The sequence below is a fragment of the Nicotiana sylvestris genome, chromosome 11 (assembly GCF_000393655.2).
Source record: "Nicotiana sylvestris chromosome 11, ASM39365v2, whole genome shotgun sequence".
In the NCBI taxonomy this organism is placed as follows: domain Eukaryota; kingdom Viridiplantae; phylum Streptophyta; class Magnoliopsida; order Solanales; family Solanaceae; genus Nicotiana; species Nicotiana sylvestris.
The window spans coordinates 161,566,586-161,710,764 of record NC_091067.1 but is presented as its reverse complement, the minus strand read 5'-3'; the positions used below and the strand labels follow the sequence as shown (position 1 = coordinate 161,710,764).

At 37.5% G+C, this 144,179-nt stretch overlaps 10 protein-coding genes and 1 long non-coding RNA gene across 13 annotated transcripts; 5 read left to right on the top strand and 6 right to left on the bottom strand.

The window, feature by feature from the left end:
• The first annotated feature begins 43,761 nt into the window (after positions 1–43,761).
• On the top strand, positions 43,762–44,962 carry LOC138881923 (uncharacterized). Its single transcript, XM_070162226.1, has 2 exons — positions 43,762–44,263; positions 44,336–44,962. Exons 1-2 carry the CDS (start codon positions 43,762–43,764, stop codon positions 44,773–44,775), a joined length of 942 nt encoding a protein of 313 aa, XP_070018327.1. The 3' UTR covers positions 44,776–44,962.
• A 6,503-nt stretch (positions 44,963–51,465) lies between these two features.
• LOC138881922 (uncharacterized) lies at positions 51,466–52,670 on the top strand. The gene is made up of 4 exons (XM_070162225.1): positions 51,466–51,686; positions 51,803–51,946; positions 52,088–52,215; positions 52,300–52,670. Exons 1-4 carry the CDS (start codon positions 51,466–51,468, stop codon positions 52,668–52,670), a joined length of 864 nt encoding a protein of 287 aa, XP_070018326.1.
• A 14,427-nt stretch (positions 52,671–67,097) lies between these two features.
• Positions 67,098–68,351, top strand: LOC138881921 (uncharacterized). Its single transcript, XM_070162224.1, has one exon. It carries the CDS (start codon positions 67,098–67,100, stop codon positions 68,349–68,351), a length of 1,254 nt encoding a protein of 417 aa, XP_070018325.1.
• A 1,170-nt stretch (positions 68,352–69,521) lies between these two features.
• LOC104223330 (metal tolerance protein 4-like) lies at positions 69,522–74,285 on the bottom strand. The gene is made up of 7 exons (XM_009774752.2): positions 73,943–74,285; positions 72,337–72,506; positions 71,527–71,725; positions 71,204–71,382; positions 70,972–71,122; positions 70,175–70,305; positions 69,522–70,089 (listed from the first exon to the last, which is right to left on the bottom strand). Exons 1-7 carry the CDS (start codon positions 74,175–74,177, stop codon positions 69,910–69,912), a joined length of 1,245 nt encoding a protein of 414 aa, XP_009773054.1. The 5' UTR covers positions 74,178–74,285; the 3' UTR covers positions 69,522–69,909.
• Positions 74,286–77,214: 2,929 nt separating this feature from the next.
• Positions 77,215–79,406, bottom strand: LOC104223331 (large ribosomal subunit protein P1-like). Its single transcript, XM_009774753.2, has 4 exons — positions 79,283–79,406; positions 78,861–78,942; positions 78,018–78,233; positions 77,215–77,439 (listed from the first exon to the last, which is right to left on the bottom strand). Exons 2-4 carry the CDS (start codon positions 78,927–78,929, stop codon positions 77,386–77,388), a joined length of 339 nt encoding a protein of 112 aa, XP_009773055.1. The 5' UTR covers positions 78,930–78,942; positions 79,283–79,406; the 3' UTR covers positions 77,215–77,385.
• Positions 79,407–80,321: 915 nt separating this feature from the next.
• On the bottom strand, positions 80,322–85,372 carry LOC104223332 (GTP-binding protein BRASSINAZOLE INSENSITIVE PALE GREEN 2, chloroplastic). Its single transcript, XM_009774754.2, has 3 exons — positions 84,031–85,372; positions 83,165–83,332; positions 80,322–81,150 (listed from the first exon to the last, which is right to left on the bottom strand). The coding sequence occupies exons 1-3, from the start codon at positions 85,246–85,248 to the stop codon at positions 80,770–80,772; spliced, it is 1,767 nt and encodes a 588-aa protein (XP_009773056.1). The 5' UTR covers positions 85,249–85,372; the 3' UTR covers positions 80,322–80,769.
• LOC138882200 (uncharacterized) lies at positions 81,291–81,860 on the top strand. Its single transcript, XM_070162639.1, has 2 exons — positions 81,291–81,505; positions 81,644–81,860. Exons 1-2 carry the CDS (start codon positions 81,291–81,293, stop codon positions 81,858–81,860), a joined length of 432 nt encoding a protein of 143 aa, XP_070018740.1.
• Positions 85,373–87,160: 1,788 nt separating the features above from the next.
• LOC104223333 (putative E3 ubiquitin-protein ligase SINAT1) lies at positions 87,161–95,140 on the bottom strand. 2 transcript variants are annotated; one of them, XM_009774755.2, is made up of 4 exons: positions 94,547–95,140; positions 91,842–92,144; positions 89,805–90,188; positions 87,161–87,961 (listed from the first exon to the last, which is right to left on the bottom strand). In XM_009774755.2, exons 2-4 carry the CDS (start codon positions 92,058–92,060, stop codon positions 87,638–87,640), a joined length of 927 nt encoding a protein of 308 aa, XP_009773057.1. In that variant the 5' UTR covers positions 92,061–92,144; positions 94,547–95,140; the 3' UTR covers positions 87,161–87,637. The 2 variants fall into 2 exon arrangements, with proteins under 2 accessions (XP_009773057.1, XP_009773058.1); XM_009774756.2 differs by having other exon boundaries at positions 94,580–94,717.
• A 16,686-nt stretch (positions 95,141–111,826) lies between these two features.
• Positions 111,827–114,575, top strand: LOC104223334 (uncharacterized). Its single transcript, XR_710079.2, has 2 exons — positions 111,827–111,967; positions 113,628–114,575. It is a non-coding gene; the product is annotated as an uncharacterized lncRNA (long non-coding RNA).
• Positions 114,576–116,215: 1,640 nt separating this feature from the next.
• Positions 116,216–120,769, bottom strand: LOC104223335 (uncharacterized). Of its 2 annotated transcripts, XM_009774759.2 has the most exons (6): positions 120,583–120,769; positions 119,856–120,052; positions 118,557–118,637; positions 117,359–117,595; positions 117,040–117,117; positions 116,216–116,728 (listed from the first exon to the last, which is right to left on the bottom strand). In XM_009774759.2, the coding sequence occupies exons 1-6, from the start codon at positions 120,695–120,697 to the stop codon at positions 116,441–116,443; spliced, it is 996 nt and encodes a 331-aa protein (XP_009773061.1). In that variant the 5' UTR covers positions 120,698–120,769; the 3' UTR covers positions 116,216–116,440. The 2 variants fall into 2 exon arrangements, with proteins under 2 accessions (XP_009773061.1, XP_009773062.1); XM_009774760.2 differs by lacking the exon at positions 118,557–118,637 and having other exon boundaries at positions 116,250–116,728.
• Positions 120,770–125,879: 5,110 nt separating this feature from the next.
• LOC104223336 (histone-lysine N-methyltransferase ASHH3-like) lies at positions 125,880–140,319 on the bottom strand. The gene is made up of 14 exons (XM_009774761.2): positions 140,198–140,319; positions 137,914–137,973; positions 136,832–136,961; positions 136,507–136,618; positions 131,354–131,453; positions 130,578–130,656; positions 130,330–130,501; positions 130,136–130,216; positions 129,844–130,021; positions 127,524–127,551; positions 127,345–127,435; positions 126,748–126,796; positions 126,564–126,645; positions 125,880–126,234 (listed from the first exon to the last, which is right to left on the bottom strand). Exons 2-13 carry the CDS (start codon positions 137,941–137,943, stop codon positions 126,568–126,570), a joined length of 1,128 nt encoding a protein of 375 aa, XP_009773063.1. The 5' UTR covers positions 137,944–137,973; positions 140,198–140,319; the 3' UTR covers positions 125,880–126,234; positions 126,564–126,567.
• Between the last annotated feature and the right edge of the window lie 3,860 nt (positions 140,320–144,179).

Here is a 144,179-nt window from a genome sequence, read left to right as displayed (position 1 = left end):
GGCATGGGCTTCTGAAAAATATACTTCAAGTGCCACCCAAGTTAGGGCGCAACATGTCCTCTCCAAATGAGTATACTTAACCTCGTAAGATGTGAACTTCTTGCTGAGATAGTAGATAGCCTGCTCCTTTCTACCCGTAACATCATGCTTCCCCAGTACACACCCGAATGAATTATCCAAAACTGTCAGATATAGAATCAAAGGCCTCCCTGGTTCTGGCGGGACCAACACGGGTGGGTTCGACAAATACCCCTTTATCTTATCAAAAGCCTCTTGACATTCATCAGTCTATTTGACTGCAACATCTTTCTTTAATAGCTTGAAAATCGGCTCACAATTTGTCGTGAGCTGAGCAATGAACCTACTGATATAATTCAATCTTCCCAACAAACTCATCACCTCAGTTTTGTTTATGGGAGGTGGCAATTCCTGAATAGCTTTGATCTTCGACAAGTCTAATTCAATACCCCGCCGACTGACTATAAACCCCAACAACTTCCCAGATGGCACCCCGAAAGCACACTTTGCAGGATTGAGCTTAAGATTATACCTGCAAAGCCTTTGAAAGAACTTTCTCAAATCTCTGACATGGTCGGACTGCTGTCTAGACTTCACGATCACATCATCCACGTACACCTCGATTTCCTTATGTATTATATCATGGAATATTGTTGTCATGGCCCTCATATAAGTTGCCCCAGCATTCTTCAAACTGAACGACATGACCCGATAATAGTACGTTCCCCACGGCGTGATGAATGCCGTCTTTTCTACGTCTTCCCCGTCCATTAGAATTTGATGATAACCCGCGTAACAATCCACAAAAGAACCAATATCATGTTTGGCACAATTGTCAATCAGTATATGGATGTTGGGCAGTGGGAAATTATCTTTTGGACTCGCCTTGTTAAGATCTCGATAATCGACACACACCTTGGTCTTGCCATCTTTCTTCGGCACAGACACAACATTAACTAACCAAGTATACCGTGTAACCCGAATGACCTTTGCGTCAAATTGCTTGGTAATTTCTTCTTTGATCTTCACACTTATGTCCGTTTTGAACTTTCTCAACTTCTGCTTGACAGGAGGGAGTGCTTGATCAGTGGGTAATTTATGAACCACTAAATCAGTGCTTAGTCCCGGCATATCATCATACGACCATGCAAAAACATCCTTGTATTCGAACAAAACTTTAATTATCTCCTCCTTAAGTTGTGGCTCCAGATGAACACTTACTTTAGTTTCCCGCAGATTGTCTTGGTCCCCTAGATTAACTGCTTCTGTGTCATTTAGGTTAGGTTTGGGTTTTTCTTCAAAGTGACTTAATTCTTTACTAATTTCCTCATAAGTCTTATCGTCGTTACAATCCACCCCATCATTACACTCGATTTCTTATATTATTATTTCTGAGCTAGATTGGCTTTTAAAACTGGACCGAAGATTCCTCATGCATGTCATATCATTGATATCAGCATAAAAAGAACTGTACAAAAAGAAAAGAAAAAATGGAAACAAAATTAGGAATGAAGAAAGAAGAAAATTGCATTTCATTGAATGTAAAGATAACAAGGTTTTAACTCATCCAAATGGATGGAACATAGCAACTGAATTACAAACCCTGGAATAATCCAGGTGACAAAAGGAAAACAAAACCCACTACCACGACTCCCTTCGAATTGGAAGAGGAGTAGCTTCCCAATTGTTGATGTTAGCATGTGGTCTGATGTACTGTATATATGCTCTGCTTGACCCTTCCCCGGCCTCAACCATGTTCACTTTAGCAAATACCCTCTCGAATACCTTATCCAAGTTCCCCTCTGCACCAATCAATGGACCCGACACCTTTGTCAATGACTGCTTCTTGCCACCCGGCCTGACGAAGGACCTGGACAAGCGTGGAATCGGTTTGGGAAGAACCCAAGCTTTCTTTTTCAATTTACGAGCCCTTCTAACATCTGCCGCTGTTGGTTTGAACCCCAGTCCGAAGGTGTCCAGATTTTTGGGTAGAGAAACAGGTTGAACAATGCCCTGAAGCTCAGCCCCAGACCTTTTCCTGGCACGAACCCATTACTCAGCATTTCTGATACTACCATGACGGTCGCAGCTGCCACCCTGGGACATGGAATACTTTTACCCTCCGGCACTCTGTTCACCGGGACCGTGTCGAAGACCTGATAAACCCATGGTCCCTTATCATCTTCAGTTTCTATAAAGGGCACAATGGCATCATTCATGGCGCATGTGGGATCTTCCCCATATAACACGATTTTTTGTCTGTCCCACTCGAACTTGACCATTTGGTGCAGTGTGGAAGGCACTGCTTTGGCCGCGTGGATCCATGGTCGACCCAACAAGAGATTGTGGGACACTGCAGCATCCAACACCTGAAATTCCATAGTGAACTCGACTGGACCAATAGTCAATTCGAGTATAATATCCCCCACTGTGTTTGTTCCCCCTCCGTCGAACCCTCGAACACAAATACTATTTTTGCGGATTCTATCATCGTCAATCTTCAACTTGTTCAATGTGGACAACGTACAAAATATTAGCACTTGACCCGTTATCGATCAACACCCGAGTAACCATTGAATCTTCACACTTGACCATCAAGTAGAGAGCTTTATTGTGTTCTGTGACTTCCACAGGCAATTCATCATCAGAAAATGTTACCCTATTTACCTCAAAGATCTTGTTGGCAATTGTATCTAGATGGTTCACTGAAATTTTGTCGGGAACATGAGCTTCATTCAATATCTTCATCAAAGCTCGGCAATGCTCGTCAGAATGGATCAATAATGACAACAACGAGATCTGGGCCAGTGTTTTTCTCAATTGTTCAACAATGGAATAATCTTGCACTTTCATTTTTTTTAGAAATTCCTCTGCCTCTTTTTCCGTCACAGCCTTCTTGACTAGCACTGGATTGTCTTTAGCGCCCCTAGCCTTTCTCAACTCTTCGGGAGCAAAACAACGTCCCGACCGAGTTAATCCTTGTGCTTCACAACTCTCTTCCTCAATTTCCTTTCCTTTGTATGTCACCACTACCTTGTCATATTTCCACGACACGGCTTTGCTATCAGCCACGGGTAATTGGATTACCGGCTTTATGACAACTGGTTCTATGCAGGCCCCTTTCACAACAACCACGGGCGCAGATGATGCCCTTGTTACCACTAACTTGGTTGGCTCTGGCTTTCCTGCATCGACAAATGGCCCCTTCCCCATTACTACCACCGGCTCGTCTTTTATATCTTCCCGCTGAATTGCTGGCTTTACCTCAACTGCCTTTCCCTTGGCTTCAATAGAACGGATCATCATGACCGTATGCGAGGGCTTTTTAGGCTTTGCTCCCTTATGTATTAGTTCAATCATGTTAGTCTCATGATGTGCTGGCAACGGGTTTTGGTTAATGTTTGGCGCCTCCGGAGCCTGTACCTCAATGCGGTGATTATCAATAAGTTCCTGCACCGCGTTCTTCAATTTCCAACACTTCTCAGTATCATGCCCCGGCATACATGATAAATACTTACAGCTAACAGAATGGTCCAGGTTTCTGGGAGGGGGATTTGGTACTTTGGGCTCAATTGGGGTCAATATTCCCAACTGTTTCAATCTGCGGAAAAGAGAGGTGTAAGATTCTCCCAACGGAGTAAATGTTTTTTGTTTCGGGGCCTTCTCATTTCTAAAAGCTTGGTTTAGGCGAAAGCCAGTTCCTGGTCTACTAGCCCTGGGAGGTGGATAGGTGTTCTGTGGAGGTGGATATGTGTTTTGGAGAACCGGTGCACGCCATTGCGGGTGCGTCAGGGATTGAGTATACGTCTGGGCGTGGTGAACAGACAAGTGTGGTTCTGGTGATGGGTAGTAATGTTGTGGTGGGCCATATGGGGTATATAGATAATTTAGATGGTGGGGTTTGGGTTGGTTGTAGTAGGGTGGAGGGTTATTGGGCCTGGACCAAGTACTAGTTTCAAACCGTAGCAACTTCTTCTTTCTTCTTCTTTCCCAGCACACCACCAGTACCGCTTTGGATAGCCTAGGTGGTTGCTTTCAATGCCGAGTAGCTCAAAATTTTGTTAGACTTCAATCCCTCTTCAATCATGGCTCCCATCTTTACCACTTCATTAAACGACTTTCCGACAGATGTCACTAGATGACCAAAATAAGTAGGCTCCAATGTTTGCAAGAAGTAATCTACCATCTCACTCTCCCTCATCGGAGGATCAACCCTTGCTGCTTGTTCCCTCCAGCGGAAATCAAACTCTCTAAAACTTTCCCTGGGCTTCTTTTCCAGCTTCAACAATGACAAACGATCGGGGACTATCTCAAGGTTATACTAAAAATGGCCAATGAATGCTTGTGCCAAATCATCCCATGTATACCATCGGCTGGGGTCCTATCTCGTGTACCATTCCAGTGAGGACCCGCTCAGACTTTGACCAAAATAGGCTATAAACAATTCATCCTTCCCCCCAGCTCCTCTCATTTTACTGCAGAAACCCCGGAGGTGGGCCACCGAGTCGTCATGTCCCTCGTACAAATCAAACTTGGGCATTTTGAAACCTGCGGGCAACTGGACATCAGGGAAAGGGCACAAATCTCTGTATGCAATGCTGACTTGGTTGCCTAAACCATGCATGTTCCTGAAGGATTGCTCCAGGCTTTTGACTTTATGAATCACTTCTTCCTGTTCTGCATTCTTAACCGGTTTCTCAACTTCTCCCGGGATTTCAAAATGGGGAGTATAGGTATATGGCTCAGGCATTTTAAAAGTGGGTTCAGGAGGGTAAATTTGGGTGTCGTGATCTTGGAATAGCGGCTCACTGGACGATCTATGTAATGTGGCTGGGGGAGGTGCCACGAAGACTGGACCCATAGGTGGGGGAGGGTTCTGTTTGGGTGGTGGAGCTGGAGGGGCGTATGAAGTGGTACCATAGCCCTGGGTGTGATAGGGGAAGGCTGAAGATGTGTGGGGAGTGGTGGGCTCTTGAGCCTGAGCCAGAGGTGGGATGTAAGATGGATTAGCGGGGTATAATGGTGCCGGATGTCCCTGAGACCATGCCCGAAGCATTTCGGCCATTTGCGCTTTTAGTTTCCTCATCTCTTCTTTCATAGCACCCACATCTGTTACCTCAACTTCATTTGAAGGGTCCACGAGGCTGATTTCCGAGTCCTGTCCTATCATGTTTACTTTATCTTTCGACCGGGTGTTGTACGGGTGAGTTGCCAGAACTGCCAATCAACTAACCACCTGCCCGGACTCACACATTTAGACAACCACTTTGTTAGCGATTAAGTCTTAACAGATTTGACAACCGCACGTTGGCATGAATGCACTTATACTGATAATTATTTCTATTATGCGTTTGCTCGATTACATGCGTCATCCCGACATTTCGTTCTTTGTTTCTTTTTACCTTTCTTTCAATTTTCTCACACTATCCCTTTCCTGTGTCCTTTTCTTTCTTCTATTTCTTTCTCTTTTGTTTCCCACTCTTTTCTTTCTTTCTCTTTATTTTCGCTCCCTTCTTTTATCTCTCTCTCTTTCTTGGTTTCTTCTTTTTTTTTTGGTTACGATTACGGTCGAATCCTATGGAGATTGCCTATGTATCGTGACCCCGCACGAATCAGACCAAGCGTAGTTCGTGAAAATAAATGCAAAACAAGGATAAAATAATTTTTGGAATTTTTAGTTTCATTGACAAAACAAACTATTACAAACTAGACACTTTTGCAGGATGAAAATAACAGACGCGAACTAAAACAAACACAAACTCCAAGACTACAAACATACTTGACATGAAAAGACAACGGATAGATAAAAGACAGACTCAAAAGTAGAGAACTACAGACACGGACTATGCATACTCTAATGCTTCAAACTTAGGTGTCCGCGGGGCGTCGTTCGGCCTCGCCGCGGGCCTAGGATTCAAATCCCTTTCAAGCTGCTCTAATTCATTCATGGTTCGCTTCACATAGATCATTACTGCTGAGACAAAAGTAGTATAGGTCATGTCTTCACAAACCCGGCATCTCCTGAAAATGGCATGAGCAATGGCTCTAATCCTGTCTCTTGTTTGCTTCTTTTCTATAAGCAAGCGTTTTATCTGATCGCTGCACGTCTTTAATGCTCGAGAGTCCTGCAGGTGTTGATCTTGCAACTGCTGCACTTCTATCTCCATTTGGGCCAACAAGTCGTAACAATGTCCACTTTCAATTTCAAAATCTCTAGCCTGCTTAACCGCTTTACCCTCAAGGGCAACTACCTTTCTCTTTAGATTGTCTACAATTTTCTCGTGGTCCCTTTTCAACTGATTCAAGTACTAGCGACGCTCCTCTGTTCTTGTATCCCACTGCGCCTTAAGCTCTGCCATGATATTCTCGGATTTTTCTAACTCATCCCGACATTCCCTGACTTCATTTTCCAGCCCTTTTATCAATTTCTCGTCTGATCGGCTCCTTGGTTGCTTATCGACGGTTATTCTTAATTGCCGGATTTGGGCCCTAAGCATCTCGTTTTCTCGAAACAGTCTGTTCTTCTCACCTTGATCCGCGGCAACCTGTACACTGTTCTCGAATTTCAGACTCTCAACTTGCTGCTTCAGCTTACCAATCTCAGCTCGATAGCCTTCTTTTTTTGCTAACCAACCCCACTGCTCTCGGGACAACTCGGCGAAATCTTTGAGATGAGGTCTTTTAGCCAGTCTCTTGCACGCCACGTCACCTCTGAACCAATCATGATACCCCGGGGCAACTTCCCCTTTAGCCCTATCTGACACACAAGTGTTCGCCATCAAATGTTGACACTCACTCCAGATTTGGCGAACTTCTTCTTCGGGGAACCGACCGTCAGGACTAATTTCGACCACTTAGGTACTCAGATCTTCATCTCTCGGTACTACTTGATACCTCCCGAGTTGCCTCAGAACCCGATATGGCGCATAAGGCTGGATGCTTTTGAGTCCCATCAAAAGAAAATGCGGCCAGGCCGCTGGCATATATATGACTTCTTCGACAGGCAACCATCCAAGCACCCACTGTATCTGGCTGGCAGTGAAGGTCCGAAATAATGATGTCCAAGTCGTGACTCCTTCAGGTAGACTAGCCCCTTTGATTCTTGTGTAAAATTCTCCTATACAAGTTTTCTCAAACGAACCATAACTCAAGAGCTGAGAGCGGTGGCATAAATGCTCAGTCATCCACATTTGTAACAACAAGTTACATCCCTCAAAAAAATTGCCCCCAGCTTTGCAAGCAGTGAGAGCCCGGAAGATGTCAGCCACGATCATAGGTGCTAAAGTGCTTTTTCCCATGGTTTGCAAGGTACTGACGACCCCAGCTACTTTCAAATCAATATTTCCATCTTTCCTTGGGAATACTATGAGGCCCAAAAAGGCTATCATAAAAGCCACCCGTCTGTGTTCCTCCCATTTTTGTCGGTTACTTCTACTGCATAGCTTAAAGTCTGGATTATTGAACCCGCCCACGTGGCCATATCTATCATATATGAAGCGGAAACTGCAGAAACCCTTTGCAAAATCTGGATGATGAACTGTTCGGGGTATTTTCAAGGAATCCAAAAACCGGTGTACGGTAACGGCCCTGGGAGCAATTAAGTATTTGAACCTCAACGGAGCTTGATCACTTCCGATGTACCCCGCTATTTCTTCCAATGTCGGGGTGAGCTCAAAGTCCGAGAAATGAAATACATTATGTGCCGAATCCCAATAAGCGACCAATGCCCTGATAATATCCCCCCGAGGCTTATCTAATAAATCCGGGAGATCTTTCAAATACTTTTTCACTTCGTTTTGCCCTTCTTTGCCTAAATCATTCCACCATAATCGCAACTCAAAAGGGATTTTGGTCATTATTGAAAAGGGCTCATTTAGTATCGTGCTCATCCTGCACATTTATTAAGGCGATTAAGCAAAAGAAAAACTGTTATTCGACTCAAGAGAAAAAAAACTATCTATATTTTCGACTCAAAATAAAATTACCTATATGTTTTCAGATTTTAAAAACGAAGAACTCGATTCTCAAACGCGGCCTTTCAGCACTTCGGGAACAAAGATTTTAAGGCTGCGAAAGTCAACCGGTCAAAAATCAAAAATTGACCAAGATGGTCGTTGTGCAAAGTCAGCCTTCCAGCGTTCCTTTTGGGACATTCGGCTATTTATGACAAGACGGCCTTACTTGACTTATTTACAACTCTTTACTTGTTTTTTTTTTCAAATTAAGATAAAAGACCCGGTATTGCAACACGGCCTTTCAACGCCTCGAGGAAGAAAACTTAAGGCTATGAGGGTCAAAAAATGATCAAAGGTGGCTATTTATACAAGGTCAGCCTTCCGGCGTTCCGTTTGGGAACATTTGGCTATTTTTGACAAAACGGCATCACCCAACTTATTTACGACGAAAATAAAAATTTTGACATTTTTTTGCTATTTTTGCAAAGGAAAGGTTGGACCCGATGAGGGTTGCCTACGTATCCCACACCCTGTGAGAATCAAACCGGCGTAGTTCGGGCGAACTAACCAAACCATTTTGAAACAAGACTCTTTTTGATTTTTATTTTTCATGGCAAAACAAACTATTTTCATTTTCTATTTTTTTGAAAATAAGACAAAATAACGACTTTTTTTTCATTTTCGACAAACAATAAAACGACCTACTTTTCCAAACTAAAATAAAGACTCTTTTGTATTATCTTTTTCAACAAACAACTGTCCGAAAATAAAAGACTCTTTTTTCCTATTTTCCTCTTTTTCCGTTTTCTTAAAATTTCGGCAGAGTTTCGACAGTACTTGGTTTTTCTGTTATTTCTCTTTTTTTTTTCTTTTTTCTATTTTTTTTTCGATTTTTCAACATTCCCGAGATTCAGAAACCGGTCAACATGCAGGTTCGAAACAAATATATGTACAGAGCAAGTAGGATGCATCAGGATGGTCCTTTCATTTCAGGTTGCTAGCCCTAGACGGACCCAACCCCTGTGTTGAGTCCCCTAAGTCAAATGCAGCATGATGCAAATAACCGTTCCTACTAGGGATCCGACATGAAGTCATGTTATTGTATGTTCAAATCCTGAGTCGGTGTTCTAGACTGTGTACCCGAGTGGACAACTCAAGTCGAGGAGGGGGCAACTTACCGGGAACCAAAAGGCCATCCGGCTTCATAACTTGTCCGGCCTCTTTCTTATTTCAAGGTATGACACTAACAGAATAGGGAGTCTCAACCAGTAAGCACATCCCCAGAGGTGAAGAGAGAAGGGTGTCGGCACAGTTTATATATAGTTCAGATAATATCAAAGCGGTAAAATTTAGCACATTCAGCACAAAACATGTAAGAGAATCAGATACAACCAAATACAACAATTTATCTAAGTTCAAATTCTGAACCCTGAACTAGAGATTCTGGGTTCGATCCCCAGCAGAGTCGCCAGAGCTATCACACCTCCTTTTTCACCTACACCCCAGGAAGGGTATATATAAGGAGTTTTTTCCAACTTAAAGTGACAATCGAAACGGGATTTATTTAAAAGATTCAGAGTCGCCACTTGGGAGATTTATGGTGTCCCAAGTCACCGGTTCCAATCCCGAATCGAGGAAATTATGACTCTGTTAACAGTCCGCGAACCAGAAATCCAAGTAAGGAATTCTATTAACCTGGGAGAAGGTATTAGGCATTCCCGGGTTCCGTGGTTCTAGCACGGTCTCTCAACTATTGTATTTGATTTTATCTGATTTCAAAACATGTTCTTGCTTATGGGCTTTTAATTTTGAACCGCTTTTTATTATTATTATTTTTTATGAGAATTGCAACGTCGTGGAAACATGTCTCGAACCACGTCACATCAATGCGCCCGTGGTTGTTGACACATTTTGACTTAGTCGATATTTGGATTTGGGCCGCATCAATGCGCACCCGAATTTAAGAAAGTAATTTAATTAAATCGTGCCTAAAGATTCTAACGTATTATTATTTTGGGGAAGGCCGTGAAATTCACTAAACGACCCTCTCGAATTCTAATTATTTTAATAACCACTTATTAAGGGCCCCGCGTATATGATTTTGTTTGGCGAGGTTCGTCTCAACATTTTATTAAAAGGCCCATTTGAGAGTGACTATGATTTTCGATTGATCAATTGTCTCTAAAAGAAAAAAGAAAACTAATTATGTGAGAACTGAACTATCCGGTGAAATTATGCACTGAAATTCAGTAGTCCAAACTCAACAACGAGTTGGACCACTGATGGGCTTCAGAAACGGCCCAAATATTATGGTCAGGCAGGAGAGAAGGAAGCCCAGGTGACAGATGACTACACCTGGGATCGAATCCCCTAGGAAGCCTAAATTCATGAGGGTAGTCTGTTTGACAGCCTGAGATCGAGCCCTCACAAGGCCAAATCCCATCCCCACATAGGCCATGACCCACCTGACGTTCCCTTTTTAGAAGATTTCAACACATTGGGCCTATAGCGTGAGAAGCCAGGCCCAAACAATTACATACACCTGAAGACATGGCTCAGGATCGAGCTTGGGTAAGGACATCGGATGCAACTCCAAATACCCACCCAGCTTGATTGCTTAGGCAATTAATGTTTTGCCAAGGACTCAATAGTCCTAATCTCAAATTAAGCAGAAATATGAAGTCCTTATCTCAATTTAAGCAGAAATATGAATTCAAACTAACACAGAAGCTCGGATTACCTTTTAAAATATCCTAGACTAAACTAAAAGCATGCAGAACCAGACCTAAACTGGTATTTAACTATACCAAGCTAACAATTTATGAGCTCAATTTGAATACAATTAGCATGAGACAATTGGATTTGCACAACCCATATTTAACAGTACCAATAACTCAAATCTAGCTGTAAAAATCAATTATCAAACGTGTGTACCAAACCAATCTAAACAAGTTATCTACATACAATGAAGTCAATGAGTTTAACAGTCCAATGAGCATCTGTTTAGCTACATGACTCGACTATCAGACATGCATCACCAGTTTTAACCAGAGGATATAATTATAATGAAACAGATGAACTACATATATAAAGCATTAATGCCAAAATCATATAAACTACAACTCCACAGCAGATAGTTCACTTCAATCCTGATTCATATTTCCAGTGAAATGAAGATACATAGCGTCAAACTTCAGGATATGTACCTGGTTTTTGAATTGCAGTGAAAGAAGAAGGAGTTAGCAGAAGCAGGTGAAACAGCAGCAGTATCCAAGAACAATATTCAGCAGCTCAAGGAGAATTAAACACCAGAAACCAATCTCAAATAACAACCAAACAAGTGTGATCTAACACAAAACAGCTTTACCAAACACTAAGTAACACACTACTCGACCGCTGCATCAACTGAAGGGCCTGAACTGATTCAAATGAACTCAAAAACCAACAGAAATGGATCCAGGAGACTGCTAAGTCATGACAACCAAAATCTGGATTAGAAAGTGGTGAATCGAAAGCTGAGAATTGAAAATCACTCAATACCTAATGGAACAGTAACATTTTTGGGTTTGTATATTTTTTTTTGAACTTTTGGTTTTGTATTTTGGTTTTGAATTAGAAAGCTACTTCAGATCTGAAATCTATAATGGCCAGAGTTTTGGGAGCTAATAATGGCTGAAAGGAAGACCCCCTCTCAAGGCAATTCAACGCCTATTTATAGGTAAATAAAATGCTAGAAGCTTCTATCAACTACCCTTCCCCAAATAAGACCTAGACTACCCTCACATGTGACTTCCCTTAGTTCTGAATTTATTCCCCTTGTTCATTCCCTAGATTACCCTTAGTATCTCCTAAAATTACTACCTGACCCAAAACCCTTCAGTTACAACCAAACAACTTACCAAGTAACACATGAACGATTTACAAGCTGGTAATACTTAGATCAACCCAAGTCAAATTCTAAATCCAACGATCAAAGCCCGATTAACCAATGACCAATTATCAACCAAACACATTAACACTGACTTACCATTAGCAAACTAAAGTGAAGAACAATTATCCTGATTGAACTTAAGCTAATCAAAACCTAAACTAACTTCTTGAATCGAAACAAAGTAAATTCTAATATGCCAATCAAACTAAAATCAAGAACAAAATAAATTAGAATCAAGCCATAAATCAAAACATGGGATCCAGACAGAGTTGACAGAAACTTGGACATTAGCAAGTATTAGAACAGAAGCAAACAGAAGAGAGAAAAACGAAAGCTCACTGATGCCAAGAGAAACACCGGTCAGCCATCGACGTCCGAATCTTTCAGGATTTTTGACACGTAACATCCCTAACCATGTGTTTTTTACAAGAGAACACATGGTTAAGAATATTACGGTACAAAATCACAAAGATTTTGGGTTAGGGTTTTGGCCAGAAACTCTTAGATTTGAAATTTGAGCCGCTTCACCGAGATTCGAAGGAAAATGGTCATGGATTTGGATTGAGGGAAGTCTGGGGACGGTGTGGTGTGATTTTGGGCCAGTTTGGACAAAGTAACGACTTGGCCGGAAAATTTAAAATCAATATTTGATGGCCTTGGTTGTGATTCGAGGGAAACCAACGGTATGGTTGTAAAGAGGAGTTCATGGGGAATCTGTGGTGTAAGTTTGGGGGTGAACGGCGTATGTTGCGTTTCCCGCCGGCGAGGGGTTTGGTGGCGGCTTGGATTAGGGTTTGAGAGGAGAGGTAGGGTGAGGAAGACGAGGGACTGGGGTGGGCTCTCTTATTCGGACATATATTTTAAAGAGTGGGGGCTTCTGGACCGTTCGATCCAACAACCTCGACGGCTGAGATCTGATGCACTGAGAAACGGCGTCGTTTGGCTCCTCTTGGGACCGGACCGGGTTGGGCATAGCTGGGCCTGGGCGGATTTTTTTGAGATTGGGCTGGGATATTAATTGGCCCAAATCATGGGCAGCCCTTTTTAATGTTTTCATTTCTTTTCTTTTGTTTCTTTTATTTAATTCTTGTATGTATATTTTTTCTAATTTTATAAATTGCAAAAATTAAAATAAAGTCCTAATATATTTCAAAATTAAACTAATTAATTCCTAAAATTATTTTAAAAACTATTTCGGGACGAATTCACAATTAAACAATTAAAAATGCAAAAGTGGACTATTTTTGTTATTTTCCATATATTCTATTATAAAACAAATTATCCCTGATTAATACTAACATATGAAACTAGATCTTAAATAAAAATGCATATTTTTGTATTCTATATGAATTGGTCATGCACAAATAAAATGCAACAACTATCAGAAAATGACACAAAAATTCACAAAAATTGTAAAAATAAGAAAAAATCATTTTTGTTTGAATTTTGGGAATAATTCATATATAGGGCAAAAATCACGTGCTCACATTATTAACTAGGAGTTGAAGCAAAACTGGGATGAACATTATTAGCATAGAACTAGTGTAGAATTTCAAACTCAGCAGGTTAAGTGCATCACGTGTGTGTTACCACAAAATTAGGCCCTGAATTATAACACGGACACGTTAATGCTGATGTTGATCTCGACTGATTTTCGCTAATGGGCCAAGCTAAGCACAAAGGGGTGGCTCACGCTCTGTAATGGGAACTCAGACTGAGCAGCCTGTTCTCAAGGCCCAACTCGCTGGTTGGTTTCAATTAAGCAAGGATCGGCTAATTACTTGAGCCCAGAATTGCTAAAGGGTCCTTATTAATATGTTTTGTTTAAGTAACTCCAATTATTTAGGGCCTCTTTTTCTTTATTCTTAGGAACAAAATATAGAAAATCGTAGTTGCCTTAGGTTTGTCCTGTAATTAATAAAATGAGACGAGCCTCGCAAAACTCACCGATTGTGGGGCCCTCACGATTGTATATATATTAATTACTTAGAACTCGGGATCGGCCGCTTAGCGAATTTTCGCGGCCTTTCTCCCAAAGTAACAACGCGTTAGTCACTGTTAGGCGCATACTTTTAATAATTTACTTTCTTAACACGGGTGCACATTTATGTGACCCAAATCCAAATCTCAACAAAGTCGAAATGTGTCGTTAATCACGGGTACATTGATTGTGACGTGGTTCGAGATGCATTCTCATGACGTTGCAATTCTTTGAATAAATAACAACAAAAGCGGTAAACAGTTAAAATTTGCACATAGGTTCATAATCGTATAAAATCAGATAATCAAGCCGAATATGACAGTTGAGCGACCGTGCTAGAACCACGGAACTCGGGAATGCCTAACACCTTCTCCCGGGTTAACAGAATTCCTTATCCGGATTTCTGGTGCGCAGACTGTTAAACAGAGTCATTCTTTTCCTCGATTCGGGATTCAACCGGTGACTTGGGACACCATAAATCTCCCAAGTGGCGACTCTGAAATAAATAAATAAATCCCGTTTCGATTGTCCTTTGATTGGAAAAACTCCCTTCTACGCCCCTTTGCGGGGTGTGGTTGAAAAAGGAGGTGTGACAGCTCTGGCGACTCTGCTGGGGACCGAACCCAGAATCTCTGGTTCAGGGTTCAGAATTCGAGCTTAGATAAATTGTTATATTTGGCATTGTTTATTTTCTGATTTTTACATGTTTGGGCCTAATCTGCTAAATGTTGCTTTTACCGCTTTAATATTATCTGAACTGTATATAAACTGTGCTGAAACCCTTCTCTTCTTACCTCCGGGGATGTGCTTGCTGGTTGAGACTCCCTATTCTATTAGTGTCATACCTTGAAATAAGAAAGAGGCCGGACAAGTTACAAAGCCGGATGATCCCGCGGGTCCCCGGTACGTAGCCCCTCCTCGACTCGAGTTGTCCGCTCGGGTACACAGTCTAGAACAAATACCCAGGTTAATATTATCTGAACTATATATAAACTGTGCTGAAACCCTTCTCTTCTTACCTCCGGGGATGTGCTTGCTGGTTGAGACTCCCTATTCTATTAGTGTCATACCTTGAAATAAGAAAGAGGCTGGATAAGTTACAAAGCCGGATGATCCCGCGGGTCCCCGGTACGTAGCCCCCTCCTCGACTCGAGTTGTCCGCTCGGGTACACAGTCTAGAACAAATACCCAGGTTATGAACCTAGAATAACTCAGCTTCATGCCGAATCCCTAGTAGGAACGTTTGTTTGCATCACGTGCATTTGACTTTGGAGGCTCAACACAGGGGTTGGGTCTATCTAGGACTGGTGTACCAAAAAATGAAAATGACTATCCTGATGCATCTTACTTGCTCCTTCTTGTGCATTTATTTGCTTCAGACTTGCATGCTGACCGGCTTTTGAGGAAAGAGAAATAACAGTATGAGGTTTAAAAAGAGTTAAATCGCCTGTTTTGAAAACTAGTGTCCAAATAGTGTCGAAACTCTACCGAATTTTTGAGAAAATGAAAAAAAAGAAAAAAAAAGAGAAAAAGAAAAAAAGGGTTTTTTGTTTATGAGAAATGTTTTTTTGCCATTGAAAAGAGTCTTGTTTTCAAAAGAAGTTTGTTTTATCGGCCCGAACTACGCCGGTTTGATTCTCACAAGATGTGAGATACGTAGGCAGCCCTCATCGGGTCCAACCTCCTTTTTTGCAAAAAGAACCAAAAAAAAAGAATGTCAAATTTTAATTTTCGTCATAAAATAAGTCGGGTGATGCCATTTTTGTCAAATATCGCCGAATATTTCGGAAAGAGACGTCGGAAGGCTGACTTTGCATAAATGGCCACCTTTGGTCATTTCTAGATTTTTGGCCGGTTGACCCACACAGCCTTAAAATCTTCGTCCCCGAGGCGCTGAAAGGCCGTGTTTGCAATATCGGGTTTTCTATTTTTGAAAAAAAAAAGTCGTAAAAAAGTCGGTGATGCTGTTTTTGCCGGAAATAGCCGAATGTTCCCGAAAGGGACGCCGGAAGGCTGACTTTGCATTAACAGCCACCTTTAGTCATTGTTTTAGGATTTTGGCCGGTTAGCTAACGCAGCCTTAAAATTTTTGTTCCCGAGGCGCTGAAAGACCATGTTTGCAAAACCAGGTATTTTGTTTTAAAAAAAATAAATAAGGAAAGAGTCAGTGGGCAAGTGAATTCCGTTTGGATTTTTGGTCAAAATAAGCCGAGCCAGCTTCGGTAGTATATTAAACCGTTCTTGCCGAGTTAGCCTTAGAGTATCTTTTGTCGAAAGGTTTTCGTAAAAGAATGGACAAGTTTGTAAAATAATCCTTCCCGCCCTCAAAATTCATGTGAAATTGAGAAGGGCCACGTTTGCAAAAAATAGCCATTTGGTTAAAATTGGCATATAGGGGAAGGAACCTGTCAGTCTGTTTTTTTTAATTTGTGTTTCTTTTGATTAGAGTATGTGGGTTGTTTAATGTTCAAGTCTATATTTCGTCTTTCACCAGAGTCTGTTAGTTCGGTCTAAGTTTGTCAGTTTTTTTAATCATTGTAATCAAAGTGTGTTTTACTGTGAAAAATTGAAAATTCCAAAATATGTTTTATTGTTTTCTTTTTACCTTGCATCGGGAAGAACTACGCCCGGTCTGATTCATGCGGGGACATGATACGTAGACAATCCACATAAGATTCGACCGCCACTAAAAAGAAAAAAGAAAAGGCAAAGTGAATAAAAGAAAGGACATAAGCCGGAGTGACGCATGCAGTCGAAGCAAAGACATGTTAGAAATGGTTAAACTGCCTAGGAACATTGCATTCCCCAATGTGAAATTGCAATATGTGTTAAACTCAAACGCTAACAAGTTTGTTGTTTATACCAAAGAGAGATTTCGAAACAGTTAGCTCGTTAGAACGTTCTGGCAGATTACCATTACCACACAAGATCTAAAGGGCCTATTCCGGAAAGTATGTCTGGTTCGGACAAAAGTGTTGAGGAGGAAAAGACAGAGATGCAAATAATGAAGGAGGAAGTAGACAGGTTGAGACAAGAGATAGTTGGGATGCACCTAGCCTGGGCTAGGGGACAAACATCACCAATACTTCCCCCTACTCCTACCCTCTCACCGGCTCGGACTCCGGAACACCCTCCCTTTGGTCCATCAACGAGCTTCCCCATTGCCCAATACTATCAGGGGAAACTTCCTATAATCCCCAAGCTCCACCACCCAAACAAAACCCTCCTCCACCAACTGTTCCTATTTTCGTGGCACCTCCACCCACCACATTGCAAAAATCATCCGATGAACCAGTGTTTCAGGTTCACGACAACCAATACTATCCTCTCGAACTCACCTTCAAAGCACCCGAGCCATACACTTACACCCCTTACCTTCAGCTCCCGACAGAAACTGAGAGGCCGGCTAAGAATTCGGAGCAGGACGAAGTGCTAAGCCTTGAGAAATCCTTCAGGAATATGCATGGATTGGGCAGCCAAGTTAGTGTGGCCTACAAAGATCTGTGTCCCTTCCCCGATGTTCAATTGCTGGCAGGTTTTAAGATGCCAAAGTTTGACCTATATGAGGGACATGGTGATCCCATGGCACATCTACGAGGTTTCTGTAGTAAGATGAGAGGGGCAGGTGGAAAGGATAAGCTACTGATAGTTTATTTTGGTCAAAGTTTAAGCGGGTCCGCACTGGAATGGTACACGAGGCAGGATTCTAGCAGGTGGTATACCTGGGACGATCTAACACAAGCATTTGCAGGTCACTTCCAGTATAACCTTGAGATCGTCCCTGACCGTCTCACACTGTTGAAACTTGAGAAAAGCCTGGAGAGAGCTTCAGGGAATTTGGATTCCGTTGGAGAGAACAAGCAGCAAGAGTCGATCCACCAATGAGAGAAGGTGAAATAGTGGACTACTTCTTACAAACTTTGGAGCCAACTTACTTTGGTCACCTGGTGACGTCAGTTGGTAAATCTTTCAACGAAGTAGTAAAAATGGGCAGTATGGTTGAAGAGGGACTCATGTCCAACAAGATAATGAGCTATTCGTCAATCAAGGCCACAACTCAGGCTATCCAAAGCGGCACGGGAGGTGCGCTCAGGAAAAAGAAGAGAGAGGAGGTCGCAACAGTCGAAGAAGGTACTTGGGCCAGATCCAGAGGCCCTTCCCCTCACTAACAGCCCAGACCCCATCACCCAAATTACCCACACACTCCATATGACCCTCCACAGCTTTATTATCCATCACAAGAGCCACATTTTTTCGTCCATCACGCTCAAGCATATACCCAGCCTCCGGCTCGCCCGCAATGGCATGCACCTCCCCCACAAAATACATACCCACCTCTACAAAATGCATACCCACACCCACAAAATACATACCCACCTCCACAAAATACATACCCACATCCACAAAACATATATCCACCTCCGAAGGCCTATAGAAATCCTCTAGGATCAGGTTTCCGTGGGAATCAAGCTTTTAAGAATGAGAGGAAGCAGAAATATACTCCGTTGGGAGAATCCTATACTACTCTTTTCCACAAATTGAGGCAGTTAGGCCTGTTGAATCCTATTGAGCCCAAATTGCCAAATCCCCTTCCTGGAAATCTTGACCCGTCAGCGAGCTGCAAATATTGTTCGGGGGCTCCCAGACACGATACTGAGAAATGTTGGAAGTTGAAGAATATCGTGCAAGAGCTTATTGATACAAATAGGATCAAGGTTCAGGCTCCAGAAGCACCAAACATTAATCAGAATCCGCTACTGGCGCACCATGAGACCCACATGATCGAACTAGTACACAAGGGAGGGGAGATTAAGAAGCCCTCACAAACGGTAATGACGATCCGTGCCTGTGAAAATAGTTCGAAAGAAAAACTGACCAGTAGAAAAGCAGTGGTGTAGGGTGTAGATGACAAACTAGTTATGGTGATGGGGGAAGGGTCCAGCAAGGCGAATGTACAGTTTATGGGGCTGAAAGCAAAAATCAACAATTGAATGGCTACTCCTCTTCCTATCCAAAGGGAGTCTTGGTAGTGGGCTCTGATTTTCTTTCTTGTTGTCTGGTTTATTCTAAGGTTGTAATCCAGATTTCTTTTTATGCTCGCCAAAGTGTGAAACCTTGCTATCCCGTATTTTAATAAATTGAATTTTTTTTTCTTCATTCCTTATTTTGTTTTAATTTTTCTTCTTCTTTTTCTCTTCTGAACAGTTCCCGTTATACTGGTTCTAGTGACATGGCATGCACGGCGGATCTTCAACTTAGTCTAAAAAATCAATCTGATTTCGAACTTATAGTACAAGATTGTGATGATGAGTCGGAATGCGATGAGGATGAAGCCTTCGAAGAAATTAACAGAGAGTTGAGTCAATTTGAAAAAAAAACTCAAATGACATGGAAGCCGTCAATCTAGGGGATGCGGATAATATCAGGGAAGCTAAGATAAGCGTCCACATTGAACCAAACATCAGGGAAGAACTAATCAAAGCACTTATGGAATTCAAAGACGTTTTGCATGGTCATACGACGACATGCCGGGTTTAAGCACCAATCTAATGGTTCATAAATTGCCCACTGATCCAGTATTTCTTCCCGTCAAGCAAAAATTGAGGAAGTTCAAAACCGACATGAGTGTGAAGATTAAGGAAGTAACCAAACAACTGAATGCTAAGGTTATTCGGGTCACTCGATATCCAGATTGGTTGGCTAATGTGGTGTCATTGCCAAAAAAGATGGAAAAATCGGGGTGTGTGTTGATTATCGCAATCTGAACAGAGCAAGCCCAATAGCGCTTTATGTTTGAGAGATGTCGAGGGAAGATGTATCGATATGGCTATTAGTTCTGACGTAGTAAAGAGATATTAGGTTTGACTTCTTTTGATTGTACTTGTTGTTTGTTTGTATTTGGCATTGTATCGGAGAATGAAATGACGGAGGCATTGTTTCTTCTATCCAAACACTTTAACCTTTTCTTCCCCTCTTAAGCCTTATTTATTCTTTCGTACCCCTCTTTGGAATCAGTAATGAAAATGAAAGAAAAAGAGAAAAGAAAAATAATGATAATAAAGACAAAAGAAAGTCACAAGAAAAAAAAAAGGAATTGGGAACTATGTTGGACCTGATTCCTCAAAGAAGGATACATAGGCGCCTCACGGCTCGGTCATAGTATAACAAAAAATAAAAATCCCCAAGCAAGAAAAACTGGGGCAGAAGTTTGTGTTTGTAATTTTGGAAAGAAAGTTTGATTCCAAGAGTTGTATTATTTTACCCATCACGAAAACCCATATTGATGTCCAAAAAAGACCTCCCGATCCGTATTCGAGAAGTGCCAAGTCATGCAAATGGAAGTCGGGGATAGCACCCCGATTCCCGTCAGAGAAGAGGATCATGGACTGGAAATGAATCGATAGCCAATAAGAATCCCCAGCAGAGAGAGTCATATCGGCAGCACTCCAATCCCCAGCTGAAAAATAAAATAAAACGAGAGTGTCTTATCGGTGAAAACCTTTACAGACACCATAAGGCAACGGGAGTTGAGAGAAATGAGAGAGTATTATTAGTGAAAACCCCTCGAAGGGCACTATAAGGCAACAAGGCAAGATTGGCGGAAAGGATCCACATTTGGCAAAGAGTTGAGTGCTTGTTTATCCCCATCAAGATGAGGCCGTCCGAAAGATTGATTGATACAAATAGACTGGGTTGATTAGTCCGGAATGCACGACATGATCATTGGGATCGGTTATATCATTCAGATAAGTTCTTTTCTATCTTTTTCCCCAACATTTGTTCAGAAAGACTTCTTCTTTTTCTATTTTTGAAATCATCACTTTTTCATTTCTTGGTTTAAAGACTTTACCTCCATAGCAGTTTGTTTTTGAAAAAGGATTTTCAGAGCTTACTACCGGTTGCCAAAGTGTTGTAAAGCAAAATGCGAATAGGACAGGCCAAAGATAAGGCGACAAAGCGAAAAGAAGTTGGTCACAAGACCAAATGATGAATGGATCTAGATCCCAAGAGGACCAAATTTCCAGGAAAAGTTGGAGAAAAATGGAAAAGCAACAGTTAAAAGGATAAGGATCCCCAGGAGATTTGCGACCAAGTTCCGCAATGATCGGACAACACAGAGCGGGGAAGGAAGAGAAAAGAAAAACCATCCCCAGCAGAAGTATCATCCTCAGCAAATAATATCATCCCCAGCAAATTTTGTAGCAAAGCAGGGAAAGGAAAAAGGGAAAAATCATCCCCAACAGAAGTGGCATGACCACTCACCACGATTTAAACTAACAAATTTCTCTTTGATTTGAAACAGGGAAAGGAGATATTATTGACAGTAGGAAGACATGGCCACAAAGAAGATTATCAAACTGGGGCAGAAAACTCTCATTGCGAAAATTTCTTGAAATCAATACATTTCAGTCTTTACATTTCAAGTTTTGAAGTTGGGAGCCCGCCCATATAACAGAGGAATACATTTCAGTCTTTACATTTCAAGTTTTGAAGTTGGGAGCCCGCCCATATAACAGAGGAATACATTTCAGTCTTTACATTTCAAGTTTTGAAGTTGGGAGCCCGCCCATATAACAGAGGAATACATTTCAGTCTTTACATTTCAAGTTTTGAAGTTGGGAGCCCGCCCATATAACAGAGGAATACATTTCAGTCTTTACATTTCAAGTTTTGAAGTTGGGAGCCCGCCCATATAACAGAGGAATACATTTCAGTCTTTACATTTCAAGTTTTGAAGTTGGGAGCCCGCCCATATAACAGAGGAATACATTTCAGTCTTTACATTTCAAGTTTTGAAGTTGGGAGCCCGCCCATATAACAGAGGAATACATTTCAGTCTTTACATTTCAAGTTTTGAAGTTGGGAGCCCGCCCATATAACAAGGAATACATTTCAGTCTTTACATTTTAAGTTTTGAAGTTGGGAGCCCGTCCATATAACAGAGGAATACATTTCAGTCTTTACATTTTAAGTTGAAGAAGTTGGGAGCCCGCCCATATAACAGAGGAATACATTTCAATCTTTACATTTTAAGTTGAAGAAGTTGGGAGCTCGCCCATATAACAGAGGAATACATTTCAGTCTTTACATTTCAAGTTCGGAAGTTGGGAGCCCGCCCATATAACAGAGGAATACATTTCAGTCTTTACATTTTAAGTTGAAGAAGTTGGGAGTCTGCCCATATAACAGAGGAATACATTTCAGTCTTTACATTTCAAGTTTTGAAGTTGGCAGCCTGCCCATACAACAGAGGAATACATTTCAGTCTTTACATTTCAAGTTTTGAAGTTGGGAGCCGGCCCATATAACAGAGGAATACATTTCAGTCTTTACATTTCAAGTTTTAAAGTTGGGAGCCCGCCCATGCAACAGAGGAATACATTTCAGTCGTTACATTTCAAGTATGGAAGTTGGGAGCCCGCCCATATAACAGAGGAATATATGGAAGTTTGAAGTCAGTAAAGCAGAGGAATACAACCGAAATCCCCAGCGGGAAACAACAAGAATCCCCAGCAGAGGAAGGAAGTTCAAGATTCGATGGAAAAATAATGCAAAGCTCACGAGAAGGAAATAAGCAGTTCAAGATCGGCAGTCAAGGGAGAATACAAGACAAATCAGAAGTAAAGAAATACTAGAGGAGTCACCGAGACATCAAAGCAACAAGAGACACAAGAGCATGGCTGAAGATCTAGATAAGATTTTGTAATTCATAGACTATAGTTTAGTCTAGCTTCTTATTTTCTTTCAGCATGGTGTAACAAGTAGGTCGGCAAGCAGTAATAACAGCATGCAACAGCAGTAACATTGCAGTCCCATGTAGGCCCAGCTGCCAAAACTTCCCGAACGACATTAACCTGATTCCCTTCTAGCCAGGGATATGTAGGAAACCTTTGAAGCAAAGGTTCAGTTAAATCTTTTCAAAAATTGCTTCACACGGAGTATTCCAACGAACAAAAATCGCTCGTATCCGCTCACTTTATCTTTGCACGAACACTTTTTATGTTTTCGGACAAAGAGGGGCAGCTGTGAGCACGTGATTTTTGCCCTATGTGAGAATTACTCCCAAAAATTCAAAATAAAACAATTTTCCTTTGTGTGCAATTTTGAGAATTTTAGTGGATGTTTATTTGTTAAATTAATAAAAAAAAATACAAAAATATGTCGCATTTGCATTTAGGATTAAATTCTACAATTAGGAGCAATTAAGTTTGTTTTGCAAGAACAAAAATCATAAAAATAACGTACGTCGTAGTTTTAGCGTTTAATGTCCAAATTGTGTGATTTTATCGTAATTGCTATTTAATTGTGTGTTAATTGTTATTGAGAGTTAATTAGCACTTTTATAAATTAATTTAGTTCTATAGGCTAATTTAGGATTTTTAGAAATTAGTTTTATTTAAAGAAAAATAAAAGAATAAAAAGAAGCAATGGAAATAAGAAGAAAATCGGATTGAGCCTTTTCTTCAATTCTATTTCCATAACCCAAACAAACACCCCCCATTTCTTCCATATTCCATTTCCATTTTTTACCCCTAAACCCTAAAACACATGTTCCCCCTCTCCTTCTCCTTCTCCAAGCAGCCCCTCAAGCTCTCATGGCTGCCCTCCTTCCCCCTCACCTGCATCTGCCCCAAGCGACCCCGCCAGCTCCAAGCCCTCACCTCTATGGCAGCTGCTGGTTCTTTTTCTTCGTCAGCAACTCCAGCTCGAATGCCCATCAACCACCCTTTTCCGTCGAGAAGCAGCGAGCAGCAACACCTCCAAGCCACTGCTGCTCTAGCTCCACTGTCATGCCTACGACCCCTTCGTTGTCTCACACAGTCTGTCGGCAAACCACCAAGCCGGCGACAAAACAAACCAACCGTTGTTGCTTCTTCTTCTTCTTCGTCATGGCCGTTGCTTCACCCATCGTCTCCAGCTGACCACCAACAGCCCAGCCTCCCGTCCTCATCTTCCCCAAACGACCACCGTCGACGAGCCACCATAACCCAATGTCCAGCTCCACCTCACGACCAGCAGCTCACGACCATGTCCCTCTCGAAACCAACCAGCCTCACCATCGTTACCACCCCAGCTCCCCCACGACCTGAAATGGTCGTCTCCTAGGCCGTCTCCAAACACCAGCCATCCGAGGTCATGCTCAGTCATACGTCGAGGCAGTACGTCGAGGTTCCGTTCGAGTCTGTGTCTGTTAGTCAAGTGTCGAAACAGTGTTGTGAACGAAGTTGTGTTTCATCAGAAGTTCAACATTGTTCGACGTCAGATCGTTAGCATAAAGGTCAGTCATAGTTCGTTCACGGATTTTTGTTGCTTGTTCTTTGGTTTCATTTTAATATGTGGTTTCATTTTTGAACATTTTTCGCATGATATTCCTACTGCATATTCGTTGAAATTGTGCGTGTGTGCGTTTTGGACAACTTTCCTACTGTTTTGAGTTCGATTGATGCTCAAGTTAGTGATTGAAATCTACTCGTTTGTTCCGTTAAGTTTGTTCGGATATGAATCTGACTCTGTTGTTAATTCATGAATGTTGTCGATTAGGAGTTTGTTTGGCGAGTTTGTTATGCAGAGTTTGATTAATAATTGGAAATTGATTAGATGAATTGGTTATAGCTGCTGAAGTTTGGTTAATTGACTTAGGAGGATTGGATATAGCTGATGGGGTAGAATGGTAATTTCAGTAATTTCAGGGGCATTTTCGGGATTTTAAGTCTTAAAAAATGATTAATTTGAGTGCTCCGTCTACTAGGCATTAATAATATTAAAATAATACCTAGTGGGGGACAAGACATAGGATGGTGGGAATTAATACATTGTTTAATACATGGTGGGGGACAAGACATGTGGTAGTGGGCAATAATGCATTGTTTAAAATAGTGGGGGACAAGACATGTGGTAGTGGGAACTAATACATTTGTTTAATATAGTGGGGACAAAGACATGCAATAGTGGGGAACAAAACATAATGGTATGAAAAGATTAAAAAAAGGATTGATTAAAATATGTTGCTCATACCTGTTTTGGGTTATAAATAGGGTCATTTCAAGACCAAAAAGGGCGGATTTTGGAAGAGAGTTTGGGGCTGTTTTTTTTAAGGAAGAAAATCGTTTCTCTTCCAGTTTTTCTCAGAGTCTAGGCTGGATTTTTAACCTTTAAAAGTTCAGTAATTTGAGAGTAAAAGACAGGCTGGTTTTTAATCCAAAAGGTGCAGTGTTTGGAGAGCTAAGAAACTGAAAAGTGGGTCTCTTCTTTTACTGTTGAATATCAGAACTAGTATTGTTGTTGTTTAGTCTTTTACAAAGTTTTGGGGTTATTCTATCGAGCTTGTTTGGTTTTCTTTAAATTTTTCTGAGCCTCGAATTTGGTTCGAATTGCTGCTGTTGGGTTGTTATTGCGTTGCTGTGTTATTATTGTTGCTGACTCCTCCTTCTCTTCTTCTTGTATTTCCATTTCCAGGTACACAACTGTAACCTTGGTCATTTGTAAGCCGAAAACATAAGCATGAATATACATGAAGATTTGAAGCTTTAAGTTTGGTCTAGCTTTTCTACCGATTTGTATATTAGGATATCTCATTCATTAATATCATGCAAATGCATGCGGGATGTATAACTGGACAGTTCTTGTAATGATCTAATTTGTGAACTTTCAAACGAACTTTATATCATGTGTCTGTTCTTGTCCATTTCGAATGTATGGTTGTAGTCTGTAATATTTGGTTTGCTTTAGCTTGATTATTAAGTAGTGTATTTCGAATGCATGTCCGTTAGAATCCGGCCTAATAGACTATTTAATTAATACAACACGCTAATTGTAATATCAATGGCTTGAGTTTAGGATTAGGAATAGACATCTATATTACCTTTTTTTTAACTATTGTTCTTCTAAAACCTGTAGTAATATACTTAATTAGATAAAATCACTTCACCTTTCTGCGTGGCAAATTATTGAATATGTGTAGAATAACTTAAGTAAGTTTCATTAAGTGTTTAGTTCATTCAAAATCGGAAGAGTGATGTGTTTTTTTGTCGAAACTGCCCGTGTTTAGGTGGATTGGGCCTCCGCACTTGAATAAGACAGCCCAGGTTGGTAAATAGCCATGCCCGTCTGCGTACATAGGTTTTGATTTCGAACGGGTGGTGTTCATGACCCAACTATAAAAGCTTATAAACATGTAACTAATTAGGACCTCTTCTCTTTTATTTTAGAGACGAACTTAATAGAAAAATGTAGTTGATTTAGGATTGTCTTCTTAAAATAAATGAGACGAGCCTCGACAAACAAAAATACACAAGCTGCGGGGCCCTCTATACGTGTTGGTAAAATTATTTAGACTTCGGGATGAGCCGTTTAGCAAAATTTCACGGCCTTGCCCAAAATAATGATACGCTAGTCGCTTTAGGCGCGCCTTTAATAATTTACTTTCTTAAACTCGGGGGCACATTTATGTGACCCAAATCCAAATCTCAACGGAGTTAAAATGTGTCGCTAATCACGGGTACATTGATTGTGATGTGGTTCGAGATGCATGTCCATGATGTTGCAAATTCCTTTAAAAAATAATGAATGAGACGAGCCTCGACAAACAAGAATACACAAATTGCGGGGCCCTCAACGGACAGTTATTTCGAATGCTTAGATTTCGAGACAGGCCGCATAGCGAACTTTACGGCTTTTCTCAAAATAACAACGCGTTAGTCTTTAGGCGCGTATTTAATAATGTTATTTTCCTAAACTCGGGTGCACATTTATGTGATCCAAATTCAAATCTCAACGAAGATGGAACGTATCAAAAATTGCGGGTACATTTATGTGGCGCAATTCGAGATGCATTCTCACGACGTTGCAATTCTTTGAATAAATAATAACAAAGCAGTAAACAATTAAAATTTGCACGTAGGTTCATAATTGTATAAAATCAGATAATCAAGCCTAATATGACAGTTGAGAGACCGTGCTAGAACCACGGAACTTGGGAATGCCTAACACCTTCTCTCGAGTTAACAGAATTCCTTATCCGGATTTCTGGTGCGCAGACTATTAAACAGAGTCATTCTTTTCCTCGATTCGGGATTCAACAAGTGACTTGGGACACCACAAATCTCCCAAGTGGAGACTCTGAACCTTTAAATAAAATCCCGTTTCGATTGTCCTTTAATTGGAAAAACTCTCTTCTACGCCCCTTTAGCGGGGGTGTAGGTGAAAAAGGAGGTGTGACACTTCCCATGCGCTTTCTCCCACCGAGACATATAATTAGTGGAGAAAGGCTTCTCCATAGGATCTACCGTTGGGGGAAAAACCGCACGTGACATAGATCGATATAGTGTGCAAATCCTCCAAAATTTGATTCCTTCATCTAGAAAGGTGTTACGGATATCGTTCTCCAACAAGCCGGGGACGTTTTGGTAAAATCCAAATTGACGACCAAACCAATGCGGTCTATATGTCTCGATGATGAATGAGTTACCATACCTCAAAGTGAGGTAACTAAAACGTAAGTTCATGAAGTAATTTGATTCCAACTCTTGAGGGGAATCGTTATCCACGTAATAATAAGGACGGGAATTGGTTAACATTGTTGGTGTCTAAACTATATCCTCCCCAGTGTGGATGCGTTTTCTTCCATCCTTCTCGTCAAAGTACCTTGCAGCCCCCTCTCCTAAGTATGCCACCATCAAAGGGACAGACAGACCTTTAGCAAGTGGATAGTGGGTTTTGAAGTAATGTGCAAGCCAGCCGTAAATATAATGAATGGGAAAAGAAACTTTGACCTGATCAAGTTGGGAAGAACGCGAAATCTTATTCAACCCATGATAAATACTCGCCAAAACTAGGACTGCAAGGCTAATCTTTCGTCCGCCTGCCATCATGCTTGCCACCTTAAATGTCTCAGGACGAATGGAATTTTCTACCTTGGGGAACACAAAGGCACATAGCCAAATTGATAAGAATGCCGCTACATATGTTTCATCTTTCTTGTCAGACCTGACCCTAAGCTCGGAGAATATAGTTTTTTGATCACTCGACCACCTCGTCATCTAGGGAATATCTCTATTAGGATTATGTGTTGACTTTAGGCATACGGATTTCTTTTCCTTTCATAGCGGGCAGGTCTATATATTAAAGTTGTTTTATACCAAAAACTTGTCCACTTGCTGAAGGAGACCTTTTGGGTAGCACCCGTACCTTCCTTAAGATGATGAAATGCAGCAAATAAATACTCGCAAGATCGAGGAATAAATTTAATTTGTTTTTCATCCAAACCAATGAGTTCTCTTGTCTCAGGTACCGCTTCTTCGTACGGAGAACCTGCAATGGGCAAACCCCTAAGGATATGTAAGTCCCAAAGAGATATAGATAGCTCCCCAGCTGATGTAAGAAGTGTGTTCGTCTTGGGGCACCAAGCCTCACAAAATGCTTGCAAAATGTTTGAGTTTCGATCATAAGTGAAAAGTGAGGCATAGACATCATCATAAATCTTTGTTGTACTCAGAGTTTGTTGGCTTCCACCAAGTACGTCTTCAGCCCATTCCCAATATCCTGGGATATGATGATGCTCACCCTCGATTGTTGTTGTGTTTCCCCAATGTACTTTGCCTTGAATTATGCGACTCCCTAAGTTTGGAAGGGTGCTAGCAATATTTACATGGCGATGGATTGGCTCTTGGAGAGACCACATCTTGGATAATGGATTAGAAGTTGATTTATGCTCCAAGGTCCAGTTTTCTACATAAAGGGAGTTCCTTAGAGGAGGCCATGAGACTGTATATCGGCCAGCTTGTGAGGTGTGAACCAAAAGCTTGGTTTGTTCTATGTCATCTTCAGTCTCGATGATGAGATATTTAAGTTTGGAGGAAGGTGAGGTATAGTCCCTGAAATTTGCCATCTCTTCATGCTAAAAAAAAGAAAGAAAAGAGGGGTCATCAAAGTCCAAATCAAGAATATTAGAATGGGTACAAAGGTCTAAATGGATGAAATGCCCTTCAGTAGTCGGGCCACATTAAGAGTAATCTCTCCGGTAGTCGGGCCATTTTGAGAGTAACCTCTCCAGTAGTCGGGCCACATTGAGAGTAATCTCTCCGGTAGTCGGGCCATTTTGAGAGTAATCTCTCTGGTAGTCGGGCTACATTGAAAGTAATCTTTTCGGTAGTCGGGCCATTTTAAGAGTAATCTCTCCGGTAGTCGGGCCACATTGAGAGTAATCTCTCCGGTAGTTGGGCCATTTTGAGAGTAATCTCTCCGGTAGTCGGGCCACATTGAGAGTAATCTCTCCGGTAGTCGGGCCATTTTGAGAGTAATCTCTCCGGTAGTCGGGCCACATTGAGAGTAATCTCTTCGGTAGTTGGGCCATTTTGAGAGTAATCTCTCCGGTAGTCGGGCCACATTGAGAGTAATCTCTCCGGTAGTCGGGCCATTTTGAGAGTAATCTCTCCGGTAGTCGGGCCACATTGAGAGTAATCTCTCCGGTAGTCGGGCCATAAAAGTAATCCCTCCGATATTTGGGCAGGGATGAGTACCCATCCCCTCACACTCTAAGACCGTCTCCTTCATGCGTGGATCATCTTGTTAAACAAAAACACATCCTTCTCGCTTGAACTACAAAAAAAAAAGACAACAAAACAAGAAAAGCACAAGAAAAGAAGAAGAAATTACCTTCACGTTAATGCTTCCAAGTCTACAAAACTAGACTCAAGTGGCTTGCAAATATTGCGAATTGATGCTAAACAAATACGACGCTGGGGTTTATATAGATCTCAAAAGCCAGCTGCGAGAGAACAAATACCGATGTGGGATATTGCAATTATTTTTCATGTCGGATTCGACTACTGCATTGTTACTTCGTAATAGAATTGGTCTTCACAGGAATCCAAAAGCAATTGAAAATGCTATTTGGAATTGAGAACAATGGCGGCTAGGACTTGCATTCAAATCGTGGGATAACTGATATAATTTGTCTTCTAAAAGGACTCTGTTATTAGGGTGGTTAGCATTGTCCTACTCAAAGTTGAATTGAAGTTGGATAATATGGCAAGTCATTATTATGGAAAGAAAGAGTTGTTTGTTTCCTTATTTGAAACAACAAAAAGTGCAGGTTCTCACAAATATTGCTAAACCCACGTGCCACTAGCAAAGGTAAGTACTTTGACTTTGGAATCTATCTATCACCATTCTTCTTTGAAGTTTAACGTTAAAAGCTACAGGACAAACAACAACTTAGCAAAATACATAATCTTTCTAAAGGAAGTAAAAGATTATTGAACGAAAGTCTACAAGCCTTATATTTGAGATGCGATCTGGAGCCAAGAGCTCAAGCTATTCCACGTGTTACTTCAAGCCTTGTCATTAAAACTCAACAAAGTTATGCTCTAACAAGCCTTGAAGTATGGGGCATTTGTAGGCATATAAATTTTATTGAAATTAAATTCATAAAATAATTTTGACTATATTTTAAATTCAAGATATATTGGTCCAAATAAAGATATGGGCTAATATAATTGAATTAATTATATAAGTCCAATATATATGGATTAAATAAATAAGTCTTAATCTATTGGGCTAAAGTGATGAGCCCACTTTATTAGGCCCAAAATGACATCTTCCTAGAGGCCCAATTTGGTGCCACGTGTCAAATGGTGTGGCGCACCAAGTCAGCGAAAGAGCCAATAGGACCATGCCACGTGTCAAAATGACAAGTCACACTAAAAAGCCAATAAAATCGCGCCACGTGTACAAGTGACATGTTCTGGCCAATCAAATGCGGTCATGTCACACTTCAATTTGATTGGTCGGAAAGAGTTTGTTCTTATCACAACTCTTCCCTCCCACAACTATAAATATGGGTCTTCATAACTCAAAAAAGACACCAGAAGTTATAACAAGAAGCAAGAAAGAGCTCGTGGATCAAACGCTGCAAATTCTTCCACAAGTTGCAGGCTTCAAGTTCAAGTTCAAGAAATCAAGTGCAAGTTCAAGAACGAAGAACAAATCAAGGTCAAGTTCAAGCAATCAAGCTCAAACTCAAAAGCGAGAACATCGTTCGAGGCAACAAATACATATTCAAGATCAAGCTCAAAGGCCCTTGAATTAATCTACCATTGAAAGGAAGAATCAGAGGATTCATAGTTATTGTAACACTCAAATATTCGAAATACAATACTACGATTGTTGCGATATTTTGTGGTCTTGATTTTATTTTCTCGAACCAAATTTATTGTCTACAACTTTATAAAAATACATGGACATAACATCATTTATGTAACCCCTTTTCAGCAAATATTCACTTAGGCGATTATACCACATGCACCCAGATTGCTTTAAATCGTACAAAGATCTTTGTAATCTGATTGAGTACATTTTCTAAGACTTTGAATTATATGCTTCAAGCATTTCAAATCCTTTATGGATCTTTATAGAGATTTAATCAAATGAGTCATATAGGTTATGACTTGCATTTAAATGGTATGACATCTTCAGGTGTCTGGACTACAGGTCCGATCCTCACAATCTTTTACAATATTGTGCACTATATTGTATCAAATATATCGTCGACGATCATTTTGTATCATTTCCTAATTGACATAACTTGTTGAGATCTCATCACTTTCTTTATTTTCAGGTACCTGAACTTCTTCTGAAATTTCATGAAATGTTATGTCGTGGGCTCTTCTGGAGCTCATTTCCTCCCTATTATGATCATTTTGATCATTAGCTCCTATCATTTTTCAAGAATTATTACCTTTGAAACCGATTGGTCTACCATGCTTCATGCGTACAGTAAACTCTATCCTTCAGGGACATTAATTTTAATAGGAGCATTTACAGCTGAAATATGATATTTAATTTTGGATCAGCAAATGCTTATAACATTTGACCTGAATTATCTTCTAAGTGAGGATCATATTAATGATAATTCGATTCATATAGCGTATTTTTCAGCTGTTTATTCCATTACCCAAATGTTAGAAAAAGTAACATATATTCCCAACCTTCTTTAGGAAACATATCTTTATGCATTGTGGTAGAGAAATTAATCATATACCACACATTAAAAGATAGTAAAAATATTTGGTTTCTGATCCTAAACCAATTGTGAGGGAAGGACTTATCATATATTGTTGGTCTGATGCATACAAGTGCTGCTATATGCAATTTTAGAAAATCTTAGACCAACACATGACACTTTGTTCTCATAGGTAATGGTTTAACCATTAATAGGAGGTATTCAATGTTAAACTAGCTTGGATATAAACCAGCATCATCAAGATGAACTATTTTGATTTAATAATCTGAAAATTATTCTCATAATTGAGAAAAGCAATTTCACATGCCAAACTGCAGGTTGACAATAATCGCACATGTAACCATCTCATATATGTATCTATAAGTGGTTCACATGATAGGTGAATGAGCCCATATTCACCTTTTGTATATTTCAGAATTAGGGATTTTAATCCTAACTTTAGCTGGTATAATCAATTTATTATGAGAACAAGTAACACAAGAGAATTCTTGAAAAATCTTCTAGTTGTTCAGTATATGCTTATCTGAATTCTCAAATAGCTCAAAAAAATGGCAAACTAAAATTTCAAGTTTATCATAGCATGTACTATCTCTTAGTAAACTTCTAGTTTACTATGGCATAAACTTTTGCATTAGTAAACTTCTGGTTTACTATGATGCATGATGTAGTACAAATTGAAGATATAAGGCGGGTAAATTCTCATAGACATATTATTTTACACCCTATGATTGTGGAAACATGAAGATTTTCAATCTTCCAATCATTTGTAGTCTCAATATGATAGCCATTTGTATTAGTAAACTTCGGATTTACTACAACATAGGTTTTAACCACAATCATATAATAAGAATGACAAATTTACATATAAGCTCTTCGGGAGTCTTCAATTTATTTTCCACAATCAAATATTTATCAGACACTACTAGTGTCATGTGTCTTCTAGACAAACAGTTAGCTCTTCAGGAGTTGTTGATATATTTTGTACTATCAAATATTGCTCAGAAACTTCTGGTATCATGAGAGAAAATCATAATCAAATGAATATTATAAAGACAATTCTAAATTTATAAATATAAGAAATTAAGAATTTCAGTATTTTTACCACCAACTTTGTGACAAATATCTCCTTCAGAGAGAAACACCATTAACGTTTGAATATTTTATATCAAATCGGCAACCATCTAGTCATTACATCCTTTGGGAAAAGATACATAAGTTGTTATTTCCTTCGGGAAACTCGATAACTAACCATAAAATATTAATATGGTTGTAGTAGAAAGCATTCTACAAGAATACTTTTGCCTTTGATTGATGTTTAATAAAATTATCCAAGATATTTCACGTACAACGGGTACGGGCGACAATGATCTTTATGCCACAAAAACAAGATTTATATCCTTTGTTATTCTACCTCTTCAGGAGGTGAGTTGTGGTATTTCTTCATTCACTCCAGGGAATGAAAATTTGCTTCAAAAATAACTTTGAATAGCTTATTATTTTATTTAAGCATAAGAAAGACATAGTTTTATAATATTTTCCTGCTTTAGGAGAAAATTTCATTGTGTTACTTCTTCAGGAGCAAATTTAAAATACGAAAAATTGAGTATATATCTCTCAATCATATTACCTCTTCTGGAGGTGAATTGTAATACATTTACATCAAAAGTGCGTTCATATTTACGAGCTTTATTAATATTGTCACATTCACTTCAAGAATGAATTAATATTTATCAAAAGTTCTCATCCTTCAGGGAATGGAACATAAATATTTGAGCGTGCATTAATCACACCAAATTGTGTGATGCTTAGAACCTATTTTAAGATATTGCTACTTCAGGAGTAAATCGAGGCATGCAAGTAATATAGAGAAATTTTTTCTCTAGCTTATCTTCAATTGTAACCATAGAAAGTCTAAATTATCACTTCTGGTGGCCATAGGCATATACCACTTCTAGTGGTTAACAAAAATTTAGTTACAATGAGATGTACGAAACATAACCACTTCTGGTGGTTGTATATTTCTTGCAAACTGCTGGAGTATAAGTGGATCTAACAATGCTATCCACTTCATAATCCTTTATTATGATAGTTAGGACGAAGGAAATAAATATCAAAATAGGTATTGTATACGTAGCATATAACCAGGAAAGCGATGATAAAGATATTAAACCAAATATAAGCAAAAGGTTCAAATTACTTCACACAAATTTGGCCACTCCAGACGTAAGTGATATCTACATCTCTACCGCCAAGAAGAAAAGCTCACCATCTCAAGGATATAATCTGCCTTATGATGCTCGGAATGAACTAGATCTACCACGGATGTAAGAGCGTCACCATACATCGGAGATGAACACTGAAATAGAAATTAAATTTGAAGTAAGTGCTCAAAATGGCAGAGTCTCGTGCTGATAACGTGTTATAAAATAAAGACTTTAAAGTAAAGAAATCAAAGACAAGTAGAGAGAGAGAGAGAAAGATTTATTATTCAACTTCAAATTCATGTACATAATGAACAGAAATCTCCTCTATTTATAGAAGAAAGGAAGCTGTTGTGTAAGCTACTACTGCAAGCTGTTGTGTAAGCTGCTACTACAAGCTGTTATGTAAGCTGCTACTACAAGTTGTTATGTAAGCTGCTACTACAAGCTGCTGTATAAGCTTCTTGTAAGTTGCTTGTAAACTGTACCAGATATAGATAATCTTCTGCCGGGGTAATATTCATCCATAACGGAGTACCGAAATGATAAGCTTTTTCAGTAAGCTTATTTCCAATAGAGTACTAAATAGATAACTATATTTATGGCAGAGTCTCATATGAATAAGCTTCTTCAGAAAGTTTATTAACAACGGAGTACTAAATAAATATTTATAATATATATAACATCAAGGAACTATTTCTAGCTCTAGATAGTATATAAAAGTCGTACAAGTTTCAGTTCTCCGTAAACTGCCACATATCTACAAATGTCAAAAAGAAAAATAGACACCTAGCAATGATGGCCAAGAGTTCCATTCATTTGCACCGCTTTCCAAACCCTATTGAATAAAAATAAAAAATCCTCATTTTTCTCTATATATTTGACAATTGTTATGATAAATATCACATTATGGTGGATGTTTATTCTTCTTTCATGATCTTGATCTCAAATGCTTAATGACATATTCAATGACATATTTTGTATGTTCAATGACATATTCCATGACATATTTTCTTCACTTTTTATGCCTATATAAAGGCCTTGTAATAGATAGGAAAATACACACAATTGAAGAAGAAAATCTCTTCCTTCTCTCTATCTCTATTTCTTGTTCATGTTTTACTAAATTGCTTTTATTTCATAACACGTTATCAGCACGAGTCTCTAACCAATTGTATATATATCTACAAAATATTTCCTACATCCGGAAAGATTGCAATTAGAAGTCATACATATCATCTCATGGTTAGATGTAAAAAAACTACATATGGTAAGTAATGAAACGTAAGAAGGTATAATTATGTTATACTTGTCATCCTTTAATATCTCATATGCACACAACTTTGTACCATACATGTATTGTATAAGCACATATTAATATTACATCATTCATATCACATGAATGGAATAAAATTTTCGAAGTTCTATATGTGAAAATCATAGTAGCAGTTAATTGTTGATATGAGGCATGTCATGGTAACCAAGGATATGTTATATAAGTTGTCTTATGCATATTTGTGTGTTAACTATCTTAAATTTGTCCTACCGCTTTTAACATTTTCTTTTACTTGGATGAATATTTTTTCCTTTTGGATTTTTGCACTTGCATATAGTAAAAAAAAAGGGAGAATAAAAAAAATTGTCATAGAAGAATAAATCATCTTGAAGAAAACAAGAAATACTTCACATCTTTATCTAGGTTGATTAATTACTTCTTAGAAATTTGGAAAACAAATCAGCTACTGAGAAAGTATACTTCATAATTTATGGTGAGAAAGTATACTTCATAATTTATGGTCGTATCATTTGAAAGCAAACAATGATTAGTATGACTACTAGAAGAGGTATTTTCGAGTATCCATGACCTACTTGATGCTTGCTACTGACTTACCATTTTCAAGTATTTTATATGAATGATGCACAAGCTACAACTGGTAAGTTGTTACCTATAATGTCACTTTTTCAGGTAATATAAATGCTGAATTTATGTATTAGTACTATATATGTGTTGTTACCTATATGATATACTTTTGATAAATTTATTCACTAATTGTTTGGTTGAATTGAGTGAAGGAAAGTCATGGCGTTAAATTAAATCCAATAGGTAGGGTATACCCCGAAAATAACAATATTTTTGAGAGAGAGTCAATAAATATTATGACAATAATTTTATAATCCATTTAAACTCTAATAGAATTTAGGAGAAATATTCTGACTACAAAAGGTTGTATTTCATATAGATGCTACAAATAATTAATAAAACTTTACGCTGATTTGAGATTTATACACTTATTTAAGAAAGCAAATTTGATTTGCTAAGTTGCAAATTAGTTGTGTATAACTTTTTTGGCATGTGTTTGAAATTAAGGCTTGAGAATTAATCTCAATATTGTTTAGCCTATTATGCCACTGATTGAGGGTAATACATCGGGATGCTCCATAATGATAAGAGTTGGGTTCTAGTCCCAATTTATTATGGCCTAACATGTCTTTATATTGGTAAAATATTGGGTTTGAGTCCCACTATACCATATTGATGATATAATGATGACTAAAGAAAAATAATATATTTTTCATTAAAGGCATGAAGATTGTCCCACTTGATTTGCTTCATTCTTGAAGTAAATGTGTTAGCAGTGCATAATAAGTTTAAATGAAGACAAGTGGTTGAACAACGAACGTGGGCATTCCAAAGATCAAAATAATAATAATCATCACTATGATTATAAAAGGAGAACTACAAGGGTTCTCAAAATAGTCCTTCAAAATGTGAAGGCAATGTTTACCATCAGATTGGTATGAAAATAATAAAGCACGTTCCTGATTATGATCCATTCCTTGAAAAGAATGTGACTTATGATAAGCATTGAGAATTCAAACTCATTCCTAAAGTTGAATGTGACAATATGTGATAAAAGCAATGAATAAAGACATGCAATTCATGTTTATATGAATACCACACAACTCACCTCTAAGGGAGGTTTGAGTGAAATAAAGAGAATAAATATTATTGTGTGGTTACATGAATATGCCATTGGTCGCGTACATATGATACGCCAAATATTATTTTGCCATGCCTTATAAAAGTTATTAAAGGCAAAGTTAAAGTAAGAAATGATTTTGCTTATAATGATTTTGACCATGACAATTTATTATGATATAAATTTATCCGTGAAGGAGACATTTACCATATGAATGGTATGATAAAAGAACTTGTAGTATAAAAGTTGTTAAGAGCTCCGGAAAAACTAATTTGTTACTATCCGGATGAATAAAATTATTCATGACATTTATATTGTAAAGTCTCAAAAGAAACTTTTTGAACTTCAAATATATAAGTCAAAGTGATTGGCATATTGAGACTATAATTAAAGGAAGATTGAATATCTTCATATTTCTATAATCATACCAGGTAAATATGAAAGGTTACCCGATCTTCTTTCAATTTGTACTACACAAATATAAGCATGATGTTGGAATCATATGCCACAAGTAAACTAGAGGTTTACTAAAACAAATATTAATTGGCATGACATGTTGACCATCTCGGTTCAATTATGATGCGAAAAATTAATTAAGAATTATATTGACATATATTGAAGAATAGAAGATTCTTCAAGAATTCTCTTGTACTACTTATTTTCATGATATACCAATTAAAGGTTGGGATTGAATCCCTTGATTTCTGAGAAGAAATAAAAGGTGATATATATATGGGCCCAGTCACCTGCCATGTGGATCGTTTACTATTATATGATTTTAATAGATGCATCTATTTTATGGTCACATGTGCATTTGTTATCAACTTGCAGTTTGGTTTTTGCAAGATTGCTTGCTCAAATTATTAGAGCACAATTCCAGAATATAAATTATGATGATTTATCTTAATAATACTGGTTTAAATCCAAGTTGGTTTAGCGGAAATTATATGCCTCCAATTATAGCTAAATCATTGGTTATGAGAACAAAACTCCCAAAAATGAAATTTGGTATGAGATGTATTATTTAATATACACCAGCACTTGTACGCATCTAGCCAATTTATGAAAATTTCTCTCTGTCACAATCGGTTCAGGGTCAGGAACCAAATAATTTCTATATAGAAATATGGATGTGCTATATGATTTAATTATGTCACCATAATGCAAAAAGATGGGTTTCCAAAGAAGGTTGGGAAATGTGTTGGTGATCCCAACATTAGGGGGAGAAAATGGGCAGCTGAGAAAGTGATACGTGAAATGAATTATTATGAATACATATAAATCCTCGTACAAGAAAATATGAACTTGAAGTTCAAGTGATAATTCATTTATAAATTATTGTCATACGCATTTGCTGACCCAAAGCTAAATGTCATATTTCAACTGTTAATGCTTCAAATAGAATAAAGTCCATGAGGGACAGAGTCTATGGCTGGCATGAAGCATAACAGATCAATCGGTTCCAAAGATAAAACTCCTTGAAGAAGGAGAGGGGCAAATGTTCAAAATGGTCATAATAAGGAGGCAAGTGCTCTAGAAGAGCACCACGACATAACACTTCGTAAGACCTCATGTGAGAGACTCAGGTACCTGAAAATAATGAGATAAAGAGATCTCACTAAGTTATGTCTTTATTAGGTAATAATGGAACCGACGTAGAGTGATCATCGATGATATTGTTAATATAATGTAGCGCTCAATATTATTAATATTGACGAGGATCTTGAGCTCAAATCTGTCATGAAATTTGGACCGATAAATGATTGACCAAATGAAAAATACGCAATTAAAATTGACTTTACTTGAAAAAATGTGAAGTTGGGCGGATAGTCCCAACACCTGAAAGAATAAAGCCAATGGAGGTATAAATGTGTTCTTGTGCAAAAATTTCAAGTCGATAGACATAAAGACGACTTGTGACACAAGAAAATTAGTAAATATCCTCACATTGACTATATGGAGACATGTGTCTCTTATGGTGGATATAATCATTTCAGGTTTTAATCTGACAATACATGAAAACTTGATATGCGTATAATGGAAATCATTGAAGGATTAAAATTGTTCTGAAGTATATTAATATTTCCAAGAAATTTATTAAATAAAGCTTCAAAAATCCTTATACGGATTGAAACAATCAGGGCGCATGTGGTATAAACGCCTGTGTGAGTACCTATTGAAAGAAGGGTACAAGAATGATTCAATTTGTCTTTGTATCTTTATAAAAAGATCTGGATTTGAATTTGTTATAATCTCTGTGTATGTTGATGATTCAAATATCATTACAACTCCCAGACAGCTTCCTAAAGCAGTAGACTGTTTAAAGAAAGAATTTGAAATAAAAGATCTTGGAAAGACTTTTTGTCTTGGTCTACAAATTGAGTATATGAAAGATAAAATTTTTATTAATCAATCAGCATACACTAAAAAGATTTTAAAGAGCTTCTATGTGGATAAAGCACATCCATTAAGAACCCCGATAGTTGTAAGATTACTCGATATAAATAAAGATCCAATCCGACCTCATGAAATTAATGAAGAGCTTCTTGGTCCTAAAGTACCATATCTTAATGCAATTGGTGCGCTAATATATCTTGCTAACACTACAAGGTCTGACATAACTTTTTCAGTTAATGTCTTAGCAAGATATAGCTCCGCTCAAGGAAACATTGGAATGAAATCAAGCACATATTGCGTTATCTAAGGGGGATTACCGATGTGGGCTTATTTTATGGCAATGATTGCAATACCGATCTTGTTGGTTATGCCGATGTGGGGTATTTATCTGACACACACACAAGGCTTGATCTCAAACACGCTATGTGTTTACATGTGGAAGCACTGTCATATCTTGGCGATTGACTAAGCAATTATTCATGGCTACTTCTTCTAATCATGATGAGATAATTGCTACTCATGAAGCAAGTCGAGAATATATTTGGTTGAGGTCTATAACATTTCACCAAAGTTATTTTTCACACATGATCTTCAAAAGAATGGTGATATCAATGTGCAACAGATTCGTTCAAGTGAAAATATGGTTGATTTGTTCATCAAATCTGTACCGATGTCAACCTTCAAGAAACTAGTGTACAAGATTGGGATGTGAATGATCAAGGATGTGAATTGATGCTCTCATCAGGGGGAGTTAATACGCGTTGTACTCTTTTTCCCTTACAAGGTTTTGTCCCACTGGGTTTTTCCTTGCAAGGTTTTTAACAAGGCAACCAAAAGGCTAATTCTAAACATGTGTACTCTTTTCCTTCACTAGGATTTTTTCCCATATGGTTTTTTCCTAGTAAGGTTTTAACGAGGCACATTATCTATGGACATCCAAGGGGGAGTGTTATGATTAATATCACATTATGGTGGATGTCTACTCTTCTTCCATGATCTTGATCTCAAATGCTTAATGACATATATATTCAATGACATATTTTATATGTTCAATGACATATTCCATGACATATTTTCTTCACTTTTTATGCCTATATAAAGGTCTTGTAATAAATAGGAAAATACACACAATTGAAGAAGAAAATATCTTCCTTCTCTCTATCTCTATTTATTGTTCATATTTTACTAAATTATTTTTATTTCATAACAACAATATTATTTTTTAGCTCTTTTTGCAATCATTTGGTTTATTTTTCATTCAGTTGTCAAGATGACTACCAATAGCAAAATTCACAAAGGGAATCCTCCAAAATCAGCATCAACAGATAAAGAAGGTCAGCTGAAGTTGTACTCGCCAGACTATGCTGTTAAAGTCAATAGTAATTACCAAAAAAAAAATCAGATGATCAAAACAAGAACAATCTGGTAAGCTTACTCAAATTTAGGAAAAGTATAAATTTGAAGTCTAGATTTCTACTTATATTCTTTTTATTATACTACGTGTGTACGTAGTTTACATAAAAAAGAGACTTTTTAGTAGAAATAGCTTTTAAGCCAAAAAGTATTAAGTTGGGGTTGCCCAGCTTATTGCTTTTGGCTTATTTTAATCAGTTTTAAATTTACTTTAAGCATTTTTTAACTTTACCAAATACAGAAAAAAAAACTTTAAGAAAAAAACTTAAAAACTGATCATTTGGCCAGCTTAAAAGCCAATCCAAACACCCTCTTATTAACAATACAATATAACATAATCTACTTACTAAATAGGTAAACACTATTTTCAAGTGGGATATTTTAAAATAATGTATTCTACTTTCTTTTCTTTTATCCTTTAGTACTCATCAAAAAGAGATAGAGAACTCTTTATTATTCAAATGTTCTATTTTTCCTAATTTTTTGAATTTGTAACACTAAGCTAGATGACTAGCGAAATGCACAAAAAATAGCAGCAACAAACAAGGAAGGTCAGTTAGAGCTTTACTCACCGGAATATGCAGTAAAAGTAAATAGTCCAGAGGTAAGGGTACGACAAAGTGAATTTAATTTATTTTCTATTTGTAATTATCATGTTTGACAATCTCTTCTTTTATTCGCATTAATTATTTTCTCTTTAATTTTGATAAGAAGTAGGATAAATTTTGGAAATATACTACAACCTTGCAATTGTAAATCTTCCAAGAAAATTTTGATGTAAACTGCTTCCAATAGGGAATACTTTGTGGAGATTATTTTACCGTAGTAAATTATATTTTTAAACCTTTTTTAGTGTTTGGTTAGTGAAATTTGGTAGAAGGGCAAGCCTGGAGTTATAATACTTTTTTTTTTTGTAAAATAAAGACATTTATTTAGAACATAAAAACTTAGTAGTCATTACTAGGCCACGCAGTGCCTATCTCATCTCTATCAAAAACTGAAATAGCAAATACAGGCGGATAATAATACAACATTAAGTTAGCAAAAGAGTCCAAGCTGCATCCATTCTTGGCTAAGGTGTCCGCTACTCCATTAGCTTCTCTGAATGCATGCTTCAAGGGTGGCGTGCTCGCCTCAGATAATAGGAACCTGCAATCATCAATAATATTTTGATAAAGACAATTATCATTGTTTATCAGGTTGATAAGTTCCTGGCAGTCCGTTTCAATGACTCAAGGGGTTAGTCTCTTTTGGATGACTAGTTTTAAGCCTTGTAATAGGGACATGGCTTCCATTTGGATATTCGTAGCGTAGGCAAATCCCATATTGAATCCTAGTATCTAGTTTCTATTGCTATCTCTGAAAATCTCTCCTATACCCCCTACTTGGATTACCTAGGCATGATCCATCTATGTTTAGTTTGAAGGTTTCTATGTCAGGTGGTTGCCATTTAATGATGATGGTTCTTTTTGGTGTCCGGATAGGACTTCAATTGCTTTGAAAAAGGAATTCTGGTACTACTGATTATTTTGCTAATTTTAGGATATGGGCTACTTTTGTTAAATATCTTTTCATTTCTAGTGGTCCATAAGTACCATAGGAGGAAAGGTAAGAAGACAGGCCAAGTGATTATAATACTACGATGGAATAATAATGAGTTAAGTTATATTCTTATATATGCTCCAAGTATAGAACGTAATGGAATAATTAAGAATTTTAACTTGAGTTTTAAGTTAAATACACATTCAGTTTTATATTCTTATATATGCTCCAAGTATAGAACGTAATGGAATAATTAAGAATTTTAACTTGAGTTTTAAGTTATATACACATTCAGTTTTTAGCTAGTTACTTATATATCTTAATTAATTTTCAAGTCACTGCTCGTTACTTGGAGTAGTTATCTTTCAGTGTTAATATTCTGTAAGTCACTACCGACAAGGGTGGACTGTTGGTTTTTTTTATGTATTTAATTAATATATTAAATATTTAAAAGAGGATAAATGGGAAATGGAGGGAAATAAAATTTTTGAGTGAAATTTTAAGTTTTCCCCCTTGGTAAATGGACATTGTCTCATATTGGAAGAGGAAAATATTTTTTATGGGTATATATAAGCAATTGCTCTTCTTCTAGCTCTTAAAGAGTTGAGAAGAAGGCAAGTCTCGCACCGCCATCGTCGTCGTTCGGCTCGGCTTCGGATTCAGAATTGGTCAAATGATTGATTGATTAACTTTTTGGACCAAATTTATTTGTTAATAGTCAATTTTCCCTCTTTATAATTGAGTAAATAGCCATTTATGTAATGACATTTATGTTGTGGCTGTTTTGCAGAAACAGCCAATCTGAAGAGTTGCACCTCTTTAGATTTCAGCCCAACTTTGGCAATAAATACAACACTATTCTGCTCAGAATTTCACTACGATTTTCTGAGTTTCTCCTCCTTCTTCTGCATAATTTTAGCATCAGAATAGTATGCTACCAAACTTTGTGTTCGCTGAAACACTAGGTTTTGAAGTACCACCACCAGTGTGTAATTCGTTCTATCCTGGGAGGAAATAATCCATAACCTTGGGTACTAGGAGGGGATTAAATTCCTTAAGGAGACACTGTGAATTCAGTGGACTCGAATTGATTTTCTGTTATTTTGTTGTTCACTTCTGTTTATGTTCATTTTTTTTATGTTCATTTATATTTCCAGAATTATTTTACAAATACAATTTACTAACAAGCTTAAGGAATTTAACTATTTTCTGTATTTGTACTCACTGTTTGTTTCTGGAGAGTAAAACCTTTGTGGTTTTGTGCTCTATTAGAGATTAAAATCTACGTGATTTTAACGTTTGTGTCATTCTTTTACAGAAATGACTAATGATAACAGAAACCAAGTTGTTTCGATGGTGACTGCCAATGCCTTAACGAGCCGAACAACACCGGCAGCATTGGCACCAGCGAAGAAACCCGAAAAAATTTTCGGGATTGATTTCAAGTGCTGGCAGCAAAAGATGTTCTTCTATTTGACTACTCTAAGTCTCCAAAAGTTCACCAAGGAAGATGTTCTTGTGCTGTCCAATGAAACTCCAGAAACTGAACGCTTTCTCGTGATTGAGGTGTGGAAGCATTTAGATTTTTTGTGCAATAATTATATTCTAAGCGGGCTGGAGGCTGCTTTGTATAACGTCTATAGTGGCGTGGAAACGTCAAAAGAACTGTGGATTGCGCTTGAAAAGAAATACAAAATCGAAGATGGCGGGTTGAAAAAGTTTGTTGCTGCAAAGTTTTTGGACTACAAAATGGTAGATAGCAAGTCTGTTATTACCCAAGTCCAGGAATTGCAAGTGATTATTCACGATCTCCTTGCTGAAGGTCTAAATCAAATTAATATTGACGTTGAAAGTAGTAATCTTAGTATTTTTACTAACAAAAATTTCATTGAAGGTCTTGTCATCAATGAAGCATTCCAAGTAGCAACGATGATTGAGAAGTTGCCTCTTTTGTGGAAGGACTTCAAAAACTACTTGACACACAAACGCAAGGAAATGTCCCTTGAAGATCTCATTGTTCGGTTGATAATCGAAGATGACAACAAAGCTGCTGAAAAGAGAGGTCGTGGAAACTCAACAATAATGGGAGCAAATATTGTTGAAGAGAACAAAAAGAGGAAGAAGGCTTCTGGACCGAAATACAACCCAAGCAAAAAACGGTTAAGTGGAAACTGCTACAACTGTGGAAAAATCGGGCACAAATCTACGGAGTGTCGTGCTCCGAAGAAAGACAAGAAGAATGGTCAAGCAAACATGGTTGAAAAGCATGATGATATTAATGACTTATGTGACATGCTTTCCGAATGCAACTTGGTGGGCAATCCTAAAGAGTGATGGATTGATTCTGAAGCCACTCGCCATGTTTGTGCTGTTAAAGAAGCTTTTGCTACTTATACTCCTGTTGGACCCGATGAGACGATTTCTATGGGAAATGCTGCAAAGGCCAAGATTGAAGGATGTGGGAAGATATTTCTCAAAATGACTTCCGGCAAAGTGGTGACTTTGAACAACGCCCTTCATGTTCTCGAGATTAGGAAGAATTTAGTCTCTACTAGACTTCTGGTTAAGAATGGTTTTGATGTGTTTTTGTTTCCGATAAGGTTGTAATAAGTAAGAATGAATGTTTGTAGGAAAAGGTTACCTCACTGAGGGCCTTTTCAAGCTGAATGTAATGGTTGTTGAAAATAATAATAAAATTTCAGCTTCGTCTTATTTACTTGAGTCAAATGAATTATGGCATATACGTTTGGGTCATGTTAATTATAAAACCTTGCGAAAAATGATTAATTTGGAAGTATTGCCTAAGTTTGAATATGAAAAATCAAAATGTCAAGTATGTGTGGAATCTAAGTATGTTAAGCATCCTTATAAGTCAGTTGAAAGGAATTCAAATCCTTTAGATTTAATTCACACAGATATTTGTGACATGAAGTCAATACCATCTCGCGGTGGAAAGAACTTTTATTGACGATAGTACTCGATATTGCTATGTTTACTTACTTAATAGTAAAAATGAAGCAATAGACGCATTCAAGTAATACAAAAATGAAGTTGAAACACAAATTAACAAGAAAATCAAAATGATAAGAAGTGATAGGGGTGGTAAATATGAATCTCCTTTTGAACAAATATGTTTAGAATATGGAATTATTCATCAAACAACGGCCCCTTACACGGCCCAATCCAATGGGATTGCAGAAAGAAAGAATCGTTCATTAAAGGAGATGATGAACGCATTATTGATAAGTTCTGGTTTGCCACAGAACTTGTGGGGGGAAGCCGTTCTTACGGCTAGCCGAATACTAAATCGAGTACCCTATAGCAAAACACAATCTATTTCATATGAAAAATGGAAAGGAAGGAAGCCCAACTTGAACTATTTTAAAGTGTGGGGGTGTTCGGCAAAAGTGCAAGTTCCTAAACCCAAAAGGATAAAAATAGGACCAAAAATTTTTGATTGTGTTTTCATAGGATATGCGACTAATAGTAAAGCATATCGATTTCTGGTTCATAAATCAAAAAATCCTGAAATTCATAATAATATGGTTACAGAATTAGATAATGCTGAGTTCTTTGAAAATATATATCCGTATAAAAAGGAATGTGAGTCGATTGGTGAAGGATCTAAACGACCTCGGGAAGAAACAAAAGAAAGTACACTTAACCAGGAGGATCCAAGACGTAGTAAACGTCAAAGAACGTCTACTTCATTTGGACCAGATTTTGTGACTTTCTTATTGGAAAATGAGCCTCAAACATTTAAAGAAGCTATGTCTTCTTCGGAATCATTGTTATGGAAAGAGGCAATCAATAGTGAAATAGAATCCATATTGAACAACCATACATAAGAATTGGTTGATCTTCCTCTTGGAAATAAACCGTTGGGTTCTAAATAGATCTTTAAGAGGAAAATGAAAGATGAGGGCACTATTGACAAATATAAGGCAAGACTTGTGGTCAAAGGGTATAGACAATGAGAAGGTCGTGACTATTTTGATACATACTCTCCAGTTACAAGAATTACGTCCATACGAATGTTAGTAGCGTTAGCTACAGTTTATGGTCTTAAAATTCATCAAATGGATGTAAAGACGACCTTCTTAAATGGAGAGTTGGAGGAAGAAATCTACATGGAACAACCTGAAGGGTTTGTGGTTCCAAGTAAAGAAAAGAAGGTTTGTAGACTTGTTAAGTCCCTTTACGGATTAAAACAAGCACCCAAACAATGTCATGCGAAATTTGACCAAACAATGTTGTCAAATGGAATTAAGATAAATGAATGTGATAAATGTGTGTACATTAAAAATGTTCCAAATCACATAGTCATTGTTTGCTTATATATGGATGATATGCTCATGATGAGTAATGATGTTGCCAGCATAAATGCTACTAAGTGTATGCTAACTAGCAAGTTTGATATGAAAGACTTGGGAGTTGCTGATTTAATTCTGAGAATTAAGATCAATAAGACTTCTCAAGGTCTGGCATTGTCACAATATCATTATATTAAGACAGTACTTGAAAAATTCAAGCACTTGGGCTATAAAGTTGCAAAAACTCCAATTGACGTGAATCATGCATTAGCAAAGAACAAAGGCCAAAGTATATCACAATTGGATTATGCTCGTGTGTTGGGTTGCTTAATGTACATCATGAATTGTACACGACAAGATATAGCTTGTGCTATAAGTAAATTGAGTCGATATACGAGCAATCCAAGCCAATCTCATTGGATGGCAATGAAACGAGTTTTGGGATATTTAGAACATACCCAGGGCTTTTCTTTGCACTACAGTAAATATCCTGCAGTGATAGAGGGATACTGTGATGCAAATTGGATCACCGGTTCAACTGATTCTAAGTCCACAAGTGAATATGTATTCACTATTGGTGGAGAAGCGGTATCTTGGAAGTCATCCAAACAAACTTGTATTGCTCGTTCTACAATGGAGGCTGAGTTTATAGCCTTGGATAAAGCTGGTGAAGAAGCTGAATGGCTCCAGAATTTCTTGGAAGATATTCCATTTTGGCCCAAATCGTTGGCACCAATATGCATACATTACGATAGTCAAGCGACAACTGAAAGGGCTGGGAGCGTTATGTATAACGGTAAATCTCGTCATATACGACGAGACATAAAACCGTTAGATAATTACTCTCTAGAGGAATTATCACGATTGACTATATAAAGTCAAGTGATAATGTGTCGGAACCACTTACAAAAGGCCTAACTAGAAAGGTAGTTGAGAAGTCATCAAGGGGAATGGGACTATGGCCGAGAACAAGTCATAGTGGCGATAACTCTATCTGGAAGACTGGAGATCCCAAGATCTAGGTTCAAGGAGATCAAACAAAGTCATTAATGACAGTTCAACATTGTCAACTAAACTTTTGGTCCATTCTCGTGATGAGACAATGTTCAGTACCAATGATAAAACATTAAGGCTTTTTAATGATTACTAATTTTGATACGGGGTATATCAAATAGTGTATCTACGGGATGACACGTTTAGGAATCACCTATGTAAGTGTGAAGTGTTAGCCGCTTCAAGGAGAACTTTGTAAGGTCAGTTCTCTACGCACTTATGAAACCAGGCGGTGTTCATGGCTGAAACGAACACAACAATGAGAACCAAAGATGGTTAAGGGTTGGTTGTGTGACTTGTGGTTGTCTAGGTATACACCAAAGTTCAACGGTTCAAAGATATCAAATCTATCGATTGATCAAGTATATCCGACATAAGTTCACTACGGAAAGTTCAAAGGGAAACCTACTTATCCAGATGCAATTAATCCTTACTTGCGAATCACATAGTTTTTCATGCATACTTCCGTGATATAGCCATTCCCCATTCATGTGGGGGATTGTTGGATTTTTTATGTATTTAATTAATATATTAAATACTTAAAAGAAGGTGAATGGGAAATGGAGGAAAATAAATTTTTTGTGAAATTTTAAGTTTCCCCTCTTGGTAAATGGACATTGTCCCATATTGGAAGAGGAAGAGGTTTTTTATGGGTATATAAGCAATTGCTCTTCTTCTAGCTCTTAAAGAGTTGAGAAGAAGGCAAGCCTCGCGTCGTCGTCGTCGCTCGACTCGGATTCGGATTTGGATTTGGTCAAATAATCGATTGATTGATTAACTTTTTGGACCAAATTTATTTGTTAATAGTAAAATATTAACATAAATGTTATTAAATATTTGTTTTAATAACAGAATATTAATATTAAATATTAATATTAAATCCAATCCGTTTTTCTATTTTGGTAACAGAAAATTAACTATCATCTTCAATTTTTCCTCTTTATTTTTCCTCTTTATTGTTGAGTAGATAGCCATTTATGCAATGGCATTTATGTTGTGGCCGTTTTGCAGAAATAACCATTCTGAAGAGTTGCACCTCTTCAGATTTCAGCCCAACATTGGCTATAAATAGAAGACTATTCTGCTCAGAATTTCACTATGATTTCTGAGTTTCTCCTCCTTCTTCTGCATACTTTTAGCATCAGACAAAGCAATAGTAAGTGTGATTTGCTACCGAACTTTGTGTTCGCTGAAACACTGGGGTTTGAAGTACCACTACACCAGTGTGTAATTCGTTCTATCCTGGGAGGAAATAATCCATAACCTTGGGTACTAGGAGGGGATTAAATTCCTTAAGGAAACATTGTGAATTCAGTGGGCTCGAATTGGTTTTCTGTTATTTTGTTGTTCACTTCTGTTTATGTTCATTTATATTTCCAGAATTATTTTACAAATATAATTTACTAACATGGACTTAGTGTACTAGTTAGTGACGAAGCCACATGGATATAAGGGTGGTCAACTAACCACCCTTCGTCTATAAATTACACTATGTACACAGGTAAAATATTATGTTTTAGAGGTATATAACACATATTGAACACCCTTTATCGAATTTTTTTTTTTACTTTTTTTAAATTTGAACACCCTCGGAAAAATTCCTAGCTTCGCCACTGGTACTATTTATAAGTTCATAGCCTTGGCCAGACCAGACCTTGTGTATATGTCAAATGAATTTACTAAATAAGTAGAAATAATAGATTTGGAACAAGGTTGTCGACCGAATGGATTGCAATAGAATTTCTTCATATTTGAACTTATATAGTTTAAATCCTATATTCACCTTTGATCACAGGCAGGAAATTACCTCCAAAATGTGTTTCGGAATATATTAAATATGTATAAATATTGAATTTAGAACATAATTATAAATCCTTGCAGTCATCTTTAGAAATTCGTGTCTTTCAATACATTGTCCTTGTGGTTGTAAGCTGACTAATTAAAGGTTTCTTTAAGTTTTTATTATTCCTTTGTTCTTAAGCAGGTTAAGGAAAAAGATGAAACACAAAAAAGAAGAGGAAGCAGCTGCTGAGGGTGGTCCGCTGGTGACACTTACACCAGCCAGACTTACCTGTAGGCTTTAGCATTTATGTTTCTTGAATTTTCTCATCTTGTTTCATGGTTGGTATTTAAGAAGGATGAAGGGAAATAAAAGAGAGAGGAAATGTATTTCTACCTTTTACTTTTGTTTGTTGGTGTGTTTTTGTGCGCGCGCGCGCGTGACGTTTTACTTGCAACTTAAAGGATCTAAAAAGGAAATGGATTAGACGATAATTTATTCACTCAACTGAAACTTTTAACAAAATTTAGCAGGACAGATCACGAGGATTATTACGCTAGCTTTTACTAAAATCAAGCGACGCTTGACGTATGATGTCTTTGTCAAATTTTGTGGGATGTGATGAAAGGATAAGATCCTTCACAAGCATGACGTTGTGACAAATTTGTTATACACTTCCCGTTCACTAAGCAGTGGTGAAGCCAGAATTTTTATTAAGGAGAGTCAAAATATAAAGAAAGTCACGCCCCTTAAGCAGTGGCGGAGCCAGAATTTTTATTAAGGACAATCAAAATATAAAGAAATAAATTCACCAAGAAGTCAAGGCGTGTCATTATATAGTGTATATACACATTTAATTTTAAGAAAAAAATTATCAAGCTAAATAGTATAATTTTCCGATGAAGAGGTGTCGGTTGACACCCTTTGGGTGCATGTGGCTCCTCCACTGCCTTAAGAAATAATAAATAAAGTGTGTAATTGACCATAATATTCATATTAATTGGTGTATAGTCTTAATGAATTTGAAAAATAACTTGGAATGAGTAATTAATGGTAAGGGCAAAACAGAAAAAAATAAATTATTTTTTCTCTTGATATGCAAAAGTAGACAAGTAAAAGTAAAAATATATTTTTAAAATAGCGGACAAGTAAAAGTGAACAGAGAGAGTAGCAGCTAATATCAGATAAATTTCTCCGGGAATAAAAACTTTTTTTTATAGCCATGGTATTCAGGTCAGCTTGCGCACACTTCGGCTAATTTCATAACTTATCTATTATTTCGATAACTGTGGTATTCGTATCAGCTTGCGCATTCCTCGACTAGTTCCACAAAATATTTGTTATCTCCCACCCGTAAGATACTACTATAGTATATCAGCAACGACCAAATTTTCAGCTACATCCCATTTCGGCTAATTTAAGAAATGCCCTGTTTGAAAATCTTAAAATGCTGTCTATTTCACATTTGTATTAGCTGGGAATACAATGGACAACAAAGATCAATAACTGCAAATACAAGTACCAGTAGACTGAGAGATCTTAAGTGCAGGACCTTTAATCTTGACATATATTTTAATGCCACATTTCTACTTTGGAAATGATAAATACTACTCCCTCCGTTCATTTTTACTTGTCCACTATACTAAATAAAGAGAAAGATCTGGATCGGGTTGAAAAACGAATATGCCAATAAATAATTAATTGAAGTAATCCACATGTCTCTCTCCCATCAATGGCGCAGTGAAGATTATTTGCAAGTCGTCGAGAAAGCATGGTCTGATGTTTCTTTTCGCTGCCCCTTATATTCCCTACACCAGAAAATAAAGAGAGTGTGTAAATCTCTTAGCTCCTGGTCAAGGGTGGCTTTTGGGGACATCTATGAAGAAGCTAGAAATCCTTATTAGGAACCTTGAAGACGACGCTATTGCCTACAACAATCATGAGAATAGATTGAACCTCTCTAAAGCTAGAGCTGAGTATACTAGATTTCTAAAGCTTCAAGACAATGTTTTGAGGCAAAAGGCTAGAGTGAAATGGCTTGAAGAAGGCGATACCAACACTGCCTTTTTCCATGGGGTTATTAAAGATAGGAGAAAAAGGCTCTCCATACTATGAGAATGGGAATTGGGTTGAAGGAACTACTGAGATTGCAGACAGTGTGGTGAAATACTTTGAACACTATTGAAGACAGCTCAATTCTGAATTTGATAAACAGAGTAATCACTGATGAGGAGAATGCCTTCCTGAATGCCATCCCTACTCTCCAGGAGATTAAAGATAGTGTATTTTCTATAGATCCTGATAGTGTATTTTCTACCAAACTGCATGGGCTATCATTGGTGAGGATATTCATAAAGCTGTAGTGACCTTTTTCCAAGGTGTTGTATTGCCTAAGTTCTTCACACACACTTGTGTTGTTATGCTTCCTAAAGTAGATTCTCCTCATTTGACATTAGACCTGTAAGCTTGTGTAATATATTGCAAAAGTTATTAATGCTAGATTAACAAAGGTCCTACCAAGAATCATTAGCCAAAATCAAAGTGGTTTTGTAAAGGGAAGGGCTATTACTGAGAATATCCTACTTACCCAAGAGATTGTTCATGACATTGGCAAACCTATGTGGGGTGGTAATGTGGTCATCAAATTGGACATGACTAAAGCTTATGACAAAGTATCTTAGGCTTTTTTGTGTTTTGTGTTGAGGAAATTAGGTTTTGCAGAAAGTTGGATTGATCTCATCCATAGATATATTTCGAATAATTGGTACACTCTTATTGTGAATGGTAGCAGACATGGTTTCTTCAAGTCTGGAACGGGCTTAAGGCAAGGAGACACCCTCTTTCCCCTCTCTTTTGTCCTTAGTGCTGAATTATTGTCTAAAATGCTTAATGTTATACAAGAAAACAGAAATTACAAGAATTTCTCAATGAACAGACATGTTCCTATCATTAATCACCTTGCATTTGCTGATGACACAATCATTTTTAGTAGTGGGAACAAAGCCTCTCTACATCTGATCCTTAACACTCTTGCAACATATGAAAGAGACTCTGGTCAATTGATTAACAGGGAGCAAAAGTAGCTACACTATGGCCCCCAATGTTACTCAAAGATCTATCACAAGGGTATGTAGAATATTGGGGATGAGATTTTAAAGGTTACTTATGAAATACCTTGGTTGCACGATCTACTCAGGAAGAAAGAAGCTTTGTTTTTTCTCTACAATGGTGAGTAAGGTTATCAATAAAGTCAAAATGTGGTATTTTGTCACGATCCGGATTCTCCACCCTCAGGAGTCGTGATGGCGCCTACTAATGTGATCTAGGCAAGCCAATTATTGAACCATCTATCTTTTTACCAATTTTATTCTCTTTAACAATTACAAAGAAATAACGTTTAAACAGTGAAATTTAACATAAGCGGAAGAAAAATAATAACCTATCTGAACATTACTATCTGGTACAACTGTTTGAGTCTCGACTACCCAGAACTTGTGCCACAGTTTCACAGACGGTCTAAGAATACTACAATTAAAGGTCTGAAAGAATTAAATACAACACTATCTCTGGAAATACATGTAAGAAACAGGAAAATGGATAGAAGGAGACGCCAAGGCCTACAGACGCTTGCAGGACTACCTCGAGTCACCTGATCAACAAGGATCAGCAATCTCACTGTGGTCCGAAGTCTACAATACTGGGGTCTGCACAAAAAAGTGCAGATTGTAGTATCAGCACAACCTAACCCATGTGCTGGTAAGTGCCTAGCCTAACCTCGGCTAAGTAGTGACGAGGCTAGGGCCAGACTACCAAATAAACCTGTGTAGTTCAAATATATATATATATATATATACAACGGAAAGAAAATACATAAATGAACAAATAAAGATAGGAGGGGGAAACATGCTTCGGGGAATAACAGGTAAAAACAGAATATCAAGAGAATTATAAAGAAATCAAAATCAACTGCTACAAGAATAATGAAAAACAAAGGCAGATTTCACTTTCTTTTCACATCTTGTGGTAGGCGTACAACCCGCTCTAATTTTATTATATCCTGTGGTAGGCGTACCACCCGCTCCCATTTCGTTATATCTGTGTTACGGCGTGCAACCCAATCCACATATAATATTGTTGCGGCGTGCAACCCGATCCACATAAAATATTGTTGCGACGTGCAACCCGATCCATATATAATATTGTTACGGCGTGCAACCTGATCCATATATAATATTGTTGCGGCGTGCAACCCGATCCATATATAATATTGTTGCGGCGTGCAACCCGATCCATATATAATATTTATAATTATAACGAGAGTCCCGACAAGGGATCAATAAGGTCTACACTATCCCGGCAAGGGATTCGAGAGCATAAGTAAATACATCCCGGCAAGGGAGAAACATCTATAACCAAACTGATTACAACATCCAACTACCTTAGTTATAATCAAACTCGTTACCACACCTAACTACCTCCGTTACAACCAAACTTGTTACAACACCTAACTGCCTCAGCTATAACCAAACTTGTTACAACACCTAACTATCTCAGCTATAACTAAACCTGTTCTGACACCTAACTACCTCAGCTATAACCATAATCCCTACCCAACACAAAGAATCATCAACCTAAGCATCCGTAATATCCATTAAGAACACAATGCAAGGGAACCACAACTCAACAATAGCCCGACAAGGGGACGACATAATGATCTCTTCTCTTTCTCACTTTACTTCACAATTCACTTCACAACTTGAGCCAATGCTCTAGAGTTTCAATTATCACTTATACTTTCACAATTTGTTATACAACTGGAGCCAACGCTCTTCAATGTTCATAGGTAACAATTCTTTCCACAACTTTCTACAACAAATAGAAATCTTCACCAAGACATGAATAACACAACGAAATTATGAAAATCACAATATAAGACTCACGGTCATGCTTGACACCAACGTATAGATACTCGTCACCATGCCTATACGTCGTACTCAACAAAAAACAAATAGCAAATAGGACACAACTCCTAATCCCTCAAGCTAAGGTTAGACCAAACACTTATCTCGATGCCATGAACACAATTCACGATTCAATTATAGCTTTACCCCTTGATTCCACAGCCAATTCGCTCGTATCTAGTCACAAATTACTTAGTTACATCAATAAACGCTAAATGAATCAAACCCAATGCATGAAAATGAATTTTCTAAAGTTTTACCAAAAAAGTCAAAAATTGACCCCGGGCCTACATGGTCAAAACCCAAGGTTCGAACCAAAACCCGATTACCCATTCCCCCACGAACTCAAATATATAATTTGTTTTAAAATCGAACCTCAAATCGAGGTCCAAACCCCTAATTTTTGAAAAAACTAGGTTCTACCCAAAACACCCAATTTCCCCCATGAAAATCATTGATTTTGAGTTAAAATCATGTGAAAAGATGTTAATGATTGAAGAAAACGAGTTACAAATCACTTACCAATGTTTTGGAGAAGAAAGGTTATTTGAAAGATCGCCTTTTATATTTTTGGGGTTTTAAGAAATGAAAAATAACTAAAAATTCCATTTTAATATACCCCTCTCAGACCCCCTGTGCGGACCGCACAAAATGGAGTGCGCCCGCACAGCTCTTCCTGTGGACTGCAGTGACATGATTTAGTATTTTGGTCATAACGTTCTCTACAGATATCCAAATTGTGATTTCTTTACCTTTCTGGAAACTAGACACGAAGAGCTACAACTTTTATTTTTGAATTATTTTAAAATTCCTAGTAGATCAAACGATATAGGCTTCCGAAGTCGGACCAGTGAAATGTTCTTCACCGCGGACCGCACAGAATCTAGTGCGGCCGCAAAGCCCTCACCGCGGTCCGCAAAAAATTCAGTGCGGCCGCACAAGCCCCTCCGCGACAGCATTCCTCTTTTTGCGGACCACACTGGTCTGTTCAGAGGCCTTCCACTTCTTTGAACTTGCAACAACTATATTTTTAAGCCTAAGACATCCCAGAACCTACCCGAAACTCACCGGAGCCCTCGGAACTCCAAACCAAGTGTGCATACTAACTCAAAAACGTCATATGGACATACTCATGCAATCACATCATCAAAATAACATGTAAAATCATGAATTAAACCTCAAAACTCAACATTTTCATCAAGAACTCTCAAAGTTCATAACTCTTCAACCGGAAGTTCAACTCACGTCAAATAAACTCTGTTTTTCACCAAATTTCACAGTTATCTTTCAAATACTATAACAATTTTGTACCGGAATCCGGAACCAAAATACGGGCCCGATAATAATAGTTTCAAACATTAACTCTTTTCTTTATTTCTTAGATAATTCCGTAAAATAATTTCTTTCAAAAATTGATTTCTAAGGCTTGGGACCTCGGAATTCATTTCCGGCATACGCACAAGTCCCATATTTTATTGCGGACCTCCCAGGATAGTCAGAACACGGATCCGAATCCGTTTGCTCAAAATGTTGATCAAAGTCAACCATAATTAGATTTTAACTCTAGAATTTCTATTTCTCATATTTTCACATAGAAGGCTTTCCGGATATAGGTCCGGACCACGCGCGCAAATCAAGGTGATGCTAAATGAGGTTTTCAAGGCCTCGGAATATAGAATTTCATTTTAAAAAAGTCATCACATTCTCCACCTCTAAAACAATCGTTCATCCTCGAACGAACAGAAGAAGGAAGTACCTGAGTCGGGGAAAAGATGGAGATAACAGCTCCACATATCGGACTCGTACTCCCAGGTCGGTGCCTCAAGAGGCTAACCTCTCTACTGAACACGAACAGAAGGATAACTCTTCTATCTCAACTAACGAACCTGCCGGTCTAGAATAGCTACTGGATCCTCCTCATAAGACAAGTCCTTGTCCAACTAGTCAGTGCTGAAGTCTAACATGTCACCGTGATATTTCTGAAGCATGGACACATGAAACACTGGATGCACGGCTGATAAGCTTGGCGGGTAGTGCAAGTCTATAAGCCACCTCTCCCACTCAATCAAGAATCTCAAACGGGCCAATGAACCCAGGGCTAAGCTTGCCCTTCTTCCCAAATCTCATCACGCCTTTCATAGGCGACACTCGAAGCAACACCCGCTCACCGACTATGAAAGACAAATCTCGAACCTTGCGGTCGGCATAGCTCTTTTGCCTGGACTAAGCTGTACGAAGCATATCCTGAATAATCCTGACCTTGTCCAAGGCATCCTGAACCAGATTCATACCCAACAACCGAGCCTCCCCCGGCTCAAACCATCCAACCGGCAACCGACACCACCTACCATACAAAGCCTCATAAGGAGCCATCTGGATACTCGACTGGTAGCTGTTGTTGTAGGCAAACTCTGCTAAAGGCAAAAACTGATACCACGAGCCTCCAAAGTCAATGACACAAGCTCGGAGCATATCCTCCAAAATCTGAATAGTCCACTCGGACTGCCCGTCCATCTGAGGATGAAACGTTGTGCTCAACTCAACTCGTGTGCCCAACTGTCGCTGAATTGCTCTCCAGAAATGGGAGGTAAACTGCGTACCTCGATCCGATATGATAGACTCAGGCACACCATGAAGACGAACAATCTCCCGGATATAGATCTCAGCTAACCTCTCGGAAGAGTAGGAGATTTCCACAGGAATGAAATGTGCTGACTTGGTCAGCCTATAAACAATAACCTACACTACGTCGAACTTTCTTTGAGTCCATGGGAGTCCAACAACGAAGTCCATAGTGATCCACTCCTACTTCCACTCAGGAATCTCAATCTTCTTGTGACGACCCAAAGGGTCATCACCGGTGTTCTCCTTTTTCCCGTGCTTCTGAGGCCTTGAAAAACCCTACCTTTAGTTGCCTCAATTTGTGTGCGCAGTCCAGGCGCGTAGCCGGAAAAGCTTATGTGTTAAATTATGTGAAATTTGATAAATTGTGGCTTTAAAATGGCTAAAGTTGACTTTGGTCAATATTTTGGGTAAAAAGACCCGGACCCTTGATTTGACGGTCCCGGAGGGTCCGTAGAAAAATATGGGACTCGGGCGTATGCCCAAAATCAAAATCCGAGGTCCCGAGCCCGAGAAATGAATTTTTAAAAGAAATTATCTTTCTGAAATTTATTTGGAAATTTGAAATGAAAATGGATTAGAAAGCGTTGGTATCGGGCCCGTATTTTGGTTCCGGCACCCGGTACAAGTCTTATATGTGGTTTAACCGCTTTCTGTGAAATTTGGTTGAAATCGGATGTCATCTGACGTATTTCGGACCTAAAACTCTAAGTTTGAAAGTTTATGAAGTTTGATGAAAAAGTGATGATTTTGAGGTTTGATTCCTCGTTTATGATGTTATTTTGGCGATTTAATCGCATGGTTAAGTTCGTAGGATGTTGTTGAGTTAGTGTGTGTGTTTGGTTAGGAGCCCCGAGGGCTCGGGAGTGTTTCGGAAGTGTTTCGGAGTGGTTTTAGCCTTAGAGATGTTGCAGAATCTGTTGTTGTCCAGTTCTTTGTTCTATGCGATCGCATAGCTATATCCGCGATCGCATAGTGTAAATTTTTAGGGGTTCGGTTTGTTCTATGCGATCGCATAGTGCCTCCCGCGATCGCATAGTGTGTTAGCCCAACCTTCACTATTTTACTCTGTGTGATCGCATTGCCTTGTCTGCGATCGCATATCCCAGCACTATTTACTCTATGTGATCACATTCCCTCTTCCGCGATCTCATAGAGCAAATTTTGCCCAGTTAAATTTTTAAAACTTCAGAAACAGTAGCTACGGGACTCATTCAAAAACTCACGAGCTTTCTTCTTCCCCAAGCTCTTAGGAGTCCATTGAAGCCCCCATTCTTCAAGACCACTTGGGTTAGTAAATTCCCACTTATTTTCTTCATTTTCCATCATTAACTATTGAGTTCCTAAGCTTAAATCATGTAATTTAGAGTAGAAATTAGGGATTTTGGGTGGAATTAGGTTTTTGGAAATTTTGAGTGATTCAACCTCAATTTAGGGTCGGGTCTTAAAATAAATTATATATTTGAACTCGTGGGGTTATGGGTAATCGGGTTTTGTTCCAAGCCTCGTGTTTGGATCGTGTGGGCCCGGGGTCGAATTTTGGTATTTTTGGAAGAATGCTAGGAACTTCATATCTAAGCTATGGGATTTTGTTATCGAGTCTTCATTGATATTATTGAATTAATTATGCCTAGATATCGTTGATCCGGAGTCGGATTATAAAGGAAAGGCGGTATTTGAGGGTTGATTGTTATTCTTTGAACCGAGGTAAGTGTTTGTTCTAACTTTGGCTTGAGGGAATAGGATTAGAGTGTTGTTTTCTATTTGCTAATTGTTGAGTACGGTGTATAGACATGGTGACGAGTATCTATACACCGGAGTCTAGCATAACCGTGAGTCTTATTTGTGTTTATTCGGATTTTGTGATACCTCTTCCTTGTTAAATTGATAAATTTCATATAATGTGAAGAGTTTGAGGAAGAATCATGAATTGTACATTCTTGGAGCATTGGATCGAGTTATATTATAAAGCGTGAAAGTATAAGAAATGATTGAACCCCTTTGGAGCATTGGCTCAGGTGGTAAAGTGAGATGAGAAGTAAAAGTGATGGAAAGAGAAATGGTTATTGAATTGTTCCCTTGCCGGGATGTTTGTTGCTTTGTTGATTATCTCCCTTGCCGGGATGTTGGAATTTATTGAGTTTGTTCCCTTGCCAGGATTTAACTGTTTAATTGTGTTCCATTGCCGGGATTCCTATTATTATTTGTTCACTCCCTTGCCCCTTTGTTTGTGATTGTTGTTTGGGTGAGGAAGAGCGATAAAAGCACGAAGGGTGATGCCGTGCATTGTTTGTTATTGTGAGGAAAGAGTGTAAAAGCACGAAGGGTCATTCTGTGCCATGTTTTGAATAATTATGCACAAAGGGTCATTCCGTGTCATTTTTTGAATAATTATGCACGAAGGGTCAGTCCGTGCCATGTTTTGAATAATTATCACGAAGGGTCATTCCGTGCCATGTTTTGAATAATTATGCACGAAGGGTCATCCCGTGCCATGTTTTGAATAATTATGCACGAAGGGTCATCCCGTGCCATGTTTTGAATAATTATGCACGAAGGGTCATTCCGTGCCATTTGAATAATTATGCACGAAGGGTCATTCCGTGCCATGTGTTTGAATATTTATGCACAAAGGGTCATTTCGTGCCTTGATATGAGAGTTTATGTGAGGAAGAGCACGAAGGTTAATTTCGTGTACCTTAAATGATTGTTTTGGTGAGAACGAGAGTAAAAGCACGAAGGTTGATGCCGTGCAACTGTCGGTTAACCTGTTCTCCTTAACTGTTGCTATTGTACAGTTTCACTTCTCTATCTGTTGACTTTATATCTGAACTGCTACACCCCCATAGTATCCTCCCCCTCCCTCTTAGCTGTTTAAATTCTGTGTATTCCCTTTTATTGCATATATCTGCACAGGTTGTTTTTGGTAGGCTCCGTCTAGCCTCATCACTACTTTGTCAGGGTTAGGTCGGGCACTTACCAGTACATGGGGTCGGTTGTGCTGATGCTACACTCTGTGCATCTTTTTTGCACAAATCCAGGAGCAGCTTTTGGACCTCAGCAGTAGGATTTGATCGGGAGCTGACTTCAGTCCAGGGACTTTCGAGGTAGCCTAGCTGACGTCCGCAGGCCGGAGTCCCTTCCTATTTTACTTAAATTGTTTCCCTTTGTATCGGAACAAAGCATTGTATCTTTTATTTAGACCTTGTTTGTAGTACTCTCTAGTAGTTCGTGAGTTAGTGACACCAGACTCTGGGTAGAGATGTATTTAGACTTCCACATTTGATTTCTGTTATCTAAGTTTAAAGACTTCCGCTTTTATTTAATTGTCTCTTTTTATTTATGTTGTTGCGAATGTTATCAGCAATGTATTAATACTTGGCTGGCCTAACTCCAATAGTAGGCACCATCACGACTCCCGATGGTGGGAAATCCGGGTCGTGACACTTCTGGAACAAACCACCAGGCATCTGATGCACATACATAACCTGCTGACAATTCAAACACCGGGCTACAAATGCTACGATGTCCTTCTTCATTCTCCGCCACCAATAATGTTGCTGCAAATCCTGATACATCTTTGCGGCGCCCGGATGAATAGAGTACCAGAAGCTATGGGCCTCCTCTAAAATCAACTCCCGGAGCCCATCCACATTAGGCACACAAACTCGACCCTGCAGTCTCAAAACTCCATCATCACCTAAGGTAACCTGCTTGGCACCTCCGTGTTGCACCGTGTCTCTACGGACACATAAATGGGGATCATCATATTACCGATCACGGATACGCTCCAATAATGAAGAGCGAGCGACCGTGCAAGCTAACACATGACTGAGCTCAGAAAAATCAAACCTCACGAACTGATTGGTCAAAGCATGAACATCCAAAACAAGCGGTCTCTCACCGACCAGAATATAAGCAAGACTGCCCATACTGGTTGACTTCCTACTCAAAGCATCGGCTACCATATTGGCCTTTCCCGGATGATATAAGATGGTTATATCATAGTCCTTTAACAGCTCCAACCACCTTCTCTACCTCAAATTCAACTCCTTCTGCTTGAACAAGTACTGCAGACTCTTGTGATCCGTGAACACCTCACATGCCACGCCATACAGATAATGTCTCCAAATCTTTAACGCGTGAACAATGGCTGCCAACTCCAAATCATGAACCGGATAATTCTTCTCATGATTCTTCAACTGTCGCGAAGCATAAGCAATGACCTTGCCATCCTGCATCAACACCGCACCAAGTCCAATGCAAGATGCATCACAATAAACTGTATAAGGCCCTAAACCTGTGGGCAAAACCAACACCGGTGTCGTAGCCAGAGCTGTCTTGAGCTTTTGAAAGCTTGCCTCACACTCATCCGACCATCTGAACGGGACACCCTTTTGGGTCAACCTGGTCATCGGGGTTGCGAAAGATGAAAACCCCTCTATGAACCGACGATAGTAGCTTGCTAATCCCAAGAAACTCCGAATCTCTATAGCTGATGCTGGTCTAGGCTAGTTCTTGACTGCCTCAATCTTCTTCGGATCAACTTGAATACCCTCCGCTGATACAACATGACCCAGGAATGCAACTGAACTCAACTAGAACTCACACTTCGAGAACTTAGCATATAACTGACTATCCCTCAAGGTCTGAAGAACCACTCTAAGATGTTGCTTGTGCTCCTCCAGGCTGCTGGAATATATCAAAATATCATCAATGAAGACTATCACGAACGAATCCAAATAAGGCTTAAACACTCGGTTCATCAAATCCATAAAAGTTGCTGGGGTATTTGTCAACCCGAATGACATAACCAAGAACTCATAATGCCCGTACCGAGTGCGAAAAGCTATCTTAGGGACATCAGATGCCCTAATCCTAAACTGATGGTGGCTAGATCTCAAGTCAATTTTCGAAAATAACTTAGCACCCTGAAGCTGATCAAAAAAATTATCAATCCTCGGCAATGGATACTTATTCTTGATTGTAACCTTGTCCAACTACCGGTAATCAATACACATTCTCATCAATCCGTCCTTCTTCTTAACAAATAACACCGGCGCACCCCAAGGCGAAACACTCGGCCTAATAAAACCCTTCTCAAGCAAGTCTTGCAAGTGCTCCTTCAACTCTTTCAACTCAGGCGGGGCCATACGATACGGCGGGATAGAAATGGGCTGAGTGCCCGAAGCCAAATCAATGCAAAAGTCAATATCCCTGTCAGGTGGCATACCCGGCAGGTCTGAAGGAAAAACCTCAGGAAACTCACGAACAACGGGCACAAAATCAATAGAAGGAACCTCAGTACTAGAATCACGAACATATTCTAAATAGGCCAAAAATCCCTTCTCGACCATACGCCGAGCCTTCACATAAGAGATAACACTACGGGTAGAATGACTAAGAGTCCCTCTCCACTCTACACGAGGTAAACCCGGTAAGGATAAGGTCACAGTCTTGGCATGACAGTCCAAGATAGCGTGGTAAGGTGATAACCAATCCATCCCCAATATAACATCGAAACCATCCATGTCCAAAAAAAGCAAATCTATACGAGTCTCAAGACCTCCAATAACCACTATACATCAACAATGGACGCGATCCACCACAATAGAATCACCCCACCGGTGTAGACACATAAACAGGGGCACTCAAAGAATCACTAGGCGTGCCCAGATACGGTGCAAAATAAAATCGAAGCTTCTCTACCACAAACCAGAACAGTACCTGTACCTCCACCTCTAATACCTTTACCTCCACCTCTAGCATCTCTACCTCCACCTCTAATACCTCCACCTCCACCTCCAGCTAACTGAGGGGGATGGACGAGTCCCTCAATGAACCTCATCACTCTCTCTCACAGTGGGAAGTATGATAAGAGCATGACGAGTCAAGTCAATAAATCTAATCTCGTACTGAGTAACAGTCATAGAACCCTGCTGGAGATGCTCAAATTGCCTCCGATAGACCTCTCCCAGAGTGATGGGGAGAAACTTCTCCAGAAATAGCTGAGTAAACTGCTCCCAAGTCAAAGATGGCGATTCGACTGGTCTAGCTAAACAGAAATCCCTCCACCAAGTCTTGGCGGATCCAGACAAGCGAAAAGTGGCAAAATCGACCCTATTGGTCTCAACTATCCCCATGTTCTTGAGAACCTCGTGACAGCTGTCTAGAAAATCCTGGAGATCCTCAGAAGATGCACCGTTGAAAGTAGTAGTGAAGAGTTTGGTGAAACCCATCCAACCTCCATAAAGCCTCTGAAGACGTAGCTGATCTATCACCGGTCTGCATTGTTGTTCGGCTAAAAAAGCGATACATGACCTCGCCATTCATGAAAGGACAAGAGTAGGGGTTTCAATTTAGCACTGAGAGAACAAAATCGCACGACAGGAAAGAATGAATGTGAAATTTTTCCTAAATCTGTAGCCTCTGGGGGATAAATACAGACGTCTCCATACCGATCCCTCAAACTCTACTAAGCTTGTCAGTGAACTGTGAGACCCGTGTAATCTAGAGCTCTGATATCAGCTTGTCATGACCCGGATTCCCCACTCTCAGGAGTCGTGATGACACCTACTAATATGAGCTAGGCAAGCCAATTATTGAACCATCTACCTTTTCACCAATTTGTTCTCTTTAACAATTACGAAGAAATAACGTTTAAACAGCGAAATATAACATAAGCGGAAGAAAAAAAATAACCTATCTAAACATGACTATCTGCTACAGCTATTTGAGTCTCGACTATCCAGAACTTGTGTCACAGTTTCACAGACGGTCTAAGAATACTACAATTAAAGGTCTGAAAGAATTAAATACGACACTGCCTCTGGAAATACTTGTAAGAAACAGGAAAATGGATAGAAGGAGACGCCAAGGCCTACGGACAGGGCTACCTCGGGTCGCCTGATGAACAAGGATTAGCAATCTCACTACGGTCCGAAGTCTACAACACTAGGGTCTGCACAAAAGAGCGCATAGTGTAGTATCAGCACAACCGACCCCATGTGCTGGTAAGTGCCTAGCCTAACCTCGGCGAACTAGTGACGAGGCTAGGGCCAAACTACCAAATAAACCTATGCAGTTCAAATATATATATACAGCAGAAAGGAAATACAGAAATGAACTAATAAAGATAGGAGGGGGAAACATGCTTCGGGGAATAACAGGTAAAAACAGAATATCAAGAGAATTATAAAGGAATCAAAATCAACTGCTACAAGAATAAGGAAAAACAAAGGCATATTTCACTTTCTTTTCACATCTTGTGGTAGGCGTACCACCCGCTCCCATTTTATTATATTTTGTGGTATGCATACCACCCGCTCCCATTTCATTATATCCTGTGATAGGCGTACCACACGCTCCCATTTCATTATATCTTGTGGTAGGCGTACCACCCGCTCCCATTTCATTATATATGTGTTGCGGTGTGCAACCTGATCCATATATAATATTGTTGTGGCGTGCAACCCGATCCATATATAATATTGTTGCGGCATGCAACCCAATCCATATATAATATTGTTGCGGTGTGCAACCCGATCCATATATAATATTGTTACGACATGAAACCCAATCCATATATAATATTTACAATTATAAAGAGAGTCCCGACAAGGGATCAATAAGGTCTACACTATCCCCGCAAGAGATTCGAGAGCATAAGTAAATACGTCCCGGCAAGGGAGAAACAGCTATAACCAAACTGATTACAACATCCAACTACCTTTGTTATAATCAAACTCGTTACCACACCTAACTACCTCTGCTACAACCAAACTTGTTACAACACCTAACTGCCTCAACTATAACCAAACTTGTTACAACACCTAACTGCCTCAACTATAACCAAACTTGTTCCGACACCTAACTACCTCATCTATAACTATAATCCCTACCCAACACAAAGAATCATCAACCTAAGCAATCGTAGTATCCATTAAGAACACAATGCAAGGGAACCACAACCCAACAGTAGCCCGGCAAGGGGGCAACATAATGATCTCTTCTCTTTCTCACTTTTACTTCACAATTCACTTCACAACTTGAGCCAATGCTCTAGAGTTTCAATTATCACTTATATTTTCACAATTCATTATACAACTGGAGCCAACGCTCTTCAATGTTCATAGGTCACAATTCTTTCCACAACTTTACACAACAAATAGCAATCTTCATCAAGGCATGAATAACACAATGAAATTATGAAAATCACATTATAAGACTCACGGTCATGTTTGACACCAACGTATAGATACTCATCACCATGCCTATACGTCGTACTCAACAAGAAACAAATAGCAAATAGGTAAGGTTAGACCAAACACTTACCTCGATGCCACGAACACAATTCACGATTCAATTATAGCTTTACCCCTTGATTCCACCACCAATTCGCTCGTATCTAGTCACAAATTACTTAATTACATCAATAAACGTTAAATGAATCAACCCCAATGCATGAAAATTAATTTTTTAAAGTTTTACCCAAAAAGTCAAAAATCGCCCCCGGGCCCACATGGTCAAAACCCGAGGTTCAAACCAAAACCCGATTACTTATTCCCCCACGAACTCAAATATATAATTTGTTTTGAAATCGGACCTCAAATCGAGGTCCAAACCCCCAATTTTTGAAAAACCTAGGTTCTACCCAAAACACCCAATTTACCCCATAAAAATCATTGATTTTGAGTTGAAATCATGTGAAAAGATGTTAATGATTGAAGAAAACGAGTTAGAAATCACTTACCAATGTTTTGGAGAAGGAAGGCTATTTGAAAAATCGCCTCTTATGTTTTTGGAGTTTTGAAAAATGAAAAATAACTGAAAATCTCGTTTTAATATACCCCTTTCAGACTCCTTGTGCGGACCGCACAAAATAGAGTGCGGTCGCACAACTCTTCCTGTGGACTGCAGTGATATATTTTAGTATTTTGGTCATAACGTTCCCTACAGATGTCCAAATTGTAATTTCTTTACCTTTCTGGAAACTAGACACGAAGGGCTAAAACTTTCATTTTTGAATCATCTCAAAATTACTAGTAGATCAAAAGATATAGGCTTTCGAAGTCGGACCAGTGAAATGTTCTTCACCGCGGACCTCACAGAATCTAGTGCGGCCGCAGAGCCCTCACCGCGGTCCGCATAAAATCCAGTGCGGCCGCACAAACCCCTCCACGGCAGCATTCCTCTTTGTGCGGACCGCACTGGTCTGTTCAGAGGCCTTCCACTTCTCTGAACCTGCAACAACTATGTTTTTAAGCCTAAGACATCCCGGAACCTACCTGAAACTCACCCGAGCCCTCGGAACTCCAAACCAAGTGTGCATACTAACTCAAAAACATCATATGAACATACTCGTGCGATCATATCATCAAAATAACATGTAAAATTATGAATTAAACCTCAAAACTCATATTTTCATCAAGAACTCTCAAATTTCATAACTCTTCAACCGGAAGTCCAACTCGCGTCAAATAAATTCCGTTTTTCACCAAATTTCAAAGTTATCTTCCAAATACTATAACAAGTTTGTACCGGGATCTGAAACCAAAATATGGGCCCGATAATAATGGTTTCAAACATTAACTCTTTTCTTTATTTCTTAGATAATTCAGTAACATAATTTCTTTCAAAAATTGATTTCTAAGGCTTGGGACCTCAAAATTCATTTCCGGGCATACGCCCAAGTCCCATATTTTATTGTAGACCTCTCGGGATTGTCAGAACATGGATCCGGGTCCGTTTGCTCAAAATATTGACCAAAGTCAACCATAATCAGATTTTAACTCTAGAATTTCTATTTCTCATATTTTCACATAGAAGGCTTTCCGGATATAGGTCCGGACCACGCACGCAAATCAAGGTGATGCTAAATGAGGTTTTCAAGGCCTCGGAAAGTAGAATTTTATTTTAAAACAAGTGATGACCTTTTGGGTCATCACACATTTGAAGTTTTTATCTGCTGGTGGAAGAGCAGTCCTCATAAGGTATGTACTACAAGCTATTAATATTCACACTTTAGCAGCTGTTCACCCTCCTAAGGGGACTCTTGAGCAAATTCAAAAATTTGTAGTTAGATTTTTTTTGTTAGGTAATGAAACTGGTGATAAACACCACTGTATTTCCTGGAAGAATCTTTGTTATCCATACGAAGGAGGCTCTATGTTCAGAAGCCTGGAGGACACTTGCAAAGCCTTCAATGCTAAGCAACGGTGGAAATTCAGAACCACCAATTCACTGTGGTCTCAATTTTTAAAGGCCAAATATTGCACAAATGTGCACCCTACCAATGTCCAATGGAGACCTGGTCAATCACATTGTTGGAAAGCCATGTGTGAGGTGAGGCATAAAATGGAAGAACATATCTGGTGGAAGGTAGGAAGAGGGGATGTTAATTTTTGGTTTGATAATTGGACTAAACAAGGCCCTTTATGCAGTAAATTGGAAGGTGTGATGGTTCAGCAAAATATTCAAGTTTTTGAGGTGTATAGAAATGGACAATGGGACTGGTCCAAACTCATACCTCACCCTCTCAATTTTATCAAAGAGATGGTATTCAATACCACATTGAATGTTTCCCAGCAAGCACATGATACACCAATCTGGACTTGCTCAGAGAATGAAAAATTTTCTACTGTTTTTGCATGGAACCTTTTTAGACAAAAAAGACATATATCCCAATTTGATAAAAGAATATGGCATAATGATGTTCCATATAAGATGGCCTTTCTTACATGGAAAGCAACCCATGGCAGAATCCCAACTGATGACAAGGTTTCAAAATTTGGTATTCATATTGTTTCTAAATGTTGTTGTATTGGCGCAGGTATGGTTCCTGAAGTGGAGACAGCTCAGAACTTTGTTGTTAACTGTTGGAATTTCAGAACCAGCAACTCCATCACCTCTTATGTCACTAAAATTATGCCTCCAATTATTCTATGGGAGCTGTGGAGATCAAGATGCAGCTCTAAGTATGAATCAGAAAATCCAGCACTCAATAGATCCATCTCATTGATTACTTTCAACATTAGCAACCTTGTTAAATCATGCTTTAGAAAAGTTAAAGTACCAGGTGATTGGGACAACTTGTGCAAACTACTAGAGCACCGATTTTCGGAAAGATCAACTATTCTGGTAAATTGGAGCAAGCCTCCACCCCCTATATGTGAAACTTAATACTGATGGATCGTGCATTCATGGTACATGTGGAGGAGGAGGAGGAGGAGTTGTTAGAGATGCACTTGGCAGATTTATTACGGCTTTCACTATGCCATTGGGACAAGGTACCAGTAATAGTGCTGAAGCTTCCTCATTTCTGTTTGGACTAGATAAGGATGGGGTACAATCTAGTCATTGGAGAGACTGACTCAATGCTCCTTCAAAATTGCATCAACGATACAGTTTCTACACCATGGAGATTGGAAGAGACGGTGAATAATATCAAGAAAATTGTGGAAGATCATGGTATCCAAACTAGACACTGTTTTAGAGAAGCCAATAAAGTTGTTGATAGATTGGCCTCTCTAAGTCACACCACTGATGAAGTACACATATACACTCACTTTAATATCTTACCAAGACAAATTAGAGGTTTCTTGAACATTGATAGATGGCAGCTACCATCTTTTCGAGTCAAAAAGAGAAAGCCTAGTGGACTTATCTACGAGCCACCTTGAAGTACCCGCTTTATTTTTATTGGCATTTTTGGGAACATGTAATTTGCTCATAGGTCATTAACCTGGTTCCCCAGGTTAACATTGTTATAATGAAGGCGAGGCCTAGCCCTCCTTCAACAAATGTAATTTGTTTTCAAGTGGCAATAAAATCGTTATAAAAAAAAATAGTTGAGCAAAAAAAAACGCGCAGTTTCATCGAAAGATGATTCGGCGTCATGATGCAAAGGCTGACCGATTCTGGATTTGTTACGCGCGATATGCCGACGACTTACTACTAAGAATCGTGGGTTCCGTCGATCTTCTCATAGAAACACAAAAACGGCCTTCTATATCGAAATCTCAGTTGAAAAAATAATAGGAAAATTCCTGGATCACCCATGGAGAAGAACCAAAACAGAATGGTTCCGCCTACTCAAAACTAAGAGGGGATGCCCTGTGGCCTTACCTAAGTCTAGTTTCGAATCTAGTCTACTGCAGTAAGTAGTCTTGTCCGAAAGCCTCAAACTGCACCGTCTACTCAGACTGTCACACCGGCAACGAGAGCAGTAAGAGCAGATAGTGGAACAGAACTAGCAGCAGATAGGCATTCAGTTAGCTTGAAAACGGTAATACTATTTTTCTGTCTTATCTTCATCATTAACTACTTATTCCCCAGATTACTTCCCAAGAGTTTTGGAAATGCTATCATTATTATAGGTAAAATTTTAAAATACATATCTCATTTTTGTTTCTTAATGGGCGTGAAAAGTCTAAAGTGGACAACTAAAAGTGAACGGAGGGAGTATTACAAAAGGATCTACAAGATGATCAATAGGGGTGAACCTGCAACCTTACATAAATGACACAAATACTTCTCGCACTGAAATTAAAATCAAGTTCACTATATCTCTTTCAAGAATCCACTGTGCTGAATCATATGAATATACACTTACACCACCAGTTAAATGATTGTGTCCACAGCAACTGAACCGGAAACCAATATCATTCCAACTCTCCTCTGTATATCCACATCTCTTAGTACTTCGTACACGTTTTTCTGGAATAACATCACTGTAAAGCTAAGTTTCAGTGTTCGGTAGCCTGCTGAGGACGGAATGCTCTGGTTTGTGTTCACATTCAAAATCAAGATGAACGAATGCTCGTTCAACATCAGGGAGTTTCTCGAGGTTTATTTGTAGAGTTTCTCCAATAGTATGTGCTTCTTTCAATGGCAAATCTTCTGGAAGTTCGATATCAACCTGTTGTGAGAGAAGCTGAAAACTTTTAAATTTGACTGACAGAAATATCATTATATATGCTACTAGAGATATTCAGGAGACTGACCTCTACGAAGTACAAAACACCAAATGTGTATGCCCGAACTGTATCAACGCGCTTCACTTGGGGGTGTCTTATAACAAGATATGTTAGCTTTTGCAAATATTCCGGAGGCGCTGACTGTCCCACCAATGACGCTACATGAGAAAACCTTGTTCAGGTTAGCATCAGACATTCTTCGGTCCATAACAACATTTTGACAATATTTTGTGAAATTCTTTAGTAATAGAATTTCACGATGGAAAGAACGAACTTCTTCAGTAAATTCGAGCTCCAATATCTCAATTGGGCTATCAAACAATAGGATTGCAAGCAGAAAATTTTGCAGCACTTACTATCATTTGGTGATATTTCCTTATTTATGTTAGTAATAGTTTATGGATTCGATTAAGAAAAATAACTTATACAAGATATTGAAGGGGAGCCTTGGCGTAACTGGTAGAGTTATTGCCATGTGACCAGGAGGTCACGGGTTCAAACCGTGGAAACAGCCTCTTGCAGAAATATAGGATAAGGCTGCGTACAATAGATCATTGTGGTCCGGCCCTTCCCCAGACCCCACGCATAGCGGAAGCTTAGTGCGCCGGCTGCCCTTTAAACTTATACAAGATATATACAGAAAGAAAAGAGTTCTTCATAACTGTGATTCACTATGATGAAGTGATGTTCCATCAGGTGAGAAGGGCAGCAGAAGCCCGCCCTCATTACCAATTTTTCTTCTTCTTTCACTCTCGCCATTAACTAACTAATATATGTGTCCCGAATAACCAGAAAACCACCGCGTTGAAAGGAACAAGAATTACCTGCATTCTCTAAAACAGTTCCTGACCAATTGGAGATTGTATAAATTGCAAGGATAAGGGCACCAACGGGATCGATCCACCAGTAGAACTTATCACCAAGGACAGCTGCTACCAATCCGACTACATTAGTAACCACGTCAAAATAGTGATCCTGACAAAGGTATCTTCAAGTTAGACAAGTAGACAATCAGGATAAGGACGCAAAGCTAGAATGCGAAGATACTACACACACCTTTGCATAGGCACGGACAATGTTGTTTCCTGAGCTTCTACAGTAGAGCCAAAGAGCAAGTTTTACCACTGTGGCTGTTATCATGATAGCATACAACCAGACAAGCTCATCAGAGGTCATCTTTTCGGGAGATTTATTTTCAACTAGTTGTTCTACAGCCTGAACCAACACCTGAAAGCCTAAAATGGACGTAACTTGAGCATAATATCAATAGAATTCTCACAGATAATTTTCTTAACATAGCTCCCCCAAAAAATCTAACGACTCAATAGATTCTAATGCAAATAGGATGAAATGGTTAGCATGTCAAAGAGATCGCATACCAAGTGTAGCCATAACAGCAGCAAATATAATAATTCCTACTGGCTGCACTCGCAACTTCCCTATAGGATATTTGTAGATGTTGATATTTTTCATTGATAGGTGAGTCAGCCATAGTATGCCACCAGCCATGAGATCAAGTAAGGAATCCAATGTAGATGCAGCAATAGCCAGAGAACCACTCTTCACCGTGGCATAGATCTGCAAGGTGCAAGATGGTTATTACTGCCATTATAGAAAAATACATAAAACATCACTAATACTGGCTTTGATATCCAAGGTGCAAAATGTGTTACCAGAGCCATTATATGAAATTGCATAATCACCATTTTTGCAAACTAATTTCTTCTGGAGTGCAAGTAGTAGCGAACCTAAGTTCAATTGAATCCCCTTCGTCAAAAAATTGCTCTGTACAGACTGGATAAAAACTTTTTCTATATATATTCAAATCTGCTTGACATAAGAAAGTTTTAAATTTAATGGTAAAGGGGGTTCAAAACTTGCTATAGGTCACAAGTTTGAATCCTAGGTGCGGCATTCGTACATTCTTTTTAATCCAATTCCAAGAAATGCACCAATGTCGCACCTAAGATTCGAACTTGTGACCTATAGCAATTTTTGAACCCCCTTTACCATTAAATTTAAAACTTCTCTTATGTCTAGGGGATTCAAAAACTAATATATATATATATATATATACAAAAAATTATCTTTATCCTATTTGTACAGAGCAACTTTTTGACGAAGGGGATTTAATTGAACCCCCTTCATTGTACTTAGGTCCGCCACTATAAGTATGTAATTGTTATTACCTTGAGAGCTAGCAATACAACATTTGCATAATTGGAGATCTTCATCGCCCTCTCATGTTGAGCTTGTTCTTCAAGATCCTCAGCATCAATGCAATTAGATGCCACAATGGAATCAACTTCTTCAAATGACTTCAATGTCTCAAATTGTTTTTCATAGTAGTCCTTTTCTCCTATGGTAAAAAAAAAAACCGCAAAAATGAAAGAGGGAATGAACAATTCAACAAAGAAAGGGAAACAAGCTAGCTTCATTGTAGGCGGGGTGCAATTTGATATCCTTTCAAACCCTTCAGAGTCTTAATGAAGTTAATGTGCAAGGAATAACAGAAAGAATTTTATCAAGCAGTTGTTCTTGATATACCTACATATCATCAAGACTTATAATCTCCATTTCCAACCACGCACTCAAGTTTGATACTAAAGGAGGAAAGGGAATGGGACGAGAGGTGTAACCAAACACCATACAGGTTTTGAGAGTCCTTAAGATCTAATGGAACATGGTCAAAACACCAAATTTAGCCTAGGATCAGCATCTTCCACTAAATTTCATCATCGCATTATCTCTACCACATAACATAATGTTTCCCCACCCTTCAACAACAACTTGTAAACAAAATTGCAGGTTTCAGCTTGACGAATAGTCGACTAGTGTCCTTAATTGTGCTAAAACATTGTCATGTGGACTATGAAAATGCATGCTCAACCATTACCACAAACAATTAAGACAAAAGCCCATTCCACAAAATATTGCAACCCAAAAAACCAAAATAAATGAAACAAAATAGAAAATGACCCAATCAATTTCACAAGGTCTTCTCTACTTCATTCACACAACAGCGTAGCCACATACATTGAAGGATGGTCAACCGAACACCCTTCATCGAAAAATTATACTGTATATATAGAAACATATATTATATATAGGTCAAAAAGTATTTTTTATATGTATATATTAAATTTTGAACACCCTTCACGAAATTCCAGGCTTCGCCCTTGCCTTCACAAATAGAACACATGTATACTTTATGCTAGTCCATATACTTGAAATGTACTAGGAAGTAGTAGCTTAGACAGCAATTTCAACACAACATATATTTCCAATCTCCTCATACTTTCTCCAATAAACACAACAGATAGACACAAAAAATATACATGTCAGCTGCTTGATATACACAGAATATCAAAGATAGAACTAAAAAAAAAAAAACAGAAAACCAGTCCCTCTCTGTAACAGAAGTTTGGCACTTTTCTTTCTCAAGACTCAAACTAAGAAACTTTTACTAACATTGTGTTCTTTCACCATTTTGTGATTAAAGATGATATAATCTAGTTCAATATAATACCAAAAGTTAGCAAAAATGACTCGTTTTTGTTTTCTTTAAAATTGACTCTTGACAAGCAAAAGGGGAAAGGGAGCCTTAGCGTAGTTACTGCCATGTGATCTCATGTGACCAGGGTGCAAACCGTGGAAATAGCACGGTAAGACCGCGTACGATAGATTTTTGTGGTCCGGCCCTTTCCGGACCCAGTGCATAGCGGAAGCTTAGTACACCGAGGTGCCCTTTCTCTTATAAGCAAAAGGGGAATTGAGGGAGGAGAAAGAGAGAACCTTTAGTTAAGCAAGAGGATTTGGAAAGGTCAATATTGGAGCAAGATTCAACATCACCATTATCATTAACACAAGACTTGACCTTTTCAGGTAATCTTGCCAAGAAATCACCCCTCAGAGATGTTACTGAGTTCCGGCGACTTATCCGGTGGCTGCTCCGCCGTCCACTTCCACTAAGCTTCCACCCTTCTAACAATGGCGTCTTGTTTTCATTCTTTACTTCTTCTCCCTCCATTTTTTCACCACACCCCACAATTCAAAGCTTAAGTTTCAATTCTGTTACAACACCATTGACATATATATATAGCTGCTCTCTATATAGAGGTTTTGGTTTTTTGTCTTTATTTTAGTTTGATTTTAATATGTGATGAGAATTTGTCTGGTGACAAAAAATAGTTGGACTTTTCCAGAAAAATGTTTTTTTTATATTTGGATAAAAAAAATTCTTTTTTATATTTTAAAAGTAGTGAATCTTTTTGACAAGATTTTCTAGAAAAATTTTATTTTGCGCGTCACATGACAAACACTTGAGGCCTTTTTTTTTTGTCTCTCAATTTCGTGGACCCAAAATTTTATGGAGCAAAAATATAAAATATGGGTCCATAAATTTATGAAAATACCTTACACAACTAATTTTATTTGTGTTAGACACACCCATAAAACTTTTCATCATTGTGACCTTCCCCAGTAGTTCTCGTACTTCCTAAATTTAGCTGGTACAGGCTTGTTTATATTTGGCAACTTCAGCTTCTTCTTTTTTCTAAATTGTCTTTTTTTTTAATACTTTTTCTTTTGCTTTTTTCCTTTTGTATTGAGAAATAACAAAATTTCCCAAGTAATAATACATTTCTCTTCCAATACTTTACGGTTTTATTTAATAACTCCTATTTGTTGCAATATCAGCATAATTCACTCAAAAATAAAATGCGTGGCAGTATACTTAGGGTGTGTTTGGTACGAAGAAAAATATATTTTCATGAAAAATAAATGGTTTTATCACTTATTTTTTCTTGTTTGGTTGGTGAGTGAAAAACTTTTTTTTTTTAATATTTTCTAGTGTTTGGTTAGAGAGTATAAAATATTTTTAGGAAAATAATTTTGTATGCTACTCTCCTCAACCCACCTTTCCCAAAATCCTCATATTTCATGTACTCCCCCCCCCCCCCCCCCGCCCCCCAAACTCTATTTTCTTGGATAATATATTTTTTTCAAAATTTACACAAACCCAAAGGAACTAATGTGCTATTTTACTTTTTCACATAAACGTTGAAATTTGAGCTCAATAACTAAAAAGAAAATACTTTTTTGTTGAAAAAGAAAGAATGCTTTCTACAAATGAAAAGAAATTACTTGTTTTGTTGGATGAAAGAAAATATTTTTTCTACATCACGAAACGAAACAAAATACGTTTTCTATGTCATGAAAAGAAAGTACTAGTTTTGTTAAAATGAAAGAAAATATTTTTTTCTATATCAGGAAAAGAAAAACCCACTTAATTTGTTGAAATGAAAGAAAATTTCTTTTTTATATCATGAAAAGAAAGTACTCATTTTGTTGTAATAATAGAAAATACTTTTCTACATCATAAAAAAAAGGTACTCTTAATAATATTTCTATTTAGGGTGGGTGATGGGCGAGGTTGGGGTAGATAGGGTGTGGTTGGGGTAGTTGGGGGTGGGTTGGGTTGCTTTGGGGATGGGATGGATGGGGTGGGTTAGTGGGGTTGATGGGGATATGGAAGATAGCGGAGAAGGTTGAAAAAGAGTTTTGGAAAAGGTTCTCCCTTCTTTTGATAGAGAAAATAATTGAAAGAAAATAAGTTCATGAGAAAAAGTATTTTCCAAAACATTTAAGTCAGCGTACCAAACACACCCTTAGTTCAGTACTTTCTCTTTGTTCTTGAAAATGTTGGCTTTTGACCTTTTAGCTGTTCAGTAATTTAATCATTTAAATATTGAAACTAGAAATTTTTTAAGCTTACTTATTAATTTAATGTTGATAAACTTAGTTTATGTGTTTTCCTAAGGGAGGGACAAGAGGGCTTCGTTCGAAATACCAAGTTCATGCCACTGAGAGAATATTGATTGGTTGAGGAAAAACATAATTAATATAAATTCATGATTTATAATGGCTCTTTTTCTCATGAGCAGTTGTTTATATGTACAGTGTTTTTGACATTTTCATGCCTTAGACAAACAATGATAATGCCACTATCATTGAAAATGAACAACCAAATGAACATAAACTTGGACTGGTTGGTTTACGACATATTGTTTAGTTCATTTTACAATTTTATCACATTGAAATGCATGCTTATGAATAACCTTGACTTGCCACTTCTATCGTACTAATTTCTTTCCACTTTGAAACGTTTGGCTCTTCTGTTTCAACAAAATAATGAACAAGTGCTATAATAGGAGATCGAAATCCAAAACCTCAAGGGTTAAAAACTCATCAAATGTATGTCTAATTCCACGAATACTAATATGGCTATAGCATGAATCTGTTCTTATCTTCAGCTGCTAGAGCAGGAGTAAGCAGAGGACACAAGTAAAACATTTGTAACCTGTTCTCAGGATATGTACAGAGATGTTTTGATCACGAAAATGTATACAGAGATGTTACAATGTCCAATAGCAAAAGTTGACAACTTTTGGTGGTTAGATTAAGATCTATATCAGCTCCTTACATCCTGCCTACATCACGAAACATAACCCGGTCGGAAGTAGAGATAAGCATTGGCTAGAGCGCACACTGGAGATATCAATCCAAACATGTAGGTGTCGTTTGGTTGGAAAACAAGTCATCCCATGATTATCCTAGGATTAGTTATCCCACCTTCCCATAGGGATAAAAAACACTACAATCCTGGGATAACTAATCCCAGGGTTAGTTATACCACTATTTTATCAAAACCAAACATGGGATAAACTCATCGGGCACATACAGTAAATAGTGTTGTTAAAATGTTGAGCGGCAGAAGATAGTAACAGAAAACTTTAGCTTCTGGTGTAGATATCACAAGTCTAATCACGGCAAGTGATATCAAGTAACTATCTCCCATGAGTTCCAGATAAACTAGTCATGAATGAACTCATTCCCAACCACATATCCTACCATCCAGCTATACAATACAGGACCACACAAATAGGGGGATTGAAGTTTGGGAAAAGGGTAGGAATGGTTTTCTCCTCGCCAGTACTTACTATAAGAATACAGTAATACAAATGCACATGGAAACTTCAAAATGTCACAGCAATAAAGGGACATAATTGGAGACAGCAATAAGTAACAATTACTGACATAACAGATGTTCATAAATCGTAACCTCAAGATTACATTTAACTGTGACAAACAGATCAAAAATCTCCTTAACAAGGGTGCTATTACCAAGTTTCATCAATTCTCTAAAAAAGAACCAAATATCATACTGAAAGGAGCTCCTAATCAAACAGACTGAATCCCATGTCGTCATCACTTTCTTCCTTGGGCTCTTCCTGTTCCACATTTCAACAAAATCAAACAAAAAGGTTAGAGAAAGGCCATGAAAATAATCTACTCTTACTTTTAGAAAAGAAAGAATAAAACTTATACAAGTTTAACTTCATGGTTGAGAGAATCCAACCAACCATTAATTATTCTTTTACTTAGATAATTTCTACTGTCGTAATTCATGATTAAGAAAATGTTACCATTTTTCTAAAACTATTATTCATTAGTCAGACAGAAGCATGTTAGAATTCCCAATTAAGGAGATTATACCAATTCCACATGCAACAATACCAAATCACCCTTTTCATAATAAGTTCAATATCCAACCATAACATAAGATGATATTCATCATTAAAAGTATCCCAATAACTTTTCTAAATCAATTATTTCACAACCTCTCTGCCAAAACGTATAATTCTTTTCATTGTTTTATGTTTTTCATATTGTTTCCATCAACCAGTGTAGATAACAACCAAACATATGTTTGAAAGAAGATTGCAGGATCTACTCAATCACTTTTTCAACAAAATCAGTTTTTCTTCATTTTTATTGTCGCAGAAGTAACTACAAAACATTCCATTACCTTCTTTTCCTCCGCAGCAGGGGCAGCAGCTGCAGCACCGGCACCGGCACCACCAGTGGGAGCAGCAACAGCAACTGCAGCACCACCGCCACCAGCACCAACATTCATGATGAGATCCCCAAGGTTTCTCTTCTCAGCAAGCTTAGCAAACAGCAGAGGCCAGTAAGGCTCGACTGTCACATTAGCTGCTTTCACTAAAGCAGAAATTTTCTCTGCCTATTACCACATAAACACAACAAAAATACAATCAATACAACAACAAAACCCAAATATTAGAAAATGTTACACATCAAACAAAATACCATTTTTTAAGACAAAATACACATCAAAACCCTGGGATTAGAAATCCTACTCACGCAAAGCACAATCAAAATACATCGAGATAATAGAACTAGAAAAATATCACATATTAATGTGTATGTTACAAGGGAAAATGACTTCCAAGAAAATGTTTTCCATGACAGAGTCATTTTGCGATGTTCGGTAAACAGAAGTATTTTCCATAGAAACATTTCCCATCGAACAGAAGAAAATAACTTCCCTCACTTATGGGAAGAAGTCATTTTCTATACAACCATCTAAACTTTCAACTTCATATTACTTGCTTCAGCTAATACTCAGGCATTATTATTAATCTTTAGCAGTCAAAATTTCATAAACAAGCTATCCAATTAGCTAATATTATTATTAACCTTTGGTACATATTTCCTCAAAAATATTTTCCACTCACTAACCAAACAACAACATTTTTCATTAAAAAAGATTTTGCCATACCAAACGCACTTAAACACACAATCATGGTACAATAAATACAACATCGATAACCGTACAAGAGACTCTTACAGTGATTGGAATGTCCTCATCGTTGAGGATCAAACAAGCGTAAGTGCAAGCTATTTCTCCGATCGACATTTTATTAACGATACTGTAATTTCAAAGAATACGAGTCAGAAAGTGATGAAAATGCTCAATCGTTTTGAAAACATCAGAAATAAATGAAAATGCTAAAGAAATGGTGAAAATATATGGAAATGTTTAATCGCACTCAGAAAAAATGGCGAAAATATATGAATATGCTTATTAACTATGAAAATGGAAAAAATAAATGAACATGCTAATACACGGTGAAAATTACAAGTAAATGTTTAATCGTAATCAGAAATGAAGAAATAAATTGATGAAAAAGCTCAGAAAATGGTAAAAACTATATGAATATGCTTAATTGCATTCAAAATTGGAGAAGATTGATGAAAATATTCTCATACCTTCGAGAAGACGGCGAAGGAGTTTACGGAGGTTCGGGAGCGATTGCAAGTCTTCTCTACTAGGGTTAGGGTTTGGAAAATGGTGGTGGTTATAAGGGGATAGACTTATGAGTGAGAAGAAGTTATGGACCCAATTTTGTTAATGAAGCCCAATAAAGATCAAATCCCATGCCATGAAGAGAATAATACTGGAATTTTACACAAATAGCCGGCTAGATTCACTATTTACTTTTTCTAGCCGGTATACATAAATAATAAGAAAAATGATACTTTATAATCTTTCTCAAAATAATAGTCAAAAAATATATAGTATTTGTATATATATACATTATGTATGTTATATACAAAAATTATATAAATTTTATACACTTTGTCGGCTACCCAATGTACATAGCGTCTGGCGCGGGCTAAAAGTGAAAAAAATCTTAAATTATATACTGATTATACATAGTTATGCATATATAATATATGAATTACACATATATTATATATTCGCCGGCTATTTTTAGTTTAAGCGATTATGTGAACGGCTATTTGGGTCAATTCTTCAAAAATCCTCTACCTCAATGGCTAGAAAATGGCAAAAATGAGATGCAATAAGGGGTAGTCTTTAACTTTTGACCTTTGGGGCAAGTCATCTACCAATCGGCAAAACTTTAAGTTTGGCTAAGCTTGTTAAACTTGAAGTTTTATCCATTGGACAAATGACTCGTCCAAAAGGTCAAAAGTTTAAGATCAGCTCCTTTTTAAAATGCATTTCAAAATTGGTCAAGTTCACCCGCTTGATACCATAAGAGAGTCAAGTTTCATATTAAAACTGTAGTCAAGTTTCATATTAAAACTGTAGCATATTCAACTCTCCCAAACTTAAGTTGATCAAGTTTCAGAAAGAAAAATTTTAAGTTATCAAGTTGGAGTGTGACTTGTTGTTCAACTCATTTTGATCCAAGCAAAACTATGTCCCAATTCCAAATTAATTAAGATCGACTATATGAAACTTTTATGTTAATAGGTATAAATAACACTTGAAATGTTCTTGTTTTGTAGTTACACAATCTTTGAACAAAATGGTTGCAATAATGCCTATTTATACAACTCATTATCAGCCAGAGAGAGCCTCCATGCAAACAACTTCTAACCTGGAGAGCTAAACATGACATCTATAGCAGTACAAAATTGATCATATGGTAGAGCAGAAATCATATAGTATATGGTTTGTGCTACATGCATATATCAGTTACCATTGAACTTCATTTACGTAACAGAGACATTTTGGCATCAAAGAACACCCGGTTTGTAGGCTGCAACCACCGTCAGAAAACGGGTTCCCAATGCAATTGTCAACCCTGAATGCCTCTGGTTAATGCATTTCTCTGGTTTTGATGCTCTATTTCTTCTTTGAGAGGTAACACGGGTGATTCTTCCCACATTCGATCTGCCTTCAAGCGATGGGACAAGATTCCGCCAGATAGTAAATGCTTCCAGTATTAGCAAGTAGTTGATACAACATCGACAGTTGATGGTTCTGCAATTTTTTCTGCAGTAGAGTCGTTTAATTTCCTCTTCTTCTCACTATGGCGCTGCTTATTTGAAGAACGGTCAGCTTTGGAAACAATTTCTGAAACAGTAAAGCCAGCAACTTCAAAATTATATGATTTGTTTGGAAGTAATGCATTACGAACTATGACATCAACGCCATCATATGTCCAGACACCTATTTTAGCCTCTCCCTTAAGTCCAATGGCAAACCAACCAAGACCTGAAGCAGCAACATCAACAGAACTTGAATCCCATGAGTTCCCGCTCACATGAAATTCCCTCTTCAACCATTTCCCTAGCTCCTCAAGTCGCCCCTCTCCAATCGGCGGCTGACAAAACAGAAGAGACAATGGAATGTTTAATCATATCATATCAATCAGCCAAAAGGTCAAAGCACGAAAGTAAGTACATGAGGTTGCTGCATGTACTGAAGAGTTTTGAATTTTACAAATAGGAGGTGCCATGGTGTATGTTATTTGCTAATGACATAGTTCTGATTGACGAGACGTGGGGTGATGTTAATGAGAGGCTGGAGGTTTGGAGGCAGACCCTAGAGTCTAAGGGTTTCAAGTTGAGCAGGACCAAGACAGAATACTTGGAGTGCAAGTTCAACAACGTTACCAAGGAAGCGGACATGGAGGTGAAGCTTGATACACAAGTCATCCCCAAGAGAGGTAGTTTCAAGTACCTTGAATCTATAATACAAGGTTATGGGGAGATTGATGAAGATGTCACGCACAGTATCAGAGCTGGATGGATGACGTGGAGGCTCGCTTCCGATGTCTTGTGTGATAAAAATGTGCCACTGAGACTAAAAGGTAGGTTCTACAAGGTTGTAGTTAGACCGACTATGTTGTATGGCGCAGAGTGTTGGCCTGTCAAGAACATTCATGTCCAGAAGATAAAAGTAGTTGAGATGAGGATGTTAAGGTGGATGTGTGGGCATACCAGGTTCGATAAGATTAGGAATGAAGTTATTCGGGATACGGTGGGAGTGGCTTCCGTGGAGGAAAAGATGCGGGAGGCGAGGTTGAGATGATTCGGGCATGTTAAGAGGAGAAGTATAGAAGCCCTAGTCAGAAGATGCGAGAGGTTAGCCTCAGTGGGTATCAAGAGGGCTAGAGGTAGGCCTAAAAAGTCTTGGGGCGAGGTTATTAGGGGGGACATGGCGCAGCTGGAGCTGACTGAGGACATGGCCCTAGATAGGAGGGTGTGGAAGTCGAGGATTAGGGTAGAAGGCTAGTAGGTAGTCGAACGTATCTCTTTGTCTTTCCCAGTTCGCTAGCATTAGTGTTAGTATGATATCCTTTTATTCATAGATTGCTATTACTACCAAGAGTTTAACTGCTTTCTTGGCTTCGGTATTTTTTTATCTTGCTGTTATTCCTTCTTGTTGCCATTACTTTTGTCATCCGTTCTTCAGCCGAGGGTCTATCGGAAACCGTCTTTCTTTCCTTCTAGGGTAAGGGTAAGGCTGCGTACATCTTACCCTCCCCAAACCCCACTTGTATTGTTGTTGTTGTCGTTGTTGTTATATTGAAGCATGTGAAGAACCAGACAACTAAATGAAGGATTCAGCAGATAAATCTGGAGAAACCATGATAGTTCAACTCTGATTCCATATACTTTGACACCTCGAAAAGATTTAACACACAGAGCGGAAATGATGTAGAAACAGAGATGCATGTGGAATTTTAAAATTTTGCTAATGTTGATTATTGTTCATTTAATTACTGGTCAAGAAATGTTATCCCTGATTTTCTTGCCTCACAGTCTCACACAGTTCCAAATATAGCATCAGTGTGAAGAAGCGCAGAAAGTTGACCTAAGTTCTAAAAATGTTGACACCCTGAATTCCTGACCAGGGTACGTTTCGGTACCTAAGATTTCTATTACAAAGAGCATAGCTTTAATGCCATCACCCAAGAGCCCCACACAGTTCCAAACGTAGCGTCAGACTGTTGCACTTTTACTTCAAATTCAAGAGCCCAATTCCATAACCCCCCCCCCCAAATACTGCTATTGGGTTGCCCAGACCTTCAGCAAAACTTTCAAGTTCTTTCACCCTATCACTCAAAATCGGGGACAGAATCCAGGTTGCTTCAAGCTTTAGGTGATACCGCACACTCTCAAAATCAGAGACACAACAAATTTACCATCTGCTGTACAATAGTATTTTTTCTACTTAACTAAATTTACAATATTAGTATCAAACTGCTTGCAAACAAAACAAAAAATAAAAATTGCAATACCGAAAGCTTCAGCCAAAATAATAATGTTAGAAATTAAGATTTGAAATTAGAAAGAGACAGGAGGAAATTCAATTCCTAAAGCAAATAATACCTGCAGCTGACGCCCAAAATGTTCTTCCAGCATTGTGCTGACATTCTCTGTCCTCCCCATATGAAGTGGAATCAGCGGAGATGCCCAAACTGTAACATACACAGAATCAACAGATAATTCTTCCACATCCAACCGCATGAGCCCGCCTATATGAACTGAATGTCCTCCCTGTCCACAGAAAGTAATGAAATCATTAGATTTCAAAGTGGATGGCGCAAGCTAAACTAGAGAAAGCAGGTCTTCAAGTAAAGTTCTGACTATAAGCATAGGCAGACACATCTGATGGAGGTAGGTAAAAAGAAATGATAAATGTCACATATCCACGTGCATTTCAAAGGTTAATAATCTAATCTCAGTTAATATCTTTCCTGAGCATACCTGCCATTAGATTCTTTTTTCAATGCAGTGAAGCTTCAGACAGAGCATTTCCGTTGAACAAATTCTTTTACAAAAGGGAAAAGAGAAACAAACATTTTTGTTAAGTAAGTTTAGAAGAAACAATCATAAGGCAATCATAAATATTCGACTGAAACATATTACAAGTACTGAAATGCATTATGCAGGAGAGAAATTGAGCCACTATACCTGCTCAAAAATGAGAAAGAAATAGGAGTAACGAATTTTAGCAAATGTTGATTCCTTTTTAACTACGCAAGGAAAACTAAAGGAGCTTTAAGTGATAAAGATCCAAGTTCCTCTTCCAATACTTGTATGATAGAAGTCTCAGGAAGAAGGATCCACACAAAGTCAACAAATTGCAGAGGAGATATTTGCAATTAGACACTCAAATTGAAGATGAAGTGCAATAGAAAGCTTTTGCAGAAAAATAACACATTTTTTATGGAGCAAGGAAAAGAATTATGAACCTTGATCCTATATGTCCTTGGCCTCAACTCTTTACTTATATGAACTAGCTTCTGCTCATCCCTCGTCAACCTCGTCGAAATCTGATGAGGATGTAAAAGCCCCGGGGTATCGAACAACTTGGCATTCCCTGGAAGTACCCCTTCCACTCTCAAAATCCCCAATGTAGTCCCTGGCACCGGAGCCTCCGTTAAATGAGTTACCTTCCCACCAAAACACTTTCCTATTGCATTAATCAATGTACTTTTCCCAGCATTTTGTGCCCCTACTGCCCAAATATGCCCTCTTGGCCCAGCCAATCCCACTACGTCATCGACCAAATTCTTCACTCCCCAATCCCTCACTGCACTAACCATATGCACACTCGTCAACTTAACCGCCCCGCCCTCTCTCGCCCTTGTTCTAACCCAATGTTCAAGCCTAGTAGGTGACAATGAGCTAGGTAAAAGATCAATCTTTGTAACTACCAACACCATTCTAGGTACATTCCCTGATTTTCCCTCCTTCCACGCCCGGGAATTCTCTTCAATTGTCCTAGAAACTAACTGAGCTACTTTCCTAGGAAATGATCCATCAAAATCTGATGCATCAACTACCATTAAAACAACAGCCCTCGCCCCCGTACTCCACATTAACCTCCTCCCAACAGTATGATCAAAATCGAAATCAGGCAACAAATTCTCTACACTAGGGTCCTTAACTTTCCCATAATGCCTTAAACTATGACACCTAGCACAAACTACTGGCTTTTCAATTTTCTCAGATGGGGTTTCAAGATTCTCTTGATTTTCACATTCTACAACCTCATTAAGCAAACCCCTTTTGAGAGAAACTGATATTTCTGGCTCATCAACAATTGGATTCTTGTTAATGCGTTCTCTATAATTTGGGCTTTTAATTGAAGGTTTAATGAAATACCCTGGTTGTTTTGGGTCAGAATCTTGCATAGTGACACCACAACCACGGCAAATGACATTAGAAGTAACTTCCTCAAAATTCCCATCTCTAGAAAGTGGTAAAGATTGGATTTTTGAGGGTGTAGAGAAGTTTCTGAACAAGAAATGAGGGAATAGGGTTTTAGCAGGGTTTTGGGTATAAAGAGTTTTTTCAAGAATTGGAGGTATTGAGTTGGGTATAGGAGCTGTGTGTGTAGGTGGTGAGAGAGAAAGTGGTAGAAGGAGTTTCTTCAGCTTTGATGGAGAAAGTGATCGGATTAGCATTGTACTATGATTTTGTTCTTTCTGTTAATCTAAGGTTGTCGTGAGAGTTGTAGAGGTATTTCTCTACCTTTTGAGTTTTGAGGTTGGAATTTGTATCTTTGTGCTGTCTGCACTGGCTAGGGTTGAAAATCATTTTATTTTCCTTACATTCTGAGACTATTGGCCTCTCTATTTTTAATTTAGTGGAATATGTTTAGATGATTAAAAAGGGATAAAAACTAAATTTAAACCTCTTCTTTTCGGAATATGAGCTTGACTTGATTCAAGCTTACAGCTTGTTTGGATGGTTGTCACGTGTCGTTTCATAATATATCGCAGTGTAATGTAGTATATTGTATTGTATTGTTTGATAAATACAATATTTGGATAAACTGCATCATTTGCCGTCATTTTATGATATTACGCACAAACAATATGAGGATTGTAATATGACTAAGAAAAAATAGGTTACGAAGCGAAATTATTATATAAAAAGGTAGAATAAATGATAAAATATAATTATTTAATAATAAGAAAGGGCAAGGAGAGAGAGAAAAATCAAGATAACGATGTCACCACATCAAATTCGTCGTTACATAAAGTGGCACTTTTCGTCGTTACGTAACGACGAATTTAACGATACGATACAATAAAATTTATGTAACAATCAAAACAAATATTGTATTTAAAGTAACAATACGATACAATATAACATGTAACAACCATCCAAACACACTGTTAACCTCCTATTTATTAGTGTCTCTCAAAAATTAGAAGTTGAATTAGATAATGTCTATTTGCTTAACATATACTCCATCACAGTGTCTAGTAGTATCTCTTGATAGCAAAGTACAAATTTTAGTATCTACATCTATTATATACAAGAGGAGATTTTTTTTTCGTAAAGATATCTACATCTCCAAGTATACAACAACAACAACAATAACAAATTCAGTAGTTTCCCACAAGTGCAATCTGGGAAGGTAAGATGTACACAGTATTAGCCCTACCCCTGGAAGGGCTACATCTCTAAGTATACTTACCTAAATAGTGATATTATAATATCCTTAGTAGTGATTAAGAAAAAGAGATTTCCTATAGTTTGATAGTAGAATGGTATTTCTTCCTCCTTGTTTTTCTTTCTTTTGTTATTAGTTAGAAGTTGCAACAAGCATGGTTGAGAAGGGAAGATAGATAGATAGAATTTTCTTGGAAGCATATGTATTTGTGAAAAACATTTCTAAATTTTCAGATGTAATAGTCACTGTCATATCTGCCAAAAAGAAAGTCATGGGTCACTTATGCGCAGTGAGACAAGAAAAGGCCTTTGGCAAAATATTACTTCTTACACCCAATGAACTAGAACTAGTGATTTGCATGCTTATTAGTAGTTACTACTATATAATGTTGGAACAAAATTACTACATTGACTGATGGACAAGCAACTCCGCCCGTGTGAGCTTAGTCACAATGCTGGTCTCAAGCCCGGATAAAAAAGGAAGATTGCAGTATGCTCGGGCGAGCTTAATCACAATGCTGGTCTCAAGCCCGGATAAAAAAGGAAGATTGCAGTGTGCTGACAACCAGCGCAAAACTTACCCATTAATGATAAATCCTCATAATATAGAGATAGATGATATGAGTTGAGCGGAAAGAAAGTGAGGATTCATACAGTCGACCTCAACTTGTTTGAAACTTGGGCATAAAGAAAGTGAGGATTCATACAACAGATCCCAACTTGTTTGAAACTTGAGCATAATTGTTGTACTAATGGATAAGCATATGTACCATATGATTTTGCCCACCAAGGCTACTGAAGGTCATTATAGGTTTTCCCATATGACCATTTGTCTACACATTGTTCACTGAGTTGGTTCAAAATTTAAAGGACTATAAGATTAAAGACAAATAAAAAAACTCAAGAGGCAATAGATAAGAGACTAACTACTACATAGATTATCATATGGCTGGTCAAAAAAGCCTAAATGCCTCACAACTTTAGATACAAGGCCAGCAATAACCATAACATGGGTCCATAGTTGAGCTACACTAGACTCGTTACAAATCGATTGATCGATCCAAAAACCAGGAACTGTATAGAACCATCTGCAGATTTTCTAGTAACCATTTACAAGAAATGCAAAAAATAAGCCACCAACCAATCAGGAATGTCTAACTATACTTTCAGGGGTTCCTGCAGCGGGGTTCCTGCAGCAAAAGGAGTATATCTAGTCGGATTATTTTGCACCAAACGGCCTTCTAAGAGGCCACTCTTTAAATTCAGTCTCTGTTATCCCAATGAACTAAATTTCGCCTTTTTGCCAACAAATTTAGCCCACTGAACTAACAGGGGCACAATTTAAATAGTGGTCTCAACAATGGCCATTTGCGCAAAATGCCCCTATCTAGTTTATAATGGTTCTCTCCAAATGCGGCCAGCTATCTTTAGCTTCAGCTCCTTCCTGTCACCACCAGAGAAGAAGAGTGCCATGCTCCTTTGAATAATCAGGCCATCTAAACTGTCTCGAACAGTTTTATGACTATCACGGATGCTCCTCGGTACTCCTTGCCATGTTAATTTTCTGCTAAATCCACCTACTTCAAGACTATAACTAAATCTTTTTGCATCATCATCGTCACCCATAAAACGAAGGAATGCCATGTACACTGGTGCCAATCCAAGGTTGAAAGCCTCAAAGTGCAGGCAAAACTGGTGACCAAAACAGTTGAAAACCTATTCCAGAGAATAGCAAAAGAACTATTACCAACATGACCTTTTCAAGCAGCACAGAAGGAAAAAATCAACAGAAAAGGAACTCCTTCCTCAGCACCAAATGCTAGTCGGAAGATTAATTAATAAGCAAAGAACAAAACAACTTCATGCTTTTTGTCTGCTTTCACTTTCAACCACAAAAGATAAAGCTGAACATAACTACAGGAGCAAATACGAGCCTCCTAGCAGTAACTACAATGCAAACATGACGATGAATGATGAACCTGAAAGTTTTATTTTATTTTAAATGGTAACATGGTGACTCGAACCCACAACTGTAAGGTGGAGGTGGAGAGGGATTTTCATTAGAGCTACCTTTCTTGTCAATGATGAACCTAAAGTTTAAGACGTAACAAAATATTTTTCCTTCTTTCTTTGGAAAAGGTTAATAATAGCAGATTTTCCTCAAGTATCTAATAGGAGGCCAAGATCTTACAACTTTTAAGAAAGTAAAGTAACAGAAACAGCCATCAGTTTCTCTATTTCATAGACAACAGCTTCAGAATTTCACTCTTCAACTGACTTATTGCTAGAGAGCAATATGAATTAGCTGTTTGTAGAACAACTTGAATTTGTTGTTTCTCTCATTAGTCCAGATCTTCCTGGAAGGTTTACAGTGATTTCTAAAAAATTCTTTCACTGATGACTTAAAAGGTCTAATGTTATTATTGTTATTACTATTATTTATATATATACACACCTTATTGTTCACTTTCACTTTTATCAACTAATAAAATCATCATTACCAAAAATAAAATGAAAGTGAAAGGAGGAATAGCAGCTCAACTTTCACCTTGTTGGTGAGGAGGATTCAATTCCCCACCTTGTAATCCCCTCCTCGATTTACCTTTCAACAAAATATAAGGTGGGGAATTACAAGGTGGGGAATTGAATCCTCCTCACCAACAAGGTGAAAGTTGAGCTGCTATTCCTCCTTTCACTTTCATTTTATTTTTGGTAATGATGATTTTATTAGTTGAGTTTAAAGAATGAAGTGAAGACTCATATCGCCGACCCCAACTTTGGTTGACGCTGAGGCATAGTTGTTGTTGATGATGATTTAGAAGGGTATGCGAATGTTATTGGGATTTCGCCATCTTCCAAGAAAGGTTGTTTAACTTTAGGTTGTTGACAAAAAGAGCAAAAACAGACTGGAAGTTTTCCTTATGCAGGAAAGCTGCATAATTATACTGCTATATTTCGAGCTTCCCGCTTAAACACATAATGACACATACAAACCATGGATTATATGTTGATTTGGAGATTGAAACCCTCAAACAACTCCCACTTGCATTATACCTAAAATGTTCAATGACCTATCATTCCACAAGACTGAGGACATATGGAAAGACTGAAGCCGCCAAATATAAATTGGTTGTCTACTTGAGGGATGACACCGCTCACACATTCAATGGAAAGAGCGACCAAACCAACACTCTCAACTCTCATGATAGACATTCTTTTTTCAGATAGGTATCATTAAGGCAATTTTAACCTGCAATTTTCAGATCTGGAAGTAAAATATCTTTTCACTAAGTTTGATCTCTGTTTAGACCTTCAATCTATATTATATTGTTTTTTTTATAAAGGAAATTGTTTGCATGCATGACGATTCGCAATTGTATCAAGGTAAACAAAAAAAACATATAAACATTATAGTATAGAACACCCGCAATATGTGCAATGAATGATAAATAATACCCTCGCTGCCCAACCCCTACATTCCCTTAGCTCCCTAAACGAAGGTAGAGAGCGATAGAGAGAGAGAGCGATAGAGAGAGAGAGAGAGAGAGAGAGAGCTCACTGTCAACATCCATGTAGCATTCTCAACTTCTTGAGGATTAGATTTGACATAACGATGATTGAAGGTACACCCATCATGCATGTCAACCTTGTGATCATCTTTTAGGTGTGTAACGAGGTACTGAATATCACCAGTAACAGCGCATTCAGATCCTGCATACGGGCAATTGTATGGTCGAAATCTGCAGTTCTGCTCATGTAGAAGCCTAGTCTGATAGGTGAATATGTCTTGACAGCCAAAAATTTGGTATCGGCATGGCAATTCCAGCGATTCAGCAATTTTCTCCAGCGCTAGACATCTTATGTTTCCAAGCTCATGGCGGCAAATTGGGCATACATGTACTTTTTTCTTGCATTTGTGGCATAACGTGTGGCCGTTTGGACACTTACAAGAAAAAGGTCGACAAGCTTAGTAAACTCCTAAGAAATCCTTCTAATGTCTTGAAGAATAAGATCACAAGCTTAACAAAAAGAAGGAAAACGAAAAAAGAAACATAAAATCAGTCGGCCAACTTCCTTTTTTTTTGGAAGGCATTAATGATCCCTTTGTTTTTAAAGGCATTGGTCATTCAACTACTTTTTCTTTCCATTGAGCCACAAAAAACACTCTGTACGCCAAAAGTTGAGTGTCTAACATTCCAATTTGGTTCATCCAAACTATCAGTGACTACCTTACAAAGGGAAGTATTTATTACATAAAAGCTACACAGGAAAACCGCGTACTGTTCTATCCCAAAAAGTTCAAATTTTTCTAATAATGTTGAATTATATGCTTTACCAACGTTATTGTGGTAATTCTTTTAAATAGACCATATAACTAAGAGGTGCATAAGGTATGTAGAGTTTATAGTCCATAAATACATTTATCTTGTTGGAAACTAGGTGCCCTCTTATTGTTAACTAGCAACAACAATCATCAAATTTTCATTGTTATATTCTCTATTACAGCTTGTAGAGTTTACTGTCCATAACATGAGATGTTTATCCTTTAGGGAACCAGGAGCTCTTTTATTGTTAACAAGCGATGAGAATCATAAACTTTACTATCATTTCTTCTCGTACACCTTATTTGAAGGAACGAAGAAACACTCGAACTCCAAGGAAGAAAGATGAGAAGCCTCTTTAAGCCATGCCCAAATGACTTGAAAGCTACTAAACTTGACCTCTTTCCTCAAATGAAAACTTTTTCCCCCTCCAGCAATTCAAACAAATATAAACGACCACCACTTTACATCGTTGGAAACTTATTAACATCTTGCTAACTTACTAATTTCTTTTATATCACATCATTAATTCAGAACACCATTTTGTCAAACTCTTTATATAATCTATTCTAACATACCACACAGGTCAAACTAGGACCTGTATATGGAGGGAATATATTTAAATCGGCCAACGCTTGCTATGAAGGAAAGATCATTATTCACGCGTTGTGTTTATCATACTCTAAGAGTCAGACATTTCTTTAAAAATATGGTTCATTTCATAACGTATATGGTACACTTAACCCCCCCCCCCAACAAACCCACCCCCACCTACAACTAGATATCTGGAGCATGAATAACATAACATGGGGCCCATCATTGGGTAAACCAAAATTTGGGATGGGCAAAACTTATTTCTAGTAAGTTGAGGTACTCTAGGAAATTGCGGACCTTTTTACGAAGAATGGGGAGAGCGCTATTTCATCTCTGCTGAACAGACAAATAGACGTTTTCTCCCTATAATAGCTCGAATTGATTATATAATGCTGCAACTCTATCAAGATGCGACACTTTAAGTTAAAGACTCATTAGTAAAAATAATTGACTACTTATGAAGAAATTGCACCATTCTTTTTCAAACTTTTCAAGTCATCTTAAAGAATTTCTATGTACTTGTAATTTTACAAACTTCATCACATGTATACATCTGCATCCCTGTCAAGTTCAACTGCAAGTACCAAAAATCTCCTCCACCTCGTACCACTATGTCAAGAGATCGCAAACCATACTCATTACAAATCTGTTATTCCAATGTAAGTTACATTAGAACCTACCTGGTGAATGGGCGGGTACATTGGATTCATACAAACAGGGCATTCAAGTAGCTCATGAACAGCGCTATTAGATCCCGCTCCCTGCTTCCCACCAATAATAGCTGAAGATTTTCTAAAAGGGGAGCTTTTGAATTCAGAGCTTTCTGGTGCAATACCATAATCAGCATATCCACTTCGGGAATCGCCAATATCCTGGTAATTGCTGCCTCCGGGAGCCATGATATCTGTATTAACTGCCAAACGTTGATAACAATATATATCCTCCTCAAATCTGATCTTCTAGCTCTCTTGACGGTCCTGGTCCTGTCACCAAAGAGAGTGTAAACATAAATTGGAAAAAAGGATAAAGAAATCAACCTATCAAACAAAATAGGAAAAAGATCTAGATAAAATGAAAACCTTTACTAGTTAGCGGAGCCTAGTTAAGGCTAGTTAATGCAGGTAATCTACACCAAACATTTACATGGAAATTTATCAGCCAAGTCTTCGATGGCAAACCAGCGTGCAATTTTTAAAAATATGCATTTCGCAAGCAAAATTAACAAGAGAAGGGGAAAAGGGAAAGGAAAAATTATGTACAGCATAAGAGAAATTTAGTGAAACTAGTTAGTATGCCTATCACAAATAATGAGATAACTAGTATGAAGTTTTTGATAGTCAACATTCAAGATTAGCTAGTTGCGCACCAAGTGTAGAACAGAAAATCTATTTAATATATTGTCCTTCAATAACTAGGTCTTATGACAAAAATTTTGCTAAGATAAAAATTATATCATTTGTAATTGTTTTGAACAAGCACTTATTTAACCAATAAAAAAAAATGAACAAACACATCTAATGCCCGAAAGCAATTGCAATTGGTAATTTGGCAACTGCATGAACTAAAATTCAGATATAAATAATAGTACTACAAAGTCCTTGTAGTTCAGATAGAGCGAAGCTATGTTACTCTCCGGGCAAATCATCCAGAAAAGTGTAGTTCACAACTAATGGCTGGGAACGAGCGTTTGTATTGGAAACCAAGTTGTTACATAACTAGTTCAAGTTTTGAAATTCCTTTATAGGCATCATTTAGACAAAGTCCATTGAGGTCAAATTTGAAAGATGGATGTAAATAGATACTGGAAAAAGGCTACCACTCTACTGCAGAACAAAGTGACATTTTATCCAGAATGATTTCTCATCTGCAGCTGAGTTCCGCGGTATGTTGAACAACCTATCCAAGAAAAACTCTACTTTTTTGGATAAGTCCAAGAAAACTACTCTCTAAAATTTGTCCATTTGCGTATCCAAAGAGCCAAAGAAAAAATCCTCGACTAAGATTTTCAAGTATGTTATGCCGTCTAAAATGGAAAAGATCATAACTTAAAAAGATTTTTTATAAGTTTCTAAATATCTAAACTTATTTCAAAGTTTTTATAAGTAATAATACCTTATAAGTATTTGGCATTGTAAATGTATCTAACTTGTACCTAAAGTTTCTTACTAAGAGCTATTATATTAACTGTTCCTCAAAGTTTCTTTGGGAAAGAATCATGTGTACTTCATTACTTAGAAGTGCCTTCATCGTTACTCTTTAGAAATTTTCCTCTGCTTCTCTCTTCTTTAGGAAAGTGAGAGTGATATGCTCAAAAGTTGTTTCAATGCTAAGTACAAGGCTTTAGTGATTTTTCTTTACATTAAAGAGACAAATGAGAACTTCTTGCTCATAGTGGTTGAGGGAGTCCTCTCCACGCCACTAGGTCAAGAGTTCAAGGCTGGTACGAGAAGAAGATAAACAGACAAGGGAGAACTAAGTAGGTTATCCTAAAAGTCTCAGCAAAGTATCACCTCAAAACGAAGAAAGATAGACAGCATAGCAAATAAGGGATCTACTTATTTCCAACATCAAACTGAAAAAGGAAAAATCTTTGGAAAGAATTTGCTTACACAAGAAGCAAATGAATTGTCTACAACAACAAGAATTACTATGCCTCTCTCTCCTTACTCGGAAGTCATAACTTTTTTATTGGACAGAAATGAGAACAACTACAAATCCATTATAATCGCACAAGTGGGGTCTGGGAGGGTAGCATGTACCCCTATCTTGAAGGCAGAGAGGTTGTTTTGATAGACACTTGATGGACAACAATGAGAAGAAAAAGAAAAAAACCGAGAATTCAAACCAATTCTATGACACAAAGGTCCAAACTTTATGAGCTCATAACAACTCCCAGAAACAAGAAAGCATTAAAAGAAAAGGGGGGGGGGGGGAGATGAAGAAATTCAGCATACAACAAAGTTTGCTGATCAACAAAAAATTTAGGAGCCAAGATCAGAACAAACATTCAAAGATCCAAACTTTATTATTAGTTTAGAAGGAAAAAAACTCAATCCTTCTCCCCAACATTCTTAATTTATCTTCCAAGACAACAAAAATAACCTAGCAAAAGCAATTCAAAAATTAAATCTGTCAATTTCCTCAAAAGCACAAAAAGACCTAAAATGCTACCACATATGCTTCTTCACATTTATCTTCCCATTTTAACCTTGAATTCCTTAAACTCAAACAAAAGAAAAACACTAAATCTTCAACTTTCCAGCACCCCACAAACATAAGATTTCAAACCACAAAGATTATCAGCACCCCACAAACATAAGCTTCAATCCAAGAAAAACTACCACAACAAAAAACAAAATCCAAGAGGAAAGAGAGCAAAACTAACCAAGAAAAGCTAAACCAAGATGAGATTTTGTACCAAAAAGTCTGATTAATTCATCCCATTCTTCAAAAAACAACCAATAACTGGGTCTTCCTGTTAAGACTCATCAAAAAAAAAAAGAACAAGACAAACCAAGAAGAGAAATTTAAGGGTCTGAATAAAGGGTGTATGAGTGAGTGGTTGAAATGAAGCAAAAATCCTTAAAAGCTTTCTCCTTGATTTACGTGTCCTAAGTCTCCTCTAAAGCAAAGCTTCTTTCCTTTTTTTGTCTAACAGTAAATCTGAGTAATCAAAACAAAATCTTGTAACAAGAGTCAAAGATTTGAAAAAAATGTCACAATCGAATTCACATAATAATGGAACTATAATTGACACCACGTTACATATGACTAGCTCGTAAAATAAGTCGAGATATGCTAAACTAAGTAGAACATTAAAATTATAAGAAAATAGCTGATATCACCTTATAATATACAATTTTTTTTATGGCACACACATGTGTGTGTACAAATAGACAAAAAATGAAGAGGGCTTAGGTGTTTTTGAAAGGGTCTGGTAAATTTAGTACAACACAGCAATTTTTGTGGAAAATTGTCTAAACAGATAACCATTAATGGTGGACTTTGAAGTTTGAAGTTGTGGGGTTGGCTTTTTCTGCAAAGGGGAGTGGTGGGGTCAGTTCTTTTTTATTGATTTTCTCGTAAGGATAGAAAAAAGAAAAAGGTGGCATTTCGCGTACGCAACGTTTGAAATTTTTTATTACTACTATGATTATATTAAACGATTCAAGATTTTGAAGGGTCTTATATTATTTTTCTATAGACTCGTTCGGCACAAGGGATAAGAAATAATTAATCTCTAAGATTAAATTTAAGAAGAATTTATTCCATGTTTGGTTGTTAGAAAATCACAGTATAATTAATCTCGAGACTAGTTATCCCAGAATTGTAATATTTTTTATTCCTATAGAAAGGTGGAATAACTAATCTCGAAATAATTAATTTTAGGATAATTAATTCTGGGATAACTTCTTTCCAACCAAACGACCCCTTAATGTGTTATTCGTGTCAGCTTTGTTACTTTTACTAACATAAGAATTGAAGATGTTTCTATTTATCGGATTCTTATTACTTTTCGTCAGCATAGACGGAATCAATATTTCAACTTTATAGGTTCTGAATTTTGGGACAACGACTTCAAGTATTAATGACTGAGTTATAAATTTAATATTAACACATATTTCATGATGTTTTCTTTTTGCAGGTTGCGACAATGATCAAAACACCAAATACATTGTTTGAGCAAAAGTTATTGGGTTCGGCCGAATCCGTAGAGCGTCATATGCCTCCGCCCATGTTCGTCAGCGTAAGTATTAATTAACGTTATCGGATCGTAATTTCGTATAAAAGCTATCGTCCTCCATCAGCGTAAATACAAAATTATTTTGTTCATCAAGACTTAGAGTCTTAGACAAATAAAAAAATCATCTAATTTTTTAGATTATGGTTGTATAGATCGAAATTTGGACGACCACGACCGTTACCAAGTGTAGCAAAGAGAGAGGTCCTTACGATGTCTCGTCCTTAGATCGTTATGAAGGGTGACAAGTAACAGTGGCTAGAGAATGCACGACGTCTGTGGTCGTGTTAACATAATAGGAAACAATGGGAATATGTCTTTCGAATATTCCTTGTGTTGTACCTTTTTTAGGGTAAAAAGGGGGATTGTCCCCTATAAAGGGGGAGAGAACACTGTGTAATGGGGGACTTTTGGCTTATTACAAAAAGAGATCCTAACATCACCCTTGGTCTTGACTAATTGCATTCATTGTTACATTCTCTTGCATCTGAAATTCTCGCATTTATGAGTAATCATTTGGTTCCAATATGCTAAGAAGCATCGTTCACCGTGTATTTCTCTAACGCTATTCAATCTAGATTTTATTACACTTAGCTGAGATTTACCTCTTCATCTTTATCAATTGATTTAATAAAAAAGGTTTCAATATCTTTTAGATCAAACAATATGGCGCCGTCTGTGGGAATTTCTTTAGCTAAGATTTTAGTTTCCTCTAGCTTTCCATAAACTAACCCTTGAAAGAGATAATCGCCTCTTCCTAGCTTTGCACAAGTTAACAATGACAGGAAAAGGAGATACAAGGCTGAAAGCAATAGCAGGTGTCTCAACCAACCTCCTAAACGTCATCGACGAAGACAGCAGAGGGGAGAATGAAAACGGAACACCAAATGCTACACCTAGAGGAGAAGTTTCACCTCCCCCACATGAGAGTGCCACTTCGCGCGAGAAAGAGGCCTCCACATCCGCAACAGGAGAAGCATCACCAGCTATGAAAAGGCTATTGGAAGAGTGGCTGACAAACACTCTGAGCAACATACATGATAAACCCATTCAAAGGGACATCGGAGGCACAATACACGCAGACGCCTTAACAGTCGCCGGCGAACTAGAAACTCCACGCGGATGCAACACTCATATTATTGTTGATGCAGGTAACGACGCATTCGCAGTCATCCTAAAGAAAATGGAGGAAATGGAAAATGAGAACAAGGCGCTTCGTGATCAGATGAAGGAGCACCACGAAAGGGTTGATAAAATATCAGGCGCTCCGAAGTTGCTACCAAAATGGGACGTCGGTCGATTCGTCGAGCAACCATGCAATGAAGGGTCATCCCCACACGCCATTCCAAAAATCTTCAAAATTCCACCATACTTGAAAATATATGATGGTACTTCGGACCCAAAAGATCATATAATCCACTACGTCACAGCCGTAAAAGGCAACGATCTGCCAAAAGAACAAGTGTCATTGGTGCTGCTAAAAAAGTTCGGCAAAACCCTGACAGGGGGAGCGCTGACTTGGTACTCACAATTGCCGGCACGATCAATCTCAACGTTCGAAGAAATGGCAGACAAATTCGGCACCGCTCATGCAAGAGTGAAAAAGGCAGAAGCCAGGGTAAATGACATCTTCGTTGTTAGACAGACGGCGGGCGAGGGACTTCCTAGCCAGATTCAACAGTGTAAGAATGAGCCTACCAAACGTATAAGAGGGGATGGTTGTAGCAGCCTTCCAAAATGGGTTAAGCAGGAATGGGTCGAAAGCGACCAAAAAGCTGTTAAATAGGCTCATGAAATACCCTCCCACCACTTGGGAAGAAATCCACAACACCTATTGTGCCGAAATAAGGGCACATGAGGATGACCTTAATGGTCTGATCCAACGGCTAACATCCATCCAAATTGAAACAAGGAAAGATCACGGCAACGATGGCCATGGGATCCACTACCCCATTTTAGTCGAGAGAGGCATCAACCTTACATCCGGACATCCATCCTACCTCCTTCACGACACCAGACATCATTCATCGACACGACATGCCACTCCGAAACGAAAGAGGTATGCCTCTACTATTATCTGCTCTTAATTTTTGCGTTTCTCCTTCAAAAATAGTGCGTGTACTAGAGAAGCTCGGCATAAAGGTGCAATGGCCGCAAAAGATGAAATCCGACTCGAGCACCCGGAAATCGAATGTTTTGTGCGAATTCCATCAGGAAAGGGGGCATAAGACCGAAGGATACATAGGCCTGCGGCAGGAAGTAGTAAGAATGCTAAACCAGGGACACCTAAAAGAACTGTTAAGCATCGAGGACGGGCTAACTTTGCTCGAGGGCGCGATCAACTGCAGGGACCCCCAAAACCACTTTCACCCGCTCGTACTATACAAATGGTCATTGGCGGTGGTGATGATACGACAATCAACCACGTAAAGTGCACCACTAGACACAAACTCAAATTATTAATCGCTTACTAACGGTACGACGACTCGAATATAGTATCATCTTCGATAAGTTAGATGCCGACGATTTATCTTTCCCTCACTATGATGATCTGGTTATAACTTTACGTATCGTGGATACCGATGTAAAAAGAATAATGGTGGATGACAAAAGCGGCGCATGTATTATTCATCCCCGAGTCCTCGTATATATGAGACTCGAGGATAAAATAATAGTGCATTGCATAACACTAACGAGTTTTAATAATGCAGTTGAATGAACCTCTAGAGAGATAGTGTTACCCGTTCTGGTCGGAGGAGCCACTCTAGAAACAACATTTCATGTTATAAACCAAGAAACAACCTACAATGCTATCATAGGGCGCCCATGGATACACGTCATGTGGCCCATCCCATCAAATTTCTATCAAGTAATCAAATTTCTTACTTCATGGGGAATATTCAGCATCTGGGGCAAGCAACGCACCACCTAAGAATACTACCGAATCACCCAGGATTGTGCACACACCCAGCAACTAAAGGGAGCAAGTGCGGAAGCATAGCAGTCAGCCATATCCAAAACCAAACCCGATGTACAAATAAAGGCTATCAAAGACCTAGACGTTGTAGAAGCCTGCAAGGCAACTGTAGAGGACCTCGATCCCGTCCAACTGGACAATAACGACAGCACGAAAAAAGCTTATATCGGTCACAATCTCTTAGAACCAGGTAAGTTCCATAAATTCTTAACTAACAATGTCGATTTGTTTTCCTTATCCCTTTCAGATATGCCGGGCATCCCAAGAGACATTGCTACACACAATTTGAATGCCGACCCCATCTACCCCCATGTGCGGCAAATGAGGAGAAAGTTCAACGCCGCAATCAACGACGCAGTTAGCGAAGAAGTCGATAAGCTGCTCACTAATGGCTCCGTCCGAGAATCAAAGTATCCTCAGTGAGTCTCCAATGTGGTCATAGTGAAAAAGAAAAATGGAAAGTGGCAGATGTGTGTCGCCTTTACCGACCTAAACAAAGCATGCTCAGAAGATTCCTTTCCGTTACCACACATCGACCAGCTCATCGATGCAACAGCGGGGCATGAGTTGTTGAGCTTCTTAGATGCCTATTCTGGCTACAACCAAATTCTAATGGCAGAATAAGACCAAGAAAAAACTACTTTTATCACTCATCGGGGAACCTACTGCTACAGAGTCATGCCATTCGGACTCAAGAACGCGGGGCAACATACCAAAGGTTAGTCACTAAAATGTTCAAAGATCAACTCGGTAAGACCATGGAGGTCTAAAACGACGACATGCTAGTAAAGTCGAAAAGGAAAGAAGATCACATCGATCATCTAAAGGAAGCCTTTGGCATACTGAGGCAATACAACATGAAATTAAATCCCGAAAAATGTGCCTTCGGCGTAATCTTGGGTAAGTTCCTCGGCTTTTGGTGTCGCAAAGAGGCATCGAGGTCAACCCAGATCAAATCAAGGCCATCGAAGGAATATCGGAGACATTAACTAGCAAAAAGCAGGTACAAAAACTAACAGAATAGCCACTCTGTCGAGGTTCATCTCACGATCATCAGATAAATGCCATAAATTTTTAATGTATTAAGAAAGGATAACGGACTTCAGTGGAATTCAGAATGCGTTGACGCCCTAAGAAAACTAAAAGCGTACATGTCCTCACCGCCATTACTCGTCAAAACAAATCCAGGCGAGTGTCTCCTGGTATACCTAGCAGTCTCCGAAGTCGCAGTAAGTGCTGTTTTAGTTCGCGAAAACAAAGGTACGCAATCTCCAATTTACTATATCAACAAAACCTTAATTGATGCCGAAACGAGGTACCCCCACTTTGAAAAATTGGCTCTGGCGTTAGTGGTAGCTTTACGAAAGCTTAGACTATATTTTCAATGCCACCCCATAAAAGTGGTAACATCCTTCCTCCTCAGGAGCATCTTGCACAAACCCGAGCTATTGAGTAGGTTGGTCAAATGGGACATAGAATTGAGCGAGCATGACATAATATATCAACCGCGAACTGCAATAAAGTCGCAAGTGCTCGCCGATTTTGTCGCTGATTTCAGTGCAGAAATACTGCATGAGGTTGAACAAAAAGCTCTTCGCACCTCTGCATGATCCGACCTCTGGGTTCTCTACACCAACGGCGCATCTAATTCGTCGGTATGGGGACTGGGACTCGTCCTCAAAGTCCCTACGGGCGAAATGATTCGCCAATCCATACTGTGTCCTGAAATGACTAACAACAATGCCGAGTATGAGGTCGTAATTGCAGGATTGAAATTAGCCCTCAAGTATGGAGCTCGACGACTCGTCCTTCACTGTGACTCCCAACTCGTAGTAAATCAATTCACTAGGACTTTCCAAATCAAGGAACAGAGATTGTAGAAGTACCAGACAGAAATTCACAAACTACTACCATAATTCGACAAATGCCGCCTCGACCAGGTACCCCGGGCGCAGAACATCGAAGCAGACGGTCTAGCCAAACTAGCGGCAGCTACCAAAAATATCAGCAAAGAAAATGTGGTCACCCTCCTTCATTCCTCAATAGAACAGGTCGAGGTACATTCTATAAATTTAACTTGGGACTGGCACATCCGTATCATAACATATTTACAGGAAGGGACGCTCTCGCGAGATAAGAAAGAAGCTAAAAGCTTTGAATGCAAGCGGCCAGGTACAACCTCGTAAACCACGACATTTACAAAAGGACATTCGGCGGTCCACTGGCCAAATGCCATGGGCCAAGTCAAACAAGGCAGGTGCTAGAAGAAGTGTACGAGGGTCACTGCGGTGCCCATACAAGAAACCGAACCCTCGTCAGATGCCTCGTCCGTGCAAGATACTACTGGCCTACCATGAAAAAAGAAGCTATGGATTACGTCAAGAAATGTGAGCAACACCAAAAATACGCCCCTGTGATACACCAAGTAGGAGAACTCCTACATTCCGTCACTTCACCATGTCCATTCATAAAGTGGGGAATGGATAATGTCGGTCCCCTCCTAGCAGACCGAGGTAAGGTACGTTTCATTTTGGTTTTAACTAATTATTTTTCCAAATGGGTGGAAGCAGGTGCGTATACCCAAATACGCGAGCAAGAAGTCATCGCATTCATATGGAAAAATGTAATATGTCGTTTCGACATTCCCAAAGAAATCAGCTGCGATAACGCACCTCAGTTCTTCGGGAAGAAAACGACCGATTTTTTTTGAAAAATGGCGCATTAAACGGATACTTTCCACGCCAAACCATCCCACCGGTAACGGCCAAGATGGATCCTCCAACAAAACAATATTAAATATATTGAAAAAGAAGCTCGAGGACTCCAAGGGGCTATGGCCAGAACTGTTACCAGAGGTACTATGGGCATACCGTACCACGCCAAAAACCAGCACAGGTGAGACGCCGTATTCGTTAGTCTACGGGACTGACGCAGTTATACCCGTCGAGGTCGGAGAACCTAGTTTGAGATACTCCAGCGAGAGTGGACCAAGCAACGACGGAAGCAGATTACAAGACCTGGATGAAGTCGAAGAGCGAAGGGATATGGATCACATAAGAATGATATCCCAAAAACAACAAGAAGAAAGGTACTATAACAAGAAGGCCAAAGTACGACCACTCAGAGTCGGGGACTATGTTCTCAAAGCCAAAACACAAGTAGTGAAAGACCCGAATGAAGGGAAATTGGGATGGGCCATATAAAATCATAGTAGCATCAAATAAAGGAGCATTCCAATTAGAAATAATGGAAGGGAAGCTACTACAAAATAACTAGAATATCGCCCAACTCAAATACTTACACTTCTGAAAAGAGACGCCGCCTAAGTCTTACTCTTTGTCCCTCACCCAGGTTTTGTCCCAACCGGGTTTTCTAGGGGAGGTTTTTAATAGACGACAAGGGAGATGTCTCGAGGTCCGAAGTATTGTTCATTGCCCCGCCTGTTGACATCATCTCCAGGTCGAGCAATGAAGGGACTAGGTATAAAGAATCTCCACTGAATGTATGGAGTCGACATGTATCTCCATTATAGGTATAAAGAATCTCCAATGAATGTACGAAGTCGAAATGTATCGCTATTGTAGATATAAAGAATCTCCATTGTATGCACGAAGTCAACATATATTTCCGATAGGAATATAGTCACTCCATTATGTACACGAAATCAATACGCATCTCCAATGCATGAATAAAATTAGCATATGCGACACTCCAACAAATACAATAGAACGCTATCCTCATGACGGGATACTACTTCGGCACCAGCCTGAAAGTAACATCCCAATGGCTAAGGACATCATCAAAAATCTGAGTTCGACGTAGTTCGAAACACGAGGGGAAATATGAGTTCGATGTAGTTCGAACCGCGACGGGATACTACTTCGGCACCAGCTCGAAAGTAACATCCCAATGGCTAAGGCCATCGTCAAAAATATGAGTTCGACGCAATTCGAACCACGATAGTATACTACTTCGGCACCGGCCCGAAAGTAACATCCCAATGGCTAAGGCTATCATCAAAAATATGAGTTTGACGCAGTTCGAACCACGACGGGATACTACTTCGGCACCAACCCAAAAGTAACATCCCAATGGCTAAGGCCATCATCAAAGATATAAGTTCGACGTAGTTCAAACCACGACGGGATACTACTTCGGCACCATCCCGAAAGTAACATCCAATAGCTTCAAAAATATGAGTTCGATGCAGTTAGAACCACGACGGGATACTACTTCGGCACCAGCCCAAAATTAACATCCCAATGGCGAAGGCCATCATCAAAAATATGAGTTCGACGCAGTTCGAACCACGACGGGATACTACTTTGGCACCAGCCCGAAAGTAACATCCCAATGGCTAAGGACATCATCAAAGATATGAGTTTGACGTAGTTCGAACCACGACGGGATACTACTTCGGCACCAACTCGAAAGTAACATCCCAATGGTTGAGGCCATCATCAAAGATATAAGTTCGACATCACTCTAACCACGATGGGATACTACTTCGGTACCAGCTCGAAAGTAACATCCCGAGGGCTAAGGCCATCGTTAAAGAAATTAGTTTGAGTTCACTCGAAACGCAACGAGTTTAATATTTCGGCAAAGGTTCGGAATAACATGAATGCAGCAAAGGTTACCACTGAATCAACAAAACGACTTTTCATTATAACAAATATACTACAAGTACTTGTCTTTACAAAGGGCTCAAATACGCCCTTACAAAAATTGAGAAGCAAAAATAAATACAAACCAACTACTATACATCATTTTCGGTGGCATACATGTCTTCGTACCAAGAGTTGGAGGCAAGTTTGTTCGCATCATCAGAATTAATATCATCCCCGTCAGGCATGCAGGGATCGTACCAGCATGCCTCACGAGCTATACGGGCCTTGGCACGCACATCCCGAAGCTCTACTTCGGACGCCCTCCCATCAACATGAAGAGTCTTATACACATCGAGCTAGGCTTCAGCGTGAACCCACAACTCATACAAATGTCGAGGCACGACGGGATCAGCCAAAACATGAGATGTAGAAGGTTGCGACCATCGTCGTGCATCCTTCGCTTTCAAAGAAGCCACTTGCTCATTTGACGCGGACAATTCCGCCTCCAACCCTTGAATACGCCCCTCAAGTCCCGCTATCTTAAGCGTAGACGCCGCCATCTCCTTGGCCCACTCCAACCTACAAACACGGAGGGCATCCTCTAAAATCACTGTCTCAGAGATGATTGCCGCCCTCTCCCTCTCGGCGTGAGCCAATCTATCAACATTCATGCTCAATTCGCCCTTAAGATCATCGACCATCGCCGTCTTCATGTCTAGTTTGGCAGTTAGATTGGCCACCTTTGCTTGGAGGTCAGCATTTTCAGCCACTACTCCCCTACTCAACTCAAGCTCATCTTCCCTGACTTTAAGGGCTGCCTCAAGCTTACTACTACGGGCAACAACCTTCATAAGGTCCTCGTCTCGTTCCTTCAACTCCTCGACCTTACGCGCCAATTGATCCTCCCTCTGTTTGAGACCTTCGCGGAATAGTTGGAAGTCACAATCCTAATTGTAGATGTCGGCCATCGCACGATTCTTGGTGCGATATTCTTGATACTTAAAAGACATCTTTCCATAGATGGGCGTCCTCCTCCTTTCCCAGCGCTCACGCTCAATCTCCATGATGAGGGTCTGACACGAAAAAAAAGTTAAAACGAAAGGATGGGCCAAGAATAGTAAGACAGATCCAACAACGAAAAGAAAAGAAAGACATTTACCCCAGAGCCATGCCAGAAATGCTCCGTGACAACTCCGCATATTTTGTTAACACCAAAAATATTTTATACGTATACGGAGAGAGCTGCCATGGGCAAACTCGATAAAATTGACAGAATTATTCCGCTAACGGGAGAAGGGGGAAGGAATGACCGATTACAAAAATGTATTCACAAAAAGCACAGTACCCCGGTCTATGGACCTCCACGAGGTCCCTCCCCGCCGGAACCATCTTGATGTGATGGGGAATGTTTTACTTGGTACGTAAGGCATTTATATAGGCCTGCTCGGTTTCAGATATCACCGAGGTGGGAGTAGCAGAGGGGTCCTTGAGAAAGTCACTTTGAGACATGAGGTGTCTCGGTAACAACTCGTCTACGGTGGGAAAATTATCCCCTTCCCTAGCCATCGTGTCATCACCACCAGTGGGAAGCGCCACGGATAACGGAGTGGCGTCAGAAATCACCTCACGTGATCGGTGTGTTCTAGGCATGTCTATGGAGGAAAATGTGCGAATGGAACGAGAGAGAGTAAGAACAATGAACAAGAAAGAGGAAATGAAGAAAATCGCAGAAGCAAAGCTAAAAATGCGAAAGGGAATGATCATAAGAGAAATGACCAAGAGTTTTTGAGAAAACAAACCCTTCCCCTATTTATAGGGTTGGGTGGCACGAGAATCGAAGTGAAAAGGCTTCCCGTGGCAGCAAAACCAAAGCGACAAACCATCAATCTTTGCCTCGGGAAGATGCGCAATGATGACACATGTGGAAGTGACGTCACTTCCCAAATAGAACACATCGCCCAAGGTATAGCGAAGTGCACCGTTCTTCCATCATCAGCCGAAATCGTCATGGTTTGCAGATCAAATTTCTTCGTAAGTATGGGTGACGTCCGCTTATCAAGGATGCCCCAGGTTGTGACCTCGACAAACGGAGGGACTAACTGTATAGGTCAAAATTTAGACGACCACGGCCGTTACCGAGTGTAGCGAAGAGCGATGTCCTTACGATGCCGCGTCCTTAGATCGTTATGAAGGGTGACAACTAACAGTGGCTAGAGAATGCACGACGTCTGTGGTAGTGTTTGTATGATAGGAAACAATGGAAATATGCCTTTCAAATATTCATTGTGTTGTACCTTTTTTAGGGTAAAAGGGGGATTGTCCCTAGAGAACACTATGTAAAGGGAGACTTTTGGCTTATTACAAAAACATATCCTTACATCACCCTTGGTCTTGACTAATTGCATTCATTGCTACATTCTCTTGCATCTAAACTCTCGCATTTATGAGTAATCATTTGGTTTCGTTCATCTTGTATTTCTCTTACGCTATTTAATCTAGATTTTATTACATTTAGCTGAGATTTACCTCTTTATCTTTATCAATTGATTTAACCAAAAAGGTTTTAATATTTTTTGGGTCAAACAATGTTGTTTCACATTTGTACGCATCGATTGACTACTAACGATGCTCTTGAGTGCAAGGGCCTTTATGTTATGTTTATATTATTGGTTTGTTACAGTTTGTACCGGGAAAAATAATCATAGAATTTAGTGGTGGGCATTGTGCGTAAGCACTGAAGCCATGTGTAATCTGAAATCAATCAGCAATTATTAAAATAATTATAGGGGTGATTACTATAACTTTTTTTAACTTTAAGTTAGGCCATGCAAAATTTCTGCTCAAAATATTTGTTTTATTTAATTTTTTCTAAAAATTGCCTTTTGAGAAATAAACACTCTGAAAAGTTCATACAGAAACTATTTTAATAATTGCATTTTTGTTATGTGCAAAGTTTTTCTTGAAAAAATAATTTTATATTTCATATATTCAAGTCTAGATATAATATTTCTTATTATATTGTTATTATACTGTTTGTTCTCTTATTTTCTTGTTATTGTTACTGTTTGTTTTCTTAGGGGTTGTTTAATTGGGAAACAAGTTATCGTGTAATTAATTATTTCGGGATTAGTTATCTCACCCTTCCATAGGGATTAAAAAATACTACAATCCCGAAATTAATGATACCACATTTTTATCCCAATCAAATATGGGATAAACTCATCTCAAATTTAATCTCAGGATTAATTATCCCTTATTCCTCATACCAAACGAGCCCTTATTATCTTGTTGTTACTACTTTCTTTTTCTTTCCTTGAGTCGGGGATCTATCGAAAATAGTCTTTCTACCCTCAATATAGGGGTAAAATCTACGTACACACTACCTTCCCCAAACTCCACTCATGAAATTATACTGAATTTGTTGTTTGTAAAGCCTAAATAGATAAAGTTACTCGATACTTGTGTTGGTGGAAAATAACATATCGTAAAATAATCGAGATGCGAACAAAGGTGACCGGAACAAAACGATTATTTAAAAATACTTTTCTAGAAAAGTTATGGTCATGAAGCACATGTTTTCAAACTTGTGACCCCACATGATCTATTGATTCCAGCATATTTACTTTGATCAAGACCATACAAGGTTTTATGATCCAACAACTACCAATCTAGAGACTATCTTCAGCTCTTTAATGGTATTTAATGCTATGTTTCAATTTATTTGTCTCATTGTGCATTTCAAAGTGTTTTAAAATGTTCACCAAAAATGAATATTTCTTTCTTATTTTGTAATGTTATAATAGGTAAAGTTTAATTACATTAATGTAATAAAATAATATACTGTAGTAACTTTCTGTATATTAAGTAAAATCTACAACAATTATGTTTTAACGTTATCAAAATAACTTTTCTAGATATTTATTATCAGAGGTGGATCCAGAATTTTAAGTTTATGGGTTCTTATAACAATCTCAAGTTAATCTACATGATAACTGGACCAACGAACTGGGTTCCAAGCTAAATATTCTTATACTTTTAATAAATTTTTTAGTACAAATACAACGTCTATGCAAAAGTTATTGAGTTCACGGGAACCCATAACCTTTGCTCTAAATTCGTCTCTGTATATTATTAGAAAAAAAGAGATGATGATAATGTTACAAATATAGTTTTAAAATCTAGGGAAAAGAACCAAAGATACCCCTCTACTTTAAGATATTGTTTATATTTAACCTTCATTATACTATCTGGCCAAATTTACCCCCTACCGTTATACTATCGGGTCAAATTTACCCCTACACTCAGCAAACTTTTAAAAATTACCCCTCAGTCCGTCAGGTGACACAAAATCTTCGAAATCATTTTAATTAAGTTACTGATTCTTTTTCTTGGTCCACTATTTTTGAAATAATTGGCATTTACCTACTTTTTGAATTGAATTAAAAAAATAAGAGAAAGGTATTAAATAATACAACTATTAATAAACAAAGTATAGTAAATTGAAAAATCTAAATTAGGTAACTTTTCTAAATTCTAGAAGTAGATATAACATTCCAATTTTAATGAATTTGTTTCACCAAATGTACGGAGACTTTGCAAGTATTAGTGATTGAAGTTGAAGTTCCTCGGAGACTTGACATTGTCGAATTCAACTTTGCTTTAATTAAATGTCTACACATTGTGCACTTTTAAGTTAGTCGATCGAACTCTATACTAACCAGACAATGACAAAATATATTTGAATGTACATGTACATACATGATGATCAGCTGCATATAATACACAATAAATAGACCCGCTAAATTCTACGGTGTGTATATGATTGAAAATTAAATAAAATTTTAAACCAATTCCAAGCCTATTATTGCAAGAAGAGAAGTGAGTGCATTAATAATTAAAAAAATGTATGAATAATTTGCATAGTCTAGTAACTTTAGCATTTGCATCAATAGTAATTTTTGAAAATAATGGAGCAAGAAGAACATGTGATTTAAACTAAAGGAATTTGATAGATTTTGGATTACTTAACAGATCAAGGAGTAATTTTAAATGTTTGCTGATGATAGGGGTTTGGCCAGACAGTATAATGGTCGGGGTAAATTTGACCGGATAGTAGAACAAAGATTAAATGTAGACAATATTCGAAAGTAAATAGGTATATTTGACCCTTTGTTATACGTATAAGGGACCAAACTCGCATATTAAAAGGCATAAAGGTTAAATACGATAATACGAGTCGTAGGTATCGCTTTATAATCTGTTATAGATAACCATACTCTTACTGAGATTGACATAGATGGATGTAATTTAATTGAAGAAATGTAAACTTACCAAAAGAGACTAATCTCATATAAAAGGATAACTCTTACTATGGTTAGGATGGAGAGGGAAAGGTTAAATATGAAGAAAATTAAATATCATAGAAGTCATAAATGCAGTTTTATAATCTAATAGCATGTTTGGCTAAGCCAGTTTATTTTGAAAAGTGCTTTAAAAAAAGTATTTTTGGAGATAACAGCTTGTATTTGGCTAAATAATTTGTGTTTGGCCAAGCTTTTCAGAAAGTGCTTTTAAGTATCAAATTACGAATAAGAACATGAATAGATTTACTTAATAGTTAATATTATAAGTAAATAAATAATCTCAAAAAATTGTTATTACAAACAATAATTGAATCTTTTCATTTTATTTAAGTAAATTATGAAAATAAAATTAAAAAATTCTTAATTCTTTTAATATAAGTTAATATTAGAAAATTATCCTAAAAATAAGAAGACATACTTATACATTAATATCCTAAGTATTAGATTTAACGGTTGTTTTGGTATATACCATATTTTGTTAAGAGTATTTTTGATAAGAAGAAAAGTGAAAACTGCTTATGCTTCTGTTTTTTGGAATACACTACTTTTTTCTGCTTCTTAAAAACTTCTTTTACTTCTTTCTAAAAGCACATTTTTTCTAAAAAAGCTTGACCTCTTGAAAATCTAATTATACTTAAACATAATTTTAATATTGTAGAAACAAGTGAATGTAATGTAATTGACTAAATACAAATTTTCTCAACTTATAAAATACAGCACGTACTAACTAAGGTTGGGGCTAAAGGGATGAAGTGCAATACAAAAGAAAAATACTTATAAGCTATAAAGGTCATAACTGTAATTTCAAAATCTTAGTTATAGCTAAAATTGTTGTATTAAGATCGGGAGATATAGTTCAATTGACGAAATGCGTAAACTTACCAAATATGACTAAACTCACATACAAACGATGTCTCTCAGCTTGTTTGGATAGTTGTTACATGTCGTTTCATAATGTATCGTATCGTATTTTATTGTATTGTACTGTATGGTTTGATGAATACAATATTTGGATGGATTGTATCGTTTTGTCGTTATTTAATAGTATCACACATTAGTAGTATGATGAATAAACTTGTAATATTATAAAGAAAAATTATGATATAGTATATAAAAAGGTAGGGTAAATGATAAAATAAAATTATTTAATAATAATAAAGGGTGAGATTGAGAGAAAATGACAAGGTAACGATGCGACCACACCAAATCGTTCGTTACGTAAAATTGCACATCTCATCGTTATGTAACGATGAATTTAACGACATGATACAAAATAAAATATAAGTAACAATCAAAATAAATATTGTATTTAAAGTAACAATACGATACAATACAAGTAACAACCATCCAAACAAGTTGTTACACTAAGGTTAACTAGAGAGACGAAAGTTAAATACAAAAAGATGAAATTTTAATTTAATTGAAAAATGTAAACTGATTAAAAGAGGCCACACTAAAGGTGTCAAATGGGTTGGGCGGGCCGGGTCGGGTTGAGAAAAAAAGTGACCGGTTGGTCACCAATCCAGGTCGGTTACCGTTTTTTCCAAACCGGGCTTAACGGGTCCGGGACCATCCGAGTAAAAATTGAACCGGAACGGTTACAGGTCTAAGGGCCCGGACCGGTTTTAAGTTTTTTTTTTAAAAAAAAAATTTGTATAACTATCGTAATTTATATTCATATAAAGTAAAAATATAAAACAAAAACAAAAAAAAGATCTTATAAAAAGAGTGTTTGAATAAATTTCAAAGGCTTTAAAACTCTTATATTTGAAAAATTCATTACGAATTTAAGGTAATACAATGAACATGAAAAAAATATAACTTAATAATATAAATCTTATACTGGATACTAGAGTGTTATAATAACTTGATATATAAGGATCAAGCTTCAAAGACTCTCATAGTTTCATTTCAAAATTTCATTGCATAATAATACTTCAAATTAATCTAACAAACTAAAACATTAAGAATAAATACGTCTAATAATTTTAAAATAACACAAATTGTCTCAAATCAACTTAAATACGAATTTCTGGAGAACATTCAAGATAACTCTTCATATGTCTCCTTAAACAGCCTATGCCCACCCACTTTTAGACGAAGATTTAAGACTCGACCACAATTTTTGCACTTAACTTTGTGAATTTCTTCATTTTTTTCTACCACCTCAAAGTGTTCCTAAACATATGAGCGCATTCTAGAAGTACAGGGCATGATTTAACTTGAATTGAGAATTTGAGTTTGAGAAATGAGAGATGAGTGAAGAAATGAAGAGGGGGGGGGGGAATTTTAGTTTTTCAGGGTAAGTGTATTTATAATTTTTCAAATGTCTAAATTAGTAATTACATAAAGCGTTATATTTTTTTTAAAAAGATTGCCCCAAAAAAGGTTATTCTTGAAAATATCCTTTGGGCAACAATCAAATTGGAAGCTTACAATTGTCAACGGTCAAATGGATTTTTTAATTATAAAAAGAACAGAAAATAGCTGTAGAACCGGTCTGGGCCGGTCCGGTTAATTGGTTCAACAGTATTTTTTCTTGACCGAATTTGACCAGTCCGATTAACCGGTAAGAAAAATGTAAACATCCTACCCCCCTAACCCCCCAAACCCAGCCCTACCCGACCCCCTACCACCGGTTCGGGTTAATACCGGTCTAGGCCGGACCGAAAACGGGTCAACCCCGCCCGTTAAACACCCATAAGCCACACTCACATGTAAATAAGTATCTCATTAGGCTTTTACATGTAATTTTAAATTTTAAGTTATAATAAAACATAACTATATTAAGATGAAGGCAGAGCTCATATATAAAAAGTATCTCATACTAGCATTAAGATTCTAAATGGAAATTTTAAAATTTAAGCTATAGTTAAAACATAATTTTATTAAGATAGAGGGAGGTGGATGTAATTTAATTAGTGAAACTAAACCTACCAAAGGGGCCAAACTCACCTATAAAAATGTACTATATTACTAGGGTTAGGGTTATAGGGAGTAAGGTGCTCAATTAACCTTCAGCCGCCGTCAAACGGCGTTCTCGCCGGCGGCGGCGACATTGCCAAGAACCTATTTTGAATCCGATATGAATTTATCTCAAGCTGCTTAACATACGGTACAAGCTCTTTTCATTTTTTAATTTATAAAGCTTCAATCTTTGTATTTGTTTTACTTGTTAATGAGTAATGTCTTAAATTTGTACTCCCACCGTCCTAATTTGTGTGATGCTGTTTGATTAGACACAGAGTTTAAGAAAGAAAGACTTTTGAAATTTGTGTTCTAAAATGAATCATATATGTGACTAGTACAAGTTTAAAGTAAAATTGTTTCTACAGAAATGTTTGATAGATTAAGTGACAGAGTATAACATAAATTGAGACGACAGAGTATAATTTCTCAGTTACTATTTGTTAAGGATCTTTTTGAAGCTTGATCAAATAAGAAATACGGGGTTAGGATTTTTATTTATTTATTTATTTATTTAGGATAGATTTTAGAACGATCTCAAATGCTAATAATTACAACAACAACAACAAAAAAAAGATCTCACAGGTGTGGACTAGGTAGGGTAATGTGTACGCGGTACTTATTTCTACCTGATGAAGGTGGGGAGGTTGTTTCCGGTAGATTCTTGGCTCAAGAACAAATGCTAATAATTGAGTTCTAAATTTAATATTTATTTATATAAATGAATTTGGTAACATTGTTTGAACAAACACTACTAGGCTCGACCAAATCCATCTTCGGGCTTCTAGCTTCATCCCTTGGTAGCTTACTATAGCATAACCATTTTATGTTCGATACCATATCACTCTATACCTCTGAGTAGCTCTATGTTGCATGATCTCTTTGGAAATGTAATCTTTATAATGGAGATCAATTAAATATGCTAACATTTGATCTTTGAGGGACATGAGTTATGATAATAAACTTCTTTTTAGCTTTAACAACTTATGCTGGCCTATGTCTTGATACTTATAGCCTGTTTGGCCAAGCTTCTAAAATCAGCTTATTTTGAGTACTTTTCTCAAAAGTACTTTTTTTAAAAAGTGTTTTTGGTGAGAAGCAGTTTATTTTTGGCTAATTAATTTTAAAAGCACTTTTGAGCAATAATTAGTGTTTGACCAAGTTTTTGGAAACTGCTTATAAGTGTATTTTTCTCAAAAGTGCTTCTCAGAAACGTGTTTTTCGAGAGAAACTACTTTTTTCTCAAAAGCACTTTTTCCCTTCCAAAACTTGGCCAAACACTTCAATTTTTAATCAAAAAGGGCTTTTGGCCCAAAAAAAAAGCTTGGCCAAACAGGCTATTAATCTTTCCATATTCTTTATTTCTGCACCAAAAATCTGTTGGAGTATTCTTGTCATTTCACTAGTAACTTCAAAAATTTTAAGACTAATCAGTCTTTTCCAGTATAGTACAGCGTCCTGAAATTACAACGTACTTATCTTAAAGAACAGTGTTTTGCTTTATATATCAAGCAAGCCATGTTAAGATAAAAGATCAAACAGTATTTTGAGATTAAAGTTTTTAAAAGTTCTTGTGCCACTCTTTCTGGTTACTGATTATAGGTTTGATGCTATAAAATGGTATTGTGTACTTGGCTTTGGTAGGAAATAGTCTACTAAACTTGGCATCGCTATTATGTACTAGATAAGTTCAACTATTCAATTGTGTTTGGCCGTTTGTGTGTGTGTTTAATTCTTTATATTTGTATAAATAAGAAAAGCTTTCTGAATTGGTATTTGACAAAAATGTCAATGACCTCTGTATGCAGGACTTTCCTTGTCTATTACTTGCATACACACCAAAACTAGATATAGGAAGAAGATGCTAAAGGAACTCTTGATTTGCAAGGCCAAGTAGAAATTATTTGCTTGTTTGAAGGAATTGGTGCTATACCTTGTCTAAAAACTCTGGTCTGCAAAGTTGCTACGACAAACTAAGGAGCTTGTTGTCTTATACCAGATCGTGCTGACAGTGAGACATGTTTAAGTTATTTGTATGACAAAGCGTGGTGAAAAAGCTACTTGCCGTATCTCACAACAACCAGTCTTCGAAGATTGATGAAATAGTGGTTTGGAAGGTGAGGTAGAAAAAGCTTATGAAGCCATTTAGCTGAATGTTCAAATCAATCGGTGACCACTTGGACTTGGTAAGACAACTCTAACCAAGAACATGTATAAATTGCAAGTACATGACTGTTCACGTTGTTGTTTGAGCATGGTATAAGTTTCCCAAGTACATAAGAAGAGAAATTTGTCAATTGGAAATTTCATTGAAGGAAATAACTCAACATTCGACAAATTTCTTCTCTCATACTTGTGAAATGCAACAACATGCTCAAATGTTAAAAGTGGAAAGGTTGTATTTGTAATTATATATTTTTTTGGCTAGAGTTGTCTTGCCAAGTCAAGTATCCAATTGATTTGAACCTTTGGGTCGGTGGCTTCATGATCTTCTTATGCCTCAGCTTCATCACCTACCACTATATCATCAATTCTCGGAGAGTGTGCTCTGAACATACAATCCATACCATTTTCACTTAAAAGCTAAATGTTGACATTGATATGGTTGTTCCGTTGTTGATATTTGATGATTTGCTCTTGAAAATGAACAAGAGGGAGGAAATTACTTTAACATTTGAAGTTTGTATGGAAATTGTTGGCACTATTGTAGGATTTGGCGAAAAAGAATATTTGGATTTAAGTTGCTTGCCTGGGAATTTGGATATTGTATAACCTGAGTGTAACTGTATTTTTTTCAGTTTCTTCGCTATCACAACTTCAAACTGACATGAAAAGGAGCCAACTTATGAGAGCAAGGGTGTGTCATTCTAAGTATAATGATTTTAACTACAATATTGATTGCTAGTACAAACAATAAAGCAGGAGTAACGTTTTTTTAATGAGAAATTTTCATAAAGCACTATCTTTTAGTGATACTTAGCTATTTATAGATACCATTTGCTATATTACGTATTGTAGATACGTTTTTTCTTGTTATAAGATGCATTTAATACAGTAGCAAAATAGGCGTGAATTAGGGTATTCGATCGTATTTATGGCGTGAAACGGGGTATTACATTGTCGATTGTATTTATGGCGTGAAACGGGGGATTACATCTCAACAAATTCAATTATAATACACAAAATTTGTATTTCCAGTTATAAAAAAGATTCTCAACCGAAAAATACTCCAAAAATATAGCAATTTTCAGAGAAATTATGTAATATATCTGAATACATAAATTGTATTAATTAAAAAAAACATATGAATACATTTATGACATATAGCGAGACAATGAATACAATGAAATACATAGAATACAGCGGGATACATTGAAATACAATGGAAAAAAAGAAAGTGAATACAATGAAATACATGGAATATAGTGAGATAAATTGAATTACAATAAAAAAAAGACAATGAATACAATGAAATACAACGTGATACGTTGAAAAAACATTAAAATATATTAAAAGAAAATCAAGTTGCTCAGCCCCAAACTCCGTCGTCTTTGTTCAAGAACAAACCCTAATTTCCGGCGAATCCGCCGTCGAGCAAAAACCCTGAATCTCACTGTTCTCACGCTGCCGTTAATCGGAGGCTTCATCTCCTTTGGATTCAATTTCGGTTGCAGAAATTACTAACACTGCTTGGTCCATTCTCACTAATCTGGTTCTCTACTTCTAAAGCGACGATGAGTAAACCGGTAGATATCGGCGCAACTGCCACGCCTCAGTCGCAGCAGCCACCATTGGCCACCCAAGTCCAAGCACAAACAGTAAACGATTCGGTGCAAAATGACTCAATTGCCAATCTCCGCCAAATCTCTGGTGCCCTTTTGGCGGTCCATTGCTGCCTCACTAAGCTACAACAACACGTTGATTCCATCCAGGAGGCTGCTCACTAGCTGGAAGTCTTCGTAGTATACCGGGCAAAATCACCGTTTGTGACTAATGGTCGGTGATGTGGGTGAGAGGAATTTTGAGAATATCGTGTGGGGAAGAGAATGTCATGTATCAAAGTAGAGAGAAAAATAAAATAGTATAATTGAATAGCGTATTTAGTGGCTTAGGGGCAAGAGATAACCAAAATTAGATATTTTACTATAAACATTAAAATGTATCTATAAAATATAATTTTTTAAATGGTATTTATTTTAAATAAATAAGGTGTTAATCTTTGCTATAGGAGGTAAAAATTTCTTTTTTAATTGAAAAAATGGACGCATTAGTATTTGCGAATTTACCAACACAATAAGCTTACAAATTTACATTCAGCCCATTCTTAAAAGTTACTCTCCAACATTTTTTGTATTACGAGTTAAATTCAAAAGTTCAAGAAGGGAATGGATTTGAATAGAGTTAACATCGATAACATTCACTAGTATATACTAGGAAGAAATCTTCTGCGCTATAGTTGCAATTGAAGAACACCAAGGGAATAGATGCTCCTATAATTTACAATCAAAAGTTAGAATTAGGTCTACCAAATACGTAAACCTTCATGGGGTGCAAAAATATACGGACGACCATTTCATATACTTAGATGTGCATGAGCACCAAAACTAGTAAAACATATTTCTTAACTTGCACTCCTCAGACGGGCAGAACCCCGAGTCACCCTCGTACTTTGAGATGATCCAGGCTTGACAGTATCAGAATCATTACCTCCACGGGTCCTTTGCCTGTTTCTCGTTAAGGGGGTATCAGCATCGGTCGCTCCGCAGGTCCTCCGCCTCTTTCTCATCAAGGGTTCACCAGGCTGCTGACTTTCATCAGGAGCAGATGCATCATCTTCTTCGTCTACAACTTCTGCTTTTGTTATGTTATAATGCCATTCTGTCCCACACCCTGGACAAACTTTTTCAGCCTGAAAATAATGGGTTCAACGATAGCTTAGTTCATCAAGCTCGCTTTCCTAGATGAAACTTTTTTTTATAACCAAGAAATTTTCAAGGGCCAAATGGCGTACTGTTTGGAACTAAGTGGATAATGGGCCCTCTCCTACACTTAATGCAGACTTTTGGTTCATCGTAAGGTTCGACCCTGTGACGTGCACCTAACCCACACATCACGCATTCCACTCTTACCATTGAACCAAAAGCCTTGAGGGCAAAAAAGACATTTTGTCTTTACTACTATAGAAGTTTTTCTAAGGGGAATAATAGGAAAGAAGAATACCTTGTGTTGGGAGAACTTCATTCGCAAGCAGTACTGATGGATGCGAACATTACAGCCTTCATTTTGGCAAAGCTCAGCCTGGTCAAATAATCATATCACCATGAGTTGGATGATCTAGCAGCCATATAGTTATGATAGACACATAGGCATCTTTCTTAGGGATGGATGTTTGTAGTGACATTATCAAACCAAATTGCAGTAAGGGAAGATGAATTGAGTATTCAGCTAAAATGGCAGTAAAAGTGCTCCAATTTGAAAGGAGAAAGTTGTTCAACAGAGATCATGGAGATCAAATGAAGAAATTAAGAGAGGAGCAAACCTTCACTGCAGCTTCATTGCAAACTTCACATGGAGGAACCTCATTACTGCGAAACCAACTTCTAAGATCAAGAAAGGAACGCACTCCTAGTCCTATCTTACCATCTGTTAGAGAAAGCCACTGATCCTTCACAAGTTCCTCAAGGGTCTTTTCCTTTTGAGACATCGAGAAATTCCTAAACGCTGCAGGAATTTGCACTGAACCTCCCTGGGACTGGGAATCTGTTCCAGCCAGGAACTGTTGATCAAATAAATTTCCAGCAAAGAAATTAGTGGTACAGCAAAGATACAAATCGGAGCTATGTAAAGTACAAAGAGCTCAGATCTAATAGCAACCAAATTTACTAAGTTTATACGAGAATATTTTTTAATTCAGAAGTCATAACCATATCCTGCCATCCTGCCATTTTTAGTTGACATTCTACGAAAAGGCACTTCATATGTATTAACATCCTGGTCAATGAACAAGGGTAAAAGCCTTGGTCCCGATGAGACATGGGTTTAAGTCCCATTCCATATCCTCTAACTGATTGAAGAAAAGTGTCCACTCTTATCATCAAACAAGAGAAGTAAACAAATAAACAGGAGGTTTTGGTATTCACAATAAATAGTTACCATTCAGTCTCTGTTGACTGTAAGTACATATTGGTCATGTGACTCTTAAGTAAAAAATCAAAAGCCTCATTATTAAGTAGCAGATAACCTCTGAATGAGTAAGAAAATGATTTGCTGCCATAAGATGATACTAGCCAACCATTCCCCGAATACTTTATTTTACACTATTTTCCAGATAGAAACTTACTAAATATGAATATAGAGGCAACAGAAAGCAAGGCAATCAACATGAATATAAAGCAAAGATCATCCGAGGCCATAAATATCTGCCTCCTTAGGGCTTTATCTTTTTATGTTGCTGTTCTTTGACCTGTAAATGCTGCATTATCTCTATGTAGAAACTGTATGTGCACGTGCGCGCTTGTGAAAATCAGACTCGACTAGTTACAAGTATGAACAAGTCTAGCTATATTGACCTTGGCTAGAGAAGGAAAGTTGTCAATAGTGTAGAACACTTTATCTTCTAAACCATAATTTGGCATTTAGCTAATCACTCACACGAAGATAGCAGCAAGCTAGATACTATAAACGATGGAACTGATAGTAGCCACTGACATTCATTTATTGTTAGGAAGTAAGAAAACCTGATTTTCAAGCCGTATGTTTAGTGCATCAATGGTTGAAATACAACCCAAAGATGCCACATCTTGAACAATTGCTTCAATCTGCAATTATAGATGACCACATAAATCTTTTTTTTTTTTGAATTCTAATGTCAAAAAGAAAAAGGAAAAATCTTAATCTCATAATGACATTACTAGCAAACAATGTTCAAGATCTTTGTATATTCCTATTTAGTTTCTTTAAGAAACACTAACCAGTCTTAGCTAAGAACATAATACAATGGAAGCAAATGATTAGGATTAAGGCTAAGTTACTACACAGATACACTAGGTCCAACATTTGCAAGGATTTTTTAATTATAGCTAGAGAATCTTATGTCCATGTTGGGTTAAGTGTGACATTTAGAGATCTTTAATTGTAGGGAACACCTAAGTTACCTCAAAATACAATTTACTCAATATTTGAATGAAGTGGGCTTGAGTAGAATGGATGCAGATGAGTGGAAGATTCATATAGCAGGACCCAATTAGTTTAGGATTGAGGCTTAGTTGATTGATTGAGATCAATTACCGGAACCAACTAATTTAGTTATTCAATTCTTCCCTTAAAACGTTTAGTGTAAATTTGTTTGAGAAAAGGGACACAAGATTAGAACGAAGTAAATGAAGAACACCATACCTCTTCCACTACTAACATTTTGAGCTGGTATAAAGTAAATGAACAACGCATTTCAATTTCTCAATTTTAATGGGCCTCCTGAATATTATTTTGTATATAACTAACAGAGCTTAGAACTAAGCTTGACTGAAGGAAGATTCAGTTCATGTTTCTACTGTTATTTGAACAAAAGGTCAGTTGCTTTATTCCCATATCGGATTCATCATATAGGTTACAGGATCATGCAATTCATTACTAACTTAATCACAAAGATCTATGTTTTAGAAGGCTAATAAGATGCGAATCTTCTTCCTTTTCCGTCATCTTTGATGTAAGTTTAGGAGGCAAAGCTATTCCCAGCCCTTGCAAAAATGGTCAAATGGAAATACAAATACATAACGGTGTCAGAGTTCAAATGAGAAAATTAGCACTCAGCAGTTTCTTTTATATTCGGTGCAACCTATTAAGTTCTTGTTCTCTAGTTCATAGTCTAATGAAGGTTTTCCTTTTACATTCTATTCCCTTTCACAAAGCAAGAATATTCCTAGACAAAAAATTATGGAAATACTTCCTCAAATGAACACGGAAAGACCATACAAACAGCTAATGACATTCTCAACACAGTTCAAAAGACCTAAAAATTAAAGGGATAAAAAGCTCACAACGCCTTTATAGAAAGCAATCTGAGGAACTGAATATTTAGTTCCGAGTTTGGATTGCTCATCTGAAACATTGTTAACAACACCATAATACACCTTCCCATCATACTGGTTTCTACATGCCCGTAACTCAAACTGCACATAAGCGAGCTCCTCATTTATCTTTCTCAGGTATTCATTAAACATTGACTGTTGATTAGCTGAAACATACACATATAAAATCAGTATCAGAAACCAACCTTTTTTTCCTGCACAGTCACTAGAAAAGAAAAGGATTTTTAATCTATTTCAGTTAATTTTATACATCACTAATGAAAGAACTAATTAAATTAATAGTAATACTTATCAGCAAAAGACAGAAAAGATAAAATCTTAATAAAATCAGAATCATTAAACATTTTGTTCCTTTAACAATAAAATTTACCCCCTTTTGCACATAAGCATCAAAATGGAAATTTTGGTAATAATTTAACTTTCATAAATATATAACACTCCTTTAACAATTTTAAAAAAGAAGCTTGAATAAGATTTCTAATTGGGTTTTTGAAATTGATAACCATCCCTTAACAATTAAAACTGAAATTTTCATAACAAAATAAAAAAAATCCCATAAAAACATGAAAATCACTAATATTGTAATTGGATCATACGAGTTTAACTAAAAACCCATAAACTGATGCGAAAAAAAGAGTTTTAAATGAAAAATAAACTGAAGTAGAAAAAAAAAGACCTGCGGATTTGCTAGTGACTTTGAAGAAAAGAGATTTGAAATCAGTTTCTTTGTGTGGGCCGCGAGATAAAAGAGCTTGAATTAGCGTATGCTGCCGCCATGAAAGCGTCGGCATTGAAGAGGAATTTGAATTTGCAGTGACGAAAAGAGAAATTTATAAAACCCTTGAAACTGTGTAGAGATATATATAAGTAGAAAATGCTGGCGGGAAAAAGGATTCCTTCTTCCTTTACATAAATAGCCCGTCTAATTCACTACATTAGTTTTTTATCCGGTATATTATGGGTGTTCATGGTTTGACGGAAAATTGATCCAAACCGATATTTTTTTTTGATTGGATTGATTTTGATTTTAAATTTTAAAAACCGATAATATTTGGTTTGGTTTTGGTTCTATTTTAAAAAATCGAAAAATAAACCGAATCAAATCGACTAATTATATACAAAATTTAATACAGTAATTATTTATATACAATATAATATTTTTTTGTAAATAATTTTAAATATTTTATGCATTTTAATTGTTATTTTGAATTTTGGTTTATCCTTTTATATCTTAAAAGATTGCCTAAGCCCAAACAATAGGACTCGACCAATTTTCTTTTTATTAAGAGACTCTAATTCTCTAACCCTCCGCACATACTTTTGCCTAACAACAACAACAACAACAACAACCTAGACTTTTGCCTAACAGAATAGTTAAAAAAAAAACACCACAAGAGTAAAGAAAGCAAATTCAAATTGCAAGACAACAATAGCTAAAGCTTGAGAAAGCGAACTTTTAGTTTGTTTTTTGTTCATTCTTTTCATATAAACAGGTAAATAACCTTTCAGTTCTGAAAGAAATATATAAAAAAGCATAAATTTAGCAAATTATTTTCAGATTGTTGTCTAGCGTTGTTTTACTATTATCGACTTATCATTAGCTTACTAAGAACCAAAAAACCGAACCAAACCAACAACAATCAAACCGATGGTTTGTATTTAATTTGGTTTGGTTTTGGTTTTAAAATTTAAAAAACTGATTAAATTGGTTTGGTTTTAATAAAAAACCGACCAAACCGAACCCTAAATACCCCTATGATATATTATGCATTAAAATACATACTACTATATATAAATAATATTCCTTCCGTTTCAGTTTAGACGAGATAGTTTGATTCGGCACGGAATTTAAGAAAAAAAAGACTTTTAAAACTTGTGGTCTTAACAATTTTAGGGGTAAAAGTTTTGCGGGGCCATGACATTTGTGTGGTTATAAAAACTTCTTATTAAGGGTAAAATGGGTAAAATGAAGAGTTTAAAGTTAATTATTTCTAAATTTAGAAATGTATCATTTATTTTGAAACATACTAAAAAGGAAATCACCTCATTTAATTTGAAACGGAGGAAGTATATTCATAGGCGTTTTAGCTTTAGCAGTTGGCATTAAAAGTTTATTTAGGCTATTTTTTTTTCCGACAAGATTTTGACATTAAAAGTCTATTTCAATCCTACAAATCAAAATTTAATTTTAAGGATGTTAAACTTTAAAAACTTCATAAACTTTGCTTTTCCTTAATAATTGAGATCTTTTATTAAGGGTGAAACAATCATTATCATCTCACCACATCCTTGGATGATTCACCATAAAAGACTACAAGAATTTTAAATCGTGTATAAAAATGATAGGCCTATCTAATGCGAGTTAAAATTGGTTGAATTAATGAACAAATTAATATATAATCTCATAAAACTTACTTGGTTCAAAGATGGTTGACTCAATTTAGGCTATACACGTGTCATGACCCAACTCGCCCACTTCATTGGTAATTTTTCATTTGTTTGCTGTTCTCACTATATTAAACTAATAAAACCTTTTTCTTTTCCTTACTATAACTATGAAACAAATCAAACAGAAAAACTTGTTTTTCTATGTTTTGATAATTCTTCTTGCGAGTGATATTGCCAATCTATTTAATGGATCAACTACTTCCTTTTTTAGTCCTAGTACGGGTACTAGACAAGTATATCCCATATTCCTTTATATATTCATCCTATGCATAAAAATGTTTTCACACTTAATTTCACATCAAATAAATATCCACAACTGGGATCCCATCCAACTTAGTCCTAATGATCCGGTATTTCTCATTTATTCTCTGCGGATGACCTTACCCTTATGGGTAAGGTAAACAAGAAATCTCTTAACACTATTAAAAGGAGCATCTCCATCTTCTACTCCTTGTCTGGGCAAAACATCAACATGCACAAATCTAAAATAATCTTCTCAAAAAATTGCCCCACTACTATCACTAAATAAGTTGCTAAAAATTTCAATATAAGTGTTAGCAACACCTTTGGCAAATACCTAGGATTTCCAATTCTTCAAAATCATCCAAAACCTAGGGATTACCAATTTATTATTGACAATATGCAAAGGAAATTATCTTCATGGAAAGCCAATTTTCTGAACATAGCGGGTCGTACCACTCTAGCAACATCAACTCTCAATGATATCCTTAGTCATGTAATGCAATACACCCATCTCCCCACCAAAACTCTAAACCAAATTGATCGTATTCAACGTAACTTCATCTGGAGTTCAACTAATGAGACCAAAAAAGTCCACTATGTCAACTGGAATACCATTACTAAAAGCAAAGAAAAGGGAGGGTTTGGCATAAAAGATGCTAATACAAAAAATTTGATAGCTCTAAGTAACCCAGCCTAGAGGATTATCTCCACTCCCATTGCCTTATGGTGCAAAGTTATTATACTGAAATATGCAAGGAACAAAACACTAACCTGTACCTCATTCATATGGAAAAACATCCTAAAAGGGTGGTCAAATCTGCACTAAGGGCATTACATGACAACCTTGCAAGAATTCTAATCAAAACCTTTGGTTATCCAATTGGATACCAAATCTCCAACCACTAAGGGAATGCATCAAAGGTCCTCTCAATAAGCATGAATTATCCACTAAAGTAAAGGATATCTTTTCAAATGGCCAATGAGATTCCTCTAAATTATCTTTTGAACTGTCTGCCAATATTATGGAAAAAATTAATCAATTTCCTATACTTCTTAATGATAATAAAGACACTTCGATATGGAACATGAACTCTAATGGCTATTTCATCAGCAAATCCTGCCTTACAATTATTAAACCTACAAAAAAGCCTCAATATGACTTCATGTGGATATGGAAACTAAATTGCCCTAATAAAATCAAATACCTCTTTTGGCAATGTCTTCACAATAGTCTACCTTGCAGGAAATATCTTTAGCATATTGGGATAAATATAGACAATGAATGCCCGATGTGCCACAATGAAGAAGAATCTATAGAGCACATCTTTATCAAAAGCCCCCCAGTGCATCACTTATTGAATGAGCTTGGTATCACTAACCCTACTCCAACATCTAACCAACACTGACTCATCCACATTAGAAATCAGATCCCTAGAATCAAATCCCACATCTGGAATGGTCAGACCTCCTTCCCTTTCTAATCTGGGGAATTTGGATTAATCGGAATTACAACAACCTTAATAACAACAATAGAAAACCCTCCTTAAAGACCATTTACAATCATGCAATTGAATTCCACTTCTTCAATACCAAAACCCCCCTTCACAGGTTACCAAAGTAATCCAAGTTAAATGACATGCTCCTCAAAAAGGATGGATTAAGCTCAACATAAATGGGGCATGCAACAAAACAGACGGTGGAATAAGGGGAGTATTTAGAAACAATACGGGAAAGTGGATTCTAGGTTTTCATAAATATTGTAGTGCTTTATTTCCTCTACACATGGAACTACAGGCACTCCTGGAAGGACTTCAGTTGGCTTCAAAATTCAATCTTTACCCATTGGAAGTGGAAATAGACTCAACTGAAGTAACTAACGCAATAAGCAATGGACATCCAGTTCTTACTAATCTAATTCTTTCATGCAGGTCATTAATGCTTCAGGAGAAGGGCCTTCTACTACGATATAATTTCAGGGAAGGGAATGTTGTAGCTGATGCACTAGCCAAGGAAGCAAAAAACAAAAACAAAAAAGTAATTTTAACCTAAAAGGGACTAAGATGCTTGCTGAACCGCCGATTTTTCTGACAAAGGATATGAGCGGGAATAGCTTATCTTAAAAAAAACTACCTATCTCTTTATGTAATATGTTTAAATCATTAGGGAACCTAAACATTACAAGTGGCAACAACTGTTTGCAAGAGGGGATATCTAGCCTCGATGTCACTATGACATGTAATATGTAAGACTTTATCTAGTATTATATATAAATTTCCAGTTAACTACTCAAAAAAAGAAATTGGACTACATAGGCTGCCTAATTAGTCCAAACCTTCAGATGGACTGATTTGGATTTGCCTGAATTGACCCGCTAATGAATATAGCGTTTTTTTTTTCAATTTTAGTTCCCATCAGAATCTATTTACATTCAATAGTAAAAAACAAATATATAATTTGTATAATTTTTATATATAACATACAAAGTGTATATTAAATATATAAAAATACATACTTTTTTAGCTATTAGTTTGAAAGCGGCTATACAGTATCATTTTCCCATAAATAATATTATATGCCTAGCCAATTAGCTAAAATTTGGGAGAAATTCAAAAATAGCCAGATTTACAAGTGGTCATTCAAAAATAACCACAGTTTCAAAAGTAATCGAAATTTAGCCATTTTTCATGTAAAGATAAATCTGAAGGAAAACACTATTCAAAATCCGGAAAAATACTCCAACATAATATACTAGAGTTCCAGTATAATATACCGGTCCTGCATAATATACTGGAGTTTGGAACACCGGTGCTCCATTCTCCAGTATATTATACTGGAGCTAACAAAGTATACCGATCCATATTCTGGAAGTTCATACACAGGTGCACTAAACTCCAGTATATTATGCTGGACCGATCTCTGTTGCAACAAAATAGTGGCTATTTTTCAATGACTTGGCAAATGCTGGTTATTTTTGAATGACCAGTCCGAAACTGGCTAGACCGTGCTATTTTAACCTAAAATTTGGGCTAGTTGGACATGCCATGTATAACACTCGCGCGCACACAAACAGATTTGGTAATAGGAGTTGTAAATAAACTAATAGTTCATAATGATATTGACCTGTTTAGAAATCAAAGCACACAAGTAAAAGAAATTGTGAAAGCAAATTCTCTTTTTGCAGGCCAAAGTAGAAATAGAATGTGAAAAAGATCAAGAAAAAAATGAACAGAAACAAACACATTTCAAGGTACAAAAATAGAGAGCTAACGAATACACGAGCAATCAAGGTACAAAAATAGAGAGCTAAGGAATTTCTCTTTTCTCTCTAGTTAATGAATTATGAACCATATAGTCAACTTGTTTATCAGGGACATCCGATACAATTGGGAACGGGGTGAGCTATTGTTACATTTGTTATGTTTATACATGGGAAAGAATCATCAGAACTTCCATCTCCAAAGGAGAGTACTAACATCAGCAGACTTGTATCAACAAATGAAATTGAGAGAAGAAACATGCTACATTTGTTACAACATAAACAAAGCTAGCGAACCATTGCAATTTGGATGTTGAACAACATATCGCATCTCTGCTGCAGACGTTGAATCATGTCTATCTTAATCCTGACATCTAAGACCTACAAAACAATTGTTCCGCATTGAACTCCTTAGAAAACCAACAATAGTAGTATGTCTAAATCCCAAACAAGTTCGGATCGGCTATATGAATCCTCAGTGATCATGTTGTTCCATGCAAGCTCATATCATGCCACTATTATACAAAAATAGAAATGAGAAGTACCAGAAGTTCTCTATATTTTCTACTGGTATAAAATCTCTAACGACTCCTTAGAATATTATCCCTAATTAAAATTCATCCTTTAAACCTGAACTGGGTACATGGATCCACTCTGCACTAGCATACAAATAATAGAATGAACCTTAAATGAAAAGTTGGAACAAATACCTGATTACACAAGAAAGTTACAAAATTCCCAATCTTCCGTTGACATGTCAACGTACTCAACACTACCATCTTCAAACATGATCTGTTAGGTTGGGTTGGGGCAGTTGAGGGAAGAACAAGAGTAAACAATCAGCCAAATTACGGGTGTCCGAGTTCCATTAGAAGAAATTCAAAGCTTCCTTACCAAATGTTTTTTGGTGATGCTGTCAAACTGTTTTATAATTCCAAAAGACCTGAGAAAAACAAGGTATTCAAGACCCACAGTAAGTCAATAGGACTGAAAAAGGTAAAACATGAACAAATAAATGAGAAGAAATTAAATGGGCAACCAGTGGCAGTGGAAAAGTATCCAACAGAGAAACTTCCTAGCTTCTAGGTTTAAAGGATACTGTCTTTGAATATCAAGTTAACAAGATTGCAACCACTTTCATACTTGGCTACCACACACATAAAGTTAGTAGACAATTCCTAATGCAAATAATGTTTAGTAGAAACCTGAGGATTACATAAGAAAAGTTATAAAAGAGACCTCAAAAAAGATTCCACGAAAAAAGAAACCATGGAGACCACATGTGAAACAAATTTGTAATTACTTCTCTGAATAGAGATGAAGGTTTCATGAAAATATCTCAGCATCAATAATTGAAACCTGAAGTTTGAATAGACTTCCTAGAAAGAAACTAAGAAATATTTTATAGTATTACTACAGTATCTAATCATTGAAAAAAAGAAAAAGATAGAAAAGATAGTGGATTTATGAATACTAATGAGACAGACATACCTTTGATCAGAGGAGCGAATTATTCTTATAAGATGACCTACGCAGTTACGAGGACGCTGGATTCTCTGAGCAGAGTCACAATTCCAACTTCCTAAACAGCATGAGATCCAAGTTAAATCAAAGAGACACTAACTTTCCTAACACAGATATCATGGAAGTCAAATGACTACTTAACCTACCTTTTGGAGGAACTCCAGTTTGACAACCCTGTATAAAAGTAAATAAAAGGTTAATAAGTCCAATATCGGGGGAAACAGATAATGTATTATAGGAATCTGAAAGATACTAGAATAGCATTTGAAACCGCTTCTTCGAGAAACAAAGTGTATGCAACTGTTCGGCCTGTATCCTCAATGGAACCAAACCAAAGGCAGTAAAATGGGAGAAATATGAAGGAAATAGTCAGACATAATTAACAAAATATAGGTACCCATAACTTGGTCTTTAAAGGAAGCACAAACGAGATAACAAAACTTCCTTTTTTAATAAGCATAACTTAAGCTGGAGATATTCTCTGTGGCATCCTATTGTTTTCTCTGCTTTTCCTCTTTGCACATATAATTGGTGAAGAAATATTTTGACCCACCTAAGAATGATATCCTTTTATTATCCAAGACAGGCATCTAACACACTTAATAGGCTCATAGATCTGGGATTAACATGACACTAGCCTCTGCCAAACACAAACACTAAGTCAGTCATCCATCATGCATGATTTTCCAGCTATCTTCATCTTACAAGAATCCTAACAGGTTATTAACTCATAACGCTAGGCGGACCCAGGATTTATAGATGGCGGGTGCACCCGATCTTAATCGATATTGATGGCTCTCGCCATAATGATTTGATTGGTTGTTCGGTTCTGCGTTAATTTAGCGCACTTCCCGACTGAATATATATATATATTAACTTAGTTATATTTATTCAACTTATATATACAAATCGATCATCCAATTAATTAAATAGATTTAGCTTTGATTTAAACAAATATTTTTAGAATTGTATGTTTTACCAGCATTTTATAAATTATAGAGAATCACATCCATTCTAACGATAATACATATAAAAAACAAGATACGTAAACTTAAATATTAAAATCCCCAAGAGAGAGTCTGTGAAAAATAATGTAAATGGATTAGAAATTAATAAGATAGAAAAAAATTAAAGGAAAAGAAAAAAGGAGCAAAAGAAGAATGAAAAATGATAGCTAAGGACACTACCGGTAAGAACGGTAAGAAACAAAGTAAGGGAAAAGGTGAAAATTAGTAAAAATAAGGAAATGACTCAGGAATTAAGGAAGTGCCATTTGCCATATTCAGTTTTTGCTAGAGTAAACTATCTTTGAATTCAAAAGAAGAAACAAAAAAGAACAGTTGCATGAATGGGTTTTGAACCCAACACGCCAATCAAGGAAAGGCGCTTGAGCAGGCTTCTCGACCAACGTCCCGTCCAAGTTTTTGTAAATAAGGGGCCAACTAATAAGGGGTCCTCAGTATATATATATAGCAGTGTTTTTGTCGAGGCTAACGGGTTCTGGTGACCCCTCTATAATCAACGTGGGTCCGTCTCTGTCATAACACACTTCATGTACCATCATGAAGCCCTCGCACTTTTACTTAAGAAGAAGTCTGTTTCGCCCTCATATCCTTGTGTTCCCTTTCTTTATATATTCTTCTTTGATAACCGTGGTGACCGGGTCAGCTTGTGCGCACCTTGACTAATTCCACGAGATACCTACTACCTCCCACCAACAACATATAGCAGGTAACTCTGTCAACCACGGCTTGAACATAAGAAATCACCTAATGTTTTTTTGTCTCCGTTGGAATTTGAACATGAAACCTCATGGTTCTCAACCGACTTCATTGACTACTAGGCTACACCCTTGGGTGCCCCTTTCTTCATATTTCAACTACAACAAAGTAGTTTATGATCATCATTTAAACCTCTAGTCCACCAAGGGTTTGAGATTGTTTTATGTTTTTCTGCAAACATATAAATACAGGTCACAGCCAAATAATGAAAGCAGAAAACCTCAGACCTTTGCTATCTTATACAAATCATCTTCTTTACTGTATTAAGTTTCCAACAAATGCAAGAAATATCATATAGATAGATCATGTCATTTCGCATGGAAACGTGATCTTCCAACTTCTTTCCAGGGAAAAGCAGCATGGTTCTTCCACAGGGTAGCCCTGCCCAATTGGGAAAAGGAATGAAGGGAACTACTTTTAGACAGTAATATCAAGCATCTTGTCCTCTTTACAACTCCCTCTAACAAAATTCAGAAAGGAGCAGAAATATGTATGGCTCGATAAAACTGAAGGTCATAATTTGCTATCAATTTTCATTTTCGCAAACCACCAGGACAATTATGGACAAGCACTAACGAATTTGGTCATAAATCTAGTAAATAAACGTCCAAGCGAAAAGAATGAATCGACCCGACACACACACTGCTCTTATATCTCAGATCATAGACAGAGTAGAGATACACACATGTTTTAGAGATAGCAATGCTTTCACTTTGGGAGAGGACGCAGCAACTTGACATGCCACTAACTTTAATGCAGCATCTGAAGAGGAAAGTTTTCGTTTTTTAGGTTTAATTCCCAGCTTTCGCCTACATTTTACAGCACCACAGTGGCAATCTTGATCTGCACCAAATTGAACGAACCTGCTACACTTGTTAGACTGAGCAAGGGCAAATGCACACTCGGAGATAACAGACTGCTGACCAAAAATGCTAGGATGGCAGAAAACAATCAAAATAAAAATTCAATGTCCATACTGATAATCGTAGGTCAGATGCTCGCCCTTTTTAATGTCACGTGTCGCAAATATGCCAATTCTTGTCTCACCATCCATCAACCTGAAAATATGATTCAGTACGAAAACAAATAATTCCCACAATAGGCTGGTATCCCTGAGAAGAAGGTTTGAGAGAGCTACAAATGAATAGTAAATATTAAGCCGTTTATATACCATTTCTGCATCTCAGTATTTGGACAACAGCTATGATTAATGTATCTGGATTTGTTGCCCTTGTAAGTGGCATCAATCACCATATCCCGATTGATCTCACACAAGTAAAAGTTTGTTTCCCCACTATGCTTCATTTTCCAAAGTCTCTCTTCACATGTTTTGTCATCAATAACTGCAGTTGTAACAGCTCAGAATGTGCAAAACATGAAATACTCTTCATATTAAGCAAGAAGCTGAAAGAACTTCACCTTCTCCAACATATTCTATAACAAAATCTTTTCTCTTGATATCTTCACCTGCCTCAATCCCACTGCCACATTTCTCAGTCTGCATTTTACGTGTCAACAAAGCTTGACTATCATAGATGATTATTGGTTGGTTTTCAGAAGAACGAAAAGTTGGAAGAATACAAAATAAGCAACAATAATTTATTTTTACACCAGATATGTGAGAAAATGAAATGCAAAAATAGATATGGCAAATGGTACCACCCAGCATTTTTTGAGGCATTTGGAAGTTGGTACCATTTGGCAAATTTTATGTTTGTTTAGGTACTAATTGATTATTATTTTTACTGTATCATTTATTGATTGATTACTTTTTATGAATCCATCATTATATAATGAGCTTGACTTACTTCAGTCGGCTTGTAAACCCTGGTCCTTTTTTTAAAAAACGACAAACAAAAGAGAACCTAAAAGAAAAGATGAACATGAAAGGAAAATTCAAAAACCTATGTTATGACCAAAGCACTAAGATACCAATCATAACTACTCAGTCAAAGTATGTACAACCTCTTAAAAGTGGAAAAATAAGAAACATCAGGTTCTAAGCTTCTTTGGTGTCAATTGTCTGAAAAATGAAAATGCTCTATATGGGAAAGGAATTGTCTACGCTCCTGGTAACAAAAAGACTAATAAAGACAAGGTCACAAATGATATAAATGATGACTCAATGCTGTCAAAATGCACGCAATAACTAACATATGTCCAAATATCTCAGTGTTCAAAGTTTATGTGCATACCATAACTATTTTCATCTTCTTCACAGGACGTTGATGGAATGGTTTGTTCAGACAAGCACTCCCACATTTACACCCTGAGGAGCAGCTAGACCATAAAATGCTGCAAGAAAAAGCAAAGTGAAATAACTAACAACCCACGACTTCACAGATGGTTTAAATGTCAAGATGCTGAAAGTAGTATTTTTTTTGCACCTCAGGTGCTACTTCATAGGATAAAGGTTTGCAAAAAAGTTATCCAACATAATCCCAAATTATGTAAACCCTGGATTGGATGATTCTGGATAAATCATCCAAAGAAGTCTCACCACTTTATTTACAAGAGGGGGTAACTATAACTTTTCGCTGGATAAGCACCTATTATGATATATAACATATTAAGGCACCATCTTCTTATTTCATCTCTTCTACTTTTTTTATTTTGAGAAGGTAACATTCATCTCTTCCTTTTTTTCACGCCCAATCAAGCCTAGGCTTCCTGCCACATCCCCTTTCATCAAAGTCCAGCTTTCCTCCCACCTTAACCCTTATGCCAGGAACCTTGCTATTCTCACTCTTACAACATAGTCAGAGCTGCCTCCCTACCCATTTAGAAACCCCATCCTACAAGCACCACACTTGCGGATTAACCAACCCCCACCCCATGCGAGCCCTCTCGTATCCCCTTCAGTCCCTCCTTCCCTCCCGTATTAAGACTCAACCCACACTCAACTTCTTCTTCTCTATTTTCCCTTCCCCTTGCTTATTCATCCTTCCATGCGAATTCAATATTTATCGCCTTTCTTCTCTTTATCTTCTCTGGGACAAGCTTTTTTTTTCTTCTTTCTTACGCAATTTTAGTTTGTTTTTTGTCAGATTGATGGATGATGATTCTGTGGCATGAAAAAATTAAGTTGGACTAAGTTATAACTTCTAGAGTTTTTAAAAAATATTTAAATAACAAAAAGTAAAAGATGATGTCAAGGGCCTACTTGGGAAGCAGCAATAAAAGGTCATCTCATTGCAAGTCAAAAACTCCATTGGACAATGATGAGATATCTGGTCATTAATCAGGACACGCCAAACATGTGACATGACATATAATCCAACCCATAATCTCCTCATACCATCCTATCCAGAGAGAAGGCATATCCCATTCAATTACCAAACAGCTCCTTAGTGCAGTGACTACCTTCTCCTACAATGAAACTAATACCACTAGTCATTCCATCAATTATTCACCGATAAAAAATGAGTAAAGAGCTTTGGTGTAGTGGTAAGATTGCAGCACCTGGTGCGTGGATTAAGCACATGTCAAGAGGTCGAACTTTGCTGCAGACAAAAGCCTAGCATTTAAGTGGAGAAGGGTAGAGCGGCGGACCCATTATCAACTGAGTTTTGAACCGTGCACCAGTGGTCCTCAGCGGTTTCTTGGTTATCAGAAAAACGTTAAGTAAATTCATCTAACCCTCTCATACATCCACCAAAGATCAAATACATCTCACCATCAAACTAATAATTGCTAAGAATATATAAGACTACTTTTTTTTTCTGATAAGGTAAGATTTTATTCAAAAGCAGTATCAAGAAGATACTGTGGCAAAATACAAAGAGCTAGACTTGACACATTAAATCCCTATAAAATCTAACAAGTCGAGCATATCCTGGAAATGTAAAAATAAAATTTCACTCTTCCAGTAATACATATTAAGAATACATCTATATTTCACTACTTGAAGTTGCTCCTTATTGCCCTCAGAACATCTCCTATTCCTCTCAGTCCAGATGGTCCATGCTATGCATAATGGAATGGTCAACCAGATCTTCTTCTGAAATTTACCTGCATAAATTGACTTCCGGCATCCTAACAGACTTCTGAGATTTCCAAGAATAGTACATTGCACACCATAAATTTCCATGAAAATGGTCCAAATCTGCCAGGTGTAATTGCAGTCCATAAAGAGATGATCAACAAATTCACAAGAGTTTTCACATAGATAGCATCTGCTATAAAGCTTAAAGCCTCTTTTCCGCAAATTCTCCTGTGTCAAGCATGCTTCATGGACCACCAACCAACCAAAACAAGCCACTTTGATTGGTGCAAAGTCTTCTAAATCAGCTTCCAAGGCCACATAGATCCCAGTTCAGTGTCTTGTTAAATGAGTTCTCTATAATAAGAATTGATGGTGAAAACTCCTTTCTATTTAGAATTCCAGCACAATACACCTACCATCCCCTGATTTATCTTCACAGAATGCATCTTTTGCAAGAAAAAGGTCCCCTTCATGCATTTCCCGGTCAAAGAAAATCCTCCTGAACTGGAATTCTGAGAATTCCAGCCATCTTCACTAAAGATGTCAGCCATTAATACATGGGAAAAGGGCCAAATATACCCCTCTACTTTAAGATATTGTCTACATTTAACCTCTGTTATACTAACGGGCCAAATTTACCCTACCATAATATCGGGCCACATTTACCCCTACACTCAGCAAACTTTAAAAAAATTACCCCTCAGTCCGTCAGGTGACCCAGAATCTCCCAAATCATTTTAATTAAGTTACTGATTCTTCTTCTTGGTCCACTATTTTCGAAATAATTGGCATTTACGTACTTTCTGAATTGGAGAAAAAAAATTAAATAATACAATTGTTAATAAACAAAGTATAGTAAATTGAAAAATCTAAATTAGGTAACTTTTCTAAATTCTAAAAGTATTTACCACATCCCAGTTTTAATGAATTCGTTTCACCAAATGTATGGAGACTTTGCAAGTATTAGTGATTGAAGTTGAAGTTCCTCAGAGACTTACATTGTCTAGTTCAACTTTGCTTTAATCAATACACATTGTTGCACTCTTCAGTAATTGATCGAACTCTATACTAACCAGGCAATGACAGAATATATTTGAACATACATGTACATACATGATGGTCAGCTGCATATAATACACAATAAATAGACCCACTGAATTCTACGGTATGTATATGATTGAAAAACAAATAAAATTTTAAACCAATTCCAAACCCATTATTACAAGAAGAGAAGTAGGTGCATTGGTAATTTAAAAAAATTATGAATAATTTGTATAGTCTAGTAACTTTAGCATTCACATCAATAGTAATTTCTGAAAATAATGGAGCGAGAGGAACAATAGGTGATATAAATAAAAGGAATTTGGGAGATTTTGGATTACTTAACAGATCACCGAGTAATTTTTAAATGTTTGCTGATTATAGGGGTAAATTTGGACTGATAGTATAACGGTAGGGGTAAATTTGACCGGATAGTATAACGAAGGTTAAATGTAAACAATATTCGAAAGAAGAGGAGTAATTTTTAGAACAATTAACTGGACTAGCAGCCCATATTAGTTATAAACTTTAAATAAACCTATTTTATTTTTATAACTCATTTTAAACACTGTACATATCTTTTTTACTGTTTTTAGCCAGTTAAGCTAATCCTAAATGTAGGAATTGTGATTTGAAATCACTTAATTTTAGGGATTATAAGGGATACGATACCCATCTGATATTATACAAAGTAAATAATTTCGATTTCTCTCTCCCTGCATTCCCTTTGTTCTCGCTCAATCTCACCGATTAAAGTTAAGCTTCTCTTCTCGTTGAAGTGAAGATTTCTATTTCTATAAATTGGTTATGATCTTAACAGGGTCCGAAAAAGGTAAGGCGCACTGTTATGGGCGGACGGGCTAAGTGAGAAGAAAATACTTTACTGGGGAATTATGGTTATGGTGTGGTCTTGTTGATTTTAATGGAAGAAGGAAAGATATGGAGGTGTTCGTTGATGTTCGATGTATAATTATTGTAGAACTCAGTATATAGTCGGTGTGTAATGTATATATGTTAATTATACATAGATTTACAATGATTATGCATCAAACATACACTGTATACTCTGTGCGTAATGTGTAATGAACTATGAAAATACGGTATTTATACATATTGTGTGTGCATATATATATATATATATAATGAAAGAAATAATGGGTTTAGACTGACATTATTGTGATTTGTGTAGAGATTTTATTTTTGTTTGTAAAAAATTCCATTGTTAGGGTTTCTCTAAATTGTGAAGAAAGAAACGAGACAGAAAGAAGAGAACGATCATTTCGCCTTATTTTTTGCTATTCAGGGAGTTTTATCTGAAGCTATATGGCTACACTATTTTAGGGTTATTTTTAATAAAACTTTATGGCTAGGAAAAGTTGTAAAAGATAGTGGGCCAGCTATTTACGTTTTTTCCCCTAATTTTTAAATGTTTGCTGATAATAGGGATAAATTTGGCCACATAGTATGACGGTAGGGGTAAATTTGGCCGGATAGTATAACGGAGGTTAAATGTAGACAATATTCGTAAGTAGAGGGGTATATTTGACCCTTTTCCCTTAAATACATTAGTATTATTCACCACACTGTGAAGGCAAGGAAATTGCTCTTTTAACAGTCCAATACCATCGCAATTGTCTTTCCACGTCCTAACACTTTGCCCATTTCCATCTATAATGCTAACATCTTGCTGAAATCTCCCAGAAACTGACTATCTGTTTCCAAACAGCAACTCCATAGGGTGTTTTCACTGCCTTAGGAGCCCAAACCCCTCTCTTCCATATTTGATCTCAATGACAGATTTCCAAGGCGCTACCTTGCCATTTCTGCAGCAAACTTTAGTTATGAACTTCTGATTTCCTAACTCTAAAGCTTCCATCTTCCTTGTGTCTAATTATTGGGCTCCACTTAACCAATGAAACTTCTTTCTCAGAATTTATAAGTAAAAATGTCAAAGCTAGATTACCGCCATGGATGGAACCAAACAACCTAGTGAACTACCACCCTTTTCCTTTTCTTTTTTTATAATATTTTGGTGCTGTAGAAATTACAAACAAAAAGTGCAGACATATCAAATCCATTGCAAGAATATCAGCAGAACGTGTTACTGGCATATTAGGCCACGAGTACTTCTATATAGAGTCTATTAACTTTATCTAGAAAGGAAGAGGAATGCATGCAATGCAGAAAATTGTCAGCTAGAACCATGTAAGAACTCCCAATCAACAAATTTATGCAGGTCATGGGGATGTAATTTCCAAAAAATATATTTAAGTCTATCAAAGTTCGGACTGCTAAATGAATTTTAATTTGAGTCATCCTTACCTACACAGACAATCCCTGCCGCACACGTCCGAAGATCCTGCTGTTGAACTGCAGGAACAAAATATGCCATCATCTTCCAGCCGCCGCTTAACCTTCTTGGTGAGGTATATATCTTACAAATAGTTAATACTGACACAACTAAAAGCAGAGAAATGTTGAAGGAAGCTATACAAAGATAAGAAACAATGCATATCAAACAGAAGACCGAGGCAATTATCTTATCAATCAGTGTATAGGATTAAGAGATGTTTAATTAGAAAATATACTATCAAACTTTTAAAGTGCATCAAATAGATCTATCATAATTAATTCTATTGAAGGATACTACGCTTTATATAGGTAAAGGGTGTGGGTTGCCATTTATTCAACCAATCTGGAAGTTCAAAGTCAACAGGATCTCCAATCTCGCTTGTCAATTTGTTGAATACATGCCCAATCCCACCATGGACAGCACTCTGTGCAGAAAGGAAAATAAATTGCATATTAACAAGATGCTGATATAGCAAACATAAACACACACACACACACACACACACACACACACACACACCACAGACTTCATAAGAGAAGCTCCGTAACAATCATATAAGAATAACATATCAGAATTCTCATAGGCTTTTTAGCTGACACGTTTTTTTCCATTACGCTACTCTGCTTTTATCCTTGCTAAACTACAAAATACTAATTTTTCAAGTAAAGGAATAATCCAGGCAAAAGAAAAACGAAAACAGCAACTATACAGTGGATACTTCTAGTTAGGCTGTGCCACTAAAAGAATAGTTGAACAAAAAAAATCTTAAAAGAAATTCTATCAAAAACTCTCCTTATTAGGGACAACATTTGTGTCCAACAGCAAATGACCTGTGCAGACAAGGACAGCAGACAGCAAGATGAAAGAGTCTATGCTGTGTCAGATGCAAGAATATATAACGGTCTGATATATTACTTTAGAAAGGATCCTAATCAAAGGAATAAGCTTAAAAGGATTATCCCATTTAAAACCGAAGCAGTAGTTTTATATAGTAAAAAGGACTATTCCATTTCACATATACAAAGGTGTTAGCGCGCTGCTATGTAGCTTAAACTTAGAACCCGCAAAGTGCTAACCCCCTTTTATGTGAGAAAAATTTACTTGGATGGCCTCTTTACTTTGCTTTAGATATATTAGAAGAGAATTTATTTACAGTAAAGTGCTGATTTCCCCCTTTCTAATCAATTAAGGAAGCTATTAGTACCTACATCTTTCCAATAAATAGGAAAAGAAATACAGGGTCATGACTAAACATGCGGAAATAGGTCAAAATAACCTGCAGACCCCATTTACGTGGGGTAACTCTTTTGCAAGAAAAATTGACGTAAATATTATGCTGAATAAAGAAATAAGATAGAAGAAAAAAGAATCTCGACCTTCTTCATAGCTGGCATGGGTTCAATCATTCAGTAGTAGCAAAAATCAGTTGCTATAGCCTATAAGGGCAAAAATAAATGAATCAGTTAGGAAGCAAGGAAGCCAATATAAAGTGTAGAAAACGCTATATCAAAAATCTATTACTGAAAGTATGGCCAAAATCCAAGCTCACAAACCAAAGCATATACTATTACAGATTGGTGGTAATCATGCTCTTTGCCATGCGTGTTTCCAATTTATGGTGCTAGTATGATTGAGTTTTCCTAGGATTTGAACTATTAGCTTTTATTGCACAAATCCACAAAAAAACTATTTCTCAGAACCATGAGTAGCCTTAAATGACATTAAGATAACTGTGTAATGCATTTGCAGTTTGGATTACTGCAGACCTGAAGCAAGGTGGACTTAATCAAATGGATAAAAGATTATGAGGTTATCAGCAACACTCATGAACTGGATAAAAAGATTAAGGACTTCATACTTTAGCCAAAAAGAAAAAAAAAACATATAGATTCAGGAGTTGAAGTGTTTCTTCAAGTAGGTAGTATATTAATGAAGCATGCAGTATTGTCCTCAACGTATTCCAAACTCTATTTTATGTCCTATTCTCGTGTGATAGAAAATACTCGATGCATTCCAAACTCTCTTCCACATCCTTTTCTCACGTGATAGAAAATCCAAAGACCAGCTTAAATTTTGTCACAATGTCTCAAATTTGACAATATTTTGAAATATCCAGTTCTGCAAGCTGCAACATATTTACCAAACATTCTCAAAAAAAAAAAAAATATCAAAAGTACCTGCACACTAAGGGGTCGTTTGGTTGGAATAAGATTTATACCGGTATAAGTTATGCCGGTATAAGTTATATTGGGATAAGTTATGCCGGTATAAGTTATATTGGGATAAGTTATGCCGGTATAAGTTATATTGGGATAAGTTATGCTGGGATTAGTTATGATGGGATTGTTGTTTATTCATTATTTGGTATGTTGTATTAAGAATGACAATTGCATAATTTCTAAGAGGAGGTATAAGTTATACTGGTGTTAATTGCCCCACCTTTTATAAGGTATAAATTATCCCAGTACTTATACCTGGTTTGCTAACCAAACAGAGTATTAAGGTGGTATTAAATTTTTATACCACCCTTATACCTTTTTATACCTCATACCAAACGACCCCTAAGTATTTCTTCAGGATACCTAAGAAAAGCTGATCTTAGAAAATGATAGTTTAGCCAATTATTGATCTTCTAAGTTATGTTAGAGTTGCACCTAGCATCCAGAAATGACCACTGGGTCAGTTTTAATATCACAAAGAGTAAATACATGGACAGTTACTATAATTAAAAAAAATGTTTAGAAATGTAAAATAACGAGAGAGAAAAAAGAGAGAAGAAAAGGAAAGAAAACAGTCAAAACATTGTAAAAAATTGAAAAATAGGCAAGGAGAGAGTTCAATATATTATTATCAATTTTAAGTTCACGCAGCAAGCAGAGGCGGAGACACAATCTCAACTTTATGGGTTCTAAATTTCAGAACGAAGACAAAAGTGCTAATAGTTGGGTTCTAAATTTAATTTTACAAATACAACAAAAGTTATTGGGTTCGACCAAACATGCATACATGCTTATTATTGTCTTAGAAAACACTAATAAATTACTTCTTCCATCCCAATTTGTTAATCCCTTTTCACTTATTAAAGGTCAATTTTGACCAAAATTGAATCAGGCATATTAATACAATTCTATAAAAATACAACAATATTTAATTATATTAGAAATCAAGTTAGAGTACATCAGAACCAAATGTAAACAAATTTAAAGAGAAGTAATTGACACAAATTTAAAAGAATTGTAGTCAGTTTTAAAACATCACAACAAATGTAAACAAGATTAAAAAATCAAAATTAAAAAGAAAATTTGGGAAGAGAAAAAATATTTAAAGAAACAACTAAAACACATCTTAAGGAATTGCAAGCAAAACAAACTCTTAATACTCAATCCAATTTGAAACAACGCAAAAACAGAAAATTTTATAGTCTTAACAACTGACTCTGGTCACTCAAGATTGGTGGAAATCAAGAAAATTACTATATCTGACTCAGAAAATAGAAAAACTTAGGTGAATTTTCAAACTCCACTTCAAAAATTGAAAAAGGGCAACATTTTACCCTATTATATAAACAAAAATGTAGGTTCGGTGTTTTTGCTAGCAAAACTAAATGAGACGAACTAACAGAAGAAGTAGAGAAATAAATAAGAGAATAGAAAAACAAACCGTTTCCAGTGGAAAATAGTGGTCGGCGGCGATTGCCGGAGAAGTAAGTGTTCGACGCGGCAGGGAAGAGAGAGAGATGTTTCAAAAAAATTGCCCAAAATGTGCACTTTTTAAAAATAAAATGCATTTATAAAAAATATAATGAATTTTATAGAAAGTGATATTTATAGAAAGGCGCATTCAATGCGGTTTTATTGACGATTTATAAGTGGCATCAACTGAACGTAAGTTGCTCTATATAAATCGCATAATGAGCTATAAGAGCGGCTTAGCCGATTTAGAATAGCTGATAAGCATTAGGTGCTGAAAAGCACTTTTAAGTGCTGAAGCTAATTTAAAAAATAAGCAATTATGTGTTTGGATAAAAATGCTGAAATTAATAATAAGCAGTTGAAGAACTGGGTATACGAATAGTTTTGTTTAAAAAAAAGTATTTTAGGGATAGAATAGTAAATATTTTGGTCAAACCTAAAGTGCTTATAAGCTGAAATTTGATAAGTCGGGGGAGACCAACTTATGGCTTTTGGCTTATTTTTTGCTAATAAGCACTTAAATTATAAACACTTTTAATTTTACCAAACGCGTAGATAAGCCAAAAAGTGTTTATAAGCCAGTTTGACCAGCTTATAAGCTTAGCCAAACACTCTCTAATTCGCAATAGTCAACATAATAGGCGCAGTTGAGAAAGCGACTTATGCCCAACTACAAAATGGGCTGAACAAATTAAGGGGTTATTTGGTATAATGGTGGGATATCTCATGGATTAGTTATCACGCCTTTTATATGGGATAACTAATCACACCATTTTAGTGTAAAAGTTATCACCCGATTAGAGAATACCCCAAACCAAATATAGGACAAAGCTAATCGCAAACTTTATCCCGGGATTATTATCCTTATCCCATGAACCAAACGACCCCTGAGAGCTATTTTCCCCGGCCCTTCTTTATACAAGTAAAGGAGGCAAGCAACCAAGGAGAAGAAATTAAGCAACTAAAGAGAAGAAATCGAGTTAAAAACTGAAATGCAGTAACAGTGAAGCTTGGTTGGCGGCTGACGTGGCAACAGTTAGTTATGTTAGTTACAGTCGGTTAGAGTTAGTTACAAGTTGTTAGCTAATAACAATCTTCTAGAATCTTCAACTGATCATATATAGTTGATATGCATGTAGTTGATGAATCACTTTTGAAGATAATACATTTCTATTCTTTCTAAATTCCTCTTCTCATTGAGTTATTTTCTCGATAAATCCTGATATAGTCGTCACCTTCTTCGAGCTTTAGCTCCTATATTGACTATTCTCGTTAGATTCTGCTACATTGCATCAATTGGTATCAGAGCTTTCTGCCCTTGGTATTTTCGATCATGACTCACAGCAAAAACACAAAGCAACCTGTTGAAAAAATGGAAGACAAATTAGCAGCTACTCAAGATCAATTGCAAAAGTTGATGGATGGAATGGTGATTCTAAATGAGCATAATGTACAAATTGATAAGGAACTACTTGAATTGAAGGAAACTATGAATCAAAAAGGGAAGGAGAAAGAGCCAGTTAGGGCAGAATCTGCTATTGGTCGATCTGGTTCAATGGAGATTCAGTAAGAAGGAAGAATCAGAGAAGTTCATCAAGGTACGACTTCTAATGGTAACTTTTTCACTCGATACTCGAAGGGTTTCGCTGGCGGGCTTAAAGGCGACTGGTGGTGGAATGAAGTGGTCCAAGGTAAAGTGGAAGCGAAGAAGGCGGTGTACCTGAAGTTAGTAGGGAGCACATACGAGTTTGAGAGGAACGCGAACAAGGAGAGGTATAAAGTAGCTAGGAAAGAGGCGAAACTGGCGGTCACGGAGGCTAAGACTGCGGCTTTTAGTTGTCTGTACGAGGATCTAGGGGCCAAAGGCGGGGAGAAGAAATTATTCCAGCTGGCTAAGGAGAGCGAGAGGAAGGCGCGGGATCTGGATCAAGTGAGGTGCATCAAAGACGAGGATGGTAGAGTATTAATGGGAGAGACCCAGATTAAGTGGAGATGGCAGACTTACTTTCATAAACTTATGAATGAAGAAGGGGATCATGATATTGTGCTAGGCTAGTTGGGGCATTCCGAGAGCCACCGCAATTTTGGGTATTGTAGGCGCATCAAGGTTGGAGAGGTCGTGGGAGCTATGCGAAAGATGAGCAAGGGTAGAGCTACCGGGCCTGACGAAATTCCGGTAAAATTTTGAAAGTGTGTGGGTAGAGCAGGTCTGGAGTTGTTGATAGGGTTGTTTAATGTTATTTTCAGGACAAAGAGGATGTTGGACGAGTAGATGTTGAGTACAGTGGTTCCGTTGTACAAGAACAAAAGTGACATCCAGAGTTGCAACAATTATAGAGGTATCAAACTATTGAGTCATACCATAAAAGTGTGGGAGAGGGTAGTAGAAGCGAGAGTGAGGAGGACAGTATCTGTATCAGACAATCAGTTTGGGTTCATGCCGGTTCGTTTTATTGCGAAAGCTATCCACCTTATTAGGAGGTTAGTGGAACAGTACAGGGATAAGAAGAGGGATCTGCACATGGTGTTTATTGATTTGGAGAAAGCGTATGACAAGGTTCCCAGAGAGGTTCTTTGGAGATGCCTAGAGGCTAAAGGTGTGTCGGTTGCCTACATTATGGTGATTAAGGACATGTATGATGGAGCTAAGACTCGGGTTAGGACAGTGAGAGGCTACTCCGAGCATTTTTCGGTTGTTATGGGGTTACACCAAGGATCTGCGCTCAGTCCATTCCTATTTTCTCTGGTGATGGATGCACTAACATACCATGGTTAAGGAGAGGTGCCATGGTGTATGTTATTCGCTGATGACATTGTTCTGATTGAAGAAACGCGGAGTGGCGTTAACGAGAGGCTGAAAGTTTGGAGACATGCCCTTGAGTCAAAGGATTTCAAGTTGAGCAGGACGAAGACGGAATATCTTGAGTGTAAGTTTAGTGCTGAGCCGAGGAAAGAGGGCATGTACGTGAGGCTTGGATCGGCGGTCATTTCCCAGAGAGGTAGTTTTAAGTACCCTGGGTCAGTTATATATGGGGGTGAGGAGATCGACGAGGATGTCACACACCATATAGAGGTATGGTGGACAAAATAGAGGTTAGCATCTAGAGTCCTGTATGACAAGAAAGTGTCTCTGCTACTCAAAGGTAAGTTTTATAGAGCGGTGGTTAGGCCGGCTATGTTGTATGGGGATGAGTGTTGGCCAGCTAAGAACTCACATACCTAGAAGATGAAAGTAGCATAAATGAGGATAATAAGGTGGATGTGTGGGCACACTGGGATGGATAAGATTAGGAATAAAGATATTTGGGAAAGGTGTTCGTGGCTCCTATTGATGACAAAATGCAGGAAGCGAGACTCAGATGGTTCAGGCATGTTCAGAGGAGCTTGGATGTCCCGGTAAGGAGGTGCGAGCGGTTGACGTTGGTGGTTACGAGGAGAGGTAGAGGGCGACCTAAGAAGTATTGGGGAGAGGTGATCAGGCGAGATATGGCGAGACTTCAGATCTCCGAGGACATGGCACTCGATAGGAAGTTGTGGAGGTCGAGCATTAAGGTTGTGGGTTAGGAAATAGTTGAGCATATTTAGTCTTCCAGTGTGAGGCTAGGCTGATAGAATTTAGTCTTAGACTGCTAGTGGCCAGTGTTGTGTTTACACTATTATTCCATTTTTATAGTGTAGGGCATTATAACCTGGTCATTATTTCTGCCTTTCATCTATTCACTGGTTCTTATGTTGTGTTATTATTTCCATGATGGTACTGATATATTTTCTCTTTTTGTCTATTCGTCTTCTTGAGCCGAGGGTCTATTGAAAATAGCCTCTCTATCCCATCAAATAGAGATAAGGTCTGTATACACACTCCCCTCCCCAAACCCCACTTGTGGGACTATATTGGGTCATTGTTGTTGTTGATTTGAAGACTTGGTTGTACAAAATCGACCAATTCTTTT

Excerpts from the sequence above, each read along its gene's own strand:
- LOC104223333 (XM_009774755.2), bottom strand. The coding sequence starts at position 92,060 with ATGGCTCCCGGAGGCAGCAATTACCAGGATATTGGCGATTCCCGAAGT. Across the intron at positions 90,189-91,841 it reads TGTACCCGCCCATTCACCAG|TGTCCAAACGGCCACACGTT; the intron begins GTAGGTTCTAAT and ends TTTTCTTGTAAG. Across the intron at positions 87,962-89,804 it reads ATGCTACATGGATGTTGACA|GTTTTCAACTGTTTTGGTCA; the intron begins GTGAGCTCTCTC and ends TCTCTGGAATAG.
- LOC104223336 (XM_009774761.2), bottom strand. The coding sequence starts at position 137,943 with ATGATTGAACCCATGCCAGCTATGAAGAAG. Across the intron at positions 127,552-129,843 it reads CATTGCTATCTCTAAAACAT|GGTTGTCAAACTGGAGTTCC; the intron begins GTGTGTATCTCT and ends ACTTTTATACAG. Across the intron at positions 126,797-127,344 it reads ATTCGCTCCTCTGATCAAAG|GTCTTTTGGAATTATAAAAC; the intron begins GTATGTCTGTCT and ends TGTTTTTCTCAG.
- LOC104223335 (XM_009774759.2), bottom strand. The coding sequence starts at position 120,697 with ATGCCGACGCTTTCATGGCGGCAGCATACGCTAATTCAAGCTCTTTTA. Across the intron at positions 117,596-118,556 it reads ACATACGGCTTGAAAATCAG|TTCCTGGCTGGAACAGATTC; the intron begins GTTTTCTTACTT and ends TTTGATCAACAG. Across the intron at positions 116,729-117,039 it reads TGAAGTTCTCCCAACACAAG|GCTGAAAAAGTTTGTCCAGG; the intron begins GTATTCTTCTTT and ends CATTATTTTCAG.
- LOC104223330 (XM_009774752.2), bottom strand. The coding sequence starts at position 74,177 with ATGGAGGGAGAAGAAGTAAAGAATGAAAACAAGACGCCATTGTTAGAA. Across the intron at positions 70,306-70,971 it reads AACTGTTTTAGAGAATGCAG|CGTCATTGGTGGGACAGTCA; the intron begins GTAATTCTTGTT and ends TTTCTCATGTAG. Across the intron at positions 70,090-70,174 it reads GTGTTTTGTACTTCGTAGAG|GTTGATATCGAACTTCCAGA; the intron begins GTCAGTCTCCTG and ends CTCTCACAACAG.
- LOC104223332 (XM_009774754.2), bottom strand. The coding sequence starts at position 85,248 with ATGCTAATCCGATCACTTTCTCCATCAAAGCTGAAGAAACTCCTTCTA. Across the intron at positions 83,333-84,030 it reads CAAGGACATATAGGATCAAG|GGAGGACATTCAGTTCATAT; the intron begins GTTCATAATTCT and ends TTCTGTGGACAG. Across the intron at positions 81,151-83,164 it reads ATTTTGGGCGTCAGCTGCAG|CCGCCGATTGGAGAGGGGCG; the intron begins GTATTATTTGCT and ends CTGTTTTGTCAG.
- LOC138881922 (XM_070162225.1), top strand. The coding sequence starts at position 51,466 with ATGAAGAAGCTAGAAATCCTTATTAGGAACCTTGAAGACGACGCTATT. Across the intron at positions 51,947-52,087 it reads GTGAGGATATTCATAAAGCT|ATTAACAAAGGTCCTACCAA; the intron begins GTAGTGACCTTT and ends TATTAATGCTAG. Across the intron at positions 52,216-52,299 it reads TGGCAAACCTATGTGGGGTG|GTTTTGCAGAAAGTTGGATT; the intron begins GTAATGTGGTCA and ends TGAGGAAATTAG.
- LOC138881923 (XM_070162226.1), top strand. The coding sequence starts at position 43,762 with ATGACTAATGATAACAGAAACCAAGTTGTTTCGATGGTGACTGCCAAT. Across the intron at positions 44,264-44,335 it reads TCACGATCTCCTTGCTGAAG|GTCTTGTCATCAATGAAGCA; the intron begins GTCTAAATCAAA and ends ATTTCATTGAAG.
- LOC138882200 (XM_070162639.1), top strand. The coding sequence starts at position 81,291 with ATGTTATTTGCTAATGACATAGTTCTGATTGACGAGACGTGGGGTGAT. Across the intron at positions 81,506-81,643 it reads CCCAAGAGAGGTAGTTTCAA|GTTCTACAAGGTTGTAGTTA; the intron begins GTACCTTGAATC and ends ACTAAAAGGTAG.
- LOC104223331 (XM_009774753.2), bottom strand. The coding sequence starts at position 78,929 with ATGTCGATCGGAGAAATAGCTTGCACTTACGCTTGTTTGATCCTCAAC. Across the intron at positions 78,234-78,860 it reads ATGAGGACATTCCAATCACT|GCAGAGAAAATTTCTGCTTT; the intron begins GTAAGAGTCTCT and ends ATGTGGTAATAG. Across the intron at positions 77,440-78,017 it reads CTGCTGCGGAGGAAAAGAAG|GAAGAGCCCAAGGAAGAAAG; the intron begins GTAATGGAATGT and ends AATGTGGAACAG.
- LOC138881921 (XM_070162224.1), top strand. The coding sequence starts at position 67,098 with ATGACCTTTTGGGTCATCACACATTTGAAGTTTTTATCTGCTGGTGGA.